Raw genomic sequence first — 144179 nt, 5'->3', positions numbered from 1 at the left:
GGAACCTAATGGATAGAAGCCTAGCGGTTAAGAGCCTAGCGGTTAGGAACCTAATGGATAGAAGCCTAGCGAGCCTAGCGGTTAGGAACCTTAAGAAGCCTAGCGGTTAGAACCTAATGGGTTAGGAACCTAATGGATAGAGCCTAGCGGTTAGGAACCTAATGGATAGAAGCCTAGCGGTTAAGAGCCTAGCGGTTAGGAACCTAATGGATAGAAGCCTAGCGGTTAAGAGCCTAGCGGTTAGGAACCTAATGGATAGAAGCCTAGCGGTTAAGAGCCTAGCGGTTAGGAACCTAATGGATAGAAGCCTAGCGGTTAAGAACCTAGCGGTTAGGAACCTAATGAAGATAGGAAGCCTAGAAGCCTGCGGTTAAGAGCCTAGCGGTTAGGAACCTAATGGATAGAAGCCTAGAGAACCTAGCGGTTAGGAACCTAATGGATACCTAGCGGTTAGGAACCTAATGGATAGAAGCCTAGCGGTTAGGAACCTAATGGAGAAGCCTAGCGGTTAGGAACCTAATGGATAGAAGCCTAGCTTAGAACCTAGCGGTTAGGAACCTAATGGATAGAAGCCTAGCGGTTAAGAACCCTAATGGATAGAAGCGGTTAAGAACCTAACCTAATGGATAGAAGCCTAGCGGTTAGGAACCTAATGGATAGAAGCCTAGCGGTTAAGAACCTAGCTAATGGATAGAAGCCTAGATTAGAACCTAATAGAAGAAGCCTAGCGGTTAAGAACCTGGATAGCCTAGCGGTTAAGAACCTAGTTAGGAACCTAATGGATAGAAGCCTAGCGGTTAAGAGCCTAGCCTAATGGTTAGGAACCTAATGGATAGAAGCCTAGCGGTTAAACCCTAATGAGCCTAGCGGTTAGGAACCTAATGGATAGAAGCCTAGCGGTTAAGAACCTAGCGGTTAGAACCTAATGGATAGAAGCCTAGCGGTTAAGAGCCTAGCGGTTAGGAACCTAATGGATAGAAGCCTAGCGGTTAAGAACCTAGCGGTTAGGAACCTAATGGATAGAAGCCTAGGCGGTTTAGAGCCTAGGTTAAGAGCCTAGCGGTTAGGAACCTAATGGATAGAAGCCTAGCGGTTAAGAGCCTAGCGGTTAAGAACCTAATTGATAGAAGCCTAGCGGTTAAGAGCCTAGCGGTTAGGAACCTAATGGATAGAAGCCTAGCGGTTAAGAGCCTAGCGGTTAGAACCTAATGGATAGAAGCCTAGCGGTTAAGAGCCTAGCGGTTAGGAACCTAATGGATAGAAGCCTAGCGGTTAAGAACCTAGCGGTTAGGAACCTAATGGATAGAAGCCTAGCGGTTAAGAGCCTAGCGGTTAGGAACCTAATGGATAGAAGCCTAGCGGTTCAGAGCCTAGCGGTTAGGAACCTAATGGATAGAAGCCTAGTGGTTAAGAACCTAGCGGTTAGGAACCTAATGGATAGAAGCCTAGAGGTGAAGAGCCTAGCGGTTAGGAACCTAATGGATAGAAGCCTAGCGGTTAAGAGCCTAGCGGTTAGGAACCTAATGGATAGAAGCCTAGCGGTTAGGAACCTAATAGATAGAAGCCTAGCGGTTAAGAACCTAGCGGTTAGGAACCTAATAGATAGAAGCCTAGCGGTTAAGAGCCTAGCGGTTAAGAACCTAATTGATAGAAGCCTAGCGGTTAAGAACCTAGCGGTTAGGAACCTAATAGATAGAAGCCTAGCGGTTAAGAGCCTAGCGGTTAAGAACCTAATGGATAGAAGCCTAGCGGTTAAGAGCCTAGCGGTTAGGAACCTAATGGATAGAAGCCTAGCGGTTAAGAGCCTAGCGGTTAGGAACCTAATGGATAGAAGCCTAGCGGTTAAGAGCCTAGCGTTTAGGAACCTAATGGATAGAAGCCTAGGGGAACCTAAGAACCTAGCGGTTAAGAACCTAATGGATAGAAGCCTAATGGATAGAAGTTAAGAGAAGCCTAGGTTAAGAACCTAATTGATAGAAGCCTAAGAGCCTAGGTTAGGAACCTAATGGATAGAAGCCTAGCGGTTAAGAGCCTAGCGGTTTAGAGCCTAGCGGTTAGGAACCTAATGGATAGAAGCCTAGCGGTTAAGAACCTAGCGGTTAGGAACCTAATGGATAGAAGCCTAATGGATAGAAGCCTAGGTTAGAACCTAATGGATAGAAGCCTAGCGGTTTAGGAACAGAGCCTAGCGGTTAGGAACCTAATGGATAGAAGCCTAGTGGTTAAGAACCTAGCGGTTAGGAACCTAATGGATAGAAGCCTAGAGGTTAAGAGCCTAGTGGTTAGGAACCTAATGGATAGAAGCCTAGCGGTTAAGAACCTAATGGATAGAAGCCTAGCGGTAGGAACCAAATAGATAGAAGCCTAGCGGTAAGAACCTAGCGGTTAGGAACCTAGCGGTTAAGAGCCTAGCGGTTAGGAACCTAATGGATAGAAGCCTAGCGGTTAAGAGCCTAGCGGTTAGGGACCTAATGGATAGAAGCCTAGCGGTTAAGAGCCTAGCGGTTAGGAACCTAATGGATAGAAGCCTAGCGGTTAAGAACCTAGCGGTTAAGAACCTAGCGGTTAGGAACCTAATGGATAGAAGCCTAGCGGTTAGGAACCTAATGGATAGAAGCCTAGCGGTTAAGAGCCTAGCGGTTAGGAACCTAATGGATAGAAGCCTAGCGGTTAAGAACCTAGCGGTTAGGAACCTAATGGATAGAAGCCTAGCGGTTAAGAGCCTAGCGGTTAGGAACCTAATGGATAGAAGCCTAGCGGTTAAGAGCCTAGCGGTTAAGAACCTAGCGGTTAGGAACCTAATGGATAGAAGCCTAGCGGTTAAGAACCTAGCGGTTAGGAACCTAATGGATAGAAGCCTAGCGGTAGAGAACCTAGCGGTTAGGAACCTAATAGATAGAAGCCTAGCGGTTAAGAACCTAGCGGTTAGGAACCTAATAGATAGAAGCCTAGCGGTTAAGAGCCTAGCGGTTAGGAACCTAATGGATAGAAGCCTAGCGGTTAAGAGCCTAGCGGTTAGGAACCTAATGGATAGAAGCCTAGCGGTTAAGAGCCTAGCGGTTAGGAACCTAATGGATAGAAGCCTAGCGGTTAAGAGCCTAGCGTTTAGGAACCTAATGGATAGAAGCCTAGCGGTTAAGAACCTAGCGGTTAAGAACCTAATGGATAGAAGCCTAGCGGTTAAGAGCCTAGCGGTTAAGAACCTAATTGATAGAAGCCTAGCGGTTAAGAGCCTAGCGGTTAGGAACCTAATGGATAGAAGCCTAGCGGTTAAGAACCTAGCGGTTAGGAACCAAATAGATAGAAGCCTAGCGGTTAGGAACCTAGCGGTTAAGAGCCTAGCGGTTAGGAACCTAATGGATAGAAGCCTAGCGGTTAAGAGCCTAGCGGTTAGGGACCTAATGGATAGAAGCCTAGCGGTTAAGAGCCTAGCGGTTAGGAACCTAATGGATAGAAGCCTAGCGGTTAAGAACCTAGCCTAGCGTTAAGAACCTAGCGGTTAGGAACCTAATGGATAGAAGCCTAAGAACCTAGCGTTAGGAACCTAATGGATAGAAGCCTAGCCTAGGTTAAGAACCTAGAACCTTAAGAACCCTAGCGGTTAGGAACCTAATGGATAGAAGCCTAGCGGTTAGGAACCTAATGGATAGAAGCCTAGCGGTTAAGAGCCTAGCGGTTAGGAACCTAATGGATAGAAGCCTAGCGGTTAAGAGCCTAGCGGTTAAGAACCTAATTGATAGAAGCCTAGCGGTTAAGAGCCTAGCGGTTAGGAACCTAATGGATAGAAGCCTAGCGGTTAAGAGCCTAGCGGTTAGGAACCTAATGGATAGGAGCCTAGCGGTTAAGAACCTAGCGGTTAAGAACCTAGCGGTTAGGAACCTAATGGATAGAAGCCTAGCGGTTAGGAACCTAATGGATAGAAGCCTAGCGGTTCAGAGCCTAGCGGTTAGGAACCTAATGGATAGAAGCCTAGTGGTTAAGAACCTAGCGGTTAGGAACCTAATGGATAGAAGCCTAGAGGTTAAGAGCCTAGTGGTTAGGAACCTAATGGATAGAAGCCTAGCGGTTAAGAACCTAGCGGTTAGGAACCAAATAGATAGAAGCCTAGCGGTTAGGAACCTAGCGGTTAAGAGCCTAGCGGTTAGGAACCTAATGGATAGAAGCCTAGCGGTTAAGAGCCTAGCGGTTAGGGACCTAATGGATAGAAGCCTAGCGGTTAAGAGCCTAGCGGTTAGGAACCTAATGGATAGAAGCCTAGCGGTTAAGAACCTAGCGGTTAAGAACCTAGCGGTTAGGAACCTAATGGATAGAAGCCTAGCGGTTAGGAACCTAATGGATAGAAGCCTAGCCGTTAAGAACCTAGCGGTTAAGAACCTAGCGGTTAAGAACCTAGCGGTTAGGAACCTAATGGATAGAAGCCTAGCGGTTAGGAACCTAATGGATAGAAGCCTAGCGGTTAAGAGCCTAGCGGTTAGGAACCTAATGGATAGAAGCCTAGTGGTTAAGAACCTAGCGGTTAGGAACCTAATGGATAGAAGCCTAGCGGTTAAGAGCCTAGCGGTTAGGAACCTAATGGATAGAAGCCTAGCGGTAGAGAACCTAGCGGTTAGGAACCTAATAGATAGAAGCCTAGCGGTTAAGAACCTAGCGGTTAGGAACCTAATAGATAGAAGCCTAGCGGTTAAGAGCCTAGCGGTTAGGAACCTAATGGATAGAAGCCTAGCGGTTAAGAGCCTAGCGGTTAGGAACCTAATGGATAGAAGCCTAGCGGTTAAGAACCTAGCGGTTAAGAACCTAATGGATAGAAGCCTAGCGGTTAAGAGCCTAGCGGTTAGGAACCTAATGGATAGAAGCCTAGCGGTTAAGAACCTAATTGATAGAAGCCTAGAGGTTAAGAGCCTAGCGGTTAGGAACCTAATGGATAGAAGCCTAGCGGTTAAGAGCCTAGCGTTTAGGAACCTAATGGATAGAAGCCTAGCGGTTAAGAACCTAGCGGTTAAGAACCTAATGGATAGAAGCCTAGCGGTTAAGAGCCTAGCGGTTAAGAACCTAATTGATAGAAGCCTAGCGGTTAAGAGCCTAGCGGTTAGGAACCTAATGGATAGAAGCCTAGCGGTTAAGAACCTAGCGGTTAGGAACCAAATAGATAGAAGCCTAGCGGTTAGGAACCTAGTTAAGAGTTAAGAGGAACCTAATGGATAGAAGGTTAAGAGCCTAGGAACCTAATGGATAGAAGCCTAGCGGTTAAGAGCCTAGCGGTTAGGAACCTAATGGATAGAAGCCTAGCGGTTAAGAACCTAGCGGATAGAAGCCTAGGAACCTAATGGATAGAAGCCTAGCGGTTAGAACCTAATGGATAGAAGCCTAGGTTAAGAACCTAGCGGTTAGAACCTAATGGATAGAAGCCTAGGTTAAGAACCTAGTTAGGAACCTAATGGATAGAAGCCTAGCGGTTAAGAACCTAGCGGTTAAGAACCTAGCGGTTAGGAACCTAATGGATAGAAGCCTAGCGGTTAGGAACCTAATGGATAGAAGCCTAGCGGTTAAGAGCCTAGCGAACCTAATGGATAGAAGCCTAGCGGTTAAGAGCCTAGCGGTTAGGAACCTAATGGATAGAAGCCTAGCGGTTAAGAGCCTAGCGGTTAGGAACCTAATGGATAGAAGCCTAGCGGTTAAGAGCCTAGCGGTTAAGAACGGTTAAGAACCTAGATAGAAGCGGTTAAGAACCTAGCGGTTAAGAACCTAGCGGTTAGGAACCTAATGGATAGAAGCCTAGCGGTTAGAACCTAATGGATAGAAGCCTAGCGGTTAGGAACCTAATGGATAGAAGCCTAGTGGTTAAGAACCTAGCGGTTAGGAACCTAATGGATAGAAGCCTAGCGGTTAAGAGCCTAGCGGTTAGGAACCTAATGGATAGAAGCCTAGCGGTAGAGAACCTAGCGGTTAGGAACCTAATGGATAGAAGCCTAGCGGTTAAGAACCTAGCGGTTAGGAACCTAATGGATAGAAGCCTAGCGGTTAAGAACCTAATGGATAGAAGCCTAGCGGTTAAGAGCCTAGCGGTTAGGAACCTAATGGATAGAAGCCTAGCGGTTAAGAACCTAGCGGTTAAGAACCTAATGGATAGAAGCCTAGCGGTTAAGAGCCTAGCGGTTAGGAACCTAATGGATAGAAGCCTAGCGCGGTTAAGAACCTAGCGGTTAGGAACCTAATGGATAGAAGCCTAGCGGTTAAGAGCCTAGCGGTTAGGAACCTAATGGATAGAAGCCTAGCGGTTAAGAACCTAATTGATAGAAGCCTAACCTAATGGATAGTTAAGAACCTAGCGGTTAGGAACCTAATGGATAGAAGCCTAGCGGTTAAGAACCTAGCGGTTAGGAACCTAATGGATAGAAGAGCCTAGCGGTTAGAACCTAATGGATAGAAGCCTAGCGGTTAAGAGCCTAGCGGTTAGGAACCTAATGGATAGAAGCCTAGCGGTTAAGAGCCTAGCGGTTAGGAACCTAATGGATAGAAGCCTAGCGGTTAAGAACCTAGCGGTTAAGAACCTAGCGGTTAGGAACCTAATGGATAGAAGCCTAGCGGTTAGGAACCTAATGGATAGAAGCCTAGCGGTTAAGAGCCTAGCGGTTAGGAACCTAATGGATAGAAGCCTAGTGGTTAAGAACCTAGCGGTTAGGAACCTTAGGAACCTAATGGATAGAAGCCTAGCGGTTAAGAGCCTAGCGGTTAGGAACCTAATGGATAGAAGCCTAGCGGTTGGAGAACCTAGCGGTTAGGAACCTAATAGATAGAAGCCTAGCGGTTAAGAACCTAGAAACCTAATGGATAGAAGCCTAGCGGTTAAGAGCCTAGCGGTTAGGAACCTAATGGATAGAAGCCTAGCGGTTAAGAGCCTAGCGGTTAGGAACCTAATGGATAGAAGCCTAGCGGTTAAGAGCCTAGCGGTTAGGAACCTAATGGATAGAAGCCTAGCGGTTAAGAGCCTAGCGGTTAGGAACCTAATGGATAGAAGCCTAGCGGTTAAGAGCCTAGCGGTTAGGAACCTAATGGATAGAAGCCTAGCGGTTAAGAGCCTAGCGGTTAAGAACCTAATTGATAGAAGCCTAGCGGTTAAGAGCCTAGCGGTTAAGAACCTAATGGATAGAAGCCTAGCGGTTAAGAGCCTAGCGGTTAGAACCTAATGGATAGAAGCCTAGCGGTTAAGAGCCTAGCGGTTAGAACCTAATGGATAGGAGCCTAGCGGTTAAGAGCCTAGCGGTTAGGAACCTAATGGATAGAAGCCTAGCGGTTAAGAACCTAGCGGTTAGGAACCTAATGGATAGAAGCCTAGAGGTTAAGAGCCTAGCGGTTAAGAGCCTAGCGGTTAGGAACCTAATGGATAGAAGCCTAGCGGTTAAGAGCCTAGCGGTTAGGAACCTAATGGATAGAAGCCTAGAGGTTAAGAGCCTAGCGGTTAGGAACCTAATGGATAGAAGCCTAGCGGTTAAGAACCTAATTGATAGAAGCCTAGAGGTTAAGAGCCTAGCGGTTAAGAACCTAATGGATAGAAGCCTAGCGGTTAAGAGCCTAGCGGTTAGGAACCTAATGGATAGAAGCCTAGCGGTTAAGAACCTAGCGGTTAGGAACCTAATGGATAGAAGCCTAGCGGTTAAGAACCTAGCGGTTAGGAACCTAATGGATAGAAGCCTAGCGGTTAAGAGCCTAGCGGTTAGGAACCTAATGGATAGAAGCCTAGCGGTAGAGAACCTAGCGGTTAGGAACCTAATAGATAGAAGCCTAGCGGTTAAGAACCTAGCGGTTAGGAACCTAATGGATAGAAGCCTAGCGGTTAAGAACCTAATTGATAGAAGCCTAGAGGTTAAGAGCCTAGCGGTTAGGAACCTAATGGATAGAAGCCTAGCGGTTAAGAACCTAGCGGTTAAGAACCTAATGGATAGAAGCCTAGCGGTTAAGAGCCTAGCGGTTAGGAACCTAATGGATAGAAGCCTAGCGGTTAAGAACCTAGCGGTTAGGAACCTAATGGATAGAAGCCTAGTGGTTAAGAACCTAGCAGTTAGGAACCTAATGGATAGAAGCCTAGCGGTTAAGAGCCTAGCGGTTAGGAACCTAATGGATAGAAGCCTAGCGGTAGAGAACCTAGCGGTTAGGAACCTAATAGATAGAAGCCTAGCGGTTAAGAACCTAGCGGTTAGGAACCTAATAGATAGAAGCCTAGCGGTTAAGAGCCTAGCGGTTAGGAACCTAATGGATAGAAGCCTAGCGGTTAAGAGCCTAGCGGTTAGGAACCTAATGGATAGAAGCCTAGCGGTTAAGAGCCTAGCGGTTAGGAACCTAATGGATAGAAGCCTAGCGGTTAAGAGCCTAGCGGTTAGGAACCTAATGGATAGAAGCCTAGCGGTTAAGAGCCTAGCGGTTAGGAACCTAATGGATAGAAGCCTAGCGGTTAAGAGCCTAGCGGTTAAGAACCTAATTGATAGAAGCCTAGCGGTTAGGAACCTAATGGATAGAAGCCTAGCGGTTAAGAGCCTAGCGGTTAGGAACCTAATGGATAGGAGCCTAGCGGTTAAGAACCTAGCGGTTAAGAACCTAGCGGTTAGGAACCTAATGGATAGAAGCCTAGCGGTTAGGAACCTAATGGATAGAAGCCTAGCGGTTCAGAGCCTAGCGGTTAGGAACCTAATGGATAGAAGCCTAGTGGTTAAGAACCTAGCGGTTAGGAACCTAATGGATAGAAGCCTAGAGGTTAAGAGCCTAGTGGTTAGGAACCTAATGGATAGAAGCCTAGCGGTTAAGAGCCTAGCGGTTAGGAACCTAATGGATAGAAGCCTAGCGGTTAAGAGCCTAGCGGTTAGGAACCTAATGGATAGAAGCCTAGCGGTTAAGAACCTAGCGGTTAAGAACCTAATGGATAGAAGCCTAGCGGTTAAGAGCCTAGCGGTTAGGAACCTAATGGATAGAAGCCTAGCGGTTAAGAACCTAGCGGTTAGGAACCTAATGGATAGAAGCCTAGAGGTTAAGAGCCTAGCGGTTAGGAACCTAATGGATAGAAGCCTAGCGGTTAAGAGCCTAGCGGTTAGGAACCTAATGGATAGAAGCCTAGTGGTTAAGAGCCTAGCGGTTAGGAACCTAATGGATAGAAGCCTAGCGGTTAAGAACCTAGCGGTTAAGAACCTAATGGATAGAAGCCTAGCGGTTAAGAGCCTAGCGGTTAAGAACCTAATTGATAGAAGCCTAGCGGTTAAGAGCCTAGCGGTTAGGAACCTAATGGATAGAAGCCTAGCGGTTAAGAGCCTAGCGGTTAGGAACCTAATGGATAGGAGCCTAGCGGTTAAGAACCTAGCGGTTAAGAACCTAGCGGTTAGGAACCTAATGGATAGAAGCCTAGCGGTTAGGAACCTAATGGATAGAAGCCTAGCGGTTCAGAGCCTAGCGGTTAGGAACCTAATGGATAGAAGCCTAGTGGTTAAGAACCTAGCGGTTAGGAACCTAATGGATAGAAGCCTAGAGGTTAAGAGCCTAGCGGTTAGGAACCTAATGGATAGAAGCCTAGCGGTTAAGAGCCTAGCGGTTAGGAACCTAATGGATAGAAGCCTAGCGGTTAAGAGCCTAGCGGTTAGGAACCTAATGGATAGAAGCCTAGCGGTTAAGAACCTAGCGGTTAAGAACCTAATGGATAGAAGCCTAGCGGTTAAGAGCCTAGCGGTTAAGAACCTAATGGATAGAAGCCTAGCGGTTAAGAGCCTAGCGGTTAGGAACCTAATGGATAGAAGCCTAGCGGTTAAGAACCTAGCGGTTAGGAACCTAATGGATAGAAGCCTAGAGGTTCAGAGCCTAGCGGTTAGGAACCTAATGGTAGAAGCCTAGCGGTTAAGAGCCTAGCGGTTAGGAACCTAATGGATAGAAGCCTAGAGGTTAAGAGCCTAGCGGTTAGGAACCTAATGGATAGAAGCCTAGAGGTTAAGAGCCTAGCGGTTAGGAACCTAATGGATAGAAGCCTAGCGGTTAAGAGCCTAGCGGTTAGGAACCTAATGGATAGAAGCCTAGCGGTTAAGAGCCTAGCGGTTAGGAACCTAATGGATAGAAGCCTAGCGGTTAAGAACCTAGCGGTTAGGAACCTAATGGATAGAAGCCTAGCGGTTAAGAGCCTAGCGGTTAAGAACCTAATGGATAGAAGCCTAGCGGTTAAGAGCCTAGAACGGTTAGGAACCTAATGGATAGAAGCCTAGCGGTTAAGAGCCTAGCGGTTAGGAACCTAATGGATAGAAGCCTAGCGGTTAAGAACCTAGCGGTTAAGAACCTAGCGGTTAGGAACCTAATGGATAGAAGCCTAGCGGTTAGGAACCTAATGGATAGAAGCCTAGCGGTTCAGAGCCTAGCGGTTAGGAACCTAATGGATAGAAGCCTAGTGGTTAAGAACCTAGCGGTTAGGAACCTAATGGATAGAAGCCTAGAGGTTAAGAGCCTAGCGGTTAGGAACCTAATGGATAGAAGCCTAGCGGTTAAGAGCCTAGCGGTTAGGAACCTAATGGATAGAAGCCTAGCGGTTAAGAACCTAGCGGTTAGGAACCTAATGGATAGAAGCCTAGAGGTTAAGAGCCTAGCGGTTAGGAACCTAATGGTAGAAGCCTAGCGGTTAAGAGCCTAGCGGTTAAGAACCTAATTGATAGAAGCCTAGCGGTTAAGAGCCTAGCGGTTAGGAACGTAATGGATAGAAGCCTAGCGGTTAAGAGCCTAGCGGTTAGGAACCTAATGGATAGAAGCCTAGCGGTTAAGAACCTAGCGGTTAAGAACCTAGCGGTTAGGAACCTAATGGATAGAAGCCTAGCGGTTAGGAACCTAATGGATAGAAGCCTAGCGGTTAAGAGCCTAGCGGTTAGGAACCTAATGGATAGAAGCCTAGCGGTTAAGAGCCTAGCGGTTAGGAACCTAATGGATAGAAGCCTAGCGGTTAAGAACCTAGCGGTTAAGAACCTAGCGGTTAGGAACCTAATGGATAGAAGCCTAGCGGTTAGGAACCTAATGGATAGAAGCCTAGCGGTTAAGAGCCTAGCGGTTAGGAACCTAATGGATAGAAGCCTAGCGGTTAAGAGCCTAGCGGTTAGGAACCTAATGGGTAGAAGCCTAGCGGTTAAGAACCTAGCGGTTAGGAACCTAATAGATCGAAGCCTAGCGGTTAAGAGCCTAGCGGTTAGGAACCTAATGGATAGAAGCCTAGCGGTTAAGAGCCTAGCGGTTAGGAACCTAATGGATATAAGCCTAGAGGTTAAGAGCCTAGTGGTTAGGAACCTAATGGATAGAAGCCTAGCGGTTAAGAGCCTAGCGGTTAGGAACCTAATGGATAGAAGCCTAGCGGTTAAGAACCTAGCGGTTAGGAACCTAATAGATAGAAGCCTAGCGGTTAGGAACCTAGCGGTTAAGAGCCTAGCGGTTAGGAACCTAATGGATAGAAGCCTAGCGGTTAAGAGCCTAGCGGTTAGGGACCTAATGGATAGAAGCCTAGCGGTTAAGAGCCTAGCGGTTAGGAACCTAATTGATAGAAGCCTAGCGGTTAAGAGCCTAGCGGTTAGGAACCTAATGGATAGAAGCCTAGCGGTTAAGAGCCTAGCGGTTAGGAACCTAATGGATAGAAGCCTAGCGGTTAAGAACCTAGCGGTTAAGAACCTAGCGGTTAGGAACCTAATGGATAGAAGCCTAGCGGTTAGGAACCTAATGGATAGAAGCCTAGCGGTTAAGAGCCTAGCGGTTAGGAACCTAATGGATAGAAGCCTAGCGGTTAAGAGCCTAGCGGTTAGGAACCTAATGGATAGAAGCCTAGCGGTTAAGAACCTAGCGGTTAAGAACCTAGTGGTTAGGAACCTAATGGATAGAAGCCTAGCGGTTAGGAACCTAATGGATAGAAGCCTTAAGAGCCTAGCGGTTAAGAGCCTAGCGGTTAGGGAACCTAATGGATAGAAGCCTAGCGGTTAAGAACCTAGCGGTTAGGAACCTAATGGATAGAAGCCTAGCGGTTAAGAACCTAGGAACCTAATAGATAGAAGAACCTAATAGATAGAACCTGGATAGAAGCCTAGTTTAAGAGCCTAGCGGTTAGGAACCTAATGGATAGAAGCCTAGCGGTTAAGAACCTAGCGGTTAGAACCTAATGGATAGAAGCCTAATGGATAAGAGCCTAGCGGTTAGGAACCTAATGGATAGAAGCCTAGCGGTTAAGAGCCTAGCGGTTAGGAACCTAATGGATAGAAGCCTAGCGGTTAAGAGCCTAGCGGTTAAGAACCTAATTGATAGAAGCCTAGCGGTTAAGAGCCTAGCGATTAGGAACCTAATGGATAGAAGCCTAGCGGTTAAGAGCCTAGCGGTTAGGAACCTAATGGATAGGAGCCTAGCGGTTAAGAACCTAGCGGTTAAGAACCTAGCGGTTAGGAACCTAATGGATAGAAGCCTAGCGGTTAGGAACCTAATGGATAGAAGCCTAGCGGTTAAGAGCCTAGCGGTTAGGAACCTAATGGATAGAAGCCTAGTGGTTAAGAACCTAGCGGTTAGGAACCTAATAGATAGAAGCCTAGCGGTTAGGAACCTAGCGGTTAAGAGCCTAGCGGTTAGGGACCTAATGGATAGAAGCCTAGCAGTTAAGAACCTAGCGGTTACGAACCTAATGGATAGAAGCCTAGCGGTTAAGAGCCTAGCGGTTAGGAACCTAATGGATAGAAGCCTAGCGGTTAAGAGCCTAGCGGTTAGGAACCTAATGGATAGGAGCCTAGCGGTTAAGAACCTAGCGGTTAAGAACCTAGCGGTTAGGAACCTAATGGATAGAAGCCTAGCGGTTAGGAACCTAATGGATAGAAGCCTAGCGGTTCAGTGCCTAGCGGTTAGGAACCTAATGGATAGAAGCCTAGCGGTTAAGAGCCTAGCGGTTAGGGACCTAATGGATAGAAGCCTAGCAGTTAAGAACCTAGCGGTTACGAACCTAATGGATAGAAGCCTAGCGGTTAAGAGCCTAGCGGTTAGGAACCTAATGGATAGAAGCCTAGCGGTTTAGAGCCTAGCGGTTAGGAACCTAATGGATAGAAGCCTAGTGGGTAAGAACCTAGTGGTTAAGAACCTAGCGGTTAACAGTAACACTGTAGAATTCACTGTAAAATAAGCGTGTTTTACAGAATTAATGGTGTAAATTGCACTGCATTATGGATCAAATGCAGAAATAACTGTAATTAACTACAATCGGAAGCCTCCTGTAAAAAGTATGCTAACATTCTGTACATCTTTACAGTAATATCTTATCACTACTGTATATTTAAATGTTCCGTTTCAGGTCGGTGGAAACGCATGAAGCTCAAAGTCTGAACCCCAAATAGATTTTTGGAAATTTAATTAAACCTTTATTTAACTAGGCAAGTCAGTTAACCTTTCTAGCGCAGGGGTGCCGCTAGCGGGAAATTCCAAAATACTTTTTTAGAAAAATGTCACTTTCACACAATACAGCAAATGAAAGATACACATCTTGTTAACTTCTTGCGTCGAGCCATCCCGGATCCGGTATCGTGACTACAGCCTCAAGCTCATTACCATAACGCAACGTTAACTATTCATGAAAATCGCAAATGAAATTAAATTAATCTATTTGCTCTCAAGCTTAGCCTTTTGCAACACTGTCATCTCAGATTTTCAAAATATGCTAAAATCATTTACCTTTGAAGAACTTCAGATGTTTTCAATGAGGAGACTCTCAGATATCAAATGTTCAGTTTTTCCTGAAAGATTATTTGTTTAGGACAAATCGCTCCGTTTTCTGCGTCACGTTTAGCTACGGAAAAAACCCTGTATCCAGGATTGTGTAAATCTATCAGCAAGCTCATTAGCATAACACAACGTTAACTATTCATGAAAATCGCAAATTAAATGAAATTAATCTATTTGCTCTCAAGCTTAGCCTTTTGTTAACAACACTGTTATCTCAGATTTTCAAAATATGCTTCTCAACCATTGCAAAACAAGCATTTGTGTAACAGTATTGATGGCTAACGTAGCATTTAGCGTAGCATTTAGCGTTAGCATTCAGCAGGCAACATTTACACAAAAAAACAGAAAAGCATTCAAATAAAATAATTTACCTTTGAAGAACATCAGATGTTTTCAATGAGGAGACTCTCAGATAGCAAATGTTCAGTTTTTCCTGAAAGATAATTTGTTTAGGACAAATCGCTCCGTTTTCTGCGTCACGTTTAGCTACGGAAAAAACCCTGTATCCAGGATTGTGTAAATCTATCAGCAAGCTCATTAGCATAACACAACGTTAACTATTCATGAAAATCGCAAATTAAATGAAATTAATCTATTTGCTCTCAAGCTTAGCCTTTTGTTAACAACACTGTTATCTCAGATTTTCAAAATATGCTTCTCAACCATTGCAAAACAAGCATTTGTGTAACAGTATTGATGGCTAACGTACCATTTAGCATTAGCATTCAGCATGCAACATTTACCACAAAAACCATAAAAGCATTCAAATAAAATCATTTACCTTTGAAGAACTTCAGATGTTTTCAATGAGGAGACTCTGTTAGATAGCAAATGTTCCGTTTTTACAAAAAATATTATTTGTTTCGACTAATCGCTCTGTTTTGTTCATCGCATTTGGGTAAGGAAAAAAATAAAATAATAAGTCATTAACCTCTTAAGTCGACCCTCTACTTTTTTGAACATTCTGTTAAAAATCGCGCAACATTTCAGCGCCCTGCTACTCATGCCAGGAATATAGTATATGCATTTGCTTAGTCTGTGTGGATAGAAAACACTCAGACGTTTATAAAACTGGTTAAATCACTGCTGTGGCTTTACCAGAACGGCATTTACATCGAAAAGCACAGGAAAAACTGATCACTGAAAATGGGAAAATATATCCATGCGCTACTTGACCCATTGATAAAGGTGAACCACAATTAATTGACTGAGGTTGCAGTACCTACAGCTTCCACACGGTGTCTAGAGTCTTGTCATTTCCCTTCGAGTTTTTTCTTGGTCAAACACATGCAGGGCACCGTATCTCCTATGGTCTAGGACCGGATATTTTCGTTGAGTTTCTAGCCGGACATTTTTCCAGACGGACAGCTAATGATCTTTACATCGCCTCCTGATGAATTTTATCGCTTATTAACGTTTACTAATACCTAAAGTTGCATTACAAACGTATTTCGAAGTGTTTTGTGAAAGTTTATCGTCGACTTTTTGAATTTTAAAAAATGACGTTACGTTTTGAAACGATGTTTTTTTCGTTTATCACACAGTCTACATATAACGATATCTAGGCTTTATATGGACCGATTTAATCGAAATAAAGACCCAAATAGTGTTTATGGGACATCTAGGAGTGCCAACAAAGAAGATGGTGAAAGGTAATGAATGTTTTCTATTTTATTGTGCGGTTTGTGTAACGCCGAAATGCTAATTATTTTGTTTACGTCCCCTGTGGGTCTTTTGGGGTGTTACATGCTATCAGATAATAGCTTCTCATGCTTTCGCCGAAAAGCATTTTAAAAATCTGACTTTTAATTCGATACCCTGCATGTGTATTTTAATGAACTTTTGAGTTTTAACTAATACTATTAGCATTTAGCGTAGCGCATTTGCATTTCCAGAGCTCTAGTTGGGACGCAAGCGTCCCGAGTAGAAGCAACAGGTTAATGATCTACATCAGATGACACTCATAGGACATCATGTTACACAATACATGTATGTTTTGTTCGATAATGTGAATTTTTATATGCAAAAATCTCAGTTTACATTGGCGCCTTAGGTGCAGTAATGTTTTGATTCCAAAACATCCGGTGCTTTTGCAGAAATACTCATATTAACATTGATAAAAGATACAAGTGTTATTCACAGAATTAAAGATAGACTTCTCCTTAACCTCTAGCAACTCCCAAACCCGCATGCGGGAGCGTAATCATCGCCTGAAACTAATTAGCATAACGCAGCAGACATAAATATCCCTAGAAAATGTTCCTATTCATGAAAATCACAAATGAAATATATTGAGGCACAGCTTAGCCTTTTGTTAATCACCCTGTCATCTCAGATTTTCAAAATATGCTTTACAGCCAACGCTAGACAAGCATTGGTGTAAGTTTATGATAGCCTAGCATAGCATTATGCCTTGCTAGCAGCAAGCAACCTTGTCACGGAAATCAGAAAAGCAATCAAATTAAATTGTTTACCTTTGATGAACTTTGGATGTTTCCACTCACGAGCCTCCCAGGTAGTTAGCCAAAGTTCATTTTTTCCCAAAATATTATTTTTGTAGGCGAAACAGCTCCGTTTGTTCTTCACGTTTGGCTGAGAAATCGCCCGGGAATTGCTGTCACCACAACGCCTACATTTTTTCCAAATTAGCTCCATAATATCGATAAGGTGTTTTTTAATGTCTATTCGATAATATATCCGTCGGGACATTTCCTTTTTCTCTAGGACTGATTGGAGTAATGGCTACCTCTGTACTTTACGCGAGAATCTCTCTCGGAGCCACCATGTGACCACTTACAAAAATGGCAATACTGCCCCTAGAGTTCCAAGAGGTTAATGCACCTGCTGTCAGATTCCCCAAAAAACTTTACAGAAATAGCATAGTATGAGAACGGCACTCAGAACCCAAAACAGCCAGAGGAATATCTGCCGTTTTGGAATCAACAAAGTTAGAAACACCACCATAAATATTCACTTACCTTTTGATTTGACCTTTGATGATCTTCATCAGAAGGCACTCCCAGGAATCCCAGTTCGACAATAAATGACTAATTTGTTCCATAATGTTCCATCATTTATGTCCAAATAGCCACTTGTTGTTAGCATGTTCAGCCCAGTAATCCAACTTCATGAGGCGCAGTCACTTCATCTAGACAAAAAGTTATGTTACAGTCCTTTAGAAACATGTCAAACGATGTATGGAATCAATCGTTAGGATGTTTTTAACATAAAACATAAATAATTTTCAAACCGGAGAATTCCTTTGTCTTCAGAAAAGCACTGGAACGAGAGGTAACTCTGTTGGGAGCGCTCATCACGAGCCTGAGACACTCTGCCAGACCACTGACTCAAAGAGGTCTCATGAGCCCCTCCTTTATAGTAGAATCCTCAAACCAGTTTCTAAAGACGGTTGACATCTAGTGGAAGCCCTAGGAAGTGCAACCTCATCCATATCTCAATGTGTATTCGGTAGGTCAAGCTTTGAAAACCTACAAACCTCAGATGTCCCACTTCCTGGTTGGATTTTTCTCAGGTTTTCGCATGCCATATGAGTTCTGTTATACTCACAGACATCATTCAAACAGTTTTAGAAACTTCAGAGTGTTTTCCATCCAATACTAATAATAATATGCATAATATGCATATATTAGCATCTGGGACAGAGTAGGAGGCAGTTCACTCTGGGAACGCTATTCACCCAAAAGTGAAAATGCTGCCCCCTATCCCAAAAAGGTTAATAACAAATTCTTATTTACAATGTCGGCCTACCAAAAGGCAAAAGGCCTTCTGCGGGGACGGGGGCCTGGGATTAAAAATGTAAAATAAATACAATATCAATATAGGACAAAACACACATCACAACAAGAGAGACACAACACTACATAAAGAGATACCTAAGAAAACAACATAGCAAGGCAGCAACACATGACAACACAGCGTGGTAGCAACACAACATGGTAGCAACACAAGATAACAACAAATTGGCAGCAGCACAAAACATGGTACAAACATTATTGGACACAGACAACAGCACAAAGGGCAAGAAGGTAGAGACCGCAATACATTACACAAAGCAGCCACAACTGTCAGTAAGAGTGGCCATGATTGAGTCTTTGAATGAAGAGATTGAGATAAAACTGTCTAGTTTGAGTGTTTGTTGCAGCTCGTTCCAGTCACTAGCTGCAGCAAACTGAAAAAGGGAGCGACCCAGGGATGTGTGTGCTTTGGGGACCTTTAACAGAATGTGACTGGCAGAACAAGTGTTGTATGTGAAGGATGAGGGCTGCAGTAGATATCTCAGATAGGGGGGAGTGAGGCCTAAGGGGGAGATGTTCCCGATTGTACCCAGTCCCTATTTGAACTTCATCTCCATCTCTCTCCTTTTGTCTCTCTCTTCCTCAACACCCACCACACACACATAATATAGGTTTAGTGACGTAATGATTCTTGTCTTTGGTTACATACACTGTTAAGAATTGTGTAGCTCTTACAGTATTATACAATAAAACTAACAACAATATTAAATATTTAGAGTAAATTGCAATGAACTCTAGGTGAATTTAGGTGTACCTGATAAATGCTGGGCGGCAGTTAGCCTAGCGGTTAAGAGCACTGGTGTCACAACTTCCGCCGAAGTTGGTTCCTCTCCTTGTTCGGGCAGCGTTCTGCGTTGGACGTCACCGGTTTTCTAGTCACCACCGATCCATGTTTAATTTTCGGTTTGTTTCGTCTTCATTATACACATCTCCATTCCATAATTATTGTTCCCTATTTAACCCTCTGGTTTCCCCCTTGGTGTCACGACTTCCACCGAAGGTGGCTCCTCTCCCTGTTCGGGCGGCGCTCGGCGGTCGTCGTCGCCGGCCTACTAGCTGCCACCGATCCCTTTTCTTTTTCTTTTTCGTTTGGTTTTGTCTGTCTTGTGTTCACCTGTTTCTAGTTTAGGCTATTCAGTGGGGGTATTTAATCTCGCCCTACCTGCTAGGTTTTGTGCGGGATCGTTTGTGTTACTGTGGTTGGCTTGGGTTGCGTTTTTCCCTGTTAACCTCTGTCGTGACGTTGTATTAGTTCATGTGACGACTGTTGCTCATCGAATGATTAAAGGTTTCTAATTGGGTGATTATTAACTGAATCAAGCAAATATTAACTCATTAACCTGGGGCACCATGGGAAAATTTGTTTTATTGACTTTCTATTTCCCAAATGAACTCAAAGAATATCAGAATATCGATTTTACAACAGCCGCTAATTAACCAGTTGCCTCGAACAATCTCGTTATGAACGTCACATAGCCCGTGAATCTGCACGGACGTTTAACGTTACAAACGCTAGCGTCCCACCTGGCCAATATCCAGGGAAAATGCAGAGCTCCAAATTCAAATAAATATGTTCGATTAATACCGTCCAGATATATCCAAAATGTCCATTTATTTGGCGCGTTTGATCCAGAAAAACACTGGTTCCAACTTGACCAACATCACTTCAAAATATCTCAAAAGTTACCTGTAAACTTTGCCAAAACATTTCAAACTACTTTTGTAATACAACTTTAGCTATTTTTAAACGTAAATAATTTATCAAATTGAAGACGGGATGATCTGTGTTCAATACAGGAAGACAACAAACTCAAGCATGCTTTTTGGTCTTGCGCCCCTATCAAACAGTACACATGACGTGACACTTGTTCATACTTCTTCATTACACAAAGGAATAACCTCAACCAATTTCTAAAGACTGGTGACATCCAGTGGAAGCGGTAGGAACTTCAAGAAGGTCCCTTAGAAATCTGGTTTCCCAATGAAAGCTCTTTGAATAGACAGTCACCTAAACAACAACAAAAAATCTGAATGGTTTGTCCTCTGGGTTTTGCCTGCTATACTCACTGACATGATTCAAACAGTTTTAGAAACTTCAGAGTGTTTTCTATCCAAATCTACTAATAATATGCATATCTCATATTCTGGGGATGAGTAGCAGGCAGTTGAATTTTGGCACGCTATTTATCCAAAAGTGAAAATGCTGCCCCCTGTCCTGAAGAAGTTTTAAGCAGGTTTATTTCACGGGACTATTTTTTCCCGCACGTTTGTTTAGTCAGAGGAGTGTGTTCCTCCGTTTTAGACTAGACTGTGTTCCTGTTTTTTATTGGCTGCTTTTGTTGTCCTGTACCTGTTGTGTTGGTGGACCAGTAAATAAAACACCCTTCTTGAAATTCTTGCTCTCCGGCACCTGACTCTACACCCACCTCTCCTAGGGAGATACTCTACACCCACCTCTCCTAGGGAGATACTGACAGACTCTACACCCAACTCTCCTAGGGAGATACTGACTGACTCTACACCCACCTCTCCTAGGGAGATACTGACTGACTCTACACCCACCTCTCCTAGGGAGATACTGACTGACTCTACACCCACCTCTCCTAGGGAGATACTGACTAACTCTACACCCACCTCTCCTAGGGAGATACTGACAGACTCTACACCCACCTCTCCTAGGGAGATACTGACTGACTCTACACCCACCTCTCCTAGGGAGATACTCTACACCCACCTCTCCTAGGGAGATACTGACTGACTCTACACCCACGCCTCCTAGGGAGATACTGACTGACTCTACACCCACCTCTCCTAGGGAGATACTGACTGACTCTACACCCACCTCTCCTAGGGAGATACTGACTGACTCTACACCCACCTCTCCTAGGGAGATACTGACTAACTCTACACCCACCTCTCATAGGGAGATACTGACTGACTCTACACCCACCTCTCCTAGGGAGATACTGACTGACTCTACACCCACCTCTCCCAGGGAGATACTGACTGACTCTACACCCACCTCTCATAGGGAGATACTGACAATCTGATCCTCATCTAATCTAATCTGGCTCTACACCCACCTCTCCTAGGGAGATACTGACAATCTGATCCTCATCTAATCTAATCTGACCCTACATCCACCTCTCCTAGGGAGATACTGACACTTTCTTTCAACACCATAGTGCCCTCAAAGCTCATCAATAAGCTAAGGATCCTGGGACTAAACACCTCCCTCTGCAACTGTATCCTGGACTTCCTGACGGGCCACCCCCAGGTGGTAATGGAAGGTAACAACACATCCGCTATGCTGATCTTCAACACAGGGGCCCCTCAGGGGTGTGTGCTCAGTCCCTTCCCGTACTCCCTGTCCACTCATGACTGCACGGTCAGGCACGACTCCAACACCATCATTAAGTTTGCAGATGACACAGCAGTGATCACCGACAATGACAAGACAGCCTATAGGGAGGAGGTCAGAGACCTGGCCCCCTCAACGTGATCAAGACCAAGGAGATGATTGTGGACTACAAGAAAAAGAGGACCGAGCACGCCCTCAAAATCATTGATGGCGCTGCAGTGGAGCAGGTTGAGAGCTTCAAGTTCCTTGTTGTCCACATCACCAACAAACTAGCATGGACCAAGACAGTCGTGAAGAGGGCACAACATAGCCTATTCCCCCTGAGGAGAGTGAAAAGATTTGGCATGGGTCCTCAGATCCTCAAAAGATTCTACAGCTGCACCATCGAGAGCATTCTGACTGGTTGTATCACTGCCTGGTATGGCAACTGCTTGGCCTCCGACCGCAAGGCATTACAGAGTGTAGTGCGAATGGCCCAGTGCATCACTGGGGCCAAGCCTCCTGCCACCCAGGACCTCTATACCAGGCGGTGTCAGAGGAAGAGGAAATATTGTCAAAGACTCCAGCCACCCCAGTCATAGTCTGTTCTCTCTGCTACCGCACGGCAAGCGGTACCGGAGCACCAAGTCTAGGTCCAAGAGGCTTCTAAACAGCTTCTACCCGCAAGCTATAAGACTCCTGAACATCTAATCAAATGGCTACCCAGACTATCTGCAGTGCCGCCTCCCCTCTTTTACACCGCTGCCACTCTCTGTTGTTATCATCATAGTTACTTTAATAACTCTACCTGCATGTACATATTACCTCAACTAACCGGTGCCCCCACACATTGACTCTGTACTGGTACCCCCTGTATATAGCCCCCACACATTGACTCTGTACTGGTACCCCCTGTATATAGCCCCCACACATTGACTCTGTACCGGTACCCCCTGTATATAGCCCCCACACATTGACTCTGTACCGGTACCCCCTGTATATAGCCCCCACACATTGACTCTGTACTGGTACCCCCTGTATATAGTCTCACTATTGTTATTTTACTGCTGCTATTTAACTACCACTGTAAGTTCTACACCTGTTGTATATGGCGCCTGTGACTAATACAATTTCATTTGATCATATAATCCAGCTGGGGTTCTTTAATGGTTACAGTAGGGGTCATTTATTTAAATTATTTTGCTTAACACTGTCATTCTTACAGCACCCCTGTTGTAAAGCAAAAATTGAAGTGTTTAGGTTTCAGCTCTGCTGTCAGTATAATGCTGTGAGTGTACAGAGAAAAGTTTTACAGGGAATTCTCTGTTCCTCCACCATCTCTTCCTTCAGCGACGGCTGACGGCTTTGGGATCTGTCCCAAATGGCACCCTATTCCCTATAGAGTGCACTTCTTCTGACTACGGCCCACAGGACACTGCTCAAAAGTAGTGCACTACATTTGAGACACAGTATTTGTATTTTATTAGGGATATACTCTGGAGAGGGAAAGCCTTGGGTATGGCATCTATCAGTAGAAGAAAAAAAACGTATTTCTAGCTAATGTCTCTCTGATTGGGTCAGAGTGTCTGCCAGTGGGTGGGTTACTCCTCGGGGTTATTAATGGTGAGCTGCGTGGTGTCTAGGATGTTGGGCAGGAAACATGGTGTTAGCCATGGTGGTTGATAGATTATAGGGCGAGAGAGAGGGCCCCAGGGCATGAGGCCTCTGGACTGCCACTGTCTCCAATAGATAACTCAAACTCTCTCTCTCTCACACACACACACAAAGACACACACACACTCCAACTTCAACTCCGATACAGCACAGACATCATCTTCAGCTGTTCACAATCCATATAACTCAGTGCCAGCTGAAGTCAGCTGCCACTGTTATTAAGCATGATAACTGTAATTACACCAGCTGCCTGCCTCCCGGGTGTACAGATTAAAGACCCTTTATTTAAAGGGGTATTAGAAAGCCTGGTAATAGTGGAGGACCAAATGAAAAATGAATCATGGGAAAAAAAATAGTATGTAGACAGACAATCAGGAAGAAAATGTGTGTGTGTGTGTGTGTGCCTGTGCGTGTGCCTGTGCCTGTGCGTGTGCCTGTGCGTGTGCGTGTGCGTGTGCGTGTCTGTGTGTGTGTGTGTGTGTGCGTGCGCCTGTGTGCGTGTGTGTGTGTGTGTGTGCCTGTGTGCGGTGAGGAAATATATAAAGTTCAGTTTTGAAGTCATTATCCTTTCTCATTGTTGTAGCAGAAAAGCTGACTGAGGGAAATCTGACGTCAGGTAAGATCAACACACACAAACAGTTCACTTTTATAGTTATCTTGGCAAGTCAGTTAAGAACAAATTCTTACTTTACAATGATGGCGGGTTATCTGCCTTGTTCAGGTGCAGAACAGCTCAGGGATTTGATCTAGCAACCCTTTCAGTCACTGGCCCAATGCTCTAACCACTCGGCCATCTGCCGCCCCTTACATACAGGAAATTAAGTCACACAAGCAGCAGAGAAACTTTCCCTCTTCAAACAAACGCATCCTTGTTCACTTACAGGGTGTAGTCTCAGTCTCCTATCTGCTCGATATGCACACAGCTGTTTATATAGAGCTGTGGTTTACATCTGTCTCGTTCCTATGGTAGACCATCTGTCCTGTCTATATACATTACCTACAGCAATACACACAGTAGGTGTCAGTTTCTTCACATCTTCAATTCTTATGGTTCCTACATGCATGATTTGAATTGAATTGATTTGATTTGATATGAATAGGGACCCATTTAGGATCCACCCATTGACTTTATTTCTGTCAGATTGAACTGGTGGAGAGACGACTCCCAAATCAAGTCAAATTTGATTGGTCACATACACATGGTTAGTGGATGTTAATGCGAGTGTAGGGAAATGCTTGTGCTTCTAGTTTCGACTTTGCAGTAAGTAATCTAACAAATTCACAATAACAACCTTATACACACAAATCTAAAGGGTTGAATAAGAATATGTACATAAATATATGGATGAGTGATGGCCGTGCGACATAGGCGAGATGCAGTAGATGGTGTAGAATACAGTATATACATATGAGATGAGTAATGTAGGATATGTAAACATTATTAAAGTGGCTTTATTTAAAGTTATTTACCTTTATTAAATCCATTTATTTAAGTAACCAGAGATTTGAATCTGGACGTTGGCAGTTGGCAGCAGAATCTCAATTATTATTATTTTTTTATTTTTTTATTACACCTTTATTTAACCAGGTAGGCCAGTTGACAACAAGTTCTCATTTACAACTGAGACCTGGCCAAGATAAAGCAAAGCATTGTGACAAAAACACAGAGTTACACATAAACAAACGTACAGTCAATAACACAATAGAAAAATCTATGTACATTGTGTGCAAATGTAGAAGAGTAGGGAGGTAAGGCAATAAATAGGCCATGGAGGCGAAATCATTACAATGTATCATTAACACTGGAGTGATAGATGTGCAGATGATGATGTGCAAGCAGAGATACTGGGGTGCAAAAGAGTAAGAAGATAAGTAACAATATGGGGATGAGGTAGTTGGGTGTTGTTGGAGGAAATTACGGTTGAAATGACTAATTATGTATACATTCCAATCAGAACTGACTAGTCCAAATGCTATAATGTACTGTACATATGAATTTTCTCTCTTGCTCCCATTCCCAATTGTATATAATGTAGTCAGGAGTTTAGTAACAATGAAGGTCTGTTCCTTAGTTCATTCATTTTGTACAATCTCCAGGTGGCAGGAATGGCCCATCTCCAGACTGTCTGAATGTTGATTTATACTGACTGACCTTGACTTCGTGCTGATAACGCGAAGGCTCGAGAGCTAGAGGGCCCCTCTACTTGTGAAATAGATAGAACGTTTAGAAAACGCTGACGTCATTTTCAGTTTATAACCTGTGGAAATATGTGTATGTGGTTAGTACTCACTTGAATTAAACACTGATTACCTGGCTTTTAAGACTGGTCTCGATCTACTTCATGCATAATTAATGAACTTACACCTCATTAATGAACTAGAGCGAGTGAGAATTTGATTTTGGCTATAAAACATATAGGAATTTAGAAATTCCACTAACAGGTGTGCTATTTACAGATTGGTTGTGTACAGGTACAGTGACCGGTAAGCTGCTCTGACAGCTGATGCTTAAAGTTAGTGAGGGAGATATAAGACTCCATCTTCAGTGATTTTTGCAATTCGTTCCAGTCATTGGCAGCAGAGAACTGGAAGGAAAGACGACAAAAGGAGGGATTGGCTTTGGGGGTGAACAGTGAAATATACCTGCTGGAGTACGTGCTATGGGTGGTGTTGCTATGGTGACTGGGCTTAACCTAGCAAAGACTTATAGATGACCTGGAGCCAGTGGGTTTGGCCACAAATACTTAGTGAGGGCCAGCCAACGAGAGCTTTGGGGTGTTCCCCGCCCGACTAGCATCAGTACACTGGATGGTTCTGACTTAGAATATGTGGACAACTACAAATACCTAGGTGTCTGGTTAGACTGTAAACTCTCCTTCCAGACTCACATTGACCATCTCCAATCAAATATGTAATCTAGAATTAAAGCCTCCTTCACTCATGCTGCCAAACATACCCTCATAAAACTGGCTATACTACCGATCCTTGACTTCGGCGATGTCATTTACAAAATAGCCTCCAACACCCTACTCAGCAAACTGGATGCAGTCTATCACAGTGCAATCCGTTTTGTCACCAAAGCCCCATATACTACCCACCATTGCGACCTGTACGCTCTCGTTGGCTGGCCCTCGCTTCATACTCGTCGCCAAACCCACTGGCTCCATGTCATCTACAAGACCCTGCTAGGTAAAGTCCCCCCTTATCTCAGCTCGCTGGTCACCATAGCATCTCCCAACTGTAGCACACGCTCCAGCAGGTATAGCTCTCTAGTCACCCCCAAAACCAAATCTTTCTTTGGCCGCCTCTCCTTCCAGTTCTCTGCTGCCAATGACTGGAACGAACTACAAAAATCTCTGAAACTGGAAACACTTATCTCCCTCACTAGCTTTAAACACCAAATGTCAGAGCAGCTCACATATTACTGCACCTGTACATAGCCCACCTATAATTTAGCCCAAACAACTACCTCTTTCCCAACTGTATTTAATTTATTTATTTATTTTGCTCCTTTGCACCCCATTATTTTTATTTCTACTTTGCACATTCTTCCATTGCAAAACTACCATTCCAGTGTTTTACTTGCTATATTGTATTTACTTTGCCACCATGGCCTTTTTTGCCTTTACCTCCCTTCTCACCTCATTTGCTCACATCGTGTATAAACTTGTTTATACTGTATTATTGACTGTATGTTTGTTTTACTCCATGTGTAACTCTGTGTCGTTGTATCTGTCGAACTGCTTTGCTTTATCTTGGCCAGGTCGCAATTGTAAATGGGAACTTGTTCTCAACTTGCCTACCTGGTTAAATAAAGGTGAAATAAAATAAAATAAATAAATATTACCCCCACGTTGCCCTGGGACATTGACTATAGCCCTGTGGCCAATGATGTTTCTTCCCCTCCTTCGTGTTCTCGTCAGGTTGAACCCAGCCTCATCTACGTAAATGAACTCATGCTGGATCTCCTCTCCATCCATTCGTAAAACTCTCTGAAAAACAATGTCAGGCAAAATTGTGTAGTTCAGTGTAGATCTAGTATACACATTACAGTACAGTAAAAGATTATGAGACAGTATGCAAGATCACAGTGCTAAAGTGAATACATACCTCTGCATAATCATGCCGCAGTCGTTTCACCCTTTCGGAATTGCGCTCGAAAAGGCACTCGATAAATTTGCTTCATATGAATATGTTTTGTTTTTAGGATGCGTGCCAGTGTTGATGTTGAGACCTGATGGATATCGTTGAAAATGGCGTGGTTATTGACAATGTTAGCTTGGAGCTGCTTGAGTGTTATAGCATTGTTGGCCAAAACCATGTTTACTATCTCCCTCTCTTGCTGTTCTGTGAACATAGGAGGCCTTCCCCCTTGTCGTCCCTGACCCTCAATCCTATGTAGAAAAAAACCAGTATACAATAGTACAGTAATTTCACAGGAAAAGGTAACAGAAGTGCTGATAGTGCATAGAATACAGTACTGTAAGCAGTTACTGAAACCGTGCAGATGTTTTTGATATGATGATATTTTTACAATACCTATTTTCCAGTCTAAATGTTCTCATCACACTTGCCACTGTATATCGGCTTAGATTTGGCTGTACTCGCAGTCCAGCCTCCCTCAGCGTCAGGCCGTGGTTGACAACGTGGTCAACCAGTGTTGCGCGGATCTCATCTGTCAGATTCGGGCCTCTTTGAGCACCTTCTCGTCTTCCTCTTCCTCCTCCTCGTCCTCCCCCTCCTCGTCCTCCTCGTCCTCCTCGTTCTCCTCCTTATCCTCGTCCTTCTCGTCCTCCTCGTTCTCCTCGTCCTCCTCGTTTTACTCTTTCTCTGACTCTTTCCAAGGTGCTTGAAGACCGATGAACTCACCTGCTGCTTTTTATAGTGCTTATACACCTGATTGGTGTGTCTACAATTAAGCAAACGAGTGTTTGCACACCTGATGACTGTGTTGAACCAATTGGTTGGACGGTGTGGTAATCTGACAGTCAGTGCTTTGGTATTGCAAGGACGTGACTTCATGATAGATGTGTGTGTGTAATGTATGTTAAGTGTGTTTAGTGTTTTGCAAATCACTGTGTGTAGAGTTTTGCAACAAGTGTGAGGTTGGCAATGTGCTTATAGTTGTGCAAATATGGGCTGATGTTCTGCTTCTTGAGTGTAAGGTTTTGCTAATAGTGTAGTACTTTTAGTGTGTAAGCAATCCAAAAAAACTGTAATAGCTGTTTTTGTCTTTTAACTTAAAACAGCAGAGAATGTAGTAGAAAAACATCAAAGCAATCTTTTTTTTTACACAAACTAAAGCATTGGTATGTTGAATTGGTATGTTGAATTTTATGTTCCTTTCGATGGTATAAAAGGCCCTTCTTGCCATGTCTCTCAGATCATTCACAGCTTTGTGGAAGTGACCTGTGGTGTTCATGTTTATGCCGAGGTATGTGTCGTTTTTTGTGTGTTCGAGAGTAACGGTGTCTAGGTGGAATTTGTATTTGAGGTCCTGGCAACTGGACCTTTTTTGGAACACCATTATTTTTGGTCTTACTGAGATTTACTGTCCGGGCCCAGGTCTGACAGAATCTGTGCATAATATCTTGGTGCTGCTGTAGGCCCTTCTTGTTTGGGGACAGAAGCACCAGATCAACAGCAAACAGTAGACATTTAGATTCTAGTAGGGTGAGGCCGGGTGCTGCACTCTCACCATGTGCTCACCATGTGCTCACCATGTGCTCACCATGTGCTCACCATGTGCTCACCATGTGCTCACCATGTGCTCACCATGTGCTCACCATGTGCTCACCATGTGCTGTATAGCTTGGAAATAAGAAACTTTGGTAGCATGAATCCTTCCAAGTTCCAACTAAAGTCCTTAAGCTTACCAAGAATTCCTTCCAATCAAATGCTGGCCATTTTACCAAGACAATTCTTGTCAGTTACAGTCACTGCTGTGTACATTCCCCCTCAAGCGAACACCAAGACAGACCGCACTACCCTATGGGAGAGCCTTACGGTTGATTCAAATCAAATCAAATGTATTTATATAGCCCTCCGTACATCAGCTGATATCTCAAAGTGCTGTACAGAAACCCAGCCTAAAACCCCAAACAGCAAGCAACGCAGGTGTAGAAGCACGGTGGCTAGGAAAAACTCCCTAGAAAGGCCAAAACCTAGGAAGAAACCTAGAGAGGAACCAGGCTATGTGGGGTGGCCAGTCCTCTTCTGGCTGTGCCGGGTGGAGATTATAACAGAACATGGCCAAGATGTTCAAATGTTCATAAATTATGATTTGACTTGATTAGTCTAGGGTTTCTGGGATAATGGTGTTGATGTGAACCATGACCAGCCTTTCAAAAGCACTTCATGATTACATTTGTGAGTGCTAGCCATTTAGGCAGGTTACCTTGGTGTTCTTGGGCACAGAGACTATGGTGGTCTGCTTGAAACATGTAGGTATTACAGACTGGGTCAGGGAGAGGTTGAAAATGTCAGTGAAGACACTTGCCAGCTGGTCAGCACATGCTCTGAGTTCACATCCTGGTAATCTGTCTGGCCATGCGGCTTTGTGAATGTTAACCTGGTTACTCACATCGGCTATGGAGAGCGCGATCAGACAGTCGTCCGGAACAGCTGGTGCTCTTGTGCATAGTTCAGTGTCAGCATCCCTGTGGATCGCTTTCCACACCTTGTAGAGAGTCCAGCCTCGAATGAAGGTGTTCCTTATGTTTGGTATACTCAGTGTATATGGGATCTGGAGGCCTGCGGAGGCCTGCGGAGGCCTGCGGAGGCCTGCGGAGGCCTGAGGGGCCTGTGGGGGCCTGTGGAGGCCTGTGGAGGGTTGTGAATGTCTGTGATGGCTGTGGAGGCCTGTGAGGGCTGTGTAGTAGTAGTCTGAGGCTTGTTAGAGGGACATTAACACCTGGATTCCATGGTCATTCATTTGGTGTTGGAGACACTATGTCTATTTTCTGCTCAACAATGGCATCAAATGAAGAGAAGAAGAGAGGAGGAGATGAGAGGGCCCCTTCTCTCTCGTGGCTCTTGCTCCCTCCCTCTGTCTCTCGCTTAACTCTCGCTCGTCTCATCCTCTCTCAATCTCTCCCTGCTGTCTCCATGCTCTCTCTTTCTTCCCCTCGCTCGGCTCCACCCTCTCTCTCCCTCTATCTTCCCCTCTCTCTCTTTTCCCTCCTCTCTCTCTCCCCCCCCCTCTCTCTCTCTCTCTCTCCCCCTCTCTATCTCTCCCCTTCTCTCTCTCTCTCTCTCTTTCGCTCTCTCTCTCTCCCCCTCTCTCTTCCTTTCTCTCTCTCTCAATTCAATTCAATTCAAGGGGCTTTATTGGCATGGGAAACATATGTTAACATTGCCAAAGCAAGCGAAGTAGATAATATATTAAAGTGAAATAAACAATAAAAATAAACAGTAAACATTTAACATACAGAAGTTTCAAAACAATAAAGCCATTTCAAATGTCATATTATATAAAGTGTTGTAACGATGTGCAAAAAGTACAAAAGGGAAAATAAATAAACATAAATATGGGTTGTATTTACAATGGTGTGTGTTCTTCACTGGTTGCCCTTTTCTTGTGGCAACAGGTCACAAATCTTGCTGCTATGATGGCACACTGTGGAATTTCACCCAGTAGATATGGGAGTTGATCAAAATCGTGTTTGTTTTCAAATTCTTTGTGGATCTGTATAATCTGAGGGAAATATGTGTCTCTAATATGGTCATACATTGGGCAGGAGTTTAGGAAGTGCAGCTCAGTTTCCACCTCATTTTGTGGGCAGTGTGCACATAGCCTGTCTTCTCTTGAGAGCCATGTCTGCCTACGGCGGCCTTTCTCAATAGCAAGGCTATGCTCACTGAGTCTTTACATAGTCAAAGCTTTCCTTATGTTTGGGTCAGTCACAGTGGTCAGGTATTCTGCCACTGTGTACTCTCTGTTTAAGGCCAAATAGCATTCTAGTTTGCTCTGTTTTTTTGTTAATTCTTTCCAATGTGTCAAGTAATTATCTTTTTGTTTTCTCATGATTTGGTTGAGTCTAAATGTGTTGCTGTCCTGGAGCTCTGTAGGGTGTGTTTGTGTTTGTGAGCAGAGCCCCAGGACCAGCTTGCTTAGGGGACTCTTCTCCAGGTTCATCTCTCTTTAGGTGAGGGCTTTGTAGGGTGTGTTTGTGTTTGTGAGCAGAGCCCCAGGACCAGCTTGCTTAGGGGACTCTTCTCCAGGTTCATCTCTCTTTAGGTGAGGGCTTTGTAGGGTGTGTTTGTGTTTGTGAGCAGAGCCCAAGGACCAGCTTGCTTAGGGGACTCTTCTCCAGGTTCATCTCTATGTAGGTGAGGGCTTTGTAGGGTGTGTTTGTGTTTGTGAACAGAGCCCCAGGACCAGCTTGCTTAGGGGACTCTTCTCCAGGTTCATCTCTCTTTAGGTGAGGGCTTTGTAGGGTGTGTTTGTGTTTGTGAACAGAGCCCCAGGACCAGCTTGCTTAGGGGACTCTTCTCCAGGTTCATCTCTCTTTAGGTGAGGGCTTTGTAGGGTGTGTTTGTGTTTGTGAGCAGAGCCCCAGGACCAGCTTGCTTAGGGGACTCTTCTCCAGGTTCATCTCTCTGTAGGTGATGGCTTTGTTATGGAAGGTTTGGGAATCGCTTCCTTTTAGGTGGTTGTAGAATTTAACGTCTCTTTTCTGGATTTTGATAATTACCGGGTATGGACCTAATTCTGCTATGAATTTGTAACGGATGTGAAATGCTAGCTTAGTTAGCGGTGGTACGCGCTAAATAGTGTTTCAATCGGTGATGTCACTTGCTCTGAGACCTTGAAGTAGTGGTTCCCCTTGCTCTGCAAGGGCCGCGGCTTTTGTGGAGCGATGGGTAACGATGCTTCGTGGGTGACTGTTGTTGATGTGTGCAGAGGGTCCCTGGTTCGCGCCCGGGTATGGGCGAGGGGACGGTCTAAAGTTATACTGTTACACATGCATTATTTGGTGTTTTACGTTGTACACAGATTATATTTTTGCAGAGTCTTGATTTGATGTTTGTCCCATTTTGTGAATTCTTGGTTGGTGAGCAGAACCCAGACCTCACAACCATAAAGGGCAATAAGGTTCTATAACTGATTCAAGTATCTTTATATACAGTATATTAGGATCTGGCTATATTAATATATATATATATATTTTATATAATTTGAATTTTTAGCCAGATCCTAATTGGTATGTCGAATTTGATGTTCCTTTCGATGGCATGGAAGGCCCTTCTTGCCGTGTCTCTCAGATTGTTCACAGCTTTGTGGAAGTTACCTGTGGCGCTGATGTTTAGGCCGTAGTATGTATAGTTGTTTGTGTGCTCTAGGGCAATGGTGTCTAGATGGAATTTGTATTTGTTGTCCTGGCGACTGGACCTTTATTGGAACATCTTTATTTGGTTTTACTGAGATTTACTGTCAGGGCCCAGGTCTGTCAGGGCCCAGGTCTGTCAGGGCCCAGGTCTGTCAGGGCCCAGGTCTGTCAGGGCCCAGGTCTGTCAGGGCCCAGGTCTGTCAGGGCCCAGGTCTGTCAGGGCCCAGGTCTGTCAGGGGCCAGGTCTGTCAGGGGCCAGGTCTGTCAGGGGCCAGGTCTGTCAGGGGCCAGGTCTGTCAGGGCCCAGGTCTGTCAGGGGCCAGGTCTGTCAGGGGCCAGGTCTGTCAGGGGCCAGGTCTGTCAGGGGCCAGGTCTGTCAGGGCCCAGGTCTGTCAGGGCCCAGGTCTGTCAGGGCCCAGGTCTGTCAGGGCCCAGGTCTGTCAGGGCCCCAGGTCTGTCAGGGCCCAGGTCTGTCAGGGCCCAGGTCTGTCAGGACCCAGGTCTGTCAGGGCCCAGGTCTGTCAGGGCCCAGGTCTGTCAGGGCCCAGGTCTGTCAGGGCCCAGGTCTGTCAGGGCCCAGGTCTGTCAGGGGCCAGGTCTGTCAGGGGCCAGGTCTGTCAGGGGCCAGGTCTGTCAGGACCCAGGTCTGTCAGGGGCCAGGTCTGTCAGGGGCCAGGTCTGTCAGGGGCCAGGTCTGTCAGGGGCCAGGTCTGTCAGGGCCCAGGTATGTCAGGGCCCAGGTATGTCAGGGCCCAGGTATGTCAGGGCCCAGGTATGTCAGGGCCCAGGTCTGACAGAATCTGTGCAGAATATCTCAGTGCTGCTGTAGGCCCTCCTTGATTAGTGACAGAAGCTCCAGATCATCAGCAAACAGCAGACATTTGACTTCAGATTCTAGTAGGATGAGGCCGGCTGCTGCAGACTCTCTCTCTCTCTATCTTCCCCTCTCTCTCTCTCTTTTTCTCCATTTCTCTCTATCGCTCTAACTCTTTCTCTTTGCTTTGAACGTCATTCTTTTGATCATGTCTGTTATCCCGTCTCCTCCCTTCATATTGGCGCTGGAAAATGGCAACAGAGGAATCATCTGAAAGAGGGGATGTAATTTGTCATCCGGCAGCCACTGCTGTTGAGTGTTTGAAAAGCCTGTGGGAAAATATATTGTTAGGCTTAAACAAGCACAAACATAGACAGACAAACAGACAGACAGACAGACAGACGGACGGACGGACGGACGGACGGACGGACGGTTACACCACAGGTTAGTTACAACCACAGGTTACACCACAGGTTACACACTTACACCACAGGTTACACCACAGGTTACACAGGTTATACACAGTTACACCACAGGTTACACACTAGTTACACCACAGGTTACACCACAGGTTAGTTACACCACAGGTTAGTTACACCACAGGTTATACACTAGGTGACACACTAGTTACACCTCAGGTGACACACTAGTTACACCACAGGTTACACCACAGGTTACACACTAGTTACACCACAGGTTACACCACAGGTTACACACTAGTTACACCTCAGGTTACACCACAGGTTACACACTAGTTACACCACAGGTTACACCACAGGTTACACACTAGTTACACCACAGGTTACACACTAGTTAAACCACAGGTTACACACTAGTTACACCACAGGTTAGGTTACACACTAGTTACACCACAGGTTACACACTAGTTACACCACAGGTTACACCACAGGTTACACACTAGTTACACCACAGGTTACACACTAGTTACACCACAGGTTACACCACAGGTTACACCACAGGTTACACCACAGGTTACACACAGTTACACACAGGTTAGGTTACACCTCACACTAGGTTACACCACAGGTTACACACTAGTTACACCACAGGTTACACACTAGTTACACCACAGGTTACACACTAGTTACACACTAGTTACACCACAGGTTACACCACAGGTTACACACTAGTTACACCACAGGTTACACACAGGTTACACACTAGTTACACCACAGGTTATACACTAGGTTACACCACAGGTTATACACTAGTTACACCACAGGTTACACCACACAGGTTATACACTAGGTTAGTTACACCACAGGTTACACCACAGGTTACACACTAGTTACACCACAGGTTACACCACAGGTTACACACTAGTTACACCAGGTTACACCACAGGTTACACACTAGTTACACCACAGGTTACACACAGGTTACACACTAGTTACACCACACAGTTACACCACAGTTACACACACAGGTTACACCACAGGTTACACACTAGTTACACCACAGGTTATACACTAGTTACACCACAGGTTACACACAGGTTACACCACAGGTTACACCACAGGTTACACACTAGTTACACACCACAGGTTATACACTAGTTACACCACAGGTTACACACTTAGTTACACCACAGGTTACACCACAGGTTACACACTAGTTACACCACAGGTTACACACTAGTTACACCACAGGTTACACACTAGTTACACCACTAGTTACACCACAGGTTACACCACAGGTTACACCACAGGTTACACACTAGTTACACCACAGTTACACCACAGGTTACACACTAGTTACACCACAGGTTACACCACTAGGTTACACCACAGGTTACACCACAGGTTATACACTAGTTACACCACAGGTTACACACTAGTTACACCACAGGTTACACACTAGTTACACCACAGGTTATACACTAGGTTACACCACAGGTTATACACTAGTTACACCACAGGTTACACACTAGTTACACCACAGGTTACACACTAGTTACACCTCAGGTTATACACTAGTTACACCACAGGTTACACACTAGTTACACCACAGGTTATACACTAGTTACACCTCAGGTTACACCACAGGTTACACACTAGTTACACCACAGGTTACACCACAGGTTATACACTAGTTACACCACAGGTTACACACTAGTTACACCTCAGGTTACACCACAGGTTACACACTAGTTACACCACAGGTTATACACTAGTTACACCACAGGTTACACCACAGGTTACACACTAGTTACACCAGTTATACCAGGTTACACACTAGTTACACCAGGTTGACAGTTACACACAGGTTATACACAGGTTACACACTAGTTACACCACAGGTTACACACTAGTTACACCACAGGTTACACACTAGTTACACCACAGGTTACACACAGTTACACCACAGGTTATACACTAGGTTACACACACCACAGGTTAGTTACACCACAGGTTAGTTACACCAGGTTACACTAGTTACACACTAGTTACACAGGTTATACACTAGTTACACCACAGGTTACACACTAGTTACACCACAGGTTACACACTAGTTACACACACTAGTTACACCACAGGTTACACACTAGTTACACCACAGGTTATACACTAGTTACACCACAGGTTACACCACAGGTTACACACTAGTTACACCACAGGTTACACCACAGGTTACACCACAGGTTACACACTAGTTACACCAGGTTACACACTAGGTTACACACTAGTTACACGTCAGGTTATACACTAGTTACACACAGGTTACACCACAGGTTATACACTAGTTACACCAGGTTATACAGGTTACACACTAGTTACACCACAGGACACCACAGGTTACACACTAGTTACACCACAGGTTATACACTAGTTACACCACAGGTTATACAGTTACACCACAGGTTACACACTAGTTACAGGTTATACACTAGTTACACCACAGGTTACACACTAGTTACACCACAGGTTATACACTAGTTACACACTAGTTACACCACAGGTTATACACTAGTTACACCACAGGTTACACACTAGTTACAGGTTACACACTAGTTACACCTCAGGTTATACACTAGTTACACCACAGGTTACACACTAGTTACACACAGGTTACACACTCAGTTACACCACAGGTTACACACTAGTTACACCACAGGTTACACACTAGTTACACCACAGGTTATAGTTACACTAGTTACACACTAGTTACACCACAGGTTATACACTAGTTACACCACAGGTTACACACTAGTTACACCACAGGTTATACCACAGGTTACTAGTTACACCACAGGTTACACACTAGTTACACCACAGGTTATACACTAGTTACACCACAGGTTATACACTAGTTACACCACAGGTTATACACTAGTTACACCACAGGTTACACACTAGTTACACCACAGGTTATACACTAGTTACACACTAGTTACACCACAGGTTATACACTAGTTACACCACAGGTTACACACTAGTTACACCTCAGGTTATACACTAGTTACACCACAGGTTACACACTAGTTACACCACAGGTTATACACTCAGGTTACACCACAGGTTACACACTAGTTACACCACAGGTTACACCACAGGTTATACACTAGTTACACCACAGGTTACACACTAGTTACACCACAGGTTACACACTAGTTACACCACAGGTTACACACACAGGTTATACACTACACAGGTAGTTACACCAGGTTATACCACAGGTTATACACTGACACCACAGTTATAGGTTACACTAGTTACACCACAGGTTATACACTAGTTACACCACAGGTAGTTACACCACAGGTTATACACTAGTTACACCACAGGTTACACCTAGTTACACACTAGTTACATCAGGTTATACACTAGTTACACCACAGGTTACACACTAGTTACACCACAGGTTACACCACACTAGTTACACACACAGGTTATACACTAGTTACACCACAGGTTATACACAGGTTACACACTAGGTTACACACAGGTTACACCACAGGTTACACACTAGTTACACCACAGGTTACACACTAGTTACACCACAGGTTATACACTAGTTACACCACAGGTTATACACTAGTTACACCACACTAGTTACACACAGGTTAGGTTACACCACAGGTTATACCACAGGTTACACTAGTTACACCACAGGTTACACCACAGGTTACACACACCAGGTTACACACACTAGTTACACCACAGGTTACACTAGTTACACACAGGTTATACACTAGTTACACCAGGTTACACACTAGTTACACCACAGGTTACACACTAGTTACACCACAGGTTATACACTAGTTACACCACAGGTTACACACTAGTTACACCACAGGTTACACACTACACCACAGGTTATACACTAGTTACACCACAGGTTACACACTAGTTACACTAGGTTACACCAGGTTACACACAGGTTACACACTAGTTACACCACAGGTTACACACTAGTTACACCACAGGTTACACACTAGTTACACCACAGGTTACACACTAGTTACACGTCAGATTATACACTAGTTACACCACAGGTTACACCACAGGTTATACACTAGTTACACCTCAGGTTATACCACAGGTTACACACTAGTTACACCACAGTTGACACCACAGGTTACACACTAGTTACACCACAGGTTATACACTAGTTACACCACAGGTTATACACTAGTTACACCACAGGTTACACACTAGTTACACCACAGGTTATACACTAGTTACACCACAGGTTACACACTAGTTACACCACAGGTTATACACTAGTTACACACTAGTTACACCACAGGTTATACACTAGTTACACCACAGGTTACACACTAGTTACACCACAGGTTACACACTAGTTACACCTCAGGTTATACACTAGTTACACCACAGGTTACACACTAGTTACACCACAGGTTATACACTAGTTACACCTCAGGTTACACCACAGGTTACACACTAGTTACACCACAGGTTACACCACAGGTTATACACTAGTTACACCACAGGTTACACACTAGTTACACCTCAGGTTACACACTAGTTACACCACAGGTTACACCACAGGTTATACACTAGTTACACCACAGGTTACACACTAGTTACACCTCAGGTTACACACTAGTTACACCACAGGTTACACACTAGTTACACGTCAGATTATACACTAGTTACACCACAGGTTACACCACAGGTTATACACTAGTTACACCTCAGGTTATACCACAGGTTACACACTAGTTACACCACAGTTGACACCACAGGTTACACACTAGTTACACCACAGGTTATACACTAGTTACACCACAGGTTATACACTAGTTACACCACAGGTTACACACTAGTTACACCACAGGTTATACACTAGTTACACCACAGGTTACACACTAGTTACACCACAGGTTACACCACAGGCCTGTTTCCTCTCTTCACCAGCACCTCCCCATCCCCTCTCCTTCCCATCTCCTCTCATCTCCGCTCCACTCTTTTCCTGTCTCTCTCCTCCTCTCCCCTTCCCTTACTTACTTCCTGTTTCACATCTGTGATTTTCCTGTCAGTCTCGCTCCCTCTGATCTGAGAGAGAGAGAGAGAGAGAGAGAGAGAGAGAGAGAGAGAGAGAGAGAGAGAGAGAGAGAGAGAGAGAGAGAGAGAGAGAGAGAGAGAGAGAGAGAGAGAGAGAGAGAGAGAGAGAGAGAGAGAGAGAGAGAGACGCTACTTTTATCTAATGGCAGTGGCTTTACTTCAGGTTCAACTGGGGACAATCACTGCTCTGAAAACCGGCCTTATTCTGCAAGAGTTCGTTAACTTTTAATGGAGATATGTGCAGCGCCTAAATTAATGTAAGAGTGAGTGTTACTGATGTGTTTTTCTGTGGGTGTGGGTAGATATTATACTCTAGTCAACCCTAGTCAGCCCTTCAAACTGCACTGCACACTGACAACATGGAGACAAAACCCATCAGTAAGACAAGAGTGAGTCGTAGAAAAGGGGGGGAGGGGGAGATAGAGGTGGTGAGAGAGAGGGGGAGAAAGAGAGAGGGAGGGATAGAGAGTGATAGAGAGAGGGAGGGATAGAGAGTGATAGAGAGAGGGGGGTAGAGAGTGATAGAGAGAGGGGGTAGAGAGAGAGAGAGTGATAGAGAGAGAGGGAGGGATAGAGAGTGATAGAGAGAGGGAGGGATAGTGAGTGATAGAGAGAGAGGGAGGGATAGAGAGTGATGAGAGAGGGAGGGAGGGATAGAGAGTGATAGAGAGAGGGGGTAGAGAGAGAGGGAGGGATAGAGAGTGATAGAGAGAGAGGGAGGGATAGAGAGTGATAGAGAGAGGGGGGTAGAGAGAGAGGGAGGGATAGAGAGTGATAGAGAGAGAGAGAGGGAGGGATAGAGAGTGATAGAGAGAGAGGGAGGGATAGTGAGTGATAGAGAGAGAGGGAGGGATAGTGAGTGATAGAGAGAGAGATAGAGTTTGAGAGACAGGGGGAAATAGAGAGAGGGGGAGTGAGAGTATTTGAGAGTAATAGAGGTGGATAAATAGAGGGGTGAGAGAGGGGGAGAGAGATTTCGTGAGAAAGTGTGAGATAGATGGAGAGAGAGAGAGATAGGGGGAGAGACTCAGGCATAAGTCAAATCCATATGCAGACAAGCAGAAAATTACCTTCTCTTCTGTTCATTCATTTAGGAGACAGAAGGTAATCTGGCTTTGGGCTTCTGTTGTTCAGCAATAATTTACTGTATCACCAATGTAATGTTGAACCAGACAGAGAGAGAGTCTCTCGTTCAGTTGATTCCTCTGTTGAGAGAGGTCATGAGCAGATGAGGAAGATACAGACAGAGAGGAAGAGACACAGAGAGGAAGAGACACAGAGAGGAAGAGACAGACAGAGAGGAAGAGACACAGAGAGGAAGAGACACACAGAGAGGAAGAGACACAGAGAGGAAGAGACACAGAGAGGAAGAGACACAGAGAGGAAGAGACACAGAGAGGAAGAGACACAGAGAGGAAGAGACACAGAGAGGAAGAGACACAGAGAGGAAGAGACACAGAGAGGAAGAGACACAGAGAGGAAGAGACACAGAGAGGAAGAGACACACAGAGAGGAAGAGACACAGAGAGGAAGAGACACAGAGAGGAAGAGACACACAGAGATGAAGAGACACAGAGAGGTCATGAGCAGACGAGGAAGAGACACAGAGAGGAAGAGACACAGAGAGGAAGAGACACAGAGAGGTCATGAGCAGACGAGGAAGAGACACAGAGAGGAAGAGACACAGAGAGGAAGAGACACAGAGAGGAAGAGACACAGAGAGGAAGAGACACAGACGAGGAAGAGACACAGAGAGGAAGAGACAGAGAGGAAGAGACACAGAGAGAGAGGAAGGAAGACACAGAGAGAGGAAGATACACAGAGAGGAAGAGACACAGAGAGGAAGAGAGACACAGAGAGGAAGAGAGACACACAGAGAGGAAGAGACACACAGAGAGGAAGAGACACACAGAGAGGAAGAGACACACAGAGAGGAAGAGACACACAGAGAGGAAGAGACACACAGAGAGGAAGAGACACACAGAGAGGAAGAGACACACAGAGAGGAAGAGACACACAGAGAGGAAGAGACACACAGAGAGGAAGAGACACAGAGAGGAAGAGACACAGAGAGGAAGAGACACAGAGAGGTCATGAGCTCCTGCATTTTTCAGCATGCTCTTAAAAAAATATATAGATTTAGAGTTAGATAAACATGGATTTTTTATTGTTGTCAGGAACATATACAGGATACAACATAACTTTCACTCCAAATCAAAACTCGAAGCCTACAAACTGATTTTGGACTGAATTACGGAATTACCTGGAAGGTTTACAACTACCAAAGATTATTATTCCCAACGCAAATGCTCTGGAAATCAAACAGAAACGTGAAAACACCATCCAACCTGGAACTGAGTAATGTTTAGTCTGAAGCTATAATTTATATTTAAAAGCCAAGAAGAAGAATACATTACAATTATATATTTTACTTCATAAGGACTGAATTCTAAATTAACGCTACCAAGCTTGCTAGGACAACGAGATAGCAACTTCAATTAGCACTGATGTGTCAATTGAGAGGTGTCAAAGACCTTTAGCCCAACGATGGCAGGAGAATCAGACAGGCTTACTCCATCAAATGCAGAGGGCTTTGAAGCTGCCTCCCGCTGTTCAGAGGTAATTAAAATATAGTACCTTCCTCATGTAAAAAATGATAAGGCAAGAAAAGAGTAGAAAATGAAGCTCCTTATGGAAAATCAAGATACTTTTTGCTGACTATTATAAAAATGAGAACATAAGCAACTTAACCTTCCACACAGACCATCCCCTGGCATGGAGCTACATTAACCAGACCATCCCCTGGCATGGAGCTACATTAACCAGACCATCCCCTGGCATGGAGCTACATTAACCAGACCATCCCCTGGCATGGAGCTACATTAACCAGACCATCCCCTGGCATGGAGCTACATTAACCAGACCATCCCCTGGCATGGAGCTACATTAACCAGACCATCCCCATCCCCTGGCATGGAGCTACATTAACCAGACCATCCCCTGGCATGGAGCTACATTAACCAGACCATCCCCTGGCATGGAGCTTAACCAGACCATCCCCTGGCATGGAGCTACATTAACCAGACCATCCCCTGGCATGGAGCTATATTAACCAGACCATCCCCTGGCATGGAGCTACATTAACCAGACCATCCCCTGGCATGGAGCTACATTAACCAGACCATCCCCTGGCATGGAGCTACATTAACCAGACCATCCCCTGGCATGGAGCTACATTAACCAGACCATCCCCTGGCATGGAGCTACATTAACCAGACCATCCCCTGGCATGGAGCTACATTAACCAGACCATCCCCTGGCATGGAGCTACATTAACCAGACCATCCCCTGGCATGGAGCTACATTAACCAGACCATCCCCTGGCATGGAGCTACATTAACCAGACCATCCCCTGGCATGGAGCTACATTAACCAGACCATCCCCTGGCATGGAGCTACATTAACCAGACCATCCCCTGGCATGACACAGTGCTATATTTACCAGACCATCCCCTGGCGTGGCACAGTGCTATATTAACCAGACCATCCCCTGGCGTGGCACAGTGCTATATTAACCAGACCATCCCCTGGCATGGAGCTACATTAACCAGGCCATTCCCTGGCATGGAGCTACATTAACCAGACCATCCCCTGGCATGGAGCTATATTAACCAGACCATCCCCTGGCAAGGAGCTACATTAACCAGACCATCCCCTGGCATGGAGCTATATTAACCAGACCATCCCCTGGCATGGAGCTATATTAACCAGACCATCCACTGGCACAGTGCTATATTAACCAGACCATCCCCTGGCATGGAGCTATATTAACCAGACCATCCACTGGCACAGTGCTATATTAACCAGACCATCCACTGGCATGACACAGTGCTATATTAACCAGACCATCCACTGGCACAGTGCTATATTAACCAGACCACCCCCTGGCACAGTGCTATATTAACCAGACCATCGGAGGGTCTGCTGTCCGGACCTCTGGCAGTCTCTATGGGGGTGCCACAGGGTTCAATTCTTGGACCGACTCTCTTCTCTGTATACATCAATGAGGTCGCTCTTGCTGCTGGTGAGTCTCTGATCCACCTCTACGCAGACGACACCATTCTGTATACTTCCGGCCCTTCTTTGGACACTGTGTTAACAACCCTCCAGGCAAGCTTCAATGCCATACAACTCTCCTTCCGTGGCCTCCAATTGCTCTTAAATACAAGTAAAACTAAATGCATGCTCTTCAACCGATCGCTACCTGCACCTACCCGCCTGTCCAACATCACTACTCTGGACGGCTCTGACTTAGAATACGTGGACAACTAAAAATACTTAGGTGTCTGGTTAGACTGTAAACTCTCCTTCCAGACCCATATCAAACATCTCCAATCCAAAGTTAAATCTAGAATTGGCTTCATATTTCGCAACAAAGCATCCTTCACTCATGCTGCCAAACATACCCTTGTAAAACTGACCATCCTACCAATCCTCGACTTTGGCGATGTCATTTACAAAATAGCCTCCAACACCCTACTCAACAAATTGGATGCAGTCTATCACAGTGCAATCCGTTTTGTCACCAAAGCCCCATATACTACCCACCATTGTGACCTGTACGCTCTCGTTGGCTGGCCCTCGCTTCATACTCGTCGCCAAACCCACTGGCTCCATGTCATCTACAAGACCCTGCTAGGTAAAGTCCCCCCTTATCTCAGCTCTCTGGTCACCATAGCATCTCCCACCTGTAGCACACGCTCCAGCAGGTATATCTCTCTAGTCACCCCCAAAACCAATTCTTTCTTTGGCCGCCTCTCCTTCCAGTTCTCTGCTGCCAATGACTGGAACGAACTACAAAAATCTCTGAAACTGGAAACACTTATCTCCCTCACTAGCTTTAAGCACCAACTGTCAGAGCATCTTACAGATTACTGCACCTGTACATAGCCCACCTATAATTTAGCCCAAACAACTACCTCTTTCCCAACTGTATTTAATTTATTTATTTATTTTGCTCCTTTGCACCCCATTATCTTTATTTCTACATTGCACATTCTTCCATTGCAAAACTACCATTCCAGTGTTTTACTTGCTATATTGTATTTACTTTGCCACCATGGCCTTTTTTGCCTTTACCTCCCTTCTCACCTAATTTGCTCACATTGTATATAGACTTGTTTATACTGTATTATTGACTGTATGTTTGTTTTACTCCATGTGTAACTCTGTGTCGTTGTATGTGTCAAACTGCTTTGCTTTATCTTGGCCAGGTCGCAGTTGTAAATGAGAACTTGTTCTCAACTTGCCTACCTGGTTAAATAAAGGTGAAATAAAAAAAAAAAAAAAAAATCCGCTGGCATGACACAGTGCTATATTAACCAGACCATCCCTGGCATGACACAGTGCTATATTAACCAGACCATCCCCTGGCATGACACAGTGCTATATTAACCAGACCATCCCCTGGCATGACACAGTGCTATATTAACCAGACCATCCCCTGGCATGACACAGTGCTATATTAACCAGACCATCCCCTGGCATGACACAGTGCTATATTAACCAGGCCACCCCCTGGCATGACACAGTGCTATATTAACCAGACCATCCCCTGGCACAGTGCTATATTAAACAGACCATCCCCTGGCATGGCACAGTGCTATATTAACCAGACCACCCCCTGGCATGACACAGTGCTATATAAACCAGACCATCCCCTGGCATGACACAGTGCTATATTAACCAGACCATCCCCTGGCATGGCACAGTGCTATATTAACCAGACCACCCCCTGGCATGACACAGTGCTATATAAACCAGACCACCCCCTGGCATGACACAGTGCTATATTAACCAGACCATCCCCTGGCATGACACAGTGCTATATTAACCAGACCATCCCCTGGCATGACACAGTGCTATATTAACCAGACCATCCCCTGGCATGGCACAGTGCTATATTAACCAGACCATCCCCTGGCATGACACAGTGCTATATTAACCAGACCATCCCCTGGCATGACACAGTGCTATATTAACCAGACCATCCCCTGGCATGACACAGTGCTATATTAAACAGACCACCCCTGGCATGACACAGTGCTATATTAACCAGACCATCCCCTGGCACAGTGCTATATTAACCAGACCATCCCCTGGCATGGCACAGTGCTATATTAACCAGACCACCCCCTGGCATGACACAGTGCTATATAAACCAGACCATCCCCTGGCATGACACAGTGCTATATTAACCAGACCATCCCCTGGCATGACACAGTGCTATATTAACCAGACCATCCCCTGGCATGACACAGTGCTATATTAACCAGACCATCCCCTGGCATGGCACAGTGCTATATTAACCAGACCATCCCCTGGCATGACACAGTGCTATATTAACCAGACCATCCCCTGGCATGACACAGTGCTATATTAACCAGACCATCCCCTGGCATGACACAGTGCTATATTAACCAGACCACCCCCTGGCATGACACAGTGCTATATTAACCAGACCATCCCCTGGCACAGTGCTATATTAACCAGACCATCCCCTGGCATGGCACAGTGCTATATTAACCAGACCACCCCCTGGCATGACACAGTGCTATATAAACCAGACCATCCCCTGGCATGACACAGTGCTATATTAACCAGACCATCCCCTGGCATGGCACAGTGCTATATTAACCAGACCACCCCCTGGCATGACACAGTGCTATATAAACCAGACCATCCCCTGGCATGACACAGTGCTATATTAACCAGACCATCCCCTGGCATGACACAGTGCTATATTAACCAGACCATCCCCTGGCATGACACAGTGCTATATTAACCAGACCATCCCCTGGCATGGCACAGTGCTATATTAACCAGACCATCCCCTGGCATGACACAGTGCTATATTAACCAGACCATCCCCTGGCATGACACAGTGCTATATTAACCAGACCATCCCCTGGCATGACACAGTGCTATATTAACCAGACCATCCCCTGGCATGACACAGTGCTATATTAACCAGACCATCCCCTGGCATGGCACAGTGCTATATTAACCAGACCATCCCCTGGCATGGCACAGTGCTATATTAACCAGAAAATCCCCTGGCGTGGCACAGTGCTATATTAACCAGACCATCCCCTGGCACAGTGCTATATTAACCAGACCATCCCCTGGCACAGTGCTATATTAACCAGACCACCCCCTGGCATGACACAGTGCTATATTAACCAGAAAATCCCCTGGTGTGGCACAGTGCTATATTAACCAGACCATCCCCTGGCATGGCACAGTGCTATATTAACCAGACCACCCCCTGGTGTGGCACAGTGCTATATAAACCAGACCATCCCCTAGCATGGCACAGTGCTATATTAACCAGACCATCCCCTGGCGTGGCACAGTGCTATATTAACCAGACCATCCCCTGGCATGACACAGTGCTATATTAACCAGACCACCCCCTGGCATGACACAGTGCTATATTAACCAGACCATCCCCTGGCACAGTGCTATATTAACCAGACCATCCCCTGGCACAGTGCTATATTAACCAGACCATCCCCTGGCGTGGAGCTACATTAACCAGACCATCCCCTGGCGTGGCACAGTGCTATATTAACCAGACCATCCCCTGGCACAGTGCTATATTAACCAGACCATCCCCTGGCACAGTGCTATATTAACCAGACCATCCCCTGGCATGGAGCTACATTAACCAGACCATCCCCTGGCATGACACAGTGCTATATTAACCAGACCATCCCCTGGCACAGTGCTATATTAACCAGACCATCCCCTGGCACAGTGCTATATTAACCAGACCATCCCCTGGCATGACCCAGTGCTATATTAACCAGACCATCCCCTGGCATGGCACAGTGCTATATTAACCAGACCATCCCCTGGCACAGTGCTATATTAACCAGACCATCCCCTGGCACAGTGCTATATTAACCAGACCATCCCCTGGCGTGGTACAGTGCTATATTAACCAGACCATCCCCTGGCGTGGCACAGTGCTATATTAACCAGACCATCCCCTGGCATGGAGCTACATTAACCAGACCATCCCCTGGCACAGTGCTATATTAACCAGACCATCCCACGGCACAGTGCTATATTAACCAGACCATCCCCTGGCATGGCACAGTGCTATATTAACACACTACCCCTCTGTTAAGAGGTGGGGTGTTCGCGATGGGTGGAAACTCAGGATACTAGACAACGAGGACTCATTAGTCAGCTAATATAAATCTCCATAAGTCAGGAACAGTATTGATACAGGGCAACCCCAAACAGTTTCAGCTGGACTTTTACCTAACCAAAGCATTAGCCCAGCAGTAGAAGCTCACCCTCTTCATTACATAACCCCACAGACGAGCAACCCCAAGCGGAAAGTCAACCTCCCAGCAGAGAGCACTACTCCCTCATTGAAATGAAGGATCAATTTACCCAGCTGGAGGTAAGGCAGGTGGAGCTGGAACAGCAGGTGATTACACTCCAGTCAGCACAGATCCAGACAACAGTCCAGCACAACAACACTCTCTTAACCAGACCCGGAGTGCTGGAGGTGGAGAGAGACATATCTACACTCTGGACTGTGGTGAGACAACATAAACAGGAGATAGAGCAGGTGCAGGAGCAGGAGAAGAACAGAGCACTGGAGGAGAGGATCAGACTGCTGGAGGAGAGGGTGAGGGGGATGGCATGTGACAGAGAACAACCTACTAGAGAGGTGGCCACTCCCACAGAGAAGCCAGCAGAACAACCCACTAGAGGTGGCCACTCCCACAGAGAAGCCAGCAGAACAACCCACTAGAGAGGTGGTCACTCCCACAGAGAAGCCAGCAGAACAACCCACTAGAGAGGTGGCCACTCCCACAGAGAAGCCAGCAGAACAACCCACTAGAGAGGTGGCCACTCCCAGAGAGAAGCCAGCAGAACAACCCACTAGAGAGGTGGCCACTCCCACAGAGAAGCCAGCAGAACAACCCACTAGAGAGGTGGCCACTCCCACAGAGAAGCCAGCAGAACAACCCACTAGAGAGGTGGCCACTCCCACAGAGAAGCCAGCAGAACAACCTACTAGAGAGGTGGCCACCCCCACAGAGAAGCCAGCAGAACAACCTACTAGAGAGGTGGCCACCCCCACAGAGAAGCCAGCAGAACAGCCCACTAGAGAGGTGGCCACTCCCACAGAGAAGCCAGCAGAACAACCTACTAGAGGTGGCCACTCCCACAGAGAAGCCAGCAGAACAACCTACTAGAGGTGGCCACTCCCACAGAGAAGCCAGCAGAAGAGCCCACTAGAGAGGTGGCCACTCCCACAGAGAAGCCAGCAGAACAACCCACTAGAGAGGTGGCCACTCCCACAGAGAAGCCAGCAGAACAACCTACTAGAGGTGGCCACTCCCACAGAGAAGCCAGCAGAACAACCTACTAGAGGTGGCCACTCCCACAGAGAAGCCAGCAGAAGAGCCCACTAGAGAGGTGGCCACTCCCACAGAGAAGCCAGCAGAACAACCCACTAGAGAGGTGGCCACTCCCACAGAGAAGCCAGCAGAACAGCCCACCTCAGACTCTGACCATAGCATCGACATCACAGCAGACCAGACAAATGAATAACCCTAAGCCCAGGGGATCTCACCCCCTCTGAGTACCCCCCCATCAGGCACCCTGATAGTACTCCTGACAACCCCCCCACACCCACTGAGGACAAACACAAGATTGTACTCCTTATGGACTCAAACGGGAAATATATACAATATATTTGTTTTCCTCCAAAGACAAGGCTATATGCACACTGCCCACAAAATGAGGTGGAAACTGAGCCGCACTTCCTAACCAAATGTATGCCCATATTAGAGACACATATTTTCCTCAGATTATACAGCTCTAAAAATAATTTGAAAACAAACCCAATTTTAATCAACTCCCATATCTACTGGGTGAAGCAGCAAGATATGCAGCAGCAAGATGTGTGACCTGTTGCCACAAGAAAAGGGCAACCAGTGAAGAACAAACACCATTGTAAATACAACCCATATTTATGCTTGTTTATTTTCCCTTTTGTACTTGAACCATTTGCACATCGTTGCAACAGTGTATATAGACATAATATAACATTTGAAATGTCTTTATTCTTTAGGATCTTCTGTATGTGTAATGTTTACTGTTCACATTTATTGTTAATTTCACTTTTGTACATTATCTACTTCACTTGCTTTGGCAATGTTAGCATATGTTTCCCATGTCAATAAAGCCCCTTGAATTGAATTGAATTGAATTGCGAGGGGGGAGCGATGGAGAGTGATAGAGGTGGCGAGAGAGAGGGGGAGAGAGCGATAGAGAGAGTGTGTCACGTTCGTTGTACGGAGGAGACCGAGGCGCAGCGTAAGATATAGACATACTTTAATGAAGATGAAGAACACTGAACAAACTATACAAAACAACAAACGTGAAGCTATAATTATACTAGTGCAGACACAGGCAACTAGACATAGACATAGACAATAACCCACGAAATACCCAAAGAGAAGAGGATGGCTGCCTAAATATGGTTCCCAATTAGAGACAACTATAAACAGCTGCCTCTAATTGAGAACCAATCTAGGCAACCATAGACATACATAAACACCTAGATAGGGACCCGAACCCATAATCCTACAAAAAACCTTAGACTGTACAAAAACACATACATCACCCATGTCACACCCTGACCTAAACAAAACAATAAAGAAAACAAAGAATACTAAGGTCAGGGTGTGACACAGCAACGCTCCCCATCCAACCTGATAAAGCTTTAGAGGATCTGCAGAGAAGAATGGGAGAAACTGCAGACACAGTCAACTAACCATAGACAATAACCCCTAGACAGGAACAAAAACACATACATCACCCATGTCACACCCTGACCTAACCAAAACAATAAAGAAAACAAAGAATACTAAGGTCAGGGCGTGACAGAGTGTGAAAACAAGGAAGAGAGAAAGAGAGTGAGAGAAAGTGTGAGAGAGCGATAAAGCGAGAGAAAGTGAGAGTGAGAGAGATGGAGAGAGAGAAAGATAGGGGGAGAGAGACTCAGGCATAAGTTAAATCCAAATGCAGACAAGCAGAAAATTACCTCCTCTTCCGTCCATTCATTTAGGAGACAGAAGGTAATCTGGCTTTGGGCTTCTGCTGTTCAGCAATAATTTACTGTATCACCAATGTAATGTTGAACCAGACAGAGAGAGAGTCTCTCTGTCAGTTGATTCCTCTGTTGACATTTTTCCAAGCTAAAATTGTTGGAATAGATGGGAGAGAGAGAGTTTGGGTCTGGGAACCCACACCACTATGAACACTCAAACAGCAAAGCAGATCTCATGGGCATCTGAATCAACCCAAATGACCCACTTCTACTGTAGCCTTCCCAGGGGTGTCCTGGCTAACCAAGCCTTCCCAGGGGTGTCCTGGCTAACCAAGCCTTCCCAGGGGTGTCCAGGCTTACCAAGCTTTCACAGGGGTGTTCAGGCTAACCAAGCCTTCCCAGGGGTGTCCTGGCTAACCAAGCCTTCCCATGGGGTGTCCAGGCTTACCAAGCTTTCACAGGGGTGTTCAGGCTAACCAAGCCTTCCCAGGGGTGTCCAGGCTAACCAAGCCTTCCCAGGGGTGTCCAGGCTTACCAAGCTTTCACAGGGGTGTTCAGGCTAACCAAGCCTTCCCAGGGGTGTCCAGGCTAACCAAGCCTTCCCAGGGGTGTCCAGGCTTACCAAGCCTTCCCAGGGGTGTTCAGGCTTACCAAGCCTTCCCAGGGGTGTCCAGGCTTACCAAGCCTTCCCAGGGGTGTCCAGGCTTACCAACCCTTCCCAGGGGTGTCCAGGCTTACCAAGCCTTCCCAGGGGTGTCCAGGCTTACCAAGCCTTCCCAGGGGTGTCCAGGCTTACCAAGCCTTCACAGGGGGGTCCAGGCTAACCAAGCCTTCCCAGGGGTGTCCAGGCTAACCAAGCCTTCCCAGGGGTGTCCAGGCTAACCAAGCCTTCCCAGGGGTGTTCAGGCTTACCAAGCCTTCCCAAGGGTGTTCAGGCTTACCAAGCCTTTCCAGGGGTGTTCATGCTTACCAAGCCCTCCCAAGGGTGTTCAGGCTTACCAAGCCTTCCCAAACCACCTGCCTCACGAGGAGCCTGCCTGTTACACAAATGCAGTAAGAAACCAAGGTAAGTTGCTAGCTAGCATTAAACTTATCTTATAAAAAACAATAAATCAATCATAATCACTAGTCATAACTACACATGGTTGATGATATTACTAGTTTATCTAGCGTGTCCTGCATTTTATATAATCGATGCCGTGCGCATTCACGAAATCAATACACAGAAGTATATATTTTTAAACCTGCATATTTAGCTAAAAGAAATCCAGGTTAGCAGGCAATATTAACCAGTTGAAATTGTGTCACTTCTATTGCATTCATTGCACGCAGAGTCAGGGTATATGCAACAGTTTGGGCCGTCTGGCTCATTGCGAACTCATTTGCCAGAATTGTACGTAATTATGACATTACATTGAAGGTTGTGCCATGTAACAGGAATATTTAGAATTATGGATGCCACCCGTTAGATAAAATACGGAATGGTTCCGTATTTCACTGAAAGAATAAACATCTTGTTCTTGAGATGATAGTTTCCGGATTCAACCATGTTAATGACCTAAGGCTCGTATTTCTGTGTGTTATTGTGTTCTAATTAATCTATGATTTGATAGAGCATTCTGACTGAGCGATGGTAGGCAGCAGCAGGCTCGTAAGCATTCATTCAAACAGCACTTTCGTGCGTTTTGCCAGCAGCTCTTCGCATTGCTTCAAGCATTGCGCTGTTTATGACTTCAAGCCTATCAACTCCCGAGATTAGGCTGGTGTAACCCATGTGAAATGGCTATCTAGTTAGCGGTGTGAGTGCTAATAACGTTTCAAACGTCACTCGCTCTGAGACTTGGAGTAGTTGTTCCCTTTGCTCTGCAAGGGCCGCGGCTTTTGTGGAGCGATGGGTAATGCTGCTTCGAGGGTGGCTGTTGTCGATGTGTTCCTGGTTCGAGCCCAGGCAGCGACGAGGAGAGGGTTGGAAGCTATACTGTTACACTGGCAATACTAAAGTGCCTATAAGAACATCCAATAGTCAAAGGTATATGAAATACAAATCGTATAGAAAGAAATAGTCTTATAATTCCTATAATAACTAAACCTAAAACCTCTTACATTGGAATATTGAAGTCTCATCTTAAAAGGAACCACCAGCTTTCATATGTTCTCATGTTCTGAACAAGGAACTTAAATGTTAGCATTCTTACATGGCACATATTGCACTTTTACTTTCTTCTCCAACACTTTGTTTTTGCATTATTTAAACCAAATTGAACATGTTTCATTATTTATTTGAGACTAAATTGATTTTATTGGTGTATTATATTAAGTTAAAATAAGTGTTCATTCAGTACTGTTGTAATTGTCATTATTACAAATAAATAAATAAAATCGGCCGATTAATCGGTATCGGCTTTTTTGGTCCTCCAATATTCGTATCGGTATAGGCGTTGAAAAATCATAATCGGTCGACCTCTAGTCTAACCAAGAGAGTAAGGATTTTATGGTTTCCTTTTTGTCATCAAGGCTTCTGGATCTGCCAACTGCTCATGTGGACAGGAGAATGCTATCGTCCCGAAGGCTGTCCCATGATCTACTGTCCCAACAATGTGGTGAAGCTCTAGTTTACACTGAGTGTCTGTGACTCCCATCAGCACAGTCTCCTTCTCCTCATTTCTCTCTTTCAGAAAGGAGCAGCAGCAGTGAATTGATTTCTGCAGGTTAGACAGACTCACCTTCTGTACAGGATTATTGGGAGGCTGTTCTTTGTCCACCAGGTAGAAGTGATAATCTCCTGGTTCCTCAGCCAGATAGAGGCCCTTTCCAACCTCAGTGACGGGCCAGCCAAGCCACGTAGCATTGCTGACAGCCTGACTAGACTAGACAACAAGTGTAGACCTTACAGTGAAATGCTCACTGTCAAGCCCTTAACCAACAAGGCAGTTTTAAGAAAATAAGATAAGAAAAACAAATAATTAAAGAGCAGCAGTAAATAACAATAGTGGGGCTATTGGTAGCCTAGTGGTTAGAGCGTTGGACTATTAACCAAAAGGTTGCAAGATCAAATCCCTGATCTGACAAGGTAAAAATATGTCGTTCTGAACAAGGCAAAGTCTGTTCCTCGGCTGTCATTGAAAATAAGAAACTGTTCTTAACTGACTTGTCTAGTTAAATAAAGATACAATAAAAATATACAGGGGGTACCAGTACATAGTCAATATGGAGGCTATATACAGGGGGTACCAGTACATAGTCAATGTGGAGGCTATATAGAGGGGGTACCATTACAGAGTCAACGTGGAGGCTATATACAGGGGGTACAAACGGTTCAGAGTCCATGTGTCAATGTGCGGGGGTGTCGAGGTAGTTGAGATAATAATGTACACACAGGTAGGGTTATTAAAGTGGCTATGAATAGATGATAACAGAGAGTAGCAGCAGCATAGAAGGGGGGGGGGCAATGCAAATAGTCTGGGTAGCCATTTGATTAGCTGTTCAGGACTCTTATCGGCTTGGGGGTAGAAGCTGTTTAGAAGCCTCTTGGACCTCGACTTGGCACTCCGGTACCGCTTGCCGTGCGGTAGCGGAGTCTATGACTGGGGTGGCTGGAGTCTTTGACAATTTTTAGGGCCTTCCTCTGACACTGCCTGGTATAGAGGTCCTGGATGGCAGGAGGCTTGGACTTGGTGATGTACTGGGCCGTTCGCACTACTTCAGCCTTGCAGTCCGAGGCCAAGCAGTTGCTGCCACAGGCAGTGATGCAACCAGCTCTTGATGGTGCAGCAACCCGTCAGGATGCTCTCGATGGTGCAGCTGTAAAACCTTTTGAAGATCTGAGGACCAATGACAGATCTTTTCAGGCTCCTGAGGGGGAATAGGTTTTGTCGTGCTCCTCTTCACAACTGTCTTGGTGTGCTTGGACCATGTTGAAGCTCTCAACCTGCTCCACTACAGCCCCGTCGATTAGAATGGGGGAGTGCTCGGTCCTCCTTTTCCTGTAGTCCACAATCATCTCCTTCGTCTTGATCACGTTGGGGGAGAGGTTGTTGTCTTTGCACCACACGGTCAGGTCTCTGACCTCCTACCTATAGGCTATCACATCATTGTTGGTGATCAGGCCTACCACTGTTGTGTCATCAGCAAACTTAATGATGGTGTTGGAGTTGTGCCTGACCGTGCAGTCATGAGTGTAGAGGGAGTAAGTGAGGGTAATGAGCACGCACCCCTGAGGGGCCCCCGTGTTGAGGATTGGCGTGGCGGATGTGTTGCTACCTACCCTTACCACCTAAGGGCGGCCCGTCAGGAAGTCCAGGATCCAGTTGCAGAGGGAGGTGTTTAGTCCCAGGAGGTGTTTAGTCCCAGGTTCCTTAGCTGATTGATGAGCTTTGTTGAGGGCACTATGGTGTTGAACGCTGAGCTATAGTCCATGAACATCATTCTCTCATAGGTGTTCCTTTTGTCCTGGTGGGAAAGGGCATTGTGGAGTGCAATAGAGATTGCATAATCTGTGGATCTGTTGGTGCGGTATGCAAATTGGAGTGGGTCTAGGGATCCTGGGATAATGGTGTTGATGTGAGCCATGACCAGCCTTTCAAGGCATTTGAGTGCTACGAGACGTGAGTGCTGCGGGTCGGTAGTCATTTGGGCATGTTACCTTAGTGTTCTTGGGCACAGGGACAATGCTGGTCTGCTAGAAACATGTTGGTATTACAGGCTCAGACAGGGAGAGGTTGAAAATGTCAGTGAAGACACTTGCCAGTTGGTCAGCGCATGTTCGGAGCACACGTCCTGGTAATCCGTCTGGCCAAGCGACCAAGCGGCCAAGCGGCCTTGTGAATTTTGACCTGTTTAAAGGTCTTACTCACATCGTCAGAGGAGAGCGTGATCACACAGTCATCTGGAACAGCTGATGCTCTCATGCATGCTTCTGTATTATTTGCCTTGAAGCGAGCATAGAAGGTATTTAGCTCGTATGTGCTTCCATTTGTAGTCTGTAATAGTTTGCAAGCCCTGCCACATCAGCTGAGTTTCAGAGCCGGTGTAGTACAGTTCGATCTTAGTCCTGTATTGCCTGTTTGATGGTTCGTCGGAGGGCATAGCGGGATTACTTATAAGCTTCCGGGTTAGAGTCCCGCTCCTTGAAAGCGGCAGCTCTACCCTTTAGCTCAGTGTGGATGTTGCCTGTAATCCATGGCTTCTGGTTGGGGTATGTACGTACATCAGTTCAGCCACAAGTCATCATCCCCAAAGCCGACCATTGTCTTGCTCCATTTTCCATCATAAGGGCCCTTACATCCTTCAAATCTTTGTGAAGCAAAATCTTCATGCCGAGCACATCTCGGTAAAAGGTGGGAGTTTTGCTTCTGTCACCCACTTTGAAAACGAAATGCAAGGCTCGCCTCAAAGCCACTATAATCCAAGTTAGTTCGCTATGTACTATACGATTATATATCACACTCAATTTGTCTACGTTGATTAAGGTTCCAGTGGCAGTTCATTGCCATATAGAAATAAGAAAGGAAAAAGGGAAGAAACAACAGAGAAACAAAACAGAGAAAAAACACCCAATGTTTCCAGCTACCTTATCACGTGCCCCACTACCTTATCACGTGTCCCACTACCTTATCACGTTTCCCACTACCTTATCACGTTTCCCACTACCTTATCACGTACCCCACTACCTTATCACGTTTCCCACTACCTTATCACGTGTCCCACTACCTTATCACGTGTCCCACTACCTTATCACGTTTCCCACTACCGTATCACGTGTCCCACTACATGTTTCCCACTACCTAATTATGTTTCCCACTACCTTATCACGTTTCCCACTACATGTTTCCCACTACCTTATCATGTTTCCCACTACCTAATCACGTTTCCCACTACCGTATCACGTTTCCCACTACCGTATCATGTTTCCCACTAACTTATCACGTTTCCCACTAACTTATCACGTTTCCCACTACCTTATCATGTTTCCCACTACCGTATCATGTTTCCCACTACCTTATCACGTTTCCCACTACCGTATCATGTTTCCCACTAACTTATCACGTTTCCCACTACCTTATCACGTTTCCCACTACCTTATCATGTTTCCCACTAACTTATCACGTTTCCCACTACCTTATCACGTTTCCCACTACCTTATCAGGTTTCCCACTACCTTATCAGGTTTTCCACTACCTTATCACGTGTCCCACTACCTTATCACGTTTCCCACTACCTTATCAGGTTTCCCACTACCTTATCAGGTTTCCCACTACCTTATCACGTTTCCCACTACCTTATCAGGTTTCCCACTACACGTTTCCCACTACCTTAACACGTGTCCCACTACCTTATCATGTTTCCCACTACCGTATCACGTGTCCCACTACCTTATCACGTTTCCCACTACCGTATCACGTTTCCCACTACCTTATCACGTGTCCCACTACCTTATCACGTTTCCCACTACCGTATCACGTTTCCCACTACCTTATCACGTGTCCCACTACCTTATCACGTTTCCCACTACCGTATCACGTTTCCCACTACCTTATCACGTGTCCCACTCCTAATCATGTGTCCCACTACCTTATCATGTTTCCCACTACCTTATCACGTTTCCCACTACCTAGTCATGTTTCCCACTACCTAATCACGTGTCCCACTACCTTATCACTGTCCCACTACCTTATCACGTTTCCCACTACCTAGTCATGTTTCCCACTACCTAATCACGTGTCCCACTACCTTATCACGTTTCCCACTACCTAATCAAGTGTCCCACTACCTTATCACGTTTCCCACTACCTAATCACGTTTCCCACTACCTAATCATGTTTCCCACTACCTAATCACGTTTCCCACTACCTAATCATGTTTCCCGCTACCTTTTGCTGCTGTAACAGCAGTAACAAATTCTCTCAAGCGAAAAATCTTCTTCACACTCAACTGGTCTAACCCCACCGTCTTCTGTAACACCACAGCTGACCTCACAAACGTATCAACATCAAAGAAACCTGCCAATTTGACAGATTTCCCAAAAGCCTGATCCAGATACCCAGTTACCTCCTCTAAATTGTAAATTGTGTCATCGCCAGCTGCTATCATGTCAAGAGACGTCCAGATCCTTCTCCTGATCCACTTCAACTGAGGCCACATCCCTCTCAACACTCCCCACTGTACCCCATAACTCGTGTCAGGCATCTCCCCCACTACCTAGGAGACTAGCTCAACCTGAACCCCCTCCTGTACCCCATCACTCGTAATGAGCATCTCCTCACCAGTGTGGGGAAATGGCTCCCCAAATCCGTCCTTACCTCCTACAACAACAATTTTTCTGCTGCATAACAGTAGCTATGTTCCCCTTTGGTACAATCTGCAACTCAGTACCCTCAACATGGACAACTTGTTCCTCAGCATAAGGTGCTTGAGGCTGCTCTACCACTGTCGGCCCACCTCTCCCTATATCAGTGGGCCTAGGCGTTACGATGACCACCTGCGCCCTTCCCTCCACCCTTTTCGGGCAAACATGTCACTTTTGGCCAACATCCCCACACTCAAAACACTGTTGACTACCGGTACTAGCATAAGCCATATACAGTCTGTTGTAAAACTTGACATTAAACGATACCTCAAGTCTGCTGCGGTGACTCCAAAAACATAAACACCTGTCGCCGAAATGACATTACCTGTTTCAAAGCCAGGTGTTTGCAACCCAACGGGCCAATCTTAATTCTTGAACTTGCAAACTTCCCAAACCCCAATAACTCGCGCTCCAATAGTTCATTGGGAATAACCGGTAGTACATTCAAAATCGTTACCCTTGTAATAAGCGATGTAACTTGAATAAACATACCTTTTAAGAAGTACACCATGCTCAACCATCCGATCAACAAGACGCTCTTCTTTAAGAAGTACGCCATGCTCAACCATCCGATCAACAAGACGCTCTTCTTTAAGAAGTACACCATGCTCAACCATACGATCCATGCTCAACACCATGCTCAACCATCCGATCAACAAGACGCTCTTCTTTAAGAAGTACACCATGCTCAACCATACGATCTACAAGACGCTCTTCTTTAAGAAGTACACCATGCTCAACCATACGATCTACAAGACGCTCTTCTTTAAGAAGTACACCATGCTCAACCATCCGATCAACAAGACGCTCTTCTTTAGGAAAAACCACCAACATTTTCATAGCCTACCTTCTCTCCTACAACGACTAGAAACTCCTCCACAGTGACAGTGGCTTCAGTAAGGCCGTGCCGAAGTGAAAGGGACGGCGTCCCCATGTGCCATCCCGCCAAAACCAGGGCAATTCTGACAATAAATACAATATACGTAATTCTACCACAAAAAAAATATATATTATCATAACCTTCATGCATAGAAAAAGGCAAACAACAAGGAAAGGTCACCAGCAAGACAACACATCTAACTCCAGAAAACTCTCACATTCACTCATACAATTCCCAGCATGCACCAAACACTCCCAGCATGCAGAGAGAAAGAGAGAGAGAGAGAGAGAGAGAGAGAGAGAGAGAGAGAGAGACATACAAAGAGAGAGAGAGGAGACAGAGACAGAGGGAGGGACATACAAAGAGAAGAGAGAGAGAGACATACAAGGAGAGAGAGGAGACAGAGACAGACAGACAGACAGACAGACAGACAGACAGACAGACAGACAGACAGACAGACAGACAGACAGACAGACAGACAGACAGACAGACAGACAGACAGACAGACAGACAGACAGACAGACAAAGAGAGAGAGGAGAGAGAGAGAGAGAGAGAGAGAGATACAAAGAGAGAGAGGAGACAGAGACAGAGAGTGGGACATACAAAGAGAAGAGAGAGAGAGAGAGAGACATACAAGGAGAGAGAGGAGACAGAGAGAGAGAGAGAGACATACAAAGAGAGAGAGAGAGAGAGAGAGACATACAAGGAGAGAGAGGAGACAGAGAGAGAGAGAGGCATACAAAGAGAGAGAGAGAGAGAGAGAGAGAGAGAGAGAGAGTGGGACATACAAAGAGAAGAGAGAGAGAGAGAGAGACATACAAGGAGAGAGAGGAGACAGAGAGAGAGAGAGAGCCATACAAGGAGAGAGAGGAGACAGAGAGAGAGAGAGACATACAAAGAGAGAAAGAGAGAGAGAGAGAGAGAGAGAGAGAGAGAGAGGACATACAAAGAGAAGAGAGAGAGAGAGAGACATACAAGGAGAGAGAGAGAGAGAGAGAGAGAGAGAGAGAGAGAGAGAGAGAGGAGACAGACAGACAGACAAAGAGAGAGAGAGAGAGAGAGAGATGTTTCCCATGCCAATAAAGCCCTTGAATTGAATTGATTTGAGAGAGAGAGAGAGAGAGAGAGAGCCAGTCCCCTGTAGACTGTCAGAGTTAGCAGACAATGACAGGACAGGTATTGACATGGAAGTAAGCTTGGGGAGAGGTATAGCAGATGGCCACATGTAACCACGGGAAAGAGGAAATACCTGTGTTCAATCTTGCAGACAGGACGTTTAAAGTATTTTGTTCCACAGATACACACAGCTGGACTTCTCACAGGCTTTTATTCCACCTCTCTTTTAAAAGGATGGGAGAAATCGATGAGTTGGGAGTATTCTACGTCCTCTTGTGTCTAGTATCCATCCATCCATGTCTCACATCAGGAAGGGTGCCTGTCAATAACTCAGGAGGTGAATTCCTTCAGCTCGCTTCCTTGATCTCATTGCCTGGCCTTTCCTTCATCCAGCAGAGCCTATCAGAGCCTTCATCCACCAGAGCCTATCAGAGCCTTCAACCATCAAAGCCTATCAGAGCCTTTTGTTTATATTTATTTTTTATTTCACATTCATTTTGACAGGGAAGACATATTGCGACCTAGGTGTCTTTTCCAAATGCACCCTGTATAATACAATATAAAATACACATTAAACACAATATATATATATTGTATACAGTGCATTTGAAAAGTATTCAGACCCCTGGCGGGTAGGAGCGTTGGGCCAGTATCTGAAAGGTTGCTGGATCGAATCTCTGAGCTGACAAGGTAAAAATCTGTTGTTCTGCGCCTGAGCAAGGCAGCTAACCCATTGTTTCTCAGGCGCCGATGACGTGGATTTCAATTAAGGCAGCCCTCCGCACCTCTTCGATACAGAGGGGTGGGGTTAAATGCGGAAGACACATTTCAGTTGAACGCATCCAGGTGTACAACTGATTAGGTATCACCCTTTCCCTTTCACTTATTCCTCGTCTATCTGCACACAATACCCCATAATGACATCACAATACCCCATAATGACATCACAATACCCCAAAACGACATCACAATACCCCATAACGACATCACAATACCCCAAAATGATAAAGATAGCAAAGATAGTTTTATTGATTTTTTGTACATTTTATTAAAATAAAAACTGAAATATCACATTTAAGTAATTATTCAGACCCATTACTCAGTACTTTGTTGAAGCACCTTTGGCAGTGAATCTTATTGGGTATGACACTACAAGCTTGGCACACCTGTATTTGGAGAGTTTCTCCCATTCTTCTCTGCAGATCCTCTCAAGCTCTGTCAGGTTGGATGGGGAGCGTTGCTGCACAACTATTTTCAGGTCTCTCCAGAGATGTTCAATTGGGTTCAAGTCCGGGCTCTGGCAGGGTCACTCAAGGACATTCAGAGACTTGTCCCGATGCCACTCCTGCGTTGTCTTGGCTGTGTGCGTAGGTGAACCTTCGCCCCCAGTCTGCGGTCCTGAGTGCTCTGGAGCAGGCTTTCATCAAGGATCTCTCTGTACTTTGTTCTGTTCATCTTTCCTTGATCCTGACTAGTCTCACAGTCCCTGCCGCTAACAAACATCCCCACAGCATGGTGCTGCCACCACCATGCTTCACCGTAGGGATGGTGCCATGTTTCCTCCAGATGTGACGCTTGGCAATCAGGGCAAAGAGTTTAATCTTGGTTTCATCAGGCCAGATAATGTTGTTTCTCATGGTCCATCAGAGCCTTGTTTTATCAGAGCCTTGTTTTATCAGAGCCTATCAGAGCCTTGTTTTATCAGAGCATTCTTCCATCAGAGCCTATCCGAGCCTTGTTTTATCAGAGCGTTCTTCCATCAGAGCCTATCAGAGCCTTGTTTTATCAGAGCATTCTTCCATCAGAGCCTATCAGAGCCTTGTTTTATCAGAGCATTCTTCCATCAGAGCCTATCCATCAGAGCCTATCAGAGCCTTGTTTTATCAGAGCATTCTTCCATCAGAGCCTATCAGAGCCTTGTTTTATCAGAGCATTCTTCCATCAGAGCCTATCAGAGCCTTGTTTTATCAGAGCATTCTTCCATCAGAGCCTATCAGAGCCTTGTTTTTTTATCAGAGCATTCTTCCATCAGAGCCTATCAGAGCCTTGTTTTATCAGAGCATTCTTCCATCAGAGCCTATCAGAGCCTTGTTTTATCAGAGCATTCTTCCATCAGAGCCTATCAGAGCCTTGTTTTATCAGAGCATTCTTCCATCAGAGCCTATCAGAGCCTTGTTTTATCAGAGCATTCTTCCATCAGAGCCTATCAGAGCCTTGTTTTATCAGAGTATTCTTCCATCTTTCTGGGGTCTAAGGAAGAGGTTAAACGGAGTCAGATAGTCTTAATGGAGTCCAAGGAAGAGGTTAAACCGAGTCAGAAGTTCCATCCCAAATGGCATCATCATGCCCTACGTATATAGTGCAATATTTTTGACTATTGCTCTATGGGCTCTGGCCAAAAGTAGTGCACTAATAGGGAACAGGGAACAGGGAACTATAGGGATCAGGAAACAATAGGGAACAGGAAACAATAGGGAACAGGGAACTATAGGGAACAGGGAACTATAGGGAACAGGGAACTATAGGGGACTATAGGGAACAGGGAACTATAGGGAATAGGGAACTATAGGGAACAGGGAACTATAGGGAACAGGGAACAATAGGGAACAGGGAACTATAGGGAACAGGGAACTATAGGGAACAGGGAACTATAGGGAACAGGGAACTATAGGGAACAATAGGGAACAGGGAACTATAGGGAACAGGGAACTATAGGGAAAAGGGAACTATAGGGAACAATAGGGAACAGGGAACTATAGGGAACAGGGAACTATAGGGAACAATAAGGAACATGGAACTATAGGGAACAGGGAACTATAGGGAACAGGGAACTATAGGGAACAGGGAACTATAGGGGACTATAGGGAACAGGGAACAATAGGGAACAGGGAACTATAGGGGACTATAGGGAACAGGGAACTATAGGGAACAGGGAACAATAGGGAACAGGGAACAATAGGGAACAGGGAACTATAGGGAACAGGGAACTATAGGGAACAGGGAACAATAGAGAACAGGGAACAATAGGGAACAGGGAACAATAGGGAACAATAGGGAACAGGGAACAATAGGGAACAGGGAACAATAGGGAACAGGGAACTATAGGGAACAGGGAACTATAGGGAACAGGGAACAATAGGGAACAGGAACTATAGGGAACAGGGAACTATAGGGAACTATAGGGAACAGGGAACTATAGGGAACAGGAACAATAGGAACAGGGAACAATAGGGAACAGGGAACAATAGGGAACAGGAACAATAGGGAACAGGGAACTATAGGGAACAGGGAACTATAGGGAACAGGGAACAATAGGGAACAGGGAACAATAGGGAACAGGGAACAATAGGGAACAGGGAACAATAGGGAACAGGGAACTATAGGGAACAGGGAACAATAGGGAACAGGGAACAATAGGGAACAGGGAACAATAGGGAACAGGGAACTAACAATAGGGAACAGGGAACTATAGGGAACAGGGAACAATAGGGAACAGGGAACAATAGGGAACAGGGAACAATAGGGAACAGGGAACAATAGGGAACAGGGAACTATAGGGAACAGGGAACAATAGGGAACAGGGAACAATAGGGAACAGGGAACAATAGGGAACAGGGAACTATAGGGAACAGGGAACAATAGGGAACAGGGAACAATAGGGAACAGGGAACAATAGGGAACAGGGAACAATAGGGAACAGGGAACAATAGGGAACAGGGAACTATAGGGAACAGGGAACTATAGGGAACAGGGAACAATAGGGAACAGGGAACAATAGGGAACAGGGAACAATAGGGAACAGGGAACAGGGATAGGGAACAGGGAACAATAGGGAACAGGGAACAATAGGGAACAGGGAACAATAGGGAACAGGGAACAATAGGGAACAGGGAACTATAGGGAACAGGGAACAATAGGGAACAGGGAACAGGGAACTATAGGGAACAGGGAACAATAGGGAACAGGGAACAATAGGGAACAGGGAACTATAGGGAACAGGGAACAATAGGGAACAGGGAACAATAGGGAACAGGGAACAATAGGGAACAGGGAACAATAGGGAACAGGGAACAATAGGGAACAGGGAACAATAGGGAACAGGGAACTATAGGGAACAGGGAACAATAGGGAACAGGGAACAATAGGGAACAGGGAACAATAGGGAACAGGGAACTATAGGGAACAGGGAACAATAGGGAACAGGGAACAATAGGGAACAGGGAACTATAGGGAACAGGGAACAATAGGGAACAGGGAACAATAGGGAACAGGGAACAATAGGGAACAGGGAACAATAGGGAACAGGGAACTATAGGGAACAATAGGGAACAGGGAACAATAGGGAACAGGGAACTATAGGGAACAGGGAACAATAGGGAACAGGGAACAGGGAACTATAGGGAACAGGGAACAATAGGGAACAGGGAACAATAGGGAACAGGGAACTATAGGGAACAGGGAACAATAGGGAACAGGGAACAATAGGGAACAGGGAACAATAGGGAACAGGGAACTATAGGGAACAGGGAACAATAGGGAACAGGGAACAATAGGGAACAGGGAACAATAGGGAACAGGGAACAATAGGGAACAGGGAACTATAGGGAACAGGGAACTATAGGGAACAGGGAACAATAGGGAACAGGGAACAATAGGGAACAAACTATAGGGAACAGGGAACAATAGGGAACAGGGAACTATAGGGAACAGGAACATAGGAACAGGGAACTATAGGGAACAGGGAACAATAGGGAACAGGGAAACAATAGGGAACAGGGAACTATAGGGAACAGGAACAATAGGGAACAGGGAACAATAGGGAACAGGGAACAATAGGGAACAGGGAACTATAGGGAACAGGGAACTATAGGGAACAGGGAACAATAGGGAACAGGGAACAATAGGGAACAGGGAACTATAGGGAACAGGGAACAATAGGGAACAGGGAACAATAGGGAACAACAATAGGGGAACAATAGGGAACAGGGAACAATAGGGAACAGGGAACAATAGGGAACAGGGAACAATAGGGAACAGGGAACAATAGGGAACAGGGAACAATAGGGAACAGGGAACTATAGGGAACAGGGAACAATAGGGAACAGGGAACAATAGGGAACAGGGAACAATAGGGAACAGGGAACAATAGGGAACAGGAACAATATAGGGAACAGGGAACATAGGGAACAGGGAACAATAGGGAACAGGGAACAATAGGGAACAGGGAACAATAGGGAACAGGGAACAAACTACAGGAACTATAGGAACAGGGAACAATAGGGAACAGGGAACTATAGGAACAGGGAAACAATAGGGAACAGGGAACAATAGGGAACAGGGAACTAATAGGGAACAGGGAACAATAGGGAACAGGGAACATAGGGAACAGGGAACAATAGGGAACAGGGAACAATAGGAACAGGGAACTATAGGGAACAGGAACAATAGGGAACAGGGAACAATAGGGAACAGGGAACAATAGGGAACAGGGAACAATAGGGAACAGGGAACAATAGGGAACAGGGAACAATAGGGAACAGGGAACAATAGGGAACAGGGAACAGGGAACTATAGGGAACAGGGAACAATAGGGAACAGGGAACAGGGAACAATAGGGAACAGGGAACAGGGAACTATAGGGAACAGGGAACAGGGAACTATAGGGAACAGGGAACAATAGGGAACAGGGAACAATAGGGAACAGGGAACAGGGAACAGGGAACTAGGGAACAGGAACAATAGGGAACAGGGAACAATAGGGAACAGGGAACAATAGGGAACAGGGAACAATAGGGAACAGGGAACAATAGGGAACAGGGAACAATAGGGAACAGGGAACAATAGGGAACAGGGAACAATAGGGAACAGGGAACAATAGGGAACAGGGAACTATAGGGAACAGGGAACAATAGGGAACAGGGAACAATAGGGAACAGGGAACAATAGGGAACAGGGAACAATAGGGAACAGGGAACAATAGGGAACAGGGAACAATAGGGAACAGGGAACTATAGGGAACAGGGAACAATAGGGAACAGGGAACAATAGGGAACAGGGAACATAGGGAACAGGGAACTATAGGGAACAGGGAACAATAGGGAACAGGGAACAGGGAACTATAGGGAACAGGGAACAATAGGGAACAGGGAACTATAGGGAACAGGGAACAATAGGGAACAGGGAACAATAGGGAACAGGGAACAGGGAACAGGGAACAATAGGGAACAGGGAACAATAGGGAACAGGGAACAATAGGGAACAGGGAACAATAGGGAACAGGGAACAATAGGGAACAGGGAACAATAGGGAACAGGGAACAATAGGGAACAGGGAACAATAGGGAACAGGGAACAATAGGGAACAGGGAACAATAGGGAACAGGGAACTATAGGGAACAGGGAACTATAGGGAACAGGGAACAATAGGGAACAGGGAACAATAGGGAACAGGGAACAATAGGGAACAGGGAACTATAGGGAACAGGGAACAATAGGGAACAGGGAACAGGGAACTATAGGGAACAGGGAACAATAGGGAACAGGGAACAATAGGGAACAGGGAACAATAGGGAACAGGGAACTATAGGGAACAGGGAACAATAGGAACAGGGAACAATAGGGAACAGGGAACAATAGGGAACAGGGAACTATAGGGAACAGGGAACAATAGGGAACAGGGAACAATAGGGGAACAGGGAACAATAGGGAACAGGGAACAATAGGGAACAGGGAACTATAGGGAACAGGGAACAATAGGGAACAGGGAACAATAGGGAACAGGGAACAATAGGGAACAGGGAACAATAGGGAACAGGGAACTATAGGGAACAGGGAACAATAGAACAATAGGGAACAGGGAACAATAGGGAACAGGGAACAGGGAACAGGGAACAATAGGGAACAGGGAACTATAGGGAACAGGGAACAATAGGGAACAGGGAACAATAGGGAACATAGGGAACAATAGGGAACAGGGAACAATAGGGAACAGGGAACTATAGGGAACAGGGAACAATAGGGAACAGGGAACAGGGAACAGGGAACAGGGAACAGGGAACAGGGAACAATAGGGAACAGGGAACAATAGGGAACAGGGAACTATAGGGAACAGGGAACTATAGGGAACAGGGAACTATAGGGAACAGGGAACAATAGGGAACAGGGAACAATAGGGAACAGGGAACAATAGGGAACAGGGAACAATAGGGAACAGGGAACAATAGGGAACAGGGAACAATAGGGAACAGGGAACTATAGGGAACAGGGAACAATAGGGGAACAGGGAACTATAGGGAACAGGGAACATAGGGAACAGGGAACAATAGGGAACAGGGAACAATAGGGAACAGGGAACTATAGGGAACAGGGAACAATAGGGAACAGGGAACAATAGGGAACAGGGAACAATAGGGAACAGGGAACTATAGGGAACAGGGAACAATAGGGAACAGGGAACAGGGAACTATAGGGAACAGGGAACAATAGGGAACAGGGAACAATAGGGAACAGGGAACTATAGGGAACAGGGAACAATAGGGAACAGGGAACAATAGGGAACAGGGAACAATAGGGAACAGGGAACAGGAAACAGGGAACAGGGAACAATAGGGAACAGGGAACAATAGGGAACAGGGAACAATAGGGAACAGGGAACAATAGGGAACAGGAACAAACAGGGAACTAGGGAACAGGGAACAATAGGGAACAATAGGAACAGGGAACAATAGGGAACAGGGAACTATAGGGAACAGGGAACTATAGGGAACAGGGAACAATAGGAACAGGGAACAATAGGGAACAGGGAACAATAGGGAACAGAACAGGGAACTATAGGGAACAGGGAACAATAGGGAACAGGGAACTATAGGGAACAGGAACAATAGGGAACAGGGAACAATAGGGAACAGGGAACTATAGGGAACAGGGAACAATAGGGAACAGGGAACAATAGGGAACAGGGAACAATAGGGAACAGGGAACAATAGGGAACAGGGAACAATAGGGAACAGGGAACAATAGGGAACAGGGAACTATAGGGAACAGGGAACAATAGGGAACAGGGAACTATAGGGAACAGGGAACAATAGGGAACAGGGAACAATAGGGAACAGGGAACAATAGGGAACAGGGAACAATAGGGAACAGGGAACAATAGGGAACAGGGAACAATAGGGAACAGGGAACAATAGGGAACAGGGAACAATAGGGAACAAACTAGGGAACAGGGAACAATAGGGAACAGGGAACTATAGGGAACAGGGAACAATAGGGAACAGGGAACAATAGGGAACAGGGAACTATAGGGAACAGGGAACAATAGGGGAACAATAGGGAACAGGGAACTATAGGGAACAGGAACAATAGGGAACAGGAACAATAGGGAACAGGGAACTATAGGGAACAGGGAACTATAGGGAACAGGGAACTATAGGGAACAGGGAACAATAGGAACAGGGAACAATAGGGAACAGGGAACAATAGGGAACAGGAACAGGGAACAGGGAACAATAGGGAACAGGGAACAATAGGGAACAGGGAACTATAGGGAACAGGGAACAATAGGGAACAGGGAACAATAGGGAACAGGGAACAATAGGGAACAGGGAACAATAGGGAACAGGGAACAATAGGGAACAGGGAACAATAGGGGGAACAGGGAACAATAGGGAACAGGGAACAATAGGGAACAGGGAACTATAGGGAACAGGGAACAATAGGGAACAGGGAACAATAGGGAACAGGGAACTATAGGGAACAGGGAACTATAGGGAACAGGGAACAATAGGAACAGGGAACAATAGGGAACAGGGAACAATAGGGAACAGGGGGACAAGGGAACAGGGAACAGGGAACAATAGGGAACAGGGAACAATAGGGAACAGGGAACATAGGGAACAGGGAACAATAGGGAACAGGAACTATAGGGAACAGGGAACAATAGGGAACAGGGAACAATAGGGAACAGGGAACTATAGGGAACAGGAACTATAGGGAACAGGGAACAATAGGGGAACAGGGAACAATAGGGAACAGGGAACTATAGGGAACAGGGAACAATAGGGAACAGGGAACAATAGGAACAGGGAACAATAGGGAACAGGGAACAATAGGGAACAGGGAACAATAGGGAACAGGGAACAATAGGGAACAGGGAACAATAGGGAACAGGGAACTATAGGGAACAGGAACAATAGGGAACAGGGAACAATAGGGAACAGGGAACTATAGGGAACAGGGAACTATAGGGGGAACAATAGGGAACAGGGAACTATAGGGAACAGGGAACAATAGGAACAGGGAACAATAGGGAACAGGGAACAATAGGGAACAGGGAACTATAGGGAACAGGGAACAATAGGGAACAGGAACAATAGGGAACAGGGAACAATAGGGAACAGGGAACTATAGGGAACAGGGAACAATAGGGAACAGGGAACTATAGGGAACAGGGAACAGGGAACAATAGGGAACAGGGAACTATAGGGAACAGGGAACAATAGGGAACAGGGAACAATAGGGAACAGGGAACACAATAGGGAACAGGAACAATAGGGAACAGGGAACTAACAGGGAACAGGGAACTATAGGGAACAGGGAACAATAGGGAACAGGGAACAATAGGGAACAGGGAACTATAGGGAACAGGGAACAATAGGGAACAGGGAACAATAGGGAACAGGGAACAATAGGGAACAGGGAACTATAGGGAACAGGGAACTATAGGGAACAGGGAACAATAGGGAACAGGGAACAATAGGGAACAGGGAACAATAGGGAACAGGGAACAATAGGGAACAGGGAACAATAGGGAACAGGGAACTATAGGGAACAGGGAACTATAGGGAACAGGGAACTATAGGGAACAGGGAACAATAGGGAACAGGGAACAATAGGGAACAGGGAACAATAGGGAACAGGGAACAATAGGGAACAGGGAACTATAGGGAACAGGGAACAATAGGGAACAGGGAACAATATAGGGAACAGGGAACAATAGGGAACAGGGAACAATAGGGAACAGGGAACTATAGGGAACAGGGAACAATAGGGAACAGGGAACAGGGAACTATAGGGAACAGGGAACTATAGGGAACAGGGAACTATAGGGAACAGGGAACAATAGGGAACAGGGAACAATAGGGAACAGGGAACAATAGGGAACAGGGAACAATAGGGAACAGGGAACTATAGGGAACAGGGAACAATAGGGAACAGGGAACAATAGGGAACAGGGAACAATAGGGAACAGGGAACTATAGGGAACAGGGAACAAACAGGGAACAGGGAACAATAGGGAACAGGGAACAATAGGGAACAGGGAACAATAGGGAACAGGGAACTATAGGGAACAGGGAACAATAGGGAACAGGGAACAATAGGGAACAGGAACTATAGGGAACAGGGAACAATAGGGAACAGGGAACAATAGGGAACAGGGAACAATAGGGAACAGGGAACTATAGGGGAACAGGGAACAATAGGGAACAGGGAACAGGGGGAACAATAGGGAACAGGGAACAATAGGGAACAGGGAACAATAGGGAACAGGGAACAATAGGGAACAGGGAACAATAGGGAACAGGGAACAATAGGGAACAGGGAACAATAGGGAACAGGGAACAATAGGGAACAGGGAACAATAGGGAACAGGGAACAATAGGGAACAGGGAACTATAGGGAACAGGGAACAATAGGGAACAGGGAACAATAGGGAACAGGGAACTATAGGGAACAGGGAACAATAGGGAACAGGGAACAGGGAACTATAGGGAACAGGGAACAATAGGGAACAGGGAACAATAGGGAACAGGGAACTATAGGGAACAGGGAACTATAGGGAACAGGGAACAATAGAGAACAGGGAACAATAGGGAACAGGGAACAATAGGGAACAGGGAACTATAGGGAACAGGGAACTATAGGGAACAGGGAACAATAGGGAACAGGGAACAATAGGGAACAGGGAACAATAGGGAACAGGGAACTATAGGGAACAGGGAACAAACTAGGGAACAGGGAACAATAGGGAACAGGGAACAATAGGGAACAGGGAACTAACTAGGGAACAGGGAACAATAGGGAACAGGGAACAATAGGGAACAGGAACAATAGGGAACAGGGAACTATAGGGAACAGGGAACTAATAGGGAACAGGGAACTATAGGGAACAGGGAACAATAGGGAACAGGGAACAATAGGGAACAGGGAACTATAGGGAACAGGGAACAATAGGGAACAGGGAACAGGGGGACAATAGGGAACAGGGAACAATAGGGAACAGGGAACTATAGGGAACAGGGAACTATAGGGAACAGGAAACAATAGGGGGAACAATAGGGAACAGGGAACTATAGGGAACAGGGAACTATAGGGAACAGGGAACAATAGGGAACAGGGAACAATAGGGAACAGGGAACTATAGGGAACAGGGAACTATAGAGAACAGGGAACAATAGGGAACAGGGAACTATAGGGAACAGGGAACAATAGGGAACAGGGAACAGGGAACAATAGGGAACAGGGAACAATAGGGAACAGGGAACTATAGGGAACAGGGAACTATAGGGAACAGGGAACAATAGGGAACAGGGAACAATAGGGAACAGGGAACTATAGGGAACAGGGAACAATAGGGAACAGGGAACAATAGGGAACAGGGAACAATAGGGAACAGGGAACAATAGGGAACAGGGAACAATAGGGAACAGGGAACTATAGGGAACAGGGAACAATAGGGAACAGGGAACAATAGGGAACAGGGAACTATAGGGAACAGGGAACTATAGGGAACAGGGAACAATAGGGAACAGGGAACTATAGGGAACAGGGAACAATAGGGAACAGGGAACAGGGAACTATAGGGAACAGGGAACAATAGGGAACAGGGAACAATAGAGAACAGGGAACAATAGGGAACAGGGAACTATAGGGAACAGGGAACTATAGGGGACTATAGGGAACAGGGAACTATAGGGAACAGGGAACTATAGGGAACAGGGAACAATAGGGAACAGGGAACAATAGGGAACAGGGAACAATAGGGAACAGGGAACAATAGGGAACAGGGAACTATAGGGAACAGGGAACTATAGGGAACAGGGAACAATAGGGAACAGGGAACTATAGGGAACAGGGAACAATAGGGAACAGGGAACAATAGGGAACAGGGAACAATAGGGAACAGGGAACTATAGGGAACAGGGAACAATAGGGAACAGGGAACAGGGAACTATAGGGAACAGGGAACAATAGGGAACAGGGAACAATAGGGAACAGGGAACTATAGGGAACAGGGAACAATAGGGAACAGGGAACAGGGAACTATAGGGAACAGGGAACAATAGGGAACAGGGAACAATAGGGAACAGGGAACAATAGGAACAGGGAACTAACTATAGGGAACAGGGAACAATAGGGAACAGGGAACAATAGGGAACAGGGAACTATAGGGAACAGGGAACAGGAATAGGGAACAGGGAACAATAGGGAACAGGGAACAATAGGGAACAGGGAACAATAGGAACAGGGAACAATAGGGAACAGGGAACAATAGGGAACAGGGAACAATAGGGAACAGGGAACTATAGGGAACAGGGAACAATAGGGAACAGGGAACAATAGGGAACAGGGAACAATAGGGAACAGGGAACTATAGGGAACAGGGAACAATAGGGAACAGGGAACAATAGGGAACAGGGAACTATAGGGAACAGGGAACAATAGGGAACAGGGAACTATAGGGAACAGGGAACAATAGGAACAGGGAACAATAGGGAACAGGGAACTATAGGGAACAGGGAACAATAGGGAACAGGGAACAATAGGGAACAGGGAACTATAGGGAACAGGGAACAATAGGGAACAGGGAACAGGGAACTATAGGGAACAGGGAACAATAGGGAACAGGGAACAATAGGGAACAGGGAACTATAGGGAACAGGGAACTATAGGGAACAATAGGGAACAGGGAACAGGGAACAGGGAACAATAGGGAACAGGGAACAAACAGGGAACAGGGAACTATAGGGAACAGGGAACAATAGGGAACAGGGAACAGGGAACAGGGAACTATAGGGAACAGGGAACAATAGGGAACAGGGAACAGGGAACAGGGAACATAGGGAACAGGGAACTATAGGGAACAGGGAACAATAGGGAACAGGGAACAATAGGGAACAGGGAACAATAGGGAACAGGGAACTATAGGGAACAGGGAACTATAGGGAACAGGGAACTATAGGGAACAGGGAACTATAGGGAACAGGGAACTATAGGGAACAGGGAACAATAGGGAACAGGGAACAATAGGGAACAGGGAACTATAGGGAACAGGGAACTATAGGGAACAGGGAACAATAGAGAACAGGGAACAATAGGGAACAGGGAACAATAGGGAACAGGGAACTATAGGGAACAGGGAACAATAGGGAACAGGGAACTATAGGGAACAGGGAACAATAGGGAACAGGGAACAATAGGGAACAGGGAACTATAGGGAACAGGGAACAATAGGGAACAGGGAACAATAGGGAACAGGGAACAATAGGGAACAGGGAACTATAGGGAACAGGGAACTATAGGGAACAGGGAACAATAGGGAACAGGGAACAATAGGGAACAGGGAACTATAGGGAACAGGGAACAATAGGGAACAGGGAACAATAGGGAACAGGGAACTATAGGGAACAGGGAACTATAGGGAACAGGGAACAGGGAACTATAGGGAACAGGGAACAATAGGGAACAGGGAACAATAGGGAACAGGGAACTATAGGGAACAGGGAACAATAGGGAACAGGGAACAAACAGGAACAAGGGAACAGGGAACAATAGGGAACAGGGAACTATAGGGAACAGGGAACAATAGGGAACAGGGAACTATAGGGAACAGGGAACAATAGGGAACAGGGAACTATAGGGAACAGGGAACAGGGAACTATAGGGAACAGGGAACAATAGGGAACAGGGAACAATAGGGAACAGGGAACAATAGGGAACAGGGAACTATAGGGAACAGGGAACAATAGGGAACAGGGAACAATAGGGAACAGGGAACAATAGGGAACAGGGAACTATAGGGAACAGGGAACTATAGGGAACAGGGAACAATAGGGAACAGGGAACTATAGGGAACAGGGAACTATAGGGAACAATAGGGAACAGGGAACAGGGAACAGGGAACTATAGGGAACAGGGAACTATAGGGAACAGGGAACAATAGGGAACAGGAACAATAGGGAACAGGGAACAATAGGGAACAGGGAACAATAGGGAACAGGGAACTATAGGGAACAGGAACTATAGGGAACAGGAACAGGGAACTATAGGGAACAGGGAACAATAGGGAACAGGGAACAATAGGGAACAGGGAACTATAGGGAACAGGGAACAATAGGGAACAATAGGGAACAGGGAACAGGGAACAGGGAACTATAGGGAACAGGGAACTATAGGGAACAGGGAACAATAGGGAACAGGGAACAGGGAACTATAGGGAACAGGGAACAATAGGGAACAGGGAACAGGGAACAATAGGGAACAGGGAACTATAGGGAACAGGGAACAGGGAACTATAGGGAACAGGGAACAATAGGGAACAGGGAACTATAGGGAACAGGGAACTATAGGGAACAGGGAACTATAGGGAACAGGGAACTATAGGGAACAGGGAACAATAGGGAACAGGGAACAGGGGGAACAGGGAACTATAGGAACAGGGAACAGGGATAGGGAACAGGGAACAATAGGGAACAGGGAACAATAGGGAACAGGGAACTATAGGGAACAGGGAACTATAGGGAACAGGGAACTATAGGGAACAGGGAACAATAGGGAACAGGGAACTATAGGGAACAGGGAACTATAGGGAACAGGGAACTATAGGGAACAGGGAACAATAGGGAACAGGGAACTATAGGGAACAGGGAACTATAGGGAACAGGGAACTATAGGGAACAGGGAACAATAGGGAACAGGGAACTATAGGGAACAGGGAACTATAGGGAACAGGGAACAATAGGGAACAGGGAACTATAGGGAACAGGGAACAATAGGGAACAGGGAACAATAGGGAACAGGAACAATAGGGAACAGGGAACTAATAGGGAACAGGGAACTATAGGGAACAGGGAACTATAGGGAACAGGGAACAATAGGGAACAGGGAACTATAGGGAACAGGGAACAATAGGGAACAGGGAACTATAGGGAACAGGGAACTATAGGGAACAGGGAACTATAGGGAACAGGGAACAATAGGGAACAGGGAACTATAGGGAACAGGGAACAATAGGGAACAGGAACAGGGGTAACAGGGAACAATAGGGAACAGGGAACTATAGGGAACAGGGAACTATAGGGAACAATAGGGAACAGGGAACAGGGAACAGGGAACTATAGGGAACAGGGAACTATAGGGAACAGGGAACAATAGGGAACAGGGAACTATAGGGAACAGGGAACTATAGGGAACAGGGAACTATAGGGAACAGGGAACAATAGGGAACAGGGAACTATAGGGAACAGGGAACAATAGGGAACAGGGAACAAACAGGAGGGAACAGGGAACTATAGGGAACAGGGAACAATAGGGAACAGGGAACTATAGGGAACAGGGAACAATAGGGAACAGGGAACAGGGAACTATAGGGAACAGGGAACAATAGGGAACAGGGAACTATAGGGAACAGGGAACTATAGGGAACAGGGAACTATAGGGAACAGGGAACAGGGATAGGGAACAGGGAACTATAGGGAACAGGGAACTATAGGGAACAATAGGGAACAGGGAACTATAGGGAACAGGGAACTATAGGGAACAGGGAACAATAGGGAACAGGGAACTATAGGGAACAGGGAACAATAGGGAACAGGGAACTATAGGGAACAGGGAACAATAGGGAACAGGGAACAATAGGGAACAGGGAACTATAGGGAACAGGGAACTATAGGGAACAATAGGGAACAGGGAACATAGGGAACAGGGAACTATAGGGAACAATAGGGAACAGGGAACTATAGGGAACAGGGAACTATAGGGAACAGGAACAATAGGGAACAGGAACTAGGGAACAGGGAACAATAGGGAACAGGAACAATAGGGAACAGGGAACTATAGGGAACAGGAACAATAGGGAACAGGGAACTATAGGGAACAGGGAAACAATAGGGAACAGGGAACTATAGGGAACAGGGAACAATAGGGAACAGGGAACAATAGGGAACAGGGAACAATAGGGAACAATAGGGAACAGGGAACTATAGGGAACAGGGAACTATAGGGAACAGGGAACTATAGGGAACAGGGAACAATAGGGAACAGGGAACTATAGGGAACAGGGAACTATAGGGAACAGGGAACTATAGGGAACAGGGAACTATAGGGAACAGGGAACTAGGGAACAGGGAACAATAGGGAACAGGGAACAATAGGGAACAGGAACTATAGGGAACAGGGAACTATAGGGAACAGGGAACAATAGAAACAGGGAACAATAGGGAACAGGAACTATAGGGAACAGGGAACTATAGGGAACAGGGAACTATAGGGAACAGGGAACAATAGGGAACAGGGAACAATAGGGAACAGGGAACAATAGGGAACAGGGAACTATAGGGAACAGGGAACTATAGGGAACAGGGAACAATAGGGAACAGGGAACAATAGGGAACAGGGAACAATAGGGAACAGGGAACTATAGGGAACAGGGAACAATAGGGAACAGGGAACTATAGGGAACAGGGAACTATAGGGAACAGGGAACTATAGGGAACAGGGAACAATAGGGAACAGGGAACTATAGGGAACAGGGAACAATAGGGAACAGGGAACAGGGAACAGGTAACAGGGAACTATAGGGAACAGGGAACTATAGGGAACAGGGAACTATAGGGAACAGGGAACTATAGGGAACAGGGAACAGGGAACTATAGGGAACAGGGAACTATAGGGAACAGGGAACTATAGGGAACAGGGAACTATAGGGAACAGGGAACAATAGGGAACAGGGAACTATAGGGAACAGGGAACTATAGGGAACAGGGAACTATAGGGAACAGGGAACAATAGGGAACAGGGAACTATAGGGAACAGGGAACAATAGGGAACAGGGAACTATAGGGAACAGGGAACAATAGGGAACAGGGAACAATAGGGAACAGGGAACTATAGGGAACAGGGAACAATAGGGAACAGGGAACAGGGAACTATAGGGAACAGGGAACTATAGGGAACAGGGAACTATAGGGAACAGGGAACAATAGGGAACAGGGAACAATAGGGAACAGGGAACTATAGGGAACAGGGAACAATAGGGAACAGGGAACTAGGGAACAATAGGGAACAGGGAACAATAGGGAACAGGGAACTATAGGGAACAGGAACAATAGGGAACAGGGAACTATAGGGAACAGGGAACTAACAGGGAACAATAGGGAACAGGGAACAATAGGGAACAGGGAACAATAGGGAACAGGGAACTATAGGGAACAGGGAACTATAGGGAACAGGGAACTATAGGGAACAGGGAACTATAGGGAACAGGGAACAGGGAACTATAGGGAACAGGGAACTATAGGGAACAGGGAACAATAGGGAACAGGGAACTATAGGGAACAGGGAACAATAGGGAACAGGGAACTATAGGGAACAGGGAACAATAGGGAACAGGGAACAATAGGGAACATGGAACTATAGGGAACAGGGAACTATAGGGAACAGGGAACTATAGGGAACAGGAAACAAACAATAGGGAACAGGAACTATAGGGAACAGGGAACAATAGAGAACAGGGAACAATAGGGAACAGGGAACAATAGGGAACAGGGAACTATAGGGAACAGGGAACTATAGGGAACAGGGAACTATAGGGAACAGGGAACAATAGGGAACAGGGAACTATAGGGAACAGGGAACTATAGGGAACAGGGAACTATAGGGAACAGGGAACAATAGGGAACAGGGAACTATAGGGAACAGGGAACAATAGGGAACAGGGAACAATAGGGAACAGGGAACTATAGGGAACAGGGAACTATAGGGAACAGGGAACAATAGGGAACAGGGAACAATAGGGAACAGGGAACTATAGGGAACAGGGAACTATAGGGAACAGGGAACTATAGGGAACAGGGAACAATAGGGAACAGGGAACAATAGGGAAAATGGAACTATGGGGAACAGGGAACTATAGGGAACAGGGAACTATAGGGAACAGGGAACAATAGAGAACAGGGAACAATAGGGAACAGGGAACTATAGGGAACAGGGAACAATAGGGAACAGGGAACAATAGGGAACAGGGAACTATAGGGAACAGGGAACAATAGGGAACAGGGAACTATAGGGAACAGGGAACAATAGGGAACAGGGAACTATAGGGAACAGGGAACTATAGGGAACAGGGAACAGGGAACTATAGGGAACAGGGAACAATAGGGAACAGGGAACAATAGGGAACAGGGAACTATAGGGAACAGGAACTATAGGGAACAGGGAACTATAGGGAACAGGGAACAATAGGGAACAGGGAACAATAGGGAACAGGGAACAATAGGGAACAGGGAACAATAGGGAACAGGGAACTATAGGGAACAGGGAACTATAGGGAACAGGGAACTATAGGGAACAGGGAACAATAGGGAACAGGGAACTATAGGGAACAGGGAACAGGGAACTATAGGGAACAGGGAACAATAGGGAACAGGGAACTATAGGGAACAGGGAACTATAGGGAACAGGGAACTATAGGGAACAGGGAACTATAGGGAACAGGGAACAATAGGGAACAGGGAACTATAGGGAACAGGGAACAATAGGGAACAGGGAACTATAGGGAACAGGGAACAATAGAGAACAGGGAACAATAGGGAACAGGGAACAATAGGGAACAGGGAACTATAGGGAACAGGGAACTATAGGGAACAGGGAACTATAGGGAACAGGGAACAATAGGGAACAGGGAACTATAGGGAACAGGGAACTATAGGGAACAGGGAACTATAGGGAACAGGGAACAATAGGGAACAGGGAACATAGGGAACAGGGAACAATAGGGAACAGGGAACTATAGGGAACAGGGAACTATAGGGAACAGGGAACTATAGGGAACAGGGAACAATAGAGAACAGGGAACAATAGGGAAAATGGAACTATGGGGAACAGGGAACTATAGGGAACAGGGAACTATAGGGAACAGGGAACTATAGGGAACAGGGAACTATAGGGAACAGGGAACAATAGAGAACAGGGAACATTAGGGAACAGGGAACAATAGGGAACAGGGAACTATAGGGAATAGGGTGCAATTTGGGACTCATACAGAGTTTGTCTCAGTGTACAGACCAGTTGACATATTGTTAGGAGATAGTGTTGCACAGTAACAGTTGTTGGGGACAGTTGGACTAGCTAACTTCTGACCCAGCGATGTTGAGCTTTAAAACAGCTGTTGAATGATGTTGCATGAAATGGGTTTTTTAGCCACAGCAATAACCATTTTCCCTCTCAGTTCACTTGATGGAGTCTCTGGTGACTATCTCAGGTACTGAGGCAGTCAGGGTAGCAGGGTGTCCTGGCTAAATTCCCAATCTGGCCCTCATACCATCATGGCCACCCAATCATTCCAAACTTTCAATTGTCTCATTCATCCCCTCTTCCCCAGGTCATTACTGTAAAAGGAGAACATGTTCTCCGTCAACTAACCTGGTAAAATAAGTATTTTTGTTTTTAAATAGCAGGGTAGCACTGCCAGCTCAATAGGACTTCATCCCTGCAGAATAAGCAAAGAATAAAAAACACATCTGCATCCCATATGGAACCCTATTCCCTATTTAGTACACTACTTTTGACCAGGGAACCCATAGAGAATAGGGTCCCATTTGGGACACTCCTTAGTGCCATGTCAGGGTAAATGTTGCCATTGGCATCTATATAAATAAGCTCGTTTTCTTTTGGTGGAGCTGAACTGAATACATAGTGTGAATTAAAGAGGTGTTGGAATGACTACCGGGTGGTCTATAGTTAGTGTTATCTGTGACCTTTACATGAAGTGTACTGTATGTTTGTTAATGTATCAAAGATCTATTCATTAACTTAGCCTCCCCGGTTCAAGCCCCGGGCACCAGGCCCCATGCATCCCTTTTGTAACACTCAATTGCAGACAACACGGCACTCATGCAAAAACAACAGATAACGGGTTACCGGGCGGACCTCGACGAGGGCTTGAACTAATAGGATTTATAGAATTGGTAAACGTGGGGAAAGCAGGGTCTATTTTCATATGTAAATGTTACAGGCTTGCAGTACAAGGCCCAGGCTTACAGTACAAGGCACAGGCTTGCAGTACAAGGCCCAGGCTTACAGTACAAGGCCCAGGCTTGCAGTACAAGGCCCAGGCTTACAGTACAAGGCCCAGGCTTGCAGTACAAGGCCCAGGCTTGCAGTACAAGGCCCAGGCTTGCAGTACAAGGCCCAGGCTTACAGTACAAGGCCCAGGCTTGCAGTACAAGGCCCAGGCTTACAGTACAAGGCCCAGGCTTACAGTACAAGGCCCAGGCTTGCAGTACAAGGCCCAGGCTTACAGTACAAGGCCCAGGCTTGCAGTACACGGCCCAGGCTTGCAGTACAAGGCCCAGGCTTGCAGTACACGGCCCAGGCTTGCAGTACAAGGCCCAGGCTTGCAGTACAAGGCCCAGGCTTGCAGGGCCCAGGCTTGCAGTACAAGGCTTGCAGTACAGGCTTGCAGTACAAGGCCCAGGCTTGCAGTACAAGGCCCAGGCTTGCAGTACAAGGCCCAGGCTTGCAGTACAAGGCCCAGGCTTGCAGTACAATATCATACTTAAAGGACAGAAAAGAAAATAGCATTTGGACGGAAAACACTTGATGTTGCTCCGGTGTTTTAGTTTGACATTCTCTTTGCCTGGCAACCCAGACTCTTTGCACTGGTGAAACGCTAAGCCACGCCCACGTACGTTAATTTCTTCTCCTCAAAGAGTCTGGATCGGAGTACCCTCACAGACTCTTTTCCAAATGTGAACACGTTCGGGGCCGTTTGATTGGTCCAGAGACCGATGGGTTGGGCCAGAACCAGAACACATGGTTGGTAAAGAGGCAGTTTGAAAATGTGTAATTGGCTTTGATACTCTGATTGGTTAGAGACGATCCAATCGCTGATTAATTTGTTTTATACAACGCCCCTCGTGCTCCTTGTCACCATCAACAACTTCAGTGATGGCTGTCTCAGACTAAAATATGTAGAAAACCAATGTAGTGTGAGTGGTCATGCTACACTGTCTCAGCATCACTTAGCTAATTAGGGAGCACTGAGCTGTGACCAGCGCGGGTTGGAGTAAGAGAAGGAGGGAAGGAGAGAGAAAGGGGGAGAAACAGGAGGAAGAGAAGGGGTGGAGGGAAAGGGGGAGAGTGGAGGGGTAAATTCTGTTCAATAAACACTGCAACTGTCTCTCCTCCTCTCCTTCTCTCCTCTCCTCCTCTACCCGTCTCCCTCCATCAGGTCTTCCTGTGAAAAGCCAAAATGAGAGAGAGGGTTGATGAAAGGAGAGAGAGTTGATGAAAGTAGAGAGAGGGTTGTTGGACGCTACATGGAATTTTGCTCACTGTGGATTTGTGTAACCTTGCAGAGAGAGAGAGAGAGAGAGAGAGAGAGAGAGAGAGAGAGAGAGAGAGAGAGAGAGGGAGAGAGAGAGAGAGATAGAGAGAGAGAGAGTCGGAGTGGAGTTGCTCTGGCAGGCAGGCAGGAGGGCTGGCACTGGGCTAGTTTAGGAGGATAGCAGACTCCCTCCCTCCTGTCTGGGCATGAAAGACCTCCAGCTCATTACACGGGCCCTGGGACATGTTTGACAAGATGGAAAAACACTAAATACTGTGGGTGTCTGAAGAAAGGATCAGAATACTGTCTGGTCCGCGGGCTCAGTTTGCCACCATAGAGTTCACAGATTTATGTGCCTCTAAGTATCAACTACTAACCCTTGTAGAAAATGTGGTGGTTTTATCCTAAATGTGGAGATAGAAGAAATCTGTCAATCAGTGTTCTTTTAGTTGGTAACTGGGTGGTCCTGTATTGTAATGAGAAGGTAACTGGGTGGTTCAGTATTGTAATGAGAGGGTAACTGGGTGGTCCAGTATTGTAATGAGAGGGTAACTGGGTGGTCCAGTATTGTAATGAGAAGGTAACTGGGTGGTCCTGTATTGTAATGAGAGGGTAACTGGGTGGTCCTGTACTGTAATGAGAGGGTAACTGGGTGGTCCTGTATTGTAATGAGAAGGTAACTGGGTGGTCCTGTATTGTAATGAGAGGGTAACTGGGTGGTCCAGTATTGTAATGAGAGGGTAACTGGGTGGTCCTGTACTGTAATGAGAGGGTAACAGTATTGTAATGCGAGGGTAACAGTATTTTAATGAGAAGGTAACTGGGTGGTCCTGTACTGTAATGAGAGGGTAACTGGGTGGTCCTGTATTGTAATGAGAAGGTAACTGGGTGGTCCTGTATTGTAATGAGAGGGTAACTGGGTGGTCCTGTATTGTAATGAGAGGGTAACTGGGTGGTCCAGTATTGTAATGAGAGGGTAACTGGGTGGTCCTGTACTGTAATGAGAGGGTAACAGTATTGTAATGCGAGGGTAACAGTATTTTAATGAGAAGGTAACTGGGTGGTCCTGTACTGTAATGAGAGGGTAACTGGGTGGTCCTGTACTGTAATGAGAGGGTAACTGGGTGGTCCTGTATTGTAATGAGAGGGTAACAGTATTGTAATGAGAGGGTAACTGGGTGGTCCAGTATTGTAATGAGAAGGTAACTGGGTGGTCCTGTGTTGTAATGAGAGGGTAACTTGGTGGTTCTGTATTGTAATGAGAGGGTAACTGGGTGGTCCAGTATTGTAATGAGAGGGTAACAGTATTGTAATGAGAGGGTAACAGTATTGCCATGAGAGGGTAACAGTATTGTAATGAGAGGGTAACTGGGTGGTCCTGTACTGTAATGAGAAGGTAACTGGGTGGTCCTGTATTGTAATGAGAGGGTAACTGGGTGGTCCTGTATTGTAATGAGAGGGTAACTGGGTGGTCCTGTACTGTAATGAGAGGGTAACTGGGTGGTCCAGTATTGTAATGACAGGGTAACTGGGTGGTCCTGTTTTGTAATGAGAGGGTAACTGGGTGGTCCTGTTTTGTAATGAGAGGGTAACTGGGTGGTCCAGTATTGTAATGAGAGGGTAACTGGGTGGTCCTGTACTGTAATGAGAGGGTAACTGGGTAGTCCAGTATTGTAATGAGTGGGTAACTGGGTGGTCCTGTATTGTAATGAGAGGGTAACTGGGTGGTCCAGTATTGTAATGAGAGGGTAAATGGGTGGTCCAGTATTGTAATGAGAGGGTAACAGTATTTTAATGAGAAGGTAACTGGGTGGTCCTGTATTGTAATGAGAGGGTAACAGTATTGTAATGAGAGGGTAACTGGGTGGTCCAGTATTGTAATGAGAAGGTAACTGGGTGGTCCAGTATTGTAATGAGAGGGTAACTGGGTGGTCCTGTACTGTAATGAGAGGGTAACTGGGTGGTCCAGTATTGTAATGAGAGGGTAACTGGGTGGTCCAGTATTGTAATGAGAAGGTAACTGGGTGGTCCTGTATTGTAATGAGAGGGTAACTGGGTGATCCAGTATTGTAATGAGAGGGTAACCTTGTGGTCCTGTACTGTAATGAGAGGGTAACCTTGTGGTCCTGTACTGTAATGAGAGGGTAACCTTGTGGTCCTGTACTGTAATGAGAGGGTAACCTTGTGGTCCTGTACTGTAATGAGAGGGTAACCTTGTGGTCCTGTACTGTAATGAGAGGGTAACCTTGTGGTCCTGTACTGTAATGAGAGGGTAACCTTGTGGTCCTGTACTGTAATGAGAGGGTAACCTTGTGGTCCTGTACTGTAATGAGAGGGTAACCTGTGGTCCTGTACTGTAATGAGAGGGTAACCTTGTGGTCCTGTACTGTAATGAGAGGGTAACCTTGTGGTCCTGTACTGTAATGAGAGGGTAACCTTGTGGTCCTGTACTGTAATGAGAGGGTAACCTTGTGGTCCTGTACTGTAATGAGAGGGTAACTGGGTGATCCAGTACTGTAATGAGAGGGTAACTGGGTGGTCCTGTACTGTAATGAGAGGGTAACTGGGTGGTCCAGTATTGTAATGAGAGGGTAACTGGGTGGTCCAGTATTGTAATGAGAAGGTAACTGGGTGGTCCTGTATTGTAATGAGAGGGTAACTGGGTGATCCAGTACTGTAATGAGAGGGTAACCTTGTGGTCCTGTACTGTAATGAGAGGGTAACCTTGTGGTCCTGTACTGTAATGAGAGGGTAACCTTGTGGTCCTGTACTGTAATGAGAGGGTAACTGGGTGATCCAGTACTGTAATATGAGAGGGTAACCTTGTGGTCCTGTACTGTAATGACAGGGTAACCTTGTGGTCCAGTACTGTAATGAGAGGGTAACCTTGTGGTCCTGTACTGTAATGAGAGGGTAACTGGGTGATCCAGTACTGTAATGAGAGGGTAACCTTGTGGTCCTGTACTGTAATGAGAGGGTAACTGGGTGGTCCAGTACTGTAATGAGAGGGTAACCTTGTGGTCCTGTACTGTAATGAGAGGGTAACCTTGTGGTCCTGTACTGTAATGAGAGGGTAACTGGGTGGTCCAGTACTGTAATGAGAGGGTAACCTGGTCCAGTACTGTAATGAGAGGGTAACTGGGTGGTCCAGTACTGTAATGAGAGGGTAACCTTGTGGTCCTGTACTGTAATGAGAGGGTAACCTTGTGGTCCAGTACTGTAATGAGAGGGTAACCTTGTGGTCCTGTACTGTAATGAGAGGGTAACCTTGTGGTCCTGTACTGTATTGAGAGGGTAACCTTGTGGTCCTGTACTGTAATGAGAGGGTAACTGGGTGGTCCTGTACTGTAATGAGAGGGTAACTGGGTGGTCCTGTACTGTATTGAGAGGGTAACCTTGTGGTCCTGTACTGTAATGAGAGGGTAACTGGGTGGTCCTGTACTGTATTGAGAGGGTAACTGGGTGGTCCAGTACTGTAATGAGAGGGTAACTGGGTGATCCAGTACTGTAATGAGAGGGTAACCTTGTGGTCCTGTATTGTAATGAGAGGGTAACCTTGTGGTCCTGTATTGTAATGAGAGGGTAACCTTGTGGTCCTGTATTGTAATGAGAGGGTAACCTTGTGGTCCTGTATTGTAATGAGAGGGTAACCTTGTGGTCCTGTATTGTAATGAGAGGGTAACTGGGTGATCCAGTACTGTAATGAGAGGGTAACCTTGTGGTCCTGTACTGTAATGAGAGGGTAACCTTGTGGTCCTGTATTGTAATGAGAGGGTAACCTTGTGGTCCTGTATTGTAATGAGAGGGTAACCTTGTGGTCCTGTATTGTAATGAGAGGGTAACCTTGTGGTCCTGTATTGTAATGAGAGGGTAACCTTGTGGTCCTGTACTGTAATGACAGGGTAACCTTGTGGTCCAGTACTGTAATGAGAGGGTAACCTTGTGGTCCAGTACTGTAATGAGAGGGTAACCTTGTGGTCCAGTACTGTAATGACAGGGTAACCTTGTGGTCCTGTACTGTAATGAGAGGGTAACCTTGTGGTCCAGTACTGTAATGAGAGGGTAACTGGGTGGTCCAGTACTGTAATGAGAGGGTAACCTTGTGGTCCTGTACTGTATTGAGAGGGTAACTGGGTGGTCCAGTACTGTAATGAGAGGGTAACCTTGTGGTCCTGTACTGTAATGAGAGGGTAACCTTGTGATCCAGTACTGTAAAGAGAGGGTAACCTTGTGGTCCTGTACTGTAATGAGAGGGTAACCTTGTGGTCCTGTACTGTAATGAGAGGGTAACTGGGTGATCCAGTACTGTAATGAGAGGGTAACTGGGTGGTCCTGTACTGTAATGAGAGGGTAACCTTGTGGTCCTGTACTGTAATGAGAGGGTAACCTTGTGGTCCTGTACTGTAATGAGAGGGTAACCTTGTGGTCCTGTATTGTAATGAGAGGGTAACCTTGTGGTCCTGTATTGTAATGAGAGGGTAACCTTGTGGTCCTGTATTGTAATGAGAGGGTAACCTTGTGGTCCTGTACTGTAATGAGAGGGTAACCTTGTGGTCCTGTATTGTAATGAGAGGGTAACCTTGTGGTCCTGTACTGTAATGACAGGGTAACCTTGTGGTCCTGTATTGTAATGAGAGGGTAACCTTGTGGTCCTGTATTGTAATGAGAGGGTAACCTTGTGGTCCTGTATTGTAATGAGAGGGTAACCTTGTGGTCCTGTATTGTAATGAGAGGGTAACCTTGTGGTCCTGTATTGTAATGAGAGGGTAACCTTGTGGTCCTGTATTGTAATGAGAGGGTAACCTTGTGGTCCTGTACTGTAATGACAGGGTAACCTTGTGGTCCAGTACTGTAATGAGAGGGTAACCTTGTGGTCCTGTACTGTAATGAGAGGGTAACTGGGTGATCCAGTACTGTAATGAGAGGGTAACCTTGTGGTCCTGTACTGTAATGAGAGGGTAACTGGGTGGTCCAGTACTGTAATGAGAGGGTAACCTTGTGGTCCTGTACTGTAATGAGAGGGTAACCTTGTGGTCCTGTACTGTAATGAGAGGGTAACTGGGTGGTCCAGTACTGTAATGAGAGGGTAACTGGGTGGTCCAGTACTGTAATGAGAGGATTAACTGGGTGGTCCAGTACTGTAATGAGAGGGTAACCTTGTGGTCCTGTACTGTAATGAGAGGGTAACCTTGTGGTCCAGTACTGTAATGAGAGGGTAACCTTGTGGTCCTGTACTGTAATGAGAGGGTAACCTTGTGGTCCTGTACTGTATTGAGAGGGTAACCTTGTGGTCCTGTACTGTAATGAGAGGGTAACTGGGTGGTCCTGTACTGTAATGAGAGGGTAACTGGGTGGTCCTGTACTGTATTGAGAGGGTAACCTTGTGGTCCTGTACTGTAATGAGAGGGTAACTGGGTGGTCCTGTACTGTATTGAGAGGGTAACTGGGTGGTCCAGTACTGTAATGAGAGGGTAACTGGGTGATCCAGTACTGTAATGAGAGGGTAACTGGGTGATCCAGTACTGTAATGAGAGGGTAACCTTGTGGTCCTGTACTGTAATGAGAGGGTAACCTTGTGGTCCTGTATTGTAATGAGAGGGTAACCTTGTGGTCCTGTATTGTAATGAGAGGGTAACCTTGTGGTCCTGTATTGTAATGAGAGGGTAACCTTGTGGTCCTGTATTGTAATGAGAGGGTAACCTTGTGGTCCTGTACTGTAATGACAGGGTAACCTTGTGGTCCAGTACTGTAATGAGAGGGTAACCTTGTGGTCCAGTACTGTAATGAGAGGGTAACCTTGTGGTCCAGTACTGTAATGACAGGGTAACCTTGTGGTCCTGTACTGTAATGAGAGGGTAACCTTGTGGTCCAGTACTGTAATGAGAGGGTAACTGGGTGGTCCAGTACTGTAATGAGAGGGTAACCTTGTGGTCCTGTACTGTATTGAGAGGGTAACTGGGTGGTCCAGTACTGTAATGAGAGGGTAACCTTGTGGTCCTGTACTGTAATGAGAGGGTAACCTTGTGATCCAGTACTGTAATGAGAGGGTAACCTTGTGGTCCTGTACTGTAATGAGAGGGTAACCTTGTGGTCCTGTACTGTAATGAGAGGGTAACTGGGTGATCCAGTACTGAATGAGGGTAACTGGGTGGTCCTGTACTGTAATGAGAGGGTAACCTTGTGGTCCTGTACTGTAATGAGAGGGTAACCTGTGGTCCTGTACTGTAATGAGAGGGTAACCTTGTGGTCCTGTATTGTAATGAGAGGGTAACCTTGTGGTCCTGTATTGTAATGAGAGGGTAACCTTGTGGTCCTGTATTGTAATGAGAGGGTAACCTTGTGGTCCTGTACTGTAATGAGAGGTAACCTTGTGGTCCTGTATTGTAATGAGAGGGTAACCTTGTGGTCCTGTACTGTAATGACAGGGTAACCTTGTGGTCCTGTATTGTAATGAGAGGGTAACCTTGTGGTCCTGTATTGTAATGAGAGGGTAACCTTGTGGTCCTGTATTGTAATGAGAGGGTAACCTTGTGGTCCTGTATTGTAATGAGAGGGGTAACCTTGTGGTCCTGTATTGTAATGAGAGGGTAACCTGTGGTCCTGTAATGAGAGGGTAACCTTGTGGTCCTGTACTGTAATGAGAGGGTAACCTTGTGGTCCTGTATTGTAATGAGAGGGAACCTTGTGGTCCTGTATTGTAATGAGAGGGTAACCTGTGGTCCTGTATTGTAATGTAATGAGAGGGTAACCTTGTGGTCCAGTACTGTAATGAGAGGGTAACTGGGTGGTCCTGTATTGTAATGAGAGGGTAACTGGGTGGTCCTGTATTGTAATGAGAGGGTAACTGGGTGGTCCTGTAATGAGAGGTAACTGGTAATGAGAGAGGGTAACTGGGTGGTCCTGTATTGTAATGAGAGGGTAACCTTGTGGTCCTGTATTGTAATGAGAGGGTAACCTTGTGGTCCTGTATTGTAATGAGAGGGTAACCTTGTGGTCCTGTATTGTAATGAGAAGGTAACCTTGTGGTCCTGTACTGTAATGACAGGGTAACCTTGTGGTCCAGTACTGTAATGAGAGGGTAACTGGGTGGTCCTGTATTGTAATGAGAGGGTAACTGGGTGGTCCTGTATTGTAATGAGAGGGTAACTGGGTGGTCCTGTATTGTAATGAGAGGGTAACTGGGTGGTCCTGTATTGTAATGAGAGGGTAACCTTGTGGTCCTGTACTGTAATGACAGGGTAACCTTGTGGTCCTGTATTGTAATGAGAGGGTAACCTTGTGGTCCTGTATTGTAATGAGAGGGTAACCTTGTGGTCCTGTACTGTAATGAGAGGGTAACCTTGTGGTCCTGTATTGTAATGAGAGGGTAACCTTGTGGTCCTGTATTGTAATGAGAGGGTAACCTTGTGGTCCTGTACTGTAATGAGAGGGTAACCTTGTGGTCCTGTACTGTAATGAGAGGGTAACCTTGTGGTCCTGTATTGTAATGAGAGGGTAACCTGTGGTCCTGTACTGTAATGAGAGGGTAACCTTGTGGTCCTGTACTGTAATGAGAGGGTAACCTTGTGGTCCTGTATTGTAATGAGAGGGTAACCTTGTGGTCCTGTATTGTAATGAGAGGGTAACCTTGGGTCCTGTACTGTAATGAGAGGGTAACCTTGTGGTCCTGTATTGTAATGACAGGGTAACCTTGTGGTCCTGTATTGTAATGAGAGGGTAACCTTGTGGTCCTGTACTGTAATGAGAGGGTAACCTTGTGGTCCTGTATTGTAATGAGAGGGTAACCTTGTGGTCCTGTATTGTAATGAGAGGGTAACCTTGTGGTCCTGTACTGTAATGAGAGGGTAACCTTGTGGTCCTGTACTGTAATGAGAGGGTAACCTTGTGGTCCTGTATTGTAATGAGAGGGTAACCTTGTGGTCCAGTACTGTAATGAGAGGGTAACTGGGTGGTCCTGTATTGTAATGAGAGGGTAACTGGGTGGTCCTGTATTGTAATGAGAGGGTAACTGGGTGGTCCTGTATTGTAATGAGAGGGTAACTGGGTGGTCCTGTATTGTAATGAGAGGGTAACCTTGTGGTCCTGTATTGTAATGAGAGGGTAACCTTGTGGTCCTGTAGGAGAGGGTAACCTTGTGGTCCTGTACTGTAATGAGAGGGTAACCTTGTGGTCCTGTACTGTAATGAGAGGGTAACCTTGTGGTCCTGTATTGTAATGAGAGGGTAACTGGGTGGTCCTGTACTGTAATGAGAGGGTAACCTTGTGGTCCAGTACTGTAATGAGAGGGTAACCTTGTGGTCCTGTACTGTAATGAGAGGGTAACCTTGTGGTCCAGTACTGTAATGAGAGGGTAACCTTGTGGTCCTGTACTGTAATGAGAGGGTAACCTTGTGGTCCTGTACTGTAATGAGAGGGTAACCTTGTGGTCCTGTATTGTAATGAGAGGGTAACTGGGTGGTCCTGTACTGTATTGAGAGGGTAACCTTGTGGTCCTGTACTGTATTGAGAGGGTAACCTTGTGGTCCAGTACTGTAATGAGAGGGTAACCTTGTGGTCCTGTATTGTAATGAGAGGGTAACCTTGTGGTCCTGTACTGTAATGAGAGGGTAACCTTGTGGTCCAGTACTGTAATGAGAGGGTAACCTTGTGGTCCTGTATTGTAATGAGAGGGTAACCTTGTGGTCCTGTACTGTAATGAGAGGGTAACCTTGTGGTCCTGTACTGTAATGAGAGGGTAACCTTGTGGTCCTGTATTGTAATGAGAGGGTAACCTTGTGGTCCTGTACTGTAATGAGAGGGTAACCTTGTGGTCCTGTACTGTAATGAGAGGGTAACCTTGTGGTCCTGTACTGTAATGAGAGGGTAACCTTGTGGTCCTGTACTGTAATGAGAGGGTAACCTTGTGGTCCTGTACTGTAATGAGAGGGTAACCTTGTGGTCCTGTACTGTAATGAGAGGGTAACCTTGTGGTCCTGTACTGTAATGAGAGGGTAACCTTGTGGTCCTGTACTGTAATGAGAGGGTAACCTTGTGGTCCTGTACTGTAATGAGAGGGTAACCTTGTGGTCCTGTACTGTAATGAGAGGGTAACCTTGTGGTCCTGTATTGTAATGAGAGGGTAACCTTGTGGTCCTGTACTGTAATGAGAGGTAACCTTGGTCCTGTGGTCCTGTACTGTAATGAGAGGGTAACCTTGTGGTCCTGTATTGTAATGAGAGGGTAACCTTGTGGTCCTGTATTGTAATGAGAGGGTAACCTTGTGGTCCTGTATTGTAAATGTAATGAGGGGGTAACCTTGTGGTCCTGTATTGTAATGAGAGGGTAACCTTGTGGTCCTGTATTGTAATGAGAGGGTAACCCTGTACTTGTGGTCCTGTACTGTAATGAGAGGGTAACCTTGTGGTCCTGTATTGTAATGAGAGGGTAACCTTGTGGTCCTGTACTGTAATGAGAGGGTAACCTTGTGGTCCTGTACTGTAATGAGAGGGTAACCTTGTGGTCCTGTACTGTAATGAGAACCTTGGGTAAATGAGAGGGTAACCTTGTGGTCCTGTACTGTAATGAGAGGGTAACCTTGTGGTCCTGTACTGTAATGAGAGGGTAACCTTGTGGTCCTGTATGTAATGAGAGGGTAACCTTGTGGTCCTGTACTGTAATGAGAGGGTAACCTTGTGGTCCTGTACTGTAATGAGAGGGTAACCTTGTGGTCCTGTATGTAATGAGAGGGTAACCTTGTGGTCCTGTACTGTAATGAGAGGGTAACCTTGTGGTCCTGTATTGTAATGAGAGGGTAACCTTGTGGTCCTGTATTGTAATGAGAGGGTAACCTTGTGGTCCTGTATTGTAATGAGAGGGTAACCTTGTGGTCCTGTACTGTAATGAGAGGGTAATGAATGAGGGTAACCTTGTGGTCCTGTACTGTAATGAGAGGGTAACCTTGTGGTCCTGTATTGTAATGAGAGGGTAACCTTGTGGTCCTGTACTGTAATGAGAGGGTAACCTTGTGGTCCTGTACTGTAATGAGAGGGTAACCTTGTGGTCCTGTACTGTAATGAGAGGGTAACCTTGTGGTCCTGTACTGTAATGAGAGGGTAACCTTGTGGTCCTGTATTGTAATGAGAGGGTAACCTTGTGGTCCTGTACTGTAATGAGAGGGTAACCTTGTGGTCCTGTACTGTAATGAGAGGGTAACCTTGTGGTCCTGTACTGTAATGAGAATGGAGATTATTATTCAGTAAGTTGTTTTCCTCTCCTTGTCTCCTCTTGTCTCCTCTCCTTGTCCCCTCTTCTCGGGGGACTTCTTCTCAGCTTTCTCCTCCTCCTTTCATCCCCCTTTCATCCTCCTTCTTCTCCTTCTTCCTCCTTTCCTCCTCCTTTATTCCTCCTTTCCTTCTCCTTCTTCTCCTCCCTTCCTCTTCCTTTCCTTCTCATTTCCTCCTCCTTCTTCACCTCCTTTCCTCCTCCTTTCATCCTCCTTCTTCTCCTCCTTCTTCTCCTCCTTTCCTCCTCTTTTCATCCTCATTTCCTCCTCCTTTCTTCCTCCTTCTTATCCTCCTTTCCTCCTCCTTTCATCCTCCTTTCATCCTCCTTATTCTCCCCATTTCATCCCCCTTTCATCCTCCTCCTTTCCTCCTCCTTCTTCTCCTCCTTTCCCCCTCCTTTCTTCCTCCTTTCTTCCTCCTTTCCTTCTCCTTCTTCTCCTCCTTTCATCCTCCTTCTTTTCCTCCTTTCCGCCTCTATCCCTCCTCCTTTCATCCTCCTTCTTCTCCTCCTTTCCTCCTCCTCTCATCCCCCTTCTTCTCCTCCCTTTCTCCTCCTACTCCTCTCTTTGGACTGAAATCCTCCTTCTCCAGAATGTTAACAGACAAAAGCCTGTTTTTCTCCTGCTCCTCCTTTCTTCTTTCCTTTCTTATTTCCTTCTTCTTCTCCTCATTCTGTTTGTAACCATATCACACACTCTCCTGCTCACTCTCCTTCTCCCTAGATGAAGACCGTTATACTGTCAGCGCTCAGCATAGCCGCCAAATTAGACAGACCTCAGCCCTGTCTCGCTCTAGTATCTCTCTCTTCTCTTTCTGTTTGTCTCTCTCTCTCTTCTATCTCTTCTCTCTCTCTTCTCTCTTTCTTCTCTCTTTCTGCTCTCTCTCTTCTCTCTTTCTGCTCTCTCTCTCTCTATTCCTTTTGCTCTATCTCTCTATTTATCTCTCTCTCTCTCACACTCTCTCTCACACACACTTTCTGCCACCAGGGCTCCTGCGTTGTGAGGTTCTTACTGGGAGGAGAGGACCAGTTCTACAGTGAGCCCTGCTGTTACCCCTGCTGCTGTCTGTCATTTGAAAAGACAGACATAAAAGAGTCTCTGTATCAACACAATGTCTCTGTCCCGAGACGCTGCAAATATGAACACATTCCACAACTCCTTCGTTGTTATTTTAATGTTTCTAAAATACAGCATGTAAACAAGTGAATGCATTATGTATGGTCCATAGATACAATAAATATAATACAGCTATATGTCCATGTGTGCTTATGTGAGACTGTCTTTAAAATGATTCCTCACAGTAAGTGAATAACTATGGAGATGACTCGGGTGACAACCTTGCTACTTTGATTATGGTAGGGATTTATAAAAGCTTTTGAAATAGGTGTCTTGCACGGTTTCATTTTCTCCCGCCGCCTCTCTCTTTCTCACTCCGTCAGCGTATAGACAAGGCGGTAGCTGTGATGGAATGGAATCATTGCTTCGTCTGTCATTGCTGCTTCTCCACTCTGGCAGCGGAGATAAGGGGAGAGGGAGAGGGAGAGGAGAGAGGGAGAGGAGAGAGGGAGAGGAGAGAGAGAGACAGAGCGAGAGAGAGAGCGAGAGAGAGAGACAGAGACAGAGAGAGAGAGAGAGAGAGAGAGAGAGAGAGAGAGAGACAGACAGAGACAGAGAGAGAGAGAGAGAGAGAGAGAGAGAGAGAGAGAGAGAGAGAGAGAGACAGAGACAGAGAGGAGAGAGAGAGAGAGAGAGAGAGAGAGAGAGAGAGGAGAGGGAGAGGAGAGAGACAGAGACAGAGACAGAGAGAGAGAGAGAGGGAGAGAGAGAGAGACAGAGACAGAGACAGAGAGAGAGAGAGAGAGAGAGAGAGAGAGAGAGAGAGAGAGAGAGAGAGAGGGAGAGAGAGAGAGACAGAGAGAGAGAGAGAGAGAGAGAGAGAGAGAGAGAGAGAGAGACAGAGACAGAGACAGAGAGAGAGAGAGAGAGAGAGAGAGAGAGAGAGAGGCAAAGAAAGAGAGGCAAAGAGGGAGAGAAGGACAGAAATAGAAAGAGAGGAGAGGACAGAGAGAGAAAGAATGAGACCGAGAAAGAGAGAGAAATCCCATTCCATAAAGGCTTCCGTCTTGCCACGGTGCTGTGGATGAAAACAGTTTCCTGTCTGGAGATGCATCGTAATTCCTGTCCTCTCCAAAGCCTATTACCCCTCAGCCTGAGATTGCTGCTGCAGGTGTGAGTCACAAACAGCACCCCATTCCCTATGTAGTGTACTACTTTTGACCAGAGCCCTATGGCCCCTGGTGAAAGGTAGAGCACTATAAATGTAATAGGGGTGTCATTTTGGACGGACCCGTGGAATCTACGCCAGACCAGAATGTGATGATTGAACTCTGATTTAAGAAGGCAGGCATGGAGAAAGATGTAGACTTCTCAACACTACTGTGGGCTGGGGCATCCTGAACATTTCTGAATACCACAATAATGCCTATGCTCTCTGTATAAAACCAAACTGGGTTCAACTACTATTTGAAATCATTTCAAATGCTGTATCTGTGATTCGTTGATTTTGGACGTTTCCTAACCAATTGTTCTATTTGTGTTGTTTTTTAGCTGATCTTAACTTTATTTTGTACATAATGTTTTCGCCATTTGATTCCTAAAAGAGCTTCTGGACATCAGAATAGCTCATCACTAACCTCTATTTACATGAGGACTTCTACTTCAGTGAGTCGGAGACGAAAGACATATCGATTGTCCCCAAACCCAAATCTCCCACACTCGAAGGAGGAAGAGCCAGTGCTTGTAGAGGCCGGCGAGCAGGATACCTGACGAAACTACGTCGGAGATAAATCGCCTCTACCCTCCGTTCTATTGGCGAAATTACAATCACTGGAGAATAAACTGGATGAGCTCTGTTCGAGACTAACCTACCAACGTGATCTGAAGCTGTAATATCCTATAAATATGTTGCTGTTTTTTCTGTACATTGGCAGGACAGAACGGGGAAGATCGGGGAAGGTGGCGTATGTCTCTTTCTTAATAACAATCTTTAATATTAAGGAAGTATTAAGGTTCTGTTTCTTAGAATACCTCATTATAAGCTGCAGACCATACTATTTACCAAGAGAGTTTTTCTATACAACGAGCTGTATGGTGATGGTCATAACCCATCAAGAGAATGCTGATCCAGATGCGGCGCTCCTAGTGGCTGGTGACTTTAATGCAGGAAAACTGAAATCAATCTTATCTCATTTCTATCATCATGTGACCTGTGAAACTAGAGGGGGAAAAAACCTCTAGATCACCTTTACTCCACACTTTCCCCTTCGCCCTCCATTTGGCAAATCTGACTATAACTCTATCCTCCTGATTCCTGCTTACAAGCAAAAACTCAAACAGGAAGTACCAGTGACACGATCAGTACGGAGTTAGTCAGATGAACCAGATGCTACACAACAGAACTGTTTCGCTAGCACAGACTGGAATATGTTTTGGGATTCACCCGATGGCATTACCACATCAGTCACCGACTTCATTAATAAAGTACGTACATATCCCAACCAGAAGCCATGGATTACAGGCAACATCCGCACTGAGATAAAGGCTAGAGCTGCCTCTTTTAAAGGAGTGGGACACTAATCTGGGTTCTTATATAAGAAATCCAGCTGAGCCCTCTGATGAACAATCAACGCTATGAATCCTACTACACCGGCTCTGATGCTCATCGGATGTGGCAGGAGACGGATGCCAAAGGGAAACCCAGTGACATGAGCCTAACAGATGAGCCTTCAGAAAGTGTTCATTGGTTTACAGCGTCAATTCAAAATGGATTAAATGGGGAAAAAATATCTCACTCATCTGCACACAATACCCCATAATGGTTTTTTTTTGTTGCATTATTTTAGTGTTGCCAACAGGATGCATTCTTTGGATTATTTGTATTCTGTACAGGCTTCCTTCTTTTAACTCTGTCAATTAGGTTAGTAATTGTTGTTGATCCTTCCTCAGTTTTCTTCTATCACAGCCATTAAACTCTGTAACTGTTTTAAAGTCACCATTGGCCTCATGGTGAAATCCCTGAGCGGTTTCCTTCCTCTCTGGCAACTGAGTTTGGAAGGTCACCTGTATCTTTGTAGTGACTGGGTGTATTGATACACCATCCAATATGTAATTAATAACTTCCTCAAAGGGATATTCAATGTCTGCTTTATTTATTTTTATCCATCTACCAACAGCTGCCCTTCTGTGTGAGGCATTGAATCTATGTTTAAAATCCATCGAAATCGACTGAGGGACCTTACAGATAATTGTATGTTTGGGGTACAGAGATGAGGTAGTCACAAACAAATTATGTTAAACACAATATTGCCCATACAACTTACTCTGCATTCGGAAAGTATTCAGACCCCTTCCCTTTTTCCACATTTTGTTCGCCTTATTCTAAAATTGATTAAATAAAATGTTTTCCTAATGAATCTACACACAATACCCCACATTGACACAAGCATAAACGTTGTTTTTTGGGGGGAAATGTTGCTAATGTATTACAAATAAAAACTGAAATACCTTATTGACAAAAGTACTCAAACCCTTTGCTATGAGACTCAAAATTGAGCTCAGCTGCATCCTGTTTCCATTGATCATCCTTGAAGTGTTTCTACAACATGATTGGTGGCTATGTGATAAATTAAATTGATTGGACATGATTTGGAAAGGCACACACCTGTCGGTATAAGGTCAATCATTTGACAGTGCATGTCAGAACAAAAGCCAAGCTATGAGGTCGAAAGAATTATCCATAGAGCTCCAAGACAGGATTGTGTCGATATAACAGTATAACTTTAGACCGTCCCCTCGCCCATACCCGGGCCCGAACCAGGGACTCTCTGCACACAACAGTCACCCTCGAAGCATCGTTACCCATCGCTCCACAAAAGCCACGATCTGGGGAAGGGTGCCAAAACATTTCTCCAGCATTGAAGGTCCCCAAGAGTACAGTGGCCTCCATCATTCTTAAATGGAAGAAGTTTGGAACCACCAAGACTCTTCCTAGAGCTTAACACCCGACCAAACTAAGCAGTCGGGGGGGAAGGGCCTTGATCAGGGAGGTGACCAAGAAACTGATGGACACTCTGACAGAGCTCCACAGTTCCTCTGTAGAGAAACTTCCAGAAGGACAACCAAACTTCCAGAAGGACAACCATCTCTGCAGCACTCCACCAATCAGGCCTTTGTGGTAGAGTGGCCAGACGGAAGCCACTCCTCAGTAAAAGACAAATTATATCCCGCTTGGATTTTGCCAAACGGCACCTAAAGGAATTTCAGACCATGAAATAGAAGATTCTCTGGTATGATGAAACCAATGTTATTCGGCGGCAGGGAATGGGAGACTAGTCAGGATTAAGAGAAAGATGAACGGAGCAAAGTACAGAGAGATCCTTGATGAAAACCTGCTCAGGACCTAAGCCTGGGGTGAAGGTTCACCATCCAACAGGACAACGACCCTAAGCACACAATCAAGACAACGCAGGAGTCGATTCAGGACAAATCTCTGAATGTCCTTGAGCGGGCCAGCCAAAGCCCAGACTTAAACCCAGTGGAACAACTCTGGAGAGACCTGAAAAGAGATGTGCAGTGATGCTCCCCATCCAACCTGACAGAACTTGAGAGGATCTGCAGAGAAGAATGGGAGAACCTCCCCAAATACAGGTGTCAAATTAAAATCAAATCACATTTGATTTGAAACATACACGTGTTTAGCAGATGTTATTGCAGGTGTAGTGTTTTCTAGCTCCATCAGTGCAGTAATATCCAACAAGAAAAAATACACACAATCTAAAGTAAAGGAATGGAATTAGAATATATAAATATTTGGACGAGCAAAGTCAGAGCAGCATATACAGTAGAATAGGATATAATACATACGGTATATACAAATGAGATGAATATTGCAAAATATGTAAACATTATTAAAGTGACTAGTGTTCCCTTATTAAAGTAGCCAGTGATTTCAAGTCTGTATATAGGGCAGCAGCCTCTAATGTGCTAACGATGGCTATTTAATAGTTTGATGGCCTTGAGATAGATAGCTGTTTTTTTTAGACTCTCTTTGTCCCAGCTTTAATGCACCTGTACTGACCTCGCCTTCTGGATGATAATGGGGTGAACAGGCAGTGGCTCGGATGGTTGTTGTTCTTGATGATGTTTTTGGCCTTCCTTTGACATCGGGTGCTGTAGGTGTCCTGGAGGGCAGGCAGCTTGCCCCTGGTGATGCCTTGTGCAGACCGCATCACCCTCTGGAGATCCCTGTGGTTGCGAGCAGTGCAGGTGCTGTACCAGGCTGTGAAACAGTTCGACAGGATGCTCTCAATTGTGCATCTGTAAAAATGTGTGAAGGTTTTTGGTGACAAGACAAATTTCTTCAGCCTTCTAAGGTTGAAGAGGTGCTGTTGCGCGTTGTTCACCACACTGTCTGTGTGGGTGGACCATTTCAGTTTGTCAGTGATGTGTACGCCGAGAAACTTGAAGCTTTCCACCTTCTCCACTGCGGTCCTGTTGATGTGGATTGGGAAGGTGCTCCCTCTGCTGTTTCCTGAAGTCCACGATTAGCTCTTTAGTTTTGTTGATGTTGAGTGAGACGTTATTTTCCTGGCACCACACTCCCAGAGCCCTCACCTCCTCCATGTAGGCCGTGTCGTCGTTGTTGGTAATCAGGCCTACTACTGTTGTGTCATCTGTAAACTTGATGATTGAGTTGGAGGTGTGCGTGGCCACGCAGTCATCAAATCAAATCAAATGTATTTATATAGCCCTTCGTACATCAGCTGATATCTCAAAGTGCTGTACAGAAACCCAGCCTAAAACCCCAAACAGCAAGCAATGCAGGTGTAGAAGCACAGTGGCAGGGAAAAACTCTCTAGAAAGGCCAAAACCTAAATCAAATCAAATCAAATGTTATTTGTCACATACACATGGTTAGCAGATGTTAATGTGAGTGTAGCGAAATGCTTGTGCTTCTAGTTCCGACAATGCAGTGATAACCAACAAGTAATCTAACTAACAATTCTAAACTACTGTCTTATACACAGTGTAAGGGGATAAAGAATATGTACATAAGGATATATGAATGAGTGATGGTACAGAGCAGCATACAGTAGATGGTATCGAGTACAGTATATACATATGAGATGAGTATGTAGACAAAGTAAACAAAGTGGCATAGTTAAAGTGGCTAGTGATACATGTCTTACATAAGGATGCAGTCGATGATGTAGAGTACAGTATATACGTATGCATATGAGATGAATAATGTAGGGTAAGTAACATTATATAAGGTAGCATTGTTTAAAGTGGCTAGTGATATATTTACATCATTTCCCATCAATTCCCATTATTAAAGTGGCTGGAGTTGGGTCAGTGTCAATGACAGTGTGTTGGCAGCAGCCACTCAATGTTAGTGGTGGCCAAAACCTAGGAAGAAACCTAGAGAGGAACCAGGCTATGTGGGGTGGCCAGTCCTCTTCTGGCTGTGTCGGGTGGAGATTATAACAGAACATGGCCAAGATGTTCAAATGTTCATAAATGACCAGCATGGTCGAATAATAATAAGGCAGAATAGTTGAAACTGGAGCAGCAGCACGGCCAGGTGGACTGGGGACAGCAAGGAGTCATCATGTCAGGTAGTCCTGGGGCATGGTCCTAGGGCTCAGGTCCTCCGAGAGAGAGAAAGAAAGAGAGAAGGAGAGAATTAGAGAACGCACACTTAGATTCACACAGGACACCGAATAGGACAGATGAAGTACTCCAGATATAACAAACTGACACTAGCCCCCCGACACATAAACTACTGCAGCATAAATACTGGAGGCTGAGACAGGAGGGGTCAGGAGACACTGTGGCCCCATCCAAGGACACCCCCGGACAGGGCCAAACAGGAAGGATATAACCCCACCCACTTTGCCAAAGCACAGCCCCCACACCACTAGAGGGATATCTTCAACCACCAACTTACCATCCTGAGACAAGGCTGAGTATAGCCCACAAAGATCTCCGCCACAACCCAAGGGGGGGCGCCAACCCAGACAGGATGACCACATCAGTGAATCAACCCACTCAGGTGACGCACCCCTTCCAGCCAGTGACTCAGCCCCTGTAATAGGGTTAGAGGCAGAGAATCCCAGTGGAAAGAGGGGAACCATGTGAACAGGGAGTACAGGAGGAGTCTGAGCACGCACCCTTGTGTTTTTTCCTGCCTTCACCACCTGGGGGCAGCTCGTCAGGAAGTCCAGGACCCAATTGCACAGGGTAGGGTTCCGACCCAGGGCCTCGAGCTTAATGATGAGCTTGGAGGGTTCTGTGGTGTTGAATGCTGAGCTGTAGTCAATGAACAGCATTCTTACATATGTATTCCTCTTGTCCTGATGGGATATGACGGGACAGGGCAGTGTGCAGTGCAACGGCGATTTCATCGTCTGTGGATCTATTTGGGCGGTATACAAATTGAAGTGGGTCTAGGGTGATAGGTAGGGTAGACGTACCCCCCCCCAATGACGATGAGACAGCCTACAGGGAGGAGGTCAGAGACGTGCCAGGACAACAACCTCTCCGTCAACATCAGCAAAACAAAGGAGCTGATTATTGACAACAGGAAACGGGCGGTAGTGGAATAGCGGTAGTGGAATAGCAGTAGTGGAATAGCGGTAGTGGAATAGCAGTAGTGGAATAGCAGTAGTGGAATAGCGATAATGGAATAGCGGTAGTGGAATAGCGGTAGTGGAATAGCGGTAGTGGAATAGCGGTAGTGGAATAGCAGTAGTGGAATAGCGGTAGTGGAATAGCGGTAGTGGAATAGCGGTAGTGGAATAGCGGTAGTGGAATAGCGGTAGTGGAATAGCGGTAGTGGAATAGCGGTCGTGGAATAGCAGTATTGGAATAGCGGTAGTGGAATAGCGGTAGTGGAATAGCAGTAGTGGAATAGCGGTAGTGGAATAGCGGTAGTGGAATAGCGGTAGTGGAATAGGTGGAGATCTTCAAGTTCTTCTGTGTCACTAAGGATTATCATGGTTCACACACACCAACACAGTTGTGAAGAGGGCACCATGATGCCCCCAGGAGGACAGAAAGAGGACAGAAAGATTTTGACATGGGGGGCATCTTGACTGGCGCCATCACCGGTTGGTATGGCAACTGCTTGGAATCTGTTCGCAAGGTGCTACAGAGGGTAGTGTGCACTGCTTGTGTCACGCCCTGACCTTAGATATCTCTGTTTTCTTTATATTTCAGTTAGGTCAGGGTGTGCCTAGGGTGGATACTCTAGGCTTTTGTATGTCTAGGGGTTTTTGTATGTCTATGTTGGCCTGGTATGGTTCCCAATCAGAGACAGCTGTTTATCGTTGTCTCTGATTGGGGATCATATTTAGGCAGCCCTTTTCCCCCACTTTCTGGTGTGGGATCTTGTCTACAGTGCGTTTCGTTTGTTGTTTTGGTGAGTTAAAAATGTGTGCCTTAGTCTCATCATTACGACGATCGTGACAGCTTGGAATTCGACCACGAGGTGCTACACAGGGTGGTGCGTCCAGCCCAGGACCCTGAACAGCTTTTAGCCATAAGACTGCTGAATAGTTCATCCTTGTAGCTATTGGTTAACTATTGAACTATATGCATTGCCCGTTTTTGCATGAAGTCTTTTGACTCACATATGTGCCACTCTATTTATTAGCCATCGTGTTGCCTAGTAACTGTATCCCTACCTACATGTACATATCTACCTCAATTACCCCGTACCCCTGCACATCGACTCGGTACTGGTACCCTGTTTATATAGCCAAGTTATCATTATGAATTTGGCATTTATTCATCATCTTATTATGATGTATTTCTGCGTTGCTGGGAAGGGCCTGTAAAGTCAGCATGTCACGGTTAGTCTACACCTGTTGTTTACGAAGCGTTTGATTGAGCCTGACTTAACGAACCAATATTAAATCCCCAAAATGGCAAACATCACCCATCTGGCACTCCAGGCAGACGAGACAAATCACTAAAAAGTATTTTAACGATTTCAAACAGTATTTGAACCCAGGTCTGGTAGAAACAGTTTGTTGATCATTGACGTACGTGGAAAATCATTTGGAATAATTCACTCCAGAGGAACTGGAATTGTTTACATGTTGAGACGCGAGGGGATGTCTGGAGGGGACAAGTTAGGAGTTAGATGAGTAAGACAAGGAAGCGAGGGATTGCTTTGTGGGTGAGGGAGTAGGGAGGAGAGAGGAAGGAGAGTGGGCTGTGTGACTGCTGATAGTTAGGGAGAGGCGGAAGGGTGGACGGGGAGATGAACGGGGAAAAAGAGGGGAAGGCAGAGAGGAATCGGTTTGGGAGAGAGGGAGAGAGGGCCCTGTGTGACTGCTGAGAGGCCGTGTAACGTGGGGGACGAGACTAGGGGAGAGAGGGCCCTGCGTGACTGCTGAGAGGCTGTGTAACGTGGGGGATGAGACTAGGGGAGAGAGGGCCCTGTGTGACTGCTGAGAGGCCGTGTAACGTGGGGGACGAGACTAGGGGAGAGAGGGCCCTGTGTGACTGCTGAGAGGCTGTGTAACGTGGGGGATGAGACTAGGGGAGAGAGGGCCCTGTGTGACTGCTGAGAGGCCGTGTAACGTGGGGGACGAGACTAGGGGAGAGAGGGCCATGTGTGACTGCTGAGAGGCCGTGTAACGTGGACCCTGTGTGACTGCTGAGAGGCCGTGTAACGAGGGCCCTGTGTGACTGCTGAGAGGCCGTGTAACGTGGGGGACGAGACTAGGGGAGAGAGGGCCCTGTGTGACTGCTGAGAGGCCGTGTAACGTGGGGGACGAGGGGTGATGAGGACGAGTGGCACTTCCCTTCTCAGGACGCCACATTCTCTCTAATCTCAATCCCTATCTCCTCTCTCACTCACATCTCTCTCTCTCTCTCTCTCTCGCTCTCAAATCTCTCTCTCTCTCTCTCTCTCTCTCGCTCTCAAATCTCTCTCCTCTACTCTCACTCTCTCCTCTCACTCACTCCTCTCTCACTCACTCATATTTGTTTTGTTTCTGTTTGAAGTGTGACTTTTTAGGAAAGCATTGAATTTCCAGACATGAGCCACTTTGATGCTTAAAGTGCCTCCGTCGCCTCCTAGTGGAATGGAACTGTGAATTTACAGACATGAGCCACTTTGATGCTTAAAGTGCCTCCGTCGCCTCCTAGTGGAAATGTAACTGTGAAGCCGCCAGTTAGTTAGATGTTGGCGTTTGATGCTTAAAGTGCCCTCCGTCGCCTCCTAGTAGAATGGAACTGTGAAGCCGCCAGTTAGTTAGATGTTGGCGTTTGAAATGTTTTTCTGGTGGGAGAAGGCGGGGTGGAGGCTTGACTCTGTTTTTGTTGTTGTATTTTGACTTACTTGTTGATTCACTGTCTGACTGTAGTGTTGGAAGTGATCAGACTATAACAGAGGTTACGTTCCTAATAGCATTATATCCCTATATAGTTTGACCAGAGACACAAATAGTGCCACTGTATAGGGAATAGGGTGATATTTTTGACTGAGCCATAGGCTGTCCTAACCTTTCTGTTCGAATGCCTGAATTACTGTTATCACAGAGTTCTTACAGACAAGGAGCGACTCAGAACAGTCTGTCCACACTTATGTCATTGCAGTCATCGTCTAAATTACAAAAGCAATTTTATCCATCGCAAGCAAATTGTTTCCGAAGCACCCAAGCAATTTAAAGAGTACTCAGTTTGGAAGATTTTTTTTCAACTGTATTCTGTTCTCTCCCATACAGAACGCGAAGAGGGAGGAGGCGGAGAAGAACGAGAGGGAGGAGGAGAAGATGGAGGAGGAGGAGAAGGAGGAGATAGGCATTGAGAAGAAGAAGATGAAGGAGAAGGAGAAGATGGAGAAGGAGAAGGAGAAGATGGAGGAGGATAAGGAGAGGGAGGAGGAGGAGGAGAAGGAGGAGAAAGACAAAGAGAAGAAGAAGATGAAGGAGAAGATGAAGGAGAAGATGGAGGAGGCGAAGGAGAGGGAAAGTGGAGGAGAAGGGGGAGAAGGAGGAGAAGTTACAGGAGGAAAAGGAGAAGATTGAAGAGGAGGAGAAGGGGGAGAAGGGGGAGAAAGACAAAAAGAAGAAGGAAAAGTTAAAGCAGGAGGAGAAGGAGAAGATGGATAAGGGGGAGAAAGACAAAGAGAAGAAGAAGATGGAGGAGGATAAGGAAGAGAAATACAAAAAGAAGGAGAAGTTCAAGCAGAAGGAGAAGATGGATAAGGAGGAGAAAGACAAAGAGAAGAAGAAGATGGAGGAGTATAAGGAAGAGAAAGACAAAAAGAAGGAGAAGTTCAAGCAGAAGGAGAAGATGGATAAGGAGGAGAAAGACAAAGAGAAGAAAAAGATGGAGGAGGATAAGGAAGAGAAAGACAAAAAGAAGGAGAAGTTCAAGCAGAAGGAGGAGGAGATTGAGAAGGAGGCAGAGTTGAAGGAGGAGGAGAATGGGGAGAAAGAGAAGTAGGACAAGGAGGAGAAGGAGATGGAGAAGAAGGAGGTGACAGAGTTGGAGAAAGACACTACTACTAGTGAAAGTGAGTAGCTGATGTCCTCTAATGATTTGACCGGGTCATTTAATGTCATTTAGCTGTGTGTACATGTCACTTTATACCTCTGACACAACAGGTTACACAGGGGGAAGAGGCTAGAGGTTACACAGGGGGAAGAGGCTAGAGGTTACACAGGGGGAAGAGGCTAGAGGTTACACAGAGTACGGGAAGAGGCAAGAGGTTACACAGAGTAAGGGAAGAGGCAAGAGGTTACACAGAGTAAGGGAAGAGACAAGAGGTTACACAGAGTAAGGGAAGAGACAAGAGGTTACACAGAGTAAGGGAAGAGACAAGAGGTTACACAGAGTAAGGGAAGAGACAAGAGGTTACACAGAGTAAGGGAAGAGACAAGAGGTTACACAGAGTAAGGGAAGAGCCTAGAGGTTACACAGAGTAAGGGAAGAGACAAGAGGTTACACAGAGTAAGGGAAGAGACAAGAGGTTACACAGAGTAAGGGAAGAGACAAGAGGTTACACAGAGTAAGGGAAGAGACAAGAGGTTACACAGAGTAAGGGAAGAGACTAGAGGTTACACAGAGTAAGGGAAGAGGCTAGAGGTTACACAGGGGGAAGAGGCTAGAGGTTACACAGGGGGAAGAGGCTAGAGGTTACACAGAGTACGGGAAGAGGCAAGAGGTTACACAGAGTAAGGGAAGAGGCAAGAGGTTACACAGAGTAAGGGAAGAGACAAGAGGTTACACAGAGTAAGGGAAGAGGCAAGAGGTTACACAGAGTAAGGGAAGAGACAAGAGGTTACACAGAGTAAGGGAAGAAACAAGAGGTTACACAGAGTAAGGGAAGAGGCTAGAGGTTACACAGAGTAAGGGAATAGACAAGAGGTTACACAGAGTAAGGGAAGAGACAAGAGGTTACACAGAGTAAGGGAAGAGACAAGAGGTTACACAGAGTAAGGGAAGAGACAAGAGGTTACACAGAGTAAGGGAAGAGACTAGAGGTTACACAGAGTAAGGGAAGAGACAAGAGGTTACACAGAGTAAGGGAAGAGACAAGAGGTTACACAGAGTAAGGGAATAGGCTAGAGGTTACACAGAGTAAGGGAAGATGCTAGAGGTTACACAGAGTAAGGGAAGAGGCTAGAGGTTACACAGGGGGAAGAGGCTAGAGGTTACACAGAGTAAGGGAAGAGACAAGAGGTTACACAGAGTAAGGGAAGAGGCTAGAGGTTACACAGAGTAAGGGAAGAGACAAGAGGTTACACAGAGTAAGGGAAGAGGCTAGAGGTTACACAGAGTAAGGGAAGAGGCTAGAGGTTACACAGAGTAAGGGAAGAGGCTAGAGGTTACACAGGGGGAAGAGGCTAGAGGTTACACAGAGTAAGGGAAGAGACAAGAGGTTACACAGAGTAAGGGAAGAGGCTAGAGGTTACACAGAGTAAGGGAAGAGACAAGAGGTTACACAGAGTAAGGGAAGAGGCTAGAGGTTACACAGAGTAAGGGAAGAGGCTAGAGGTTACACAGAGTAAGGGAAGAGGCTAGAGGTTACACAGAGTAAGGGAAGACCCCCCTGTATTGGACAAAAATGAATGGCAAGTCATTGGCATTGGACAAACCATATACACATTGTCCAATACCACCCAATTCGGCGTTGATTCATGCAAAGCATATTGCAAATGCCATAGTTGTAACACTTTAAAAATTCAACAGGTGGCGAATCCGCTCCACCGTGGTTTTTCATATTGGACATGTAACCCAAGTCAACGTCCAAAAGCAAAATTTTGAAAAAATGAATTTTTTGTAAAAAACTTAAAAACCCCTTAAAAAAGTGCTTTCTGGACCGTTTTTCGAAATTCTTTCGATTTTTTTGTCAATTACACATGTGTAAGAACTGTATGAATATACTTTTGTCCAATTTTATTATCATAATTATTTATTTATTTTTACATGCGCATAAGGAATATGTTTTGTCCATTTTCAATATGATTTCATACGAAGTCAAAAGTCAAAAGTCAAAAATGTCAACATTTTGGAAAAAACTTCACACACCCTTAAAAAGTGCTTTCTGGACCGTTTTTCAAAATTCTTTCGAATTTTTTGTCAATTACACATGTGTAAGAACTGTATGAATACACTTTTGTCCAATTATATTATCTTTTTTTTTTTTTTTTTTTACATGCGCATAAGTAATATGTTTTGTCCAATTTCAATATGATTTCATAGGAAGTCAAAAGTCAAAAGTCAAAAATGTCAACATTTTGTAAAAAACTTCACACACCCTTAAACCACTTAAGTCTACCCCTGATTACTGCCCCTTCTGGAGGAATTCGGTACCCATATAAAACATGATAAATTTTTTTCAAAAGTTGCTAATATATGCATATAAAAATATTATCGAATAGAAAACACTCTAAAGCTTCTAAAACCGTTTAAATTTTGTCTCTATGTAAAGCAGAAGTGTCAGGGCATGCATTCTCCCAAAGTCTCTCTTGTAATGGAAAAAGTTGCCACCACTTTGACGTCATCGTATACGCACTTACCAAGCAGTTATAACCATGGGAACAGTTTCTACGTCTTCAGCGCGAAGCCTGCTTTCGATGAGGCGTGTAACTGTGAGAATCGCGCGCTCACGAGACGTTCAGTGTGCCGAAAGGTCTCGGTCACGCCAAAAAAAAGTGTACCCAATGCACGCTCTGAAGTTTTTCTCTCTTTTCCTCAGGATCGATTGAACAACGTGTGTGTGTCTGTTCGCCCTCACGATTGCTGTAGACCTTTATAACATGTTAAGGCTTAATTATGAACATAGTTTGACAAGTTTACTCGACATATAATGTATACTTTCGACGTTTTGGTGCGCATCCACTATAAATTTGCATACATTTAGACCGAAATGTGGCTAGTTTGAGAACCGAAAGACACAGACTTGAAAACTGAACGCTAACTTGGTGAGTATTAACCCTTCCAGGTCTTCTGATGGAAGAACAGCAACGGTAAGGGAATATTTATGTGTTAATTTTGGGTTTCTGTCGACTCCAAGATAGAGGAGTCATTATGCTAAATGGGAGCGCCGACTCCCTATTATAGCCTAGTGAACGCAAAATGGAACGTTAAAAATAAATGTAACACAGCGATTGCATTTAGAAGAAGTTTATCTTGCTATACATATGTAAAACATGCATATTTAGTCAAAGTTTATGATGTGTATTCCTTGTTAGCTGACGTTATCTGCCGGAGCTATTTCATTTCTCCTGACATTGCAGTAGCATTTTTTGAACGATGCATAATTGTAAACAGATTTATGGATATATATTGCAGATTATTGAAAAAAAATGAATATACTGTGTAACATGTTATATTACTGTCATCTGATGAAGATTTCAAAAGGTTAGTGAAATGATTTTTCTTTTAATCCTGCGTTTGTTGATTGCATATTTTTTCCTACTTGGCTATGCTAATGAGGTATGTCTGCGGTGGTGGTTGGACATAAATATGTGCTATGTTTTCGCCGTAAAACATTTTAGAAATCTGACTTGCTGGGTAGATAAACAACTTGTTTATCTTTCATTTGAGCTATTTTTCTTGTTAATGTGTGGAGGTTAAATATTTTTAGGAATATTTTTTCGCATTGTGCGATATGCTAATGAGCTTGAGCCCTAGTCACAAACCCGCATACGGTATTGGTGGACTATGAGGTTAAAAAGTGCTTTCTGGACCGTTTTTCGAAATTCTTTCAAATTTTGTGTCAATTACACACGTATAAGAACTGTATCAACATACTTTAGTTGTATTTTAATATAATATATATATTTATTTTTTTTTTTTTAACTTGTGCATAAGGAATATGATTTGTCCATTTACAATATGATTTCATAGGAAGTCAAAAGTCAAAGTCAAAATTCACTTTTTTTGGGGCCAAATGCCATATAAAATTTGACATGCTCAAAAATGCTAAATTGACTGGCCTGATGAACACAGGGTGGCCGAGCAGTGATAGTTGTACCTTTCCATCACTCGTTGTGTTGATTTCATCATGTCCATTAGGTGATGTTTTTTCACTATAGAATCATATTGCAAATGCACGTGCATTTGCAATATGGTTCAATTGGCATTTACTATATGAAATTTGAAATGCTAAAAAATGCTAAATTGACTGGCCTGATGAACACAGGATGGCCGAGCAGTGATAGTTGTACCTTTCCATCACTCGTTGTGTTGATTTCATCATGTCCATTTGGTGATGTTTTTTCACTATACAATCATATTGCAAGTGCACGTGCATTTGCAATATGGTTCAATTGGCATTTACCATATGAAATTTGAAATGCTCAAAAATGCAAAATTGACTGGCCTGATGAACACAGGATGGCCGAGCAGTGATAGTTGTACCTTTCCATCACTCGTTGTGTTGATTTCATCATGTCCAGTTGGTGATGTTTTTTCACTATAGAATCATATTGCAAATGCACGTGCATTGTTGTGCAACTGGTAACCCGAAAATAAAAATATGGTTGTAAATGCATTTACCGGGACTCCTATTGTCCATGCCCGCTATGGGAGTACCCTACTACGGACCTCTATCTATGGGGGCCGTCCTGAGTGCTTTATGGACTGTTTAAAATATTCTGATGGATACGCATTGTTGTGCAACTGGTGATTGAAAATAGGCACCTGGTAACCCAAAAATAAAAATATGGTTGTAAATGCATTTACCGGTCATTCTGATATTAATGCTCGCTATGGGAACACAGGATGGCCGGGCAGTGATAGTTGTTCCTTTCCCATCACTCGTTGTGTTGATTTCATCATGTCCATTTGTTTATGTTTTCTCACTTTTGCAAAGTCACTGTGCATTTGCAATATGGTTCAATGGGCATGTACCATCATGATTTTGTCATGCTATAAAAATCCTGCAGGAATGCAAAATTGACTGGCCTGATGAACACAGGATGGCCTGGCAGTGATAGTTGCTCCTTTCCATCGCTCGTTGTGTTGACTTCATCATGTCCATTTTGTGATGTTTTTCACTGTTGAATCATATTGCAAGTGCGCGTGCATTTGCAATATGGTTCAATTGGCATTTACCATATGAAATTTGACATGCTCAAAAATCCTGCAAAATGCAAAATTGACTGGCCTGATGAACACAGGATGGCCTGGCAGTGATAGTTGTACCTTTCCATCACTCGTTGTGTTGATTTCATCATGTCCATTTGGTGATGTTTTTTCACTATACAATCATATTGCAAGTGCACATGCATTTGCAATATGGTTCAATTGGCATTTACCATATGAAATTTGACATGCTCAAAAATGCAAAATTGACTGGCCTGATGAACACAGGATGGCCGAGCAGTGATAGTTGTACCTTTCCATCACTCATTGTGTTGATTTCATCATGTCCATTTGTTTATGTTTTCTCACTTTTGCAAAGTCACTGTGCATTTGCAATATGGTTCAATGGGCAGGTACCATCACGAATTTGTCATGCTATAAAAATCCTGCAGGAATGTGAAATTGACTGGCCCGATGAACTCGGGATGGCTGGGCTGTGATTCTGGTTCATCTCAATCGCTCGTTAGGGTTGATTTCAGAATGTCCATTAGGTGGTGTTTTTTCACTATAGAATCATATTGCAAATGCACGTGCATTGTTGTGCAACTGGTAACCCAAAAATAAAAATAAGGTGATTTCTATATGTCCATTTGTTTATGTTTTCTTACTTTTGCAAAGTCACTGTGCATTTGCAATATGGTTTAATGGGCATGTACCATCACGATTTTGTCATGCTATAAAAATCCTGCAGGAATGTGAAATTGACTGGCCCGATGAACTCGGGATGGCTGGGCAGTGATTCTGGTTCATCTCAATCGCTCGTTAGGGTTGATTTCAGAATGTCCATTAGGTGGTGTTTTTTCACTATAGAATCATATTGCAAATGCACGTGCATTGTTGTGCAACTGGTAACCCAAAAATAAAAATAAGGTGATTTCTATATGTCCATTTGTTTATGTTTTCTTACTTTTGCAAAGTCACTGTGCATTTGCAATATGGTTCAATGGGCATGTACCATCACGATTTTGTCATGCTATAAAAATCCTGCAGGAATGTGAAATTGACTGGCCCGATGAACTCGGGATGGCTTCTGGTTCATCTCAATCGCAGGGTTGATTTCAAATGTCACTTTTGGTGATGGTATCTCACTGTTTATGCTCGTTAGGTTGATTTCAAAATGTCACTTTTGGTGATGGTACCTCACTGTTTAAACATATTGCAAATGGACAAAAGTCACCAGCAAGTCACCGTCCATCAGTCAATTAGATATCATTCTGACACCAAACTGATACAAACTGACACTAACCCCACTTTTTCCAACTTGTTTAGTAGCCAACTATCACATACTTCAGAGCTGGCCCAAAATTCACAACGCCTTCGGTTCAAACCATAAAAAAACATAAAACACATAGTTACGTTCTAGCTGCGGGTCCATTTCTTATGTTACGTGTAGGCCTAGCTGAGACGACCCCGAATCCCAAGTTTCGGGTCGATCGGTCATTTGGTGTCCGAGCAAAACCCTAATTGGTGCTGAAAATCAACTTTTTCTATGACTTGCTACGGGGTCCTTGAATGAGCTATCGGACCGAAACGTTGGGGTCTGTCTATATGGACCGAGACGGTCGCAATGCACCTAGTCTTGTGTCTCTGAGACATTTCTAAATGTCGCCATTTTCGTAATGGTCAAAATGAATTGAAGTCATTGCAAATGTACGAAGCTGTTTCTCGGTCCGAGAACCGTCTAGAGCCACGTAACTCACCACGCACTATTGACCTGAGGTCTAGAACAGGATTCTAAAGTTTCGGAACTTTAGGTCTGACGGTTCTTTAAAAGTTCCAACAAGGTTAACTAATGCAGGCATTTACATTACATTACATTTAAGTCATTTAGCAGACGCTCTTATCCAGAGCAACTTACAAATTGGTGCATTCACCTTATGACATCCAGTGGAACAGTAGTGCATCTAAATCTTTTAAGGGGGGGGTGAGAGGGATTACTTTATCCTATCCTAGGTATTCCTTAAAGAGGTGGGGTTTCAGGTGTCTCCGGAAGGTGGTGATTGACTCCGCTGTCCTGGCGTCGTGAGGGAGTTTGTTCCACCATTGGGGGGCCAGAGCAGCGAACAGTTTTGACTGGGCTGAGCGGGAACTGTACTTCCTCAGTGGTAGGGAGGCCAGAGGTGGATGAACGCAGTGCCCTTGTTTGGGTGTAGGGCCTGATCAGAGCCTGGAGGTACTGAGGTGCCGTTCCCCTCACAGCTCCGTAGGCAAGCACCATGGTCTTGTAGCGGATGCGAAGCTTCAACTGGAAGCCAGTGGAGGGAGCGGAGGAGCGGGGTGACGTGAGAGAACTTGGGAAGGTTGAACACCAGACGGGCTGCGGCGTTCTGGATGAGTTGTAGGGGTTAATGGCACAGGCAGGGAGCCCAGCCAACAGCGAGTTGCAGTAATCCAGACGGGAGATGACAAGTGCCTGGATTAGGACCTGCACCGCTTCCTGTGTGAGGCAGGGTCGTACTCTGCGGATGTTGTAGAGCATGAACCTACAGGAACGGGCCACCGCCTTGATGTTAGTTGAGAACGACAGGGTGTTGTCCAGGATCACGCCAAGGTTCTTAGCGCTCTGGGAGGAGGACACAATGGAGTTGTCAACCGTGATGGCGAGATCATGGAACGGGCAGTCCTTCCCGGGAGGAAGAGCAGCTCCGTCTTGCCGAGGTTCAGCTTGAGGTGGTGATCCGTCATCCACACTGATATGTCTGCCAGACATGCAGAGATGCGATTACCACCTGGTCATCAGAAGGGGAAAGGAGAAGATTCATTGTGTGTCGTCTGCATAGCAATGATAGGAGAGACCATGTGAGGTTATGACAGAGCCAAGTGACTTGGTGTATAGCGAGAATAGGAGAGGGCCTAGAACAGAGCCCTGGGGACACCAGTGGTGAGAGCACGTGGTGTGGAGACGGATTCTCGCCACGCCACCTGGTAGGAGCGACCTGTCAGGTAGGACGCAATCAAGTGTGGGCCGCGCAGGAGATGCCCAACTCGGAGAGGGTGGAGAGGAGGATCTGATGGTTCACAGTATCGAAGGCAGCCGATAGGTCTAGAAGGATGAGAGCAGAGGAGAGAGTTAGCTTTAGCAGTGCGGAGCGCCTCCGTGATACAGAGAAGAGCAGTCTCAGTTGAATGACTAGTCTTGAAACCTGACTGATTTGGATCAAGAAGGTCATTCTGAGAGAGATAGCGGGAGAGCTGGCCAAGGACGGCACGTTCAAGAGTTTTGGAGAGAAAAGAAAGAAGGGATACTGGTCTGTAGTTGTTGACATCGGAGGGATCGAGTGTAGGTTTTTTCAGAAGGGTGCAACTCTCGCTCTCTTGAAGACGGAAGGGACGTAGCCAGCGGTCAGGGATGAGTTGATGAGCGAGGTGAGGTAAGGGAGAAGGTCTCCGGAAATGGTCTGGAGAAGAGAGGAGGGGATAGGGTCAAGCGGGCAGGTTGTTGGGCGGCCGGCCGTCACAAGACGCGAGATTTCATCTGGAGAGAGAGGGGAGAAAGAGGTCAGAGCACAGGGTAGGGCAGTGTGAGCAGAACCAGTGGTGTCGTTTGACTTAGCAAACGAGGATCGGATGTCGTCGACCTTCTTTTCAAAATGGTTGACGAAGAGTGAACAGGCAATGTATGTCTCTACGCACCCCAATGGGTCCCTCCTTCCAAGCTGTGTGTGTGTGTGATTTAGTTTTCCTTTGACATTTTATGGGAAAAATGACTGATTTACAGTTCATGGGGGTTGCCTAATCACATATATGAAGTTTTGGAAAGATCTGACTTTTTTAACCCCTCGAAACAGCCCAAGAGACACCAATTATGGCACTTCCGGTTGGCACAGGAAGCTATAAGTCAACACATATCCTCATTGGGGTATGCTTTTACAGAATCCTGAGTTTTAAGTCTTTACGTTAAGAACTGACTGATTTACACAGGGTTGAATGCACTATGTCTATCAAACTGCAGGCAGGGTATGGAAAAACACTTTTAGGGTGATTTTAACCACTTCCGGTTGATCCAGGAAGCTCAGAATCAACACAGGTAGACCTCATACTGGCCTGATGGACTGTTACCAAAGACAGGTTCATACGGCATTCATAACCCATATAGGCTTCAGGTTGAATTTAGGGGTGCAGGCAATGTATTCCTATGGGGAGAGAAGTCAATGCAAACTCTTTGAAGTAAAGACCTTCTTTTAACTATTAAGGGTTAATGCCACACGGTCAAGGTTAGGCTTGCACGGATCGGGAGGACCTTAGGAACGTACCTGAGGTCGAATTGTGCTTCTCACCCTAACGGTTCACTCTCTGTCACCCAAAAGCAAATGACGTTGTGGGGCAGGCTTAATTTTGGGCCTACTTTTCTAATGGTCGCTGCACTTAGACCGAGCGAGCTACGGTCAAACGGGATATCTCGTTGAACTTGGCACGGCCTAGAGATTATGTTTATGCCATTGCCTGCTCTCTGTGTCTTTGAGCACCGCACTTTTTAACTCTATCCTTGCTGTGTGTGTGTGTTACAGCTTTTCTTTGACATCTGTTGGGAGAAATGACTGATTTACAGTTCATGAGGTTTACCTAGTCACACATATGAAGTTTTGGAAAGATGTGACTTTTTTAACCCTTCAAAACAGACAGTGTGACCCAATTAAAGGCACTTCCGGTTGGCACAGGAAGCTATAAGTAAACACATGTCTTGATTGACATAGCCACTTACAGAATCCTGAGTTTTAAGTCTTTAAGTTAAGAATTGACTGATCTACACAGGGTTGAATGCACTATGTCTATCAAACTGCAGGCAGTGTATGGATCAACACTGATAAGGTGATTTCAACCACTTCCGGTTGCTTCAGGAAGCTTAGAATTGGCACAGGTAGACCTCATAGTGGTCTGATGGACTGTCATAGAAGACAGGTTCATAAGGCATTCATAACCCACATAGGCTTCAGGTTGAATTTAGAGGTGCAGGCAATGTATTCCTATGGGGAGAGAAGTCAATGCAAACTCTTTGAAGTAAACACCTTCTTTTAACTATTAAGGGTTAATGCTACACGGTCAAGGTTAGGCTTGCACGGATCGGGAGGACCTTAGGAACGTACCTGAGGTCGAATTGTGCTTCTCACCCTAACGGTTCTCTCACTGTCACCCATAAGCAAATGACATTGAGGGCCAGGCTTCATTTTGGTTCTGCTTTTTTCAAGGTCACTGCACTCAGAGCGAGCTACGGTCAAGCGGGCGTCTCGTTGAACTCGGCACAGTCTGGAGACTATGGTGATGCCATTTTTTGTGTTGATTTCAGAATGCCATTTTGGTGATGGTCCCTCTCCATTTAAACATATTGCTAATGTACAAAAGTCAACTAGCAAGTCAGTGTCCATCAGTCAATTAGATGTCATTCTGACACCAAACTGATACCAATTGACACCAAACCCACTTTTTAGGCTTTGTGTGTCTTTAAGCACCGCACTTTGTCACTCCATCCTTGCTGTGTGTGTGTTTCTGTGTGTGTGTGTGAGAGAGAGCTTTTCTTTGACATCTGTTGGGAGAAATGACTGACTTACAGTTTATGGGGTTGCCTAATCACACATATGAAGTTTTGAAAAAGATCTGACCTTTTTAACCCTTGGAAACTGCCACTGTGACACCATTTAAGGCACTTCCGGTTGGCACAGGAAGCTATAAATAAACTCACATCATGATTTGGGTATGCCTTTACAGAATCCTGAGTTTGAAGTCTTTACGTTAAGAACTGAGTTATTTACGGAGGGTTTAGTGAGTGTGTGTTATTTCAGAAAATCATAGAAAATCACAGAAATCTCGCAGAGCTCCGCAGCACACTTTAAAAAGATTCCTAAGAACACCCTGCAACTGGATCTGTAACCTTTGAAAAAAAAAACACCTATCCGTGAACATCACCTAGGTGTCGTTGTACGATTTTTCTTAAATGACGATAGATAAATGGCTGGTTCTTTTTTTATTGACACTGGAGGCTCCTTGACTTTGACATGAAGTGGAAAAATAATTTCTCTATTTTCATTTTGGACCTTTAATCCCAGATAAATGGCCATAACTCAAAAACCGTTGAGACCTAGACGCCATCTTGTTCGGGGCCAACTGCCCATTATGCCGCCCCTACGCTCACCGAGTTTCGGCTTCTAAATATTTTCAGTTTTCGAGATAAGGCCCCGTCGTGAATCGTGATGTTTTGTCCAATAGCAATATGATTGCTTATGCCCTCTTGTGGGGATTTCCGGGACAGCGGAAAAATGACCTAAATGTTATTATTTTTGTAAAACGGAAACCGAATGTCCGACAAAGTTCATTTGATGACTTCCTGGTAGGTCCGGCCCTGCCGCTCGGCCCGACGCCGTCCGCGAATTTTACAAACGATTTCGGACGTCTAGTAAGGGACCGTACATTAGCAATATGGACTTTCTCACTAACCATACAGGTACTGCCGAAATCTTCCCTTAAGGTATGTAAGTGTGCTAGGACCCTGGATGTACTTGGCTTATCCATAGAGGGTGCTAGGACCCTGGGGGTACTTGGCCTATCCAGAGTGTGCTAGGACCCTGGGGATACTTGGCTTATCCAGAGTGTGCTAGGACCCTGGATGTACTTGGCTTATCCATAGAGGGTACTAGGATCCTGGGGTTACTTGGCCTATCCATAGGGGTTACTTGAGAAGACCAAAGGTCTACTGGTAAAATGCACATGAGGGGGTACTCCAGTGGTACTCCAGTGGTACTCCATGGGTTCTCCAGTGGTACTCCAGTGGTACTCCAGTGGTACTCCAGGGGTTCTCCAGTGGTACTCCAGTGGTACTCCAGTGGTACTCCGGGGGTATTTCAGGGGTACTCCTGGGGTATTTCAGGGGTACTCCCGGGGTATTTCAGGGGTACTCCAGGAATTCAGTTGGTGGTACTGTAACCACAAAAGGTTGGGAACCACTGATGTAAGAGATACCTAGACATATACTTCAGTATCCTACATGTACAGAAATTATAGGCCTACTTGTGGGTGTTTGATCATGAACTAACCCCCCCCCCCCCCAGTCTGTTTAGTCAGTAAGACCTTATGGAGAGTGAGAGTATCTGATGCCATTATGAGTGATCATATTTTAGTATCCTTCAATGCCCACCACATCGCAGAGACAGAAAACTGTGACTGTAGTCTCTCTGTCTCTCTCTAATTATCTCCCCCTTACTTTCCTGCCTGTCTACAAGAAATGAATGCTCAGGGCTTGGATGGATCTGAACTAACTAAAACCGACAGCATTTAGACCAAAGGGTAGTTTGGAGGCTCTCTCACACACACACACACACACACACACACACACACACACACACACACACACACACACACACACACACACACAGTGCACACACACACACACACACACACACACACACACAGTGCACACACACAGACCGACACACACACACACACACACAGACAGACACACACACACACACACAGTGCACACACACAGTGCACGCAGTGTACTCTGAAAATATAGTTTCCAAGCTACCAATTACTTCACACTGGGAGAAGTTAAGCCTCATGTCCCACTGGGCACAGATGTCAATTCATCGAAAGCCGTGGAAACAACAGTGATTCAACCAGTGTGTGCCCAGTGGGGAAAGCCACCCCCTTAAGAAAATTAATGTTTACTTACCTAAAGTTACTTTGAGAAAAATGATCATATATAAATCTGAAATGTCATAGATTACAAATTGCAAGAACTGAACATTCTGATGCCAGATATTGACAGAACATTCTGATGCCAGGTGTTGACAGAACATTCTGATGCCAGATGTTGACAGAACATTCTGATGCCAGATGTTGACAGAACATTCTGATGCCAGGTGTTGACAGAACATTCTGATGCCAGATGTTGACAGAACATTATGATGCCAGATGTTGACAGAACATTCTGATGCCAGGTGTTGACAGAACATTCTGATGCCAGATGTTGACAGAACATTCTGATGCCAGATGTTGACAGAACATTCTGATGCCAGATGTTGACAGAACATTCTGATGCCAGATGTTGACAGAACATTCTGATGCCAGATGTTGACAGAACATTCTGATGCCAGGTGTTGACAGAACATTCTGATGCCAGATGTTGACAGAACATTCTGATGCCAGATGTTGACAGAACATTCTGATGCCAGGTGTTGACAGAACATTCTGATGCCAGATGTTGACAGAACATTATGATGCCAGATGTTGACAGAGCATTCTGATGCCAGATGTTGACAGAACATTCTGATGCCAGATGTTGACAGAACATTCTGATGCCAGATGTTGACAGAACATTCTGATGCCAGATGTTGACAGAACATTATGATGCCAGATGTTGACAGAACATTCTGATGCCAGATGTTGACAGAACATTCTGATGCCAGATGTTGACAGAACATGTTATTTATGAAACACAACATCTATGTTTCAAGGGAGAATCAGGCAGGTCTGATAGCCGAAAAAGAATGAAAGTTCCTGCCTACCTCGTCCATATTTATTAACCTTCATTTAACTAGGCAAGTCAGTTAAGAACAAATTCTTATTTTCAATGACGGCCTAGGAACAGTGGGTTAACTGCCTTGTTCAGGGGCAGAACCACAGATTTGTCGTTCAGCTCGGGGATTCGAACTCGCAACCTTTCGGTTACTAGTCCAATGCTCTAACCACTAGGCTACCCTGCCGTCCTCCACTCTAACCACTAGGCTACCCTGCCACCTCTACACTCTAACCACTAGGCTACCCTGCCGCCTCTACACTCTAACCACTAGGCTACCCTGCCGCCTCTACACTCTAACCACTAGGCTACCCTGCCACCTCTACACTCTAACCACTAGGCTACCCTGCCACCTCTACACTCTAACCACTAGGCTACCCTGCCACCTCTACACTCTAACCACTAGGCTACCCTGCCACCTCTACACTCTAACCACTAGGCTACCCTGCCGCCTCTACACTCTAACCACTAGGCTACCCTGCCGCCTCTACACTCTAACCACTAGGCTACCCTGCCGCCCCTCCACTCTAACCACTAGGCTACCCTGCCACCTATACACTCTAACCACTAGGCTACCCTGCCACCTCTACACTCTAACCACTAGGCTACCCTGCCACCTCTACACTCTAACCACTAGGCTACCCTGCCACCTCTACACTCTAACCACTAGGCTACCCTGCCGCCTCTACACTCTAACCACTAGGCTACCCTGCCGCCTCTACACTCTAACCACTAGGCTACCCTGCCGCCTCTACCTCTAACCACTAGGCTACCCTGCCGCCTCTACACTCTAACCACTAGGCTACCCTGCCCCTCTACACTCTAACCACTAGGCTACCCTGCCGCCTCTACACTCTAACCACTAGGCTACCCTGCCGCCTCTACACTCTAACCACTAGGCTACCCTGCCACCTCTACACTCTAACCACTAGGCTACCCTGCCGCCTCTACACTCTAACCACTAGGCTACCCTGCCGCCTCTACACTCTAACCACTAGGCTACCCTGCCACCTCTACATTCTAACCACTAGGTTACCCTGCCACCTCTACACTCTAACCACTAGGCTACCCTGCCACCTCTACACTCTAACCACTAGGCTACCCTGCCACCTCTACACTCTAACCACTAGGCTACCCTGCCGCCCCTCCACTCTAACCACTAGGCTACCCTGCCACCTCTACACTCTAACCACTAAGCTACCCTGCCACCTCTACACTCTAACCACTAGGCTACCCTGCCACCTCTACACTCTAACCACTAGGCTACCCTGCCACCTCTACACTCTAACCACTAGGCTACCCTGCCACCTCTACACTCTAACCACTAGGCTACCCTGCCGCCCCTCCACTCTAACCACTAGGCTACCCTGCCACCTCTACACTCTAACCACTAGGCTACCCTGCCATCCCTCCACTCTAACCACTAGGCTACCCTGCCACCTCTACACTCTAACCACTAGGCTACCCTGCCACCTCTACACTCTAACCACTAGGCTACCCTGCCACCTCTACACTCTAACCACTAGGCTACCCTGCCACCTCTACACTCTAACCACTAGGCTACCCTGCCACCTCTACACTCTAACCACTAGGCTACCTGCCATCTCTACACTCTAACCACTAGGCTACCCTGCCGCCCCTCCACTCTAACCACTAGGCTACCCTGCCGCCCCTCCACTCTAACCACTAGGCTACCCTGCCGCCCCTCCACTCTAACCACTAGGCTACCCTGCCGCCCCTCCACTCTAACCACTAGGCTACCCTGCCACCTCTACACTCTAACCACTAGGCTACCCTGCCACCCCTACACTCTAACCACTAGGCTACCCTGCCACCTCTACACTCTAACCACTAGGCTACCCTGCCGCCTCTCCACTCTAACCACTAGGCTACCCTGCCACCTCTACACTCTAACCACTAGGCTACCCTGCCACCTCTACACTCTAACCACTAGGCTACCCTGCCGCCCTCCCTCTAACCACTAGGCTACCCTGCCACCTCTACACTCTAACCACTAGGCTACCCTGCCGCCCCTACACTCTAACCACTAGGCTACCCTGCCGCCCCTACACTCTAACCACTAGGCTACCCTGCCACCTCTACACTCTAACCACTAGGCTACCCTGCCGCCCCTCCACTCTAACCACTAGGCTACCCTGCCACCTCTACACTCTAACCACTAGGCTACCCTGCCACCTCTACACTCTAACCACTAGGCTACCCTGCCACCTCTACACTCTAACCACTAGGCTACCTGCCGTCCCTACACTCTAACCACTAGGCTACCCTGCCGCCCCTCCACTCTAACCATTAGGCTACCCTGCCACCTCTACACTCTAACCACTAGGCTACCCTGCCGTCCCTCCACTCTAACCACTAGGCTACCCTGCCGCCTCTACACTCTAACCACTAGGCTACCCTGCCACCTCTACACTCTAACCACTAGGCTACCCTGCCGTCCCTCCACTCTAACCACTAGGCTACCCTGCCGTCCCTCCACTCTAACCACTAGGCTACCCTGCCACCTCTACACTCTAACCACTAGGCTACCCTGCCGCCCCTCCCTCTAACCACTAGGCTACCCTGCCACCTCTACACTCTAACCACTAGGCTACCCTGCCGCCTCTCCACTCTAACCACTAGGCTACCCTGCCACCTCTACACTCTAACCACTAGGCTACCCTGCCGCCCCTCCACTCTAACCACTAGGCTACCCTGCCACCTCTACACTCTAACCACTAGGCTACCCTGCCGCCCCTCCACTCTAACCACTAGGCTACCCTGCCACCTCTACACTCTAACCACTAGGCTACCTGCCACCTCTACACTCTAACCACTAGGCTACCCTGCCACCTCTACACTCTAACCACTAGGCTACCCTGCCACCTCTACACTCTAACCACTAGGCTACCCTGCCACCTCTACACTCTAACCACTAGGCTACCCTGCCACCTCTACACTCTAACCACTAGACTACCCTGCCACCTCTACACTCTAACCACTAGGCTACCCTGCCACCTCTACACTCTAACCACTAGGCTACCCTGCCACCTCTACACTCTAACCACTAGGCTACCCTGCCACCTCTACACTCTAACCACTAGGCTACCCTACCACCTCTACACTCTAACCACTAGGCTACCCTGCCACCTCTACACTCTAACCACTAGGCTACCCTGCCACCTCTACACTCTAACCACTAGGCTACCCTGCCACCTCTACACTCTAACCACTAGGCTACCCTGCCACCTCTACACTCTAACCACTAGGCTACCCTGCCACCTCTACACTCTAACCACTAGGCTACCCTGCCACCTCTACACTCTAACCACTAGGCTACCCTACCACCTCTACACTCTAACCACTAGGCTACCCTACCACCTCTACACTCTAACCACTAGGCTACCCTACCACCTCTACACTCTAACCACTAGGCTACCCTGCCACCTCTACACTCTAACCACTAGGCTACCCTGCCACCTCTACACTCTAACCACTAGGCTACCCTGCCACCTCTACACTCTAACCACTAGGCTACCCTGCCGCCCCTCCACTCTAACCACTAGGCTACCCTGCCACCCCTCCACTCTAACCACTAGGCTACCCTGCCGCCCCTCCACTCTAACCACTAGGCTACCCTGCCGCCCCTACACTCTAACCACTAGGCTACCTGCCGCCCCTCCACTCTAACCACTAGGTTACCTGCCGTCCCTACACTTTAACCACTAGGCTACCCTGCCGCCCCTCCACTCTAACCACTAGGTTACCTGCCGTCCCTACACTCTAACCACTAGGCTACCCTGCCACCTCTACACTCTAACCACTAGGCTACCCTGCCACCTCTACACTCTAACCACTAGGCTACCCTGCCGCCCCTACACTCTAACCACTAGGCTACCCTGCCACCTCTACACTCTAACCACTAGGCTACCCTGCCACCTCTACACTCTAACCACTAGGCTACCCTGCCACCCCTCCACTCTAACCACTAGGCTACCCTACCGCCCCATATACGTGATTTTTTATTTTTGTGTAGTTGTAATGTTGAGATTCAACATGTTCACTCTAAAATGTATGTCAAACAAAAAACAATGATTGTAAAGTTTAACAAACCATACAACTTTACGCACAAAGTCTACTTTGAACAGAAAATGTTATCAAAATATATTTACTTGAAGAATAATGCAGGTGGAAAGAAACCTTATGGAGTTGGCAGTTTGGTAACAGAATGATGGTTTGTGCTTTTAGTGCCGTCATTCTGTTTACCAAACTTTGCCAACTCTCCACCAAGCTACTGCAAAATTACTAGTTGAACTGCACTCTTTAAAATAAAATAAACGGTTCCTTAAGGTTTCTTTGGCTGACCCCATAGGAAAACCCTTTGTTGAGCCTCTGTGAAAAGGGTCCTACCTGGAACCAAAAGGGTTCTCTACCTGAAACCAGAATGGTTCTCTACCTGAAACCAGAAGGGTTCTCTACCTGAAACCAGAAGGGTTCTCTACCTGAAACCAGAAGGGTTCTCTACCCGGAACCAAAGGGTTCTCTACCCGGAACCAGAAGGGTTCTCTACCTGGAACCAGAAGGGTTCTCTACCTGGAACCAAAAGGGTTCTCTACCTGGAACCAAAAGGGTTCTCTACCTGGAACCAAAAGGGTTTTCTACCTGAAACCAGAAGGGTTCTCTACCTGGAACCAAAAGGGTTCTCTACCTGGAACCAGAAGGGTTCTCTACCTGGAACCAGAAGGGTTCTCTACCTGGAACCAAAAGGGTTTTCTACCTGAAACCAGAAGGGTTCTCTACCTGGAACCAGAAGGGTTCTCTACCTGAAACCAGAAGGGTTCTCTACCTGAAACCAAAAGGGTTTTCTACATGGAACCAAAAGGGTTTTCTACATGGAACCAAAAGGGTTATCTACCTGGAACCAAAATGGTTTTCTACATGGAACCAGAAGGGTTCTCTACCTGAAACCAAAAGGGTTCTCTACCTGGAACCAAAAGGGTTCTCTACCTGAAACCAGAAGGGTTCTCTACCTGGAACCAAAAGGGTTTTCTACATGGAACCAAAAGGGTTCTCTACCTGGAACCAAAAGGGTTCTCTACCTGGAACCAAAAGGGTTCTCTACCTGGAACCAAAAGGGTTCTCTACCTGGAACCAGAAGGGTTTTCTACCTGAAACCAGAAGGGTTCTCTACCTGAAACCAAAAGGGTTTTCTACCTGGAACCAAAAGGGTTTTCTACCTTGAACCAAAAATGGTTCTTCAAAGGATTCTCCTATTGGGACAGGTCAGGAACCCTTTTACGTTCTAGATAGCACTTTTCTGCCTGGCATCTTTCAGTATTCAGCTTCACCCTTCTTCACTCTCTTCTCTCCCTCTATCTCCTTCTCTCCCTCTATGCCCCTCTCCTTCTCTCCCTCTATGCCCATCTCCTTCTCTCCCCCTACACCCATCTCCTTCTCTCCCTCTATGCCCCTCTCCTTCTCTCCCTCTATGCCCATCTCCTTCTCTCCCTCTATGCCCATCTCCTTCTCTCCCTCTACACCCATCTCCTTCTCTCCTCTACGCCCCTCTCCTTCTCTCCCTCTATGCCCATCTCCTTCACTAACTCTATGCCCCTCTCCTTCTCTCCCTCTAAGCCCCTCTCCTTCTCTCCCTCTACGCTTCTCTCCCTCTATGCCCATCTCCTTCACTCCCTCTATGCCTCTCTCCTTCTCTCCCTCTAAGCCCCTCTCCTTCTCTCCCTCTACACCCATCTCATTCTCTCCCTCTACGCCCCTCTCCTTCTCTCCCTCTACGCCCATCTCCTTCTCTCCCTCTACGCCCATCTCCTTCTCTCCCTCTACGCCCCTCTCCTTCTCTCCCTCTAAGCCCCTCTCCTTCTCTCCCTCTAAGCCCATCTCCTTCTCTCCCTCTATCCCCTCTCCTTCACTCTCTTCCTCTCTCCTTCTCTCCCTCTATGCCCCTCTCCTTCTCTCCCTCTAAGCCCCTCTCCTTCTCTCCCTCTAAGCCCCTCTCCTTCTCTCCCTCTAAGCCCATCTCCTTCTCTCCCTCTAAGCCCATCTCCTTCTCTCCCTCTAAGCCCATCTCCTTCTCTCCCTCTATCCCCTCTCCTTCACTCTCTTCCTCTCTCCTTCTCTCCCTCTAAGCCCCTCTCCTTCTCTCCCTCTAAGCCCATCTCCTTCTCTCCCTCTATCCCCTCTCCTTCACTCTCTTCCTCTCTCCTTCTCCCCCTCTAAGCCCCTCTCATTCTCTCCCTCTAAGCCCATCTCCTTCTCTCCCTCTAAGCCCATCTGCTTCTCTCCCTCTATCCCCTCTCCTTCACTCTCTTCCTCTCTCCTTCTCTCCCTCTAAGCCCCTCTCCTTCTCTCCCTCTACGCCCATCTCCTTCTCTCCCTCTAAGCCCATCTCCTTCTCTCCCTCTAAGCCCATCTCCTTCTCTCCCTCTATGCCCCTCTCCTTATCTCCTTCTCTCCCTCTAAGCCCATCTCCTTCTCTCCCTCTAAGCCCATCTCCTTCTCTCCCTCTATGCCCCTCTCCTTCTCTCCCTCTAAGCCCATCTCCTTCTCTCCCTCTATCCCCTCTCCTTCACTCTCTTCCTCTCTCCTTCTCTCCCTCTAAGCCCATTTCCTTCTCTCCCTCTAAGCCCATCTCCTTCTCTCCCTCTAAGCCCATCTCCTTCTCTCCCTCTAAGCCCATCTCCTTCTCTCCCTCTATCCCCTCTATCTCTCCTTCTGTCTGCCCCTCCTGTTTCTCCCTCTCTCTAGCTCTTCTCAGAATGGGCTACCCGCTCTCCTCTGGTATTCAGCTTCACCCTCCTCCACTCTGTCTCTCTCCCTCTCTCCCTCTTTTCATCTCTCCCTCTCTCCCTCTCTCTCTCGCTTTCTCTCCCTCGCTCCCTCTCTCTCTCTCTCTCTCTCTCTTTCTCTACCTCGCTACCTCTCTCTCTCTCTTTCTCTCGCTCGCTCCCTCTCTCTCTCTCTCTCTCTCTCTCTTTCTCTCCCTCGCTCCCTCTCTCTCTCTCTTTCTCTCCCTCGCTCCCTCTCTCTCTCTTTCTCTCCCTCGCTCTCTCTCTCTCTCTTTCTCTCCCTCACTCTCTCTCTCTCTCTTTCGCTCCCTCTCTCCCTCTTTTCATCTCTCCCTCTCTCCCTCTTTTCATCTCTCCATCTCTCCCTCTCTCCCTCTCTCCCTCTTTTCATCTCTCCCGCTCTCCCTCTCTCCCTCTTTTCATCTCTCCCTCTCTCCCTCTTTTCATCTCTCCATCTCTCCCGCTCTCCCTCTCTCCCTCTTTTCATCTCTCCCTCTCTCCCTCTTTTCCATCTCTCCCTCTCTCCCTCTTTTCATGTCTCCATCTCTCCCTCTCCCTCTTTTCATGTCTCCATCTCTCTCTCTCTCTCCATCTCGCCCTCTTTTCCTCTCTCTCTCTTTTGTTGTGTTCTTGCATGTAAAAAAATACAGAGACCCTTCACAGTTGACGATGACCCACTGTATATCGTCAGCTTCAGCAGGACTAAATCATGTCCAATCAGAATCCAACATGAACCAATAGAGCAGTTGCTTCATCATCTCCAACAATCTAGTGTGTCAATCATCAGAGGAAATACAATACAAAACGATGTAAACAGTTTGTTTTGATAGAACCCAACATCTATCTGCACTATTGAAGCTGATCACATGTGTGAATGGTACCTAACTAGATTCAAGAATCTGATACACAGAGGACAGATGTTCCAATGCACCACAGGATAAAATAATGTACAAGAGTGTTATAGTAACCGGTAGGATCTGTGAAGGTTGATAAAATAATGTATAAGAGTGTTATAGTAACCGGTAGGATCTGTGAAGGTTGATAAAATAATGTACAAGAGTGTTATAGTAACCGGTAGGATCTGTGAAGGTTGATAAAATAATGTACAAGAGTGTTATAGTAACCGGTAGGATCTGTGAAGGTTGAATCATGTTTGATAATCATGCATGAGTCCGTTTATTAGGAAGCCATGTAGGCGTGACAGCGAGCAGTGAGTCAGCCCCATCGTTTACTCTCTTAGTTTTCAGCATCCATATAATCATGTATGGGTACTGAACAGAACCCTATTCCCTATATAGTGCACTACTTTTGACCAGGTCCCTATGGTTTCATTTGGTACACAGATCCAGCATCTTTCTTTACCCTCTCCTGTCTGTTCATCTCTGCTGTGCGGGGGACTGGGTAAATGCTGACACCATGTTTGTGTGTAAACAAGCTACTTTGCTTCTACTCTCTCTCCTCCCTCTCCCCTCCCTCCTTCCTTCCCTCTCTCTCTCTCCTTCCCTCTCTCTCTCTCTCTCTCCTCCCTCTCCCCTCCCTCCTTCCTTCCCTCTCTCTCTCCTTCCCTCTCTCTCTCTCTCTCTCTCTCTCTCTCTCTTTTCTTTCTTTCTTTCTTTCTTTATGAAAGGCCAACTGTGCATTTACAAATCCTCTTGTGTTCTCTCGTCTCAAAGTCCCTGAGGCCGATTCGACTATTATTTGTTTAATTGTCCCTCTCTAATCAGGGGCTGACTTTGACCTGGGACACCAGGTGGGTGCAATTTATAATAAGGTCAAACAGAAAAGCATCAGTAGTCCAGACCTCATAGGGTGAGCTTAGAATGCCCCTGCCCTATAGAGCGCAGTACTTTTTACCAGGACCCATATCAATACTGTACCAGGGAACTCACTATAGAGGGGTAGTTTGGCCCAGCATCATGCACTTCAACTTCCTGGATCTTGACCAATCACGGTCGCCACATGAACAAGGTCTATTGCGAAGCCTGTGATTGTACTTCTGAAGGTCATGTTTCTTGAAAAAAGGTTGTTCTAGTTTTGTTTTCTTGCATCACCACTTCCTCTTCTTTTCTGTCCTCTTTTCTCTTTTCTTTCCATCCAGATCCCATCAAGACGAAGGAATGAGCAGCAGGAGGAGAGACAATCAACCAGCCAACAGTGTGAAGAAAGACCGGGCCGCCACACTAACCTCTTCACCCTCTGATGCTGGGGCACCAGAGGAAAAAGACCCAGTCATCCACCATCACATAACGCATTCACCTATTTTACTTTTTAATTACTTTTTGAATCTTTATTCTAATGAAATTATGTCATCTGTCTTCAATTAAATTAATCATCAATCTTTATTACTAAATCTGTACATTTAAATCTAATTATCAAAATCAAATATGTATGTAAAATAAATAAACATGTAATAGAGGGCTCAGACAAATCAAACTGAAGAGTTGAGTGGTGAGACACCTGGTATCTGTTAGATCTGTCTGAAGAGTTGAGTGGTGAGACACCTGGTATCTGTTAGATCTGTCTGAAGAGATGAGTGGTGAGACACCTGGCAGTCTGTTAGATCTGTCTGAAGAGATGAGTGGTGAGACACCTGGCAGTCTGTTAGATCTGTCTGAAGAGATGAGTGGTGAGACACCTGGTACCTGTTGGATATAACTGAAGAGATGAGACACCTGGTATCTGTTAGATCTGTCTGAAGAGTTGAGTGGTGAGACACCTGGCAGTCTGTTAGATCTGTCTGAAGAGTTGAGTGGTGAGACACCTGGCAGTCTGTTAGATCTGTCTGAAGAGTTGAGTGGTGAGACACCTGGTACCTGTTAGATCTGTCTGAAGAGTTGAGTGGTGAGACACCTGGTACCTGTTGGATATAACTGAAGAGATGAGACACCTGGTATCTGTCAGATCTATCTGAAGAGATGAGTGGTGAGACACCTGGTACCTGTTAGATCTGTCTGAAGAGTTGAGTGGTGAGACACCTGGTATCTGTTAGATATGTCTGAAGAGTTGAGTGGTGAGACACCTGGCAGTCTGTTAGATCTGTCTGAAGAGATGAGTGGTGAGACACCTGGTACCTGTTAGATCTGTCTGAAGAGTTGAGTGGTGAGACACCTGGTATCTGTTAGATCTGTCTGAAGAGATGAGACACCTGGTATCTGTCAGATCTATCTGAAGAGATGAGTGGTGAGACACCTGGTACCTGTTAGATCTGTCTGAAGAGTTGAGTGGTGAGACACCTGGTATCTGTTAGATATGTCTGAAGAGTTGAGTGGTGAGACACCTGGCAGTCTGTTAGATCTGTCTGAAGAGATGAGTGGTGAGACACCTGGTACCTGTTGGATATAACTGAAGAGATGAGTGGTGAGACACCTGGTACCTGTTGGATATAACTGAAGAGATGAGTGGTGAGACACCTGGTATCTGTTAGATCTGTCTGAAGAGTTGAGTGGTGAGACACCTGGTATCTGTTAGATATGTCTGAAGAGTTGAGTGGTGAGACACCTGGCAGTCTGTTAGATCTGTCTGAAGAGATGAGTGGTGAGACACCTGGTACCTGTTGGATATAACTGAAGAGATGAGTGGTGAGACACCTGGTACCTGTTGGATATAACTGAAGAGATGAGTGGTGAGACACCTGGTATCTGTTAGATCTGTCTGAAGAGATGAGTGGTGAGACACCTGGTACCTGTTAGATCTGTCTGAAGAGTTGAGTGGTGAGACACCTGGTATCTGTCAGATCTATCTGAAGAGATGAGTGGTGAGACACCTGGTACCTGTTAGATCTGTCTGAAGAGTTGAGTGGTGAGACACCTGGCAGTCTGTTAGATCTGTCTGAAGAGTTGAGTGGTGAGACACCTGGTATCTGTTAGATCTGTCTGAAGAGTTGAGTGGTGAGACACCTGGCAGTCTGTTAGATCTGTCTGAAGAGATTAGTGGTGAGACACCTGGTACCTGTTAGATCTGTCTGAAGAGTTGAGTGGTGAGACACCTGGCAGTCTGTTAGATCTGTCTGAAGAGATGAGTGGTGAGACACCTGGTATCTGTTAGATCTGTCTGAAGAGATGAGTGGTGAGACACCTGGCAGTCTGTTAGATCTGTCTGAAGAAATGAGTGGTGAGACACCTGGTACCTGTTGGATATAACTGAAGAGATGAGACACCTGGTATCTGTTAGATCTGTCTGAAGAGTTGAGTGGTGAGACACCTGGCAGTCTGTTAGATCTGTCTGAAGAGATGAGTGGTGAGACACCTGGTATCTGTTAGATATGTCTGAAGAGATGAGTGGTGAGACACCTGGCAGTCTGTTAGATCTGTCTGAAGAGATGAGTGGTGAGACACCTGGTACCTGTTGGATATGTCTGAAGAGAGTGGTGAGACACCTGGTATCTGTTAGATATGTCTGAAGAGGGTGAGACACCTGGCAGTCTGTTAGATCTGTCTGAAGAGATGAGTGGTGAGACACCTGGTATCTGTTAGATCTGTCTGAAGAGATGAGTGGTGAGACACCTGGCAGTCTGTTAGATCTGTCTGAAGAGATGAGTGGTGAGACACCTGGTACCTGTTGGATATAACTGAAGAGATGAGACACCTGGTATCTGTTAGATATGTCTGAAGAGTTGAGTGGTGAGACACCTGGCAGTCTGTTAGATCTGTCTGAAGAGATGAGTGGTGAGACACCTGGTATCTGTTAGATCTGTCTGAAGAGATGAGTGGTGAGACACCTGGCAGTCTGTTAGATCTGTCTGAAGAAATGAGTGGTGAGACACCTGGTATCTGTTAGATATAGACTGAAGAGATCTGTCTGAAGAGATGTGGTGAGACACCTGGTACCTGTTAGATCTGTCTGAAGAGTTGAGTGGTGAGACACCTGGTCTGTTAGATCTGTCTGAAGAGATGAGTGGTGAGACACCTGGTATCTGTTAGATCTGTCTGAAGAGATGAGTGGTGAGACACCTGGCAGTCTGTTAGATCTGTCTGAAGAAATGAGTGGTGAGACACCTGGTACCTGTTGGATATAACTGAAGAGATGAGACACCTGGTATCTGTTAGATCTGTCTGAAGAGTTGAGTGGTGAGACACCTGGCAGTCTGTTAGATCTGTCTGAAGAGATGAGTGGTGAGACACCTGGTATCTGTTAGATATGTCTGAAGAGATGAGTGGTGAGACACCTGGCAGTCTGTTAGATCTGTCTGAAGAGATGAGTGGTGAGACACCTGGTACCTGTTGGATATAACTGAAGAGATGAGACACCTGGTATCTGTTAGATATGTCTGAAGAGTTGAGTGGTGAGACACCTGGCAGAGATGAGTGGTGAGACACCTGGTATCTGTTAGATCTGTCTGAAGAGATGAGTGGTGAGACACCTGGCAGTCTGTTAGATCCGTCTGAAGAGATGAGTGGTGAGACACCTGGCAGTCTGTTAGATCTGTCTGAAGAGATGAGTGGTGAGACATCTGGGATCTGTTAGATCTGTCTGAAGAGTTGAGTGGTGAGACATCTGGGATCTGTTAGATCTGTCTGAAGAGTTGAGTGGTGAGACACCTGGTATCTGTTAGATCTGTCTGAAGAGTTGAGTGGTGAGACACCTGGTATCTGTTAGATCTGTCTGAAGAGTTGAGTGGTGAGACACCTGGCAGTCTGTTAGATCTGTCTGAAGAGATGAGTGGTGAGACACCTGGTACCTGTTGGATATAACTGAAGAGATGAGTGGTGAGACACCTGGTACCTGTTGGATCTGTCTGAAGAGTTGAGTGGTGAGACACCTGGCAGTCTGTTAGATCTGTCTGAAGAGATGAGTGGTGAGACACCTGGTACCTGTTGGATATAACTGAAGAGATGAGTGGTGAGACACCTGGTACCTGTTGGATATAACTGAGATGAGTGGTGAGACACCTGGTACCTGTTGGATATAACTGAAGAGATGAGTGGTGAGACACCTGGCAGTCTGTCAGATCTACAGTGGGGAGAACAAGTATTTGATACACTGCCGATTTTGCAGGTTTTCCTACTTACAAAGCATGTAGAGGTCTGTAATTTTTATTATAGGTACACTTCAACTGTGAGAGACGGAATCTAAAACAAACATCCAGAAAATCACATTGTATGATTTTTAAGTAATTAATTAGCATTTTATTGCAATGGCCAAGAACAGGTCACCATCCTGTTTTCTAACAAGCTAAGAATGGACACGTGTCTGTCTGTCGCGAGCGTTGGCATTTTTGACATTCAGTAGCAGAAAACATGGCATATCCCAGCGTCACTATGCTGCTCTTGATTGCTGTGCGTACAACTGGCACGGTCTTTAAACAAGTTCAGACCTTTGACATAAAGGCAGGAGTACATCACAACACCATTAACACACACACACACACACACACACACACACACACACACACACACACACACACACACACACACACGAGTACATCACAACACCATTAACACACACAGGAGTACATCACAGCATTACACACACACACAGGAGTATATCACATCATTAACACACACACACAGGAGTACATCACAACATCATTAACACACACACACACACAGGAGTACATCACAACACCATTAACACACACAGGAGTACATCACAACACCATTAACACACACACACACAGGAGTACATCACAACACCATCACACACACACACACAGCAGTACATCACAGCATTACACACACAGGAGTACATCACATCATTACACACACAGGAGTACATCACAACACCATTAACACACACACACACACACACACACACACAGGAGTACATCACAACACCATCAACACACACACACACACACACACACACACACACACACACAGGAGTACATCACAACACCAACACACACACACACACAGCAGTACATCACATCATTACACACAGGAGTACATCACAGCATTACACACACACACAGGAGTACATCACAACACCATTAACACACACACACACACACACACACACACACACACACACACACACACACACACAGGAGTACATCACAACACCATTAACACACACACACACACACACACACACACACAGCAGTACATCACAGCATTACACACACAGGAGTACATCACATCATTACACACACAGGAGTACATCACAACACCATTAACACACACACACACAGGAGTACATCACAACACCATCACCACACACACACACACACACACACACAGGAGTACATCACAACACCATTAACACACACACACACACACACACACACACACACACACACAGGAGTACATCACAACACCAACACACACACACACACACACACACACAGCAGTACATCACAGCATTACACACACAGGAGTACATCACAACACCATTAACACAAACACACACACACAGGAGTACATCACAACACCATCAACACACACACACACACACACACACAGGAGTACATCACAACACCATCAACACACACACACACACACACACAGCAGTACATCACATCATTACACACACAGGAGTACATCACAGCATTACACACACACACACACACACACAGGAGTACATCACAACACCATCAACACACACACACACACACAGGAGCACATCAACACACATTATATCGCCAGGTTCAGAGAGTCTGCCATGTGTTCAGTCACACTATGCTTGCTGTTTCAGCTCTGATGCCTTGTCACATTGTCAGCAACTAATATCTTGACACACACACACACACACACACACACACACTTCAAAATGACTCCATCGCCATCTCTCAGCTCTAGCTGCTTTGCTTTCATCAGTGAGATGAAGCTCTGATCATGTCTGATGTTCACATGCACACGCAAACCCCCACACACACACACACACACGCAAACACATACACACACAGAAAAGCTCTGACAATGTCTGATGTTCAGAGAGCAGCATCTGTATCTGCAGACGAAGAGTTACCAAGCAGCACCCTGTTCCCTATGTAGTGCACTACTTTTCACCAGAGCCATATGAGCCCTGTTCAAAAGTAGTGCACTGTATAGGGAAGGGGATGCCGCTTGAGACGCAAGGGGTGGGGGGGACTCAGTTAAACAGGAAAGAGCTCCTTATCAGCACCGACAAACACTTTGAACTACAGGATTTCTGGTTTCTTGTTAGTCGTTCAACGGACTGATTATGGTTCCTTCCTTCTTCGTCGTTTCTTTCCGAAGCACGCAGGGAATCGCTTAGAACTTCACAAACATGGGATGTGTGCTGAATGGCACCTAATTCCCTAACACGTGGCACCCTATGGGTCCTGGTCAAATTAGTGCACTACTTAGGGAATAGGATGTCGTTTGCGACACAGGCATGAAACAGTCAGGCGTTATAATAGTCTATCATTTTCTTCTTATCGTCTGTTAACCAGATTGTCAATAATTGTATCAAATGAATTCACCTCATTTCACATTGTCAAATGTCTTCACGATCTATTTCTAACAGATATGAGTTTAAGTGCAGATACTTGGTTGCGTATCGCTTGCAGATGTTTGGTCATTTTGAGTATTTACCTAACGTGATTGGCTGATGTTTACCTAACGTGATTGGCTGATATTTACCTAACGTGATTGGCTGATATTTACCTAACGTGATTGGCTGATATTTACCTAACGTGATTGGCTGATATTTACCTAAAGTGATTGGCTGATATTTACCTAACGTGATTGGCTGATATTTACCTAACGTGATTGGCTGATATTTACCTAACGTGATTGGCTGATATTTACCTAACGTGATTGGCTGATATTTACCTAAAGTGATTGGCTGATATTTACCTAAAGTGATTGGCTGATATGTTATGTTCTATTGATTTATTCTCTTTTACTTTCTGAGTTTTGGAAAATTGAGCGAAAAACGTTTGTTTTCCGATGTTAACCATTCCGTTGCTAGGCATTCATGAATAATTCCTTTCGTTGGTACTGTGCTATACAAAACATCCAATAACAGTACAGTACTATGAAACAATAAACAACAGTCAAGTACAGTACTATGAAACAATGAATTACAGTACTATGAAATGAATACTATGCCTTCATACTTGTTGGTGTTTTGCTTTGTTAAACAATAATGAGATGATAAAGTTTAAATGGGGAGGGTCACGCCTCTTGCCATTCTGAATATCTGGGGGAGGAGTGAACGTGCACACTTCAGGAGAAAGAGAAATTAGGAAGCTCCTGCATCTACAGAGTAAGCAGGCCATGCTTCCAGCCTAGCCTGAAGGGGTATACTATGAAACTGTATCAATGAGTTAGCCCGCTAACTTTAATAAACAAACAGAAATAACTGTTGATTTTTTGAAAGCTAAACATAATACAGTACCAGTCAAAAGTTCGGACACACCTACTCATTCAAGGGTTTTTCTTTATTTGTACTATTTTCTACATTGTAGAATAATAGTGAAGACATCAAAAACTATGAAATAACACATATGGAATTATGTAGTAACCAAAAAAGTGTTAAATAAATCCAAATCTATTTTAGATTTAAGATTCTTTAAAGTAGCCACCCTTTGCACACTCTTGGCATTCTCTCAACCAGCGTCACTTGGAATGCTTTTCCAACAGTCTTGAAAGATTTCCCACATATGCTGAGCACTTGTTGGCTGCTTATCCTTCCCTCTGCGGTCCAACTCATCCCAAACCAATTCAAATGGGTTTGATGTCAGGTGATTGTGGAGGCCAGGTTATCTGATGCAGCACTCCATCACTCTCCAAGGTCAAATAGCCCTTACAAAGCCTGGAGGTGTGTTTTGGGTCATTGTCCTGTTGAAAAACAAATGACAGTCCCACTAAGCGCAAACCAGATGGGATGGAGTATCACTACAGAATGCTGGTTAAGTATGCCTTGAGATCTAAATAAATCACAGACAGTGTCACCAGCAAAGCACCCCCACACAATCACACCTTCTCCTCCATGCTTCACGGTGGGAACTACACATGCAGAGATCATCCATGCATCTACTCTGCGTCTCACAAAGACACAGCGGTTGGAACCATCAGACCAAAGAACAGATTTCTACCGGTGTAATGTCCATTGCTCGTGTTTCCTGTCCCAAGAAAGTCTCTTCTTCATATTGGTGTCCTTTAGTAATGGTTTCTATGCAGTAAATGATTTGTGGCCCCTTTGCCTCTCTCTCCATCCAGCACAAAATGATGTGGCCCCTGTGCCTCTCTCTCCATTCAGCAGTAGATGATTTGGGGCCCCTCTGCCTCTCTCTCCATCCAGCACAAAATGATGTGGCCCCTGTGCCTCTCTCTCCATCCAGCAGTAGATGATTTGTGGCCCCTTTGTCTCTCTCTCCATCCAGCAGTAGATGATTTGTGGCCCCAGTTCCTCTCTCCATCCGCAGTAGATGATTTGTGGCCCCGTTGCCCCTCTCTCCATCCAGCAGTAAATTGTGTGGCCCCAGTTCCTCTCTCTCCATTCAGCAGTAAATAATGTGTGGCCCCTGTGCCTCTCTTTCCATCCAGCAGTAAATTATTTGTGGCCCCAGTGCCTCTCTCTACATCCAGCAGTACATTTTTATTTTATTTATTTATTTATTTATTTGTCCGTTATTTTACCAGGTAAATTGACTGAGAACTCATTCTCATTTACAGCAACGACCTGGGAAATAGTTACAGGGGAGAGGAGGGGGATTAATGAGCCAATTGTAAACTGGGGATTATTAGGTGGCCGCGATGGTTTGAGGGCCAGATTGGGGCATTGGGATATTTTTTAGACCAGAGGAAAGAGTGCCTCCTACTGGTCCTCCAACACCACTTCCAGCAGCATCTGGTCTCCCATCCAGGAACTGACCAGGACCAACCCTGTGCCCCCAGTGTCTCGCTCTCCATCCAGCAGTAATTTATTTGTGGCCCCAGTGCCTCTCCCTCCATCCAGCAGTAAATGATTTGTGGCCCCAGTGCCTCTCTCTACATCCAGCACTAAGTTATTTGTGGCCCCTGTGCCTCTCTCTACATCCAGCACTAAGTTATTTGTGGCCCCAGTGCCTCTCTACATCCAGCATTAAGTTATTTGTGGCCCCAGTGCCTCTCTACATCCAGCACTAAGTTATTTGTGGCCCCAGTGCCTCTCTACATCCAGCACTAAGTTATTTGTGGCCCCAGTGCCTCTCTACATCCAGCACTCAGTTATTTGTGGCCCCAGTGCCTCTCTACATCCAGCACTAAGTTATTTGTGGCCCCTGTGCCTCTCTCTACATCCAGCACTAAGTTATTTGTGGCCCCAGTGCCTCTCTACATCCAGCAGTAAATTATTTGTGGCCCCTGTGCCTCTCTCTCTCCATTCAGCAGTAAATGATTTGTGGCCCCAGTGCCTCTCTCTCCATCCAGCAGTAAATTATTTGTGGCCCCTGTGCCTCTCTCTCTCCATTCAGCAGTAAATGATTTGTGGCCCCAGTGCCTCTCTCTCCATCCAGCAGTAAATTATTTGTGGCCCCAGTTCCTCCTCTCCATCCAGCAGTAAATGATTTGTGGCCCCTGTGCCTCTCTACATCCAGCACTAAGTTATTTGTGGCCCCAGTGCCTCTCTACATCCAGCACTAAGTTATTTGTGGCCCCTGTGCCTCTCTCTCCATTCAGCAGTTGTCACGTTCTGACCTTAGTTCCTTTATTATGTCTTTGTGTTAGTTTGGTCAGGTCTATGTTATTTTTCTATGTTGTATTTCGTGAGTTGGGGTGGGTAGTCTATGTTATTTTTCTATGTTGTATTTCTGTTGTTTTAGGTAGCCTGGTATGGTTCTCAATCACAGGCAGCTGTCCTGATTGAGAATCATACTTAGGTAGCCTGGTTGTCTCTGATTGAGAATCATACTTAGGTAGCCTGGTTGTCTCTGATTGAGAATCATAGCTTATTGAGAATCAGCCCTGGTTGTCTCTGATTGAGAATCATACTTAGGTAGCCTGGTTGTCTCTGATTGAGAATCATACTTAGGTAGCCTGGTTGTCTCTGATTGAGAATCATACTTAGGTAGCCTGGTTGTCTCTGATTGAGAATCATACTTAGGTAGCCTGGTAGCCTGGTTGTTGTCTCTGATTGAGAATCATACTTTGTCTCTGATTGAGAATCATACTTAGGTAGCCTGGTTGTCTCTGATTGAGAATCATACTTAGGTAGCCTGGTTGTCTCTGATTGAGAATCATACTTAGGTATGGTTGTCTCTGATTGAGAATCATTAGGTAGCCTGGTTGTCTCTGATTGAGAATCTCTGATTGAGAATCATACTTAGGTAGCCTGGTTGTCTCTGATTGAGAATCATAGCTTAGTTGTCTCTGATTGAGAATCATACTGGTTGTCTCTGATTGAGAATCATACCTTTGTCTCTGATTGAGAATCATACTTAGCCTGGTTGTCTCTGATTGAGAATCATACTTAGGTAGCCTGGTTGTCTCTGATTGAGAATCATACTTAGGTAGCCTGGTTGTCTCTGATTGAGAATCATACTTAGGTAGCCTGGTTGTCTCTGATTGAGAATCATACTTAGGTAGCCTGGTTGTCTCTGATTGAGAATCATACTTAGGTAGCCTGTTTTCCCTGTTTTGGTGGTGGGTGATTATTTTCTGTTTAGTGTTTTTTATCATCACCTTACAGGACAATTCGGTCGTCATTTTTGTTGTTTTGTTCAGTTTTATTAAAAACATGAACACTTACCACGCTGCACCTTGGTCCTGGGTTGCACAATCATAGATTGATTTAAAAACCAATAGAAGAATCTTAATATTAGACTGAACAAAATTAGAAATTAAACATGCAACAATATCAATGATTTTATTGAGTTGAATATAAAATCGTAGCGCTCCAGTGGAGGTCACCGGGGTGACGGCGCTGCCACCAGCCGGGTTCCTGGGTCACCGGGGTGATGGCGCTGCTACCAGCCGGGTTCCCGGGACACCGGGGTGACGGCGCTGCTACCAGCCGGGTTCCTGGGTCACCGGGGTGATGGCGCTGCTACCAGCCGGGTTCCCGGGACACCAGGGTGACGGCGCTGCCACCAGCCGGGTTCCTGGGTCACCGGGGTGATGGCGCTGCTACCAGCCGGGTTCCCGGGACACCGGGGTGACGGCGCTGCTACCAGCCGGGTTCCCGGGACACCGGGGTGACAGCGCTGCTACCAGCCGCGTTACTGAGGGGCTGGGAAGTTACCGTCGTGGTTTTCTCCTGAACTTTGAGAGATCTACCTTCCTCATTTCTTCCACTCCTAGTTCTAATATATTCTTTCCTGGAACCTAGAACCTAATCAAGCATCTGACACAATTATGCAAGATTTTAGTTCTGCGTTTCAGAGAGTAACAATACCCTGACAGTAAGGCCAGGATTAAATCCAACCTTTGTCAGCTAAGATCCAACCGCTCTTTGTCAGCTAAAATCCAACCGCTCTTTGTCAGCTAAGATCCAACCGCTCTTTGTCAGCTAAGAGCCAACCGCTCTTTGTCAGCTAAGAGCCAACCGACATATGCAGCACATACCATCAATGAAAACAAAAGAAACATGGACTTTAAGAAGGTGCATAAACATCCACACTAAAATAGACCCATTATTTTCATGCTTTAATCTTCCATGACATTTTTGGGCCAAGTTTGCTTCTGTAAGAGAACAGCTACTGTAGTCGCCAGAGAACTGAACAGAAGTAACGGGCTTACTGTGGCATTGTGTCACTGGCTAAGCCACATCAGCTATGCAGAGAGAGAACTGAAGGATGGTTCCAAACCTGCACCAGTATTGATAGCATAGAAAGGAGAATACCTAGTCAGTTGTACAACTGAATGCATTCAACTGAAATGTGTTTCTCTGAATCATTCCCTAGGACAATGGTGTTGTGTTGTACATTTGATGTCAGGGTTAACTTACTGGCAGCTGATTCACGACACTCTGTAGCTCAGCATGATTGTTTGGTAGAGTCCAGAGTCCTGAGAGTATCATTTGGTGTGATTGTATGGATGAACAGTGAAAAGGGGTGGTGGTAGCAGGACTGTAGAAGCCCTGACAGGTCAGTACTGCTCTCAGTGCTACTGAAAGTTGCCATCAGTCTAACTATGGCGTAGCACAATTTGAATCGCAAACAATTTACTAACCCAATGCAACGTACTGTCACGCAAAAAAAAAAGGTAGAAGAGAGCATTTCCTGGAGCCTATGTGACTATTTAATTGTGTTTGATGTCGTACGTTAGACTGTTTATACTGTAGCACTACCAGCAGGCAATCGCTGCTAGTTGAGCTGCAGAAACTTGTTTTCAGTCAGAGCACTTGTTTTCAGTCAGAGCACCATGGCAACTACGACGGTAACTTCCCAGCCCCACATGGAAGCACTGGGTAATAAGATAGATAGCATAAAAAATTAAAATATAAATTAAGTTTGCCGATAATGTACAGTATCTCAAACTAACTGTTCACGGGGTTAATTTTGCATAGCGTAACACATTTAAAATGAGTAATAGATTGATTATTGTGCCTGCACACCCATGCAGTAGTTTGTATAGATGAGAGTGGGATCGGCTGGTTTTATTTTCTACACAGTGCTTTGATTTTCTTATCTTCTTACTGCGACTAAGAGACGCAACGGGAAAACGAGATTGAACGGCACAATAATCCTGAACCCGAACGCATTATCATGACGTTAATAAAACTGGAGAAAGGACAGAACAATAAATGAATGCATTATCATGAACCCTGAGAAAGGACAGAACATACAACAATAACCCTCATGAATGTTAATAAAAAACTGGAGAAAGGACAGAACATACAACAATAACCCTGAAATGAATGCATTATCATGAAGTTAATAAAACTGGAGAAAGGACAGAACACACAACAATAACCCTGAACTGAATGCATTATCATGACGTTAATAAAACTGGAGAAAGGACAGAACACACAACAATTTATTTTTTATTTTTTATTTTACCTTTATTTTACTAGGCAAGTCAGTTAAGAACAAATTCTTATTTTCAATGACGGCCTAGGAACAGTGGGTTAACTGCCTGTTCAGGGGCAGAACGACAGATTTGTACCTTGTCAGCTCGGGGATTCGAACTTGCAACCTTTCGGTTACTAGTCCAACGCTCTAACCACTAGGCTACCCTGCCGCCCCAACAATAACCCTGAACCGAGCGCATTATCGTGACGTTAATCAAACTGGAGAAAGGACAGAACATGTGTGTGTGTGTGTTGTTCTAGTTCTCTTTGTCAGTCTTTCTCTGGTCATTAGAATCTGTCGGGCAGCGTAAAGCACATTTACTTTTGTTTTAGACATCCAAACTTCAGTCCTGAGGCAGCTTTTATCCTCAATGTTTGTCTAGGTTTTTCAACGTGAGCTTAATGATCCTAAAAGTCAATTTCCTTCCCAACATTTCAGTAGCTTCCCTCAGCCCTTTGAAGAGGAGGATATAGAGGAGGATATAGTGAATGGCATCCATTTTTATCCCAATTACAATGTCTATCTCAATTTAGTTCACCTATGGTGTTACTGCCTTGCCTTTGCCTGCCTCTTGTGTGAGGGAGTGCAGTGAATGAAGGACAAACAAACACTGGAGCAGGAATATATTTCTCCAATTTGTTTATGTTGTTCTAAAACAGCTCAAGTAGACCTGGGACATGGTCGAGGGAGAGACGTGGAGTGGCGCGAGAGAGCTGGAGAGAGCGAGAGAGAGAGAGAGAGAGAGAGTGAGAGAGAGAGGAGAGAGGGAGGGAGGGAGGAGGGAGAGAGAGAGAGAGAGAGGGAAGGAGGGAGAGAGAGAGAGAGAGAGAGGGAAGGAGAGAGATAGAGAGAGAGAGAGAGAGAGAGGAAGGAAGGAGGGAGGGAGGGAGGGAGGGAGGGAGGGAGGGAGGGAGGGAGGAGGAGGAGAGAGAGAGGGAGGGAGAGAGAGAGAGAGAGAGAGAGGGAAGGAGAGAGAGAGAGAGAGAGGGAAGGAGAGAGATAGAGAGAGAGGGAAGGAAGGAGGGAGGGGAGAGGGGGGGGAGAGAGAGAGAGAGAGAGCGAGAGAGAGAGAGAGAGAGAGGACGGAGGGAGGGGAGAGAGAGTAGAAGCAAAGTTTACACACAAACATGGTGTCAGCATTTACTCAGTCCCCCACACAGCAGAGATGAACAGACAGGAGAGGGTAAAGAAAGATACTGGATCTGTGTACCAAATGGAACCATAGGGCCCTGGTCAAAAGTAGTGCACTATATAGGGAATATGGTTCTGTTCAGTACCCATACATGATTATATGGATGCTGAAAACTAAGAGAGTAAACGATGAGGCTGACTCACTGCTCGCTGTCACGCCTACATGGCTTCCTAATAAACGGACTCATGCATGATTATCAATCATGATTCAACCTTCACAGATCCTACCGGTTACTATAACACTCTTGTACATTATTTTATCAACCTTCACAGATCCTACCGGTTACTATAACACTCTTATACATTATTTTATCAACCTTCACAGATCCTACCGGTTACTATAACACTCTTATACATTATTTTATCAACCTTCACAGATCCTACCGGTTACTATAACACTCTTATACATTATTTTATCAACCTTTACTATAACAGATCCTTCACAGATCTTACCGGTTACTATAACACTCTTATACATTATTTTATCAACCTTCACAGATCCTACCGGTTACTATAACACTCTTGTACATTATTTTATCCTGTGGTGCATTGGAACATCTGTCCTCTGTGTATCAGATTCTTGAATCTAGTTAGGTACCATTCACACATGTGATCAGCTTCAATAGTGCAGATAGATGTTGGGTTCTATCAAAACAAACTGTTTACATCGTTTTGTATTGTATTTCCTCTGATGATTGACACACTAGATTGTTGGAGATGATGAAGCAACTGCTCTATTGGTTCATGTTGGATTCTGATTGGACATGATTTAGTCCTGCTGAAGCTGACGATGTACAGTGGGTCATCGTCAACTGTGAAGGGTCTCTGTATTTTTTTTACATGCAAGGACATAACAAATAGCATCACAGGGATGAGGTGAACTCTTCATCACCATCATCATTATCATGTTGTTTAGTCTTCTTCAGAGGGTTGAGGTGAACTCTTCATCACCATCATCATTATCATGTTGTTTAGTCTTCTTCAGAGGGTTGAGGTGAACTCTTCATCACCATCATCATTATCATGTTGTTTAGTCTTCTTCAGAGGGTTGAGGTGAACTCTTCATCACCATCATCATTATCATGTTGTTTAGTCTTCTTCAGAGGGTTGAGGTGAACTCTTCATCACCATCATCATTATCATGTTGTTTAGTCTTCTTCAGAGGGTTGAGGTGAACTCTTCATCACCATCATCATTATCATGTTGTTTAGTCTTCTTCAGAGGTGTCTCATGACATATAGAGACTGGACTCCTTGTGTCTCATGACATATAGAGACTGGACTCCTTGTGTCTCATGACATATAGAGACTGGACTCCTTGTGTCTCATGACATATAGAGACTGGACTCCTTGTGTCTCATGACATATAGAGACTGGACTCCTTGTGTCTCATGACATGGACTCCTTGTGTCTCAGAGACTGGACTCCTTGTGTCTCATGCCATTTAGAGACTGGACTCCTTGTGTCTCATGACATATAGAGACTGGACTCCTTGTGTCTCATGACATATAGAGACTGGACTCCTTGTGTCTCATGACATATAGAGACTGGACTCCTTGTGTCTCATGACATATAGAGACTGGACTCCTTGTGTCTCATGATATTTAGAGACTGGACTCCTTGTGTCTCATGATATTTAGAGACTGGACTCCTTGTGTCTCATGATATTTAGAGACTGGACTCCTTGTGTCTCATGACATTTAGAGACTGGACTCCTTGTGTCTCATGTCATTTAGAGACTGGACTCCTTGTGCCTCATGACATATAGAGACTGGACTCCTTGTGTCTCATGACATATAGAGACTGGACTCCTTGTGTCTCATGATATTTAGAGACTGGACTCCTTGTGTCTCATGACATATAGAGACTGGACTCCTTGTGTCTCATGACATATAGAGACTGGACTCCTTGTGTCTCATGACATATAGAGACTGGACTCCTTGTGTCTCATGACATATAGAGACTGGACTCCTTGTGTCTCATGACATATAGAGACTGGACTCCTTGTGTCTCATGATATTTAGAGACTGGACTCCTTGTGTCTCATGACATGTAGAGACTGGACTCCTTGTGTCTCATGACATATAGAGACTGGACTCCTTGTGTCTCATGACATATAGAGACTGGACTCCTTGTGTCTCATGCCATTTAGAGACTGGACTCCTTGTGTCCCATAACATTTACAGAAAGACAGAAAGAACAAAGAGTACTCTAGTCCTGTTTCATTTGACACCACGCACAACTGACCTCTATTCGGTGGAGAACAAACGCTTTGAACGTTTAGTTCCATGAGGTAGAAAGTAGAGCCATTTTTCTTCATGAAAGTCATTTCCTGGTGTTAAAGGTCCTTATTGTTTAAAAAAAAAAAACGTTACTTTAGTAATCTTCTGATGCTTCGTTTTCTTCAGTCCTATGGGCCCTGGTTAAAAGTAGTGCACTATAATAGGGAATAGGGAGTCATTTGGGATGTCACCCTAAATGTAGAGAACGTCATTACTTGGATAGTCTTCCCATTACGTGAGAGGTCGAAGCTTTTAGCTCCAGACAAAACATCCGTTTCCGTTTGAACTTTCTCTAGTAGCGCAATAAAAAGGTTGTTCTCATCGTCTCCGCCCAACGTCGTAATGAACACAGCAAAATAAGACATTAAACTACGAGACAGAGAGGAAGAGTCCCTGTGTTGCTGTCTCCAATTAGACACGCACACACACACACTCTCTCTCTCGCTCAACAAGTCATTAAGTTTTCCTGGTGAACAGCCAGTTAAGAACCTGAACGTCTTAATGGAGGAAAATGAAAAGCAACAGCTCTGAAAAGCGTTCGGCAATTAAATTTGACATTAATAAATGCATTAGCTTAGTTGTGTTAAAGCGTTATTATTGTGGCAACTTGGTGGAACCGAACTGCTTAGTGTGAATATGCTAAATAATTCTAAATAATTGTTTTAATAAACAAGAAGCATTAACACTTGCATTTGGTATTCACCCTCCTTGACATGTTGTTGCGTGACAAAGTGGGATTGAAATGGATTTCTTTGTGATTTGAAAACGGACTTAGTTGTGGTTTTGAAACGGACTTAGTTGTGGTTTTGGAAACAGACTTAGTTGTGGTTTTGAAACGGATTTAGTTGTGGTTTTGAAACAGACTTAGTTGTGGTTTTGAAACAGACTTAGTTGTGGTTTTGAAACGGACTTAGTTGTGATTTTGAAACAGACTTAGTTGTGGTTTTGAAACAGATTTTGAAACAGACTTAGTTGTGATTTTGAAACAGACTTAGTTGTGGTTTTGAAACAGACTTAGTTGTGGTTTTGAAACAGACTTAGTTGTGGTTTTGAAACAGACTTAGTTGTGGTTTTGAAACAGACTTAGTTGTGGTTTTGAAACAGACTTAGTTGTGGTTTTGAAACGGACTTAGTTGTGGTTTTGAAACGGACTTCGTTGTGGTTTTGAAATGGACTTAATTGTTATTTTTTTTCCATTGATCTGCACAAAATACTCACATAATGTGAAAAGGAAATTCTACAAATGTAAAAAAAAAAAAAAAAAACACTTTTATAACTAAAATATAGTTGTTGCAAAAGCATTTTCACCCCTTTTGTTTAGGCCAAAATTAGTTCAGGAGTAACATGTGGCTTAACAAATCACATGGTCTCACTCTGTTTTAAATAGTAGGAGTTGACATGATTTTTGAATGACTGGCACTTCCTCTGTCCCCCATACATACTTACAGACATCTGTAAGGTCCCTCAGTTAACTCTTTTTTCATTTTTTTTTCAATTTCAAGCCCAGATTCAACTACAAACACCAAGGACCTTTCTGAAAGCATCATAAAGGGCAGTGATTGGTCGATGGGTACCAATAATAAATCAGAAGTCCTGAGCGATTGGTGCTTTTTGAGGTCAGGTTCGGTTTTTATTTTATTTTTTGTAATGACGGTTTCTTGTTTTATTTATTTTATTTTTTATTATGCATTATTTTATAGCTTTTTAATTGAAATTCCAAAGCCAAATATTGAGAAGATTCAATTGTCTCTAACAACACAGAATTAAAGCAATTCATAAGAGCCCCATGATGGTAGTGACTGCCCATTACTGCTTATCACTCATTATTTCTATTCTTTTAATGTCTTTATTGCGTCATCTCATCTCTACTCAGGAAGTAGCAGCCAGACAACCATCTAACATTCTCAACGAGCCAAGCTCCTCATCACGCAGTTCATACTTGATTTTATGTCTCTCGCGCTTGGTAGGATTTCTCTCCAGAGAAACGACACGTTGAGCCTAAAACTAAACCTGAACTAAATGGAATTCAAGTAATTGAACTGACGTCGATCAATTTTTTGTTTAATAAATCGGAAAATGGGTTAATCGCTCAGAAGTACAAATCAGACATTGAATAATCTAATCTTTAAGATCAGGTTAATAATGATACCGTGGATGATGTATTAAATATCACCCAGTCACTACAAAGATACAGTCATCCTTCCTAT

The 144179-nt window shown here is 45.6% G+C and overlaps 1 pseudogene; it reads right to left on the bottom strand.

The window, feature by feature from the left end:
* Positions 1-49624: 49624 nt before the first annotated feature.
* Positions 49625-99006, bottom strand: LOC115124738 (glyoxalase domain-containing protein 4-like; annotated as a pseudogene).
* Positions 99007-144179: the final 45173 nt, after the last annotated feature.

The sequence above is a fragment of the Oncorhynchus nerka genome, linkage group LG16 (assembly GCF_034236695.1).
Source record: "Oncorhynchus nerka isolate Pitt River linkage group LG16, Oner_Uvic_2.0, whole genome shotgun sequence".
Taxonomy (NCBI): Eukaryota; Metazoa; Chordata; class Actinopteri; order Salmoniformes; family Salmonidae; genus Oncorhynchus; species Oncorhynchus nerka.
The sequence above is the reverse complement of the archived record's forward strand: the minus strand, read 5'-3'. Positions and strand labels throughout refer to the sequence as shown.